Source organism: Strix aluco, chromosome 4 (assembly GCF_031877795.1).
Source record: "Strix aluco isolate bStrAlu1 chromosome 4, bStrAlu1.hap1, whole genome shotgun sequence".
In the NCBI taxonomy this organism is placed as follows: Eukaryota; Metazoa; Chordata; class Aves; order Strigiformes; family Strigidae; genus Strix; species Strix aluco.
This window is the reverse complement of record NC_133934.1, coordinates 78083630-78226758: the sequence shown is the minus strand read 5'-3', so window position 1 is coordinate 78226758 and position 143129 is coordinate 78083630. Positions and strand designations below refer to the sequence as shown.

Here is a 143129-nt window from a genome sequence, read left to right as displayed (position 1 = left end):
CCTGTGTATTGTTACAAGTTACTAAAGCTTTTCCACAAAGATGGGCTTTTTCCAGTGGAGTGGTAAGAAAATCTTCATTTGGTTCTTTCCATTTTCTAAAATATGGCTCTGCATCAGCTTGGAAGTTAAAGGAAACAACAGCCCATGTGGCTTTGTTCTGCTTGTTCCAGCTGCTTATTCTAGACAAGAGGGCAACCCAGAAGAGGAGGGCTTGACAAGTTTTTCTTGTAAAACTTTAGAGCAAATTGTTATCACATGTAGTCTCAGGTTAAGAGGTGGTTTTTATGCCTGTCCTGGTTCATTAATATTTTTTGCTTTTGCACAGAGTGTTTTAAAATTCAGGTATAGAAATTTAAAATCTGCCTGTATTAGTTAAATTCCTGTACCTTAAAGGCATGGCAAGCTGGGGACCTAAACTTTGCGGTGATGTTTCTAAAGTCTCTATTAATCATTCCCAGGATGTTTTCAGGCACTGCATTGTTCATCTAGCTTTCAACTGCTGCTCAGAAATAAGCAAATACAAACCAAAATTTGCTCTTGGAGTTAAACTGCGGAGGAGAAGTCCATGAAGCTGCTGGAAAAACAACCCAGCCACCCTGAATGAGCCAATAGCAGGGAAAGAAATATAACACTTGTAGTGTGAAAGGCATTCTCCTTCACTCTTTGCATGCGTCAGCCACAAAAATAGCAACATCGGGAACAAAGCTCTGTTGGTTAATGAAAGAAGAGGAAAAAGGTGAGGCTGCTCCAAGTTGTGCTAATCACGTTCTTTCCCGTGATAGCCAGATTACCTTGGTAGTTATTGCTGCAGAAGTGCAAAGTTTGAGTCTGCACCTCCTGACATTTCTACTTCTGTTTCTTCTCTTTGCTGCTTGCATTGGCTTTGTGGTCACTTTTAGCCCTGTCAGCATATTGAAAATTGCTGACAGTAAACACCGAAGGCATGCATGCATGCTACTGAAAAAAACCACAAGGAAAACAGCCTTGGGTAAATGGTGGATTTGCTCACTGTTACATGTTCACAGCTTCCAGGCACAGTCTGGAGCCTCTTACAAAATACAGGGTTTGGAATTTTGTTTTTAAAGGGAATTGATACAGGCTACGACATTGCTCACTTTTCCATGTGTGTTTTGGTATGTGCAGTAGGAGAGAGGTTCGTTGTGTGTCATACTGCACAGAACAGGAGAAATACTAAGGGTTGCAACAGCTGAAATGCTGGGCAGGAGAGGGCAGAAAAGGTACAGTGTTGGGCTCATCTGGGCCAGCATAGACTGGGGAACAAGGCTTCTCTTGTAGGTACCCAAGTGTATTGGCACTTGCGAGTGTCACCAGGGTATCCCCACGTTCCTGCTGCTTTCCTGTGGGTTCAGCATGGCCTGATTAGCCAGCAGGCATGGAGCTGAGGAGCTGGATTCTGATCCTACCAAAATTGCCTAGGTGCTGCACCAGTCAATGAAACTGGATACAACCCCCAGAGCCCAGCCTTGAGACGCATGTTGCCAGCGGCTGGGCTCAGTTTTACAGAGTGCACGGAGGGGGTAGGCTGGACTCCATCAAAAATGGGTTTTGCTGGGAGCCTGTTGCTATTTTTATAGGAGTTTACCCAGCTGGTCTGGAGCCATTGCAGCTGTCTGAAGCAGCTGTAGGGCACACCTTGTTGGAAACACTCATCCTGCCTGGTGTCGTGCTACCTCAGAGCCAAGTCCACCTCTCCAGAGGTTCTCGCCAGGAACCCAGCCACTTGCCCAAGAGAAGCTCCTGCCACATGGGCACTGCCATGGAGGGTGACCCAGGAGCTTCCTTCCTCTTCCCTTTCCACTGCAAAAGTGGTGTGGGATGCAGAAGAGGCCTGCAACCTGAACCAGAAACACGGAGATAAAACGCAGGCCAGAATCTCATTTCTCTGGAGCCACAGGACAATTTCTCTGTGGAAATTATTAATTATTCTGCCTTCAACTGGTGCTGTTAGGATCAGGATTTGAACCTGATCTATTTTGAGAATGTCTATGTAAGAACATGATTTCCAAACTCAGTTTAAACTTGGTGTGGTCTCATTCACACCGGCCAGCCAAGCTGCATTTTAGTATGAGCTAGCCCAGGCTGACTTAATCTCTGCATTAGACTGAATTAAACAAAGAGAACCAACAAAGCTGATGGAGTCTTTCCTGCCTTGCCAGCTCAAGGTAAAATGCCATGCGAAACAGCTGCTGAAAGCTAGAAGAGATGATGTTAGGGGAAAAGTCAAGGGATTTGTCTACCCTTTGTGTTCTGTATGTGCTGCTGCTCTCTGCTCAAGCAGCCAGGCCTGGCAGAGGCTGCATCCTCCTGCCTGTGTGTAGTGCCTGCCCTACTCCAAGCGCTGTGTAGGCAATAAGTAAACAAACCAAAATTATTTGACACTGGAGATTACACTGAATCCCGGCTGTAAAGCTCCCTGCATTAAAACCCAAAATATTTTTTAAAGAATTCCTAGGAGGGTGCTGGCATATAATGACTAATTTTGTAAATCTTGCATTAAAAAGGGGGTTGTACATTGGAGAGACTTCTGCTATATTTAGAATAAAACTTTATGCTCCCGCTGTCAGGATGTGAGCTTAATTACAGCATGCTGCAAACTTTGCTTTTGTGAAGGATATTTTTCTGCACTGCTTGCTTCAAAAAGCACAGTTTTGCTGCTATTTTTATGATGCTTTTGAAACAGCAGCGGGAGTTGAAACGGGTTCGGTGAAACTTGAGAAGGATTCTCTGACAAAACCAGTGATAGTAGTTGTGCAGTTCCCAGCTCGTAACTTCTCACCAGCTGAAATGAATCAATGTCAGGAGGAAGGCGTAGCTAGTTGCTGTTCCTTTTTTTTTTCCCCTCCTGTAACTTGCAATTCACTTTTCTATTATACCCCAAATTATCTGTTAAGATTTTAATATGGATATGCTTTTGCTGCTGTGTTTATGATTGGGTAACTGCTAGAGGATTGCAATAGAAAAATAAAACTGGTAAATTAGCAAGTTTTACATCCAAAAACAATGAAAAAGTACACGATTCAGCCTCCCTGCCTTGAGATAACTGCTAGCTCCTTACAATAATTGCCAACCTGTAAGGAGACTTTTGTCCTTATGATGGAATCAGGACGTGGTTTGCAGAGGCTGGCATGCTCTGCTCCAGAGAATAGCAGGGCTGTTGCACCTGAGGTGTGGTGGTAGAGGGCTTTGTGATGTGTGTGTATTGTACCTGAACAAGCAAAGGATCTGAAGGCTGCAGAGGAAAATATTTAGAAATCAGGAAACGTGGAAGATTGGGGGGGGGGGGGGGGGGGGCTGGGTGGTGTGTTTGTTTTTCCTTAAGGCTTCTTTCCCTCGTATAGCAGGGTTATTGTCTGCCTCCTTGCACTGTGTGTGCATACAAGGTAACTCATGATGGGAATCACATGTAGGGAAAGAATTTTAGTTTAAGCAGCATAAAAAACTGGACCTCTCCCCAGATTGTGCTATGTGGACGGATACATATTTTTTATCTAGGTGGCACAACTTGCATATCGTGAACGTTGACGAGGGTGAGGATTACAGTCTAACTTACATCCATAGGTGCGAAGGACAGCTGACACCTTTCAGAAAGTTCTCAAATGCAATGCGGGACTGAGTTCCCATTAAAGTCACTCTGAGCAAACTGCATCGCTGTAAACATTCTGCTGCAGGAGAGTGTTTCAGTGTCTTGCACCAGCCAGATGTTGGGTGCTTCTCTTGGTCACTAGGTCCAGAAGACCTGAGCTCTTGGTACCTCTGCGTAGTTAGCTGTCTGTGGAGTCCTCAAACCTAGAGCACCTACACAAGATGGAAACATTACCTCCTGAAAGCATCTCACTTGATTTCAAGAGTCATTTCATACTGAAGCAGCAAAACGTGTGGAAGCCAAGCACATGAACCTCGTAGAAGCGCAGGTGTGGGGAGACACACGGCCATGTGTGGAAGGTCAGATTTCAGAGGAATTTCTTTGAAACTAAAGAAAAGAAGTGCACACATTTCTCCTGCTAGCACACTGGGGTGGCATTTGAGGCAGTAAGAGGGAAATTCCCACGCGGTACTGTGGAGCGTACTGCGACGGGGGGTGCTGAGCAGTCAGGCAGCGAGGAGCGTTTTGCTGCGCAAAGGTGCGGTTGTATGGGGAGCTGGGAGAGGATCTGTGCTGGGGGAAGTAAAGCAGAGCCAAGGCATGCTTTGCTGTCTGGGCAAACAAAGGAATTTGAAAGTTCAGATTCAGTCTGCACCTAGGAAAAGCTTCCTTAAAGAGACAAAGTAATTCAAAGTGAGCAGCATCTGCCCTCCTTTTTTTTCCTTTTTTAAAATATTGGTTGGAGCTGTCATAAAGTGGGAAAAAACACCACTTTTTAAATGGTAGTGGAGAAGTTTTCTGCAAAATATTTAATTTGTCAACATGTAACACTAAAAAGTAAATATGACATAACTTGCTGGAATAAACATTTTCACTTTTGCAAATAGTAATGTAAATGTTAAATTTGCTTTTATTTCCCCTCCTTGGTTTTTAAAAGGAAAATAAAATAATTGGCCAGATGTCTTTGAGATTTGATGATAGATTGCATAGTACAGAAGCTTGACACCTGGTAAAAATTCTCCTTTCTGAAAAGCTTTTATAATGTAACAATATAAATTCATGTATCTAAGGTAAACTGTTTTCCTACCCCCATGGGACTCTCACAAATTTCTCCTATTAGCATGGTGCAAGGATTCTATTGAGACTGCTCACCTGATGAGCAGAAATCTGCACAAATGGCATTTGCAAAATCCCAAAAGAGAGACACTCTAGTTGGAAATAATAATAATTGAAAACATTTTTAATTTAGACAGGACCATGCTCAAAGACATTCCAGCATCTTACTAGAAAATTACTGCTACAATAATAAACGACCCAAACGGCTGGGGGTGGGTAAAATAATTCAAGATCATGAGGTGGTATTTTGCCTATGTGCTGTATTTCTTGGCATTGTTTTAACAGTATTATGGCAGCCCTCCCCTGAGAAGGGTGCTCATTTCCTCCATAAAGGATGAAAAGCTCCCTCATTTTCTGAAACACTGCAGGTCCCTCTGTTTCCAGAAACTTGCTTGAGTAGCACTGCTATCTGAGTCGAACAAATAAACCTCACTTGTCCCTGCTTTCCCTGGGATTTTGGACTGTTGACTCAAACAATACTTCTCACAGTGAAGGAAAGAATTTGTTGAGTTGAATTTATTAATTATGGGTCAAATATTGATGTTCAGATTCTGCCCTTACCTAGTCTAAGACAATGTAAAAACAGAGCCAAGAACTTTATAATTCTGGTTTTGCTTTATTGACAGTGTGTCAGAACAAAAGTGGCATCCTCTGGGAAAGTATAATGAATATTTTGCCTAGAACAACTTTGGTGTGTTTATGTTTCTTTAAACATAATCTAAGACATTAAAAAAACCCTTTCTGTCAGTGAGATCTAAGCATTAGTCTCTAGACAATTCTTGCTGCAATTAAGAATTACATAACAATCTGATTGTTATGAGTCAAAATAATAAACTAGTAAGGATTAATAGAATAGTTGGCTAGGAAAAAAGGAGACTGAGTGTCTTGTCTTTCTGTGGGCTGTGTAGACAAAAGCTCTTCCACAGAGGACCAAAGCTTTTGGAAGAGAAGGGGCTGAAATGGATGATTCAATATACCTTCATAGAACAAATGTTTTGACTAATATCTTGCCCAGGACATTAAATAAATGGCAAAGCAGAGAATTTCTTTGCTAAACGCTGTTCTATTTGCATGAAGGTACTTCCTCTGTGAGTTGGGCTTGTTGATGCTGAGAAATATTGACTTACTGGGCAGAGAATAGCATTAATAGTATTAATGCTATTCGTTGTCTGTTTAATGTATTGCGACTTCATTGCTGCTGACACCTCAGAGCCTGGTCTGGCAGAAGTGGCCAAGTGGAAAATAGGCACCTTGCGACCTTTTGTCCTCTGGCTCCCTGGAGAAGTGTAGGTGGGTGGAAGGGAGGAGCAGGGAAGCACTAGAGTGAACAATGTTCCCTCTGCCTCCTTCCTCCTGTAAGTGTCAGTGCTGGAAACTTCAGTCTGTTTAGGGTGTTAAGTCCTTCCATCGGAGACCAAAATCATGACAGGTCCGAGTTGAAAGTCACTTTTGTAAATCTTCTCTCCCCAGACCCTAATGCAGTAACAGCCAGGCTCCGCTTTCACGACACACCCAGGATGGACCTCAGGAAGCAGAGAAGTGCGAAAGGTCAAGAGCTGCCCGTTACTATAATACATTTATCAGACCCAAAGTTTGATTCGGCAACTTAGACAGGTAAATATTTAGCAGGCACAGGCTGCCCAGCCTGTAAACGTCAAGGAGTGTATGATATATGACAGGGCAAACCACCAATAGCTGGCCAGAGGCCCAGCAAATGCAAGCACAACAGTGCAGGGCATTGACTCCCCCGAGTCGGGGCACTGCCTCCTTGGCAGAGCCCCAGCTGCAGAAGAGCCAAGCGTGCAAGGGGGCAGCCAGGCTGGCCTTGTGAGCTAAATGGGGGAGAGAAGAAACGGACATTCTCCTTTCTCTTCCTTCTTAAAATCAACGCTGGGTGATGTTTCTGTTATTTCTGACACGTATCAGAAATAAACATCAATAGGAGCTAGAGAAGCAGAGCTAGCACCAGCACAGTCTTTGTGTACTTTTGCTCCTCGGGGTTTCCTCTTCCTCCTGTCACTTATTCTTCTGAGGAGACTTTTCTGAGTAAAACAATAGCAGGCTACTTTGCTACTGGCTCTCTTTGTGTCAGCCCACCAGCAGGGGATGCTTTGTAAGCCAGAATGAAGATAAAGTCCCGGAAGATCAAGTAATCAAAATGAGGCGGGGGGGCTACCCACAAAGTACAACTCAAGTTTTCTCTAATTTTGTGGCATTCACAGCTGGGTTGTGGTCACGGCTGACACAAGACAACTGGTTCCTGGTGTATCTCAGTCTTCACCACTGCATGTTACTTGCAAAATCTGCCAAGTTTCTGAGGTCGTTCTGGCCAACAAGGAGTGGGTAGGCAGGAGCTGCCATAGGAATTGGTTGCCAGAATCAGGCAGCCCAAACGGCTGCCTGCTTGGCCTACCCATGATGTCTGTATTGGTTTTGATTTGCAGCTGTTACCCAGGTAGGGGATTTATGTGAAGTGTAGATCAGAATCTAGAATTATATTCAGCACAGGAATATTTCAATTCTGGGAGTTCTGGTTCAGAGCGATCACTTGTTCAAATTGCAAAAAAATAATCCCTCAACTTTTATTGGAAGGGCTTCAAGGGAAGGCCTTGAACAGATTTATACTGTTTCTTTCAATCTGTACAACACTGCTGCTGCTAGAGTCTGTGTGCTTGCTTCCAAAGCAGAATGGCAGACAACACAACACGTACATACAATGCAAAACTTGTCACTTCCATAGGCAGAACTATCAACCTGGCTACTAATATAGAATTGCCAAGAGGAGCATTATATTTGTCTGGATTTTCTTTTTCTTTCTTAACGCTTTCTGCAATACCTTCTTGAGCAGAACAGATGCAAGGTAAAAGTACAGCTGAACAGATGCAAATTGGATAACTAGCAGAGATCTGAAATGTGTAGTGAACTTTCTCACACATCCATATGTTTTACTGTGCACTGAGAGAGAGGGAGGAGGCTGTTAGGAGCAAAGAGGAATGTGATGGTGTTTCCTATATAAAAAGAGCACCCCGGCAGCGTGTCTGAGGAAGCATCAGCTGGAGTTCTCTGGGCCACCACAGGGCCTGAGTGACTTGACAGGGGTTGGGATCCTGTATCAAAGCTGGGTGAGGTTTCCTGTGAGCATCAGTGTTAGCTGTCTGTGAATAGCACAGCCTCTGAAAAATGGCTTTGAGATCCGAATTTTGATCCCTGAAGTTATTGTTGCCAGTTACTGGAACTACATTACTCCGAGCAGTTCAGCACTATTGATACACTGTTCAACATTAATAACCATTTCTCTGATCGCCTAAACGTGCAATAGAGAAAAGAGAAAGTATGTGCTACTAGATGACCTTAAATCTACATTGTAGGATTGATAAATCCTGGTGTCTCAGGCCAAAGAGGACAGTTCTTCCATGTAGTTGGTAGAAAAATGCCTAGTGCCCTGATCAACCACAATCCTTTTCATAACTGCCGATCCTTTCAATCAAATCTCAGTGCTCAAGACACCAGGAGTATGCTGAAAATTGTAATTTGTTTGCCCTGCTAACAAGACAAACCACCTTGCAGGCCAGATCCAGTCCTTGTGCCACAGACTGGCCATCCCCAGTCCTTGGCATCACTGCCAGTGAAACACTTTGGCTCTGTCACCCACACTTTATTTGGGGAAGTACCAGAATCCATTTTGGAAATGAAGCTGAGGGCTGTGCTAGGGCCTCGTGGTTTGAAATGGCTGACAGAGCTGACCCAAAGGCACCTGATAGCCTTGTCAGTCAGGCCCTGAACTAACTTCAGAAAGATTTCAGTGGAACATTTAAGGTAAACCTAGCACAGTTTTCAGTTTGTTTTAAACGCTGTCGTGGGGATCTTAGGATATGGTTGAGGTGCAGCACCAAAGATTCCAGTGTGGGACATGGTAAATGACCAAAAGTGGGGATGTTTTCAGCTGTTTAAAACTGAACTAGCCTCCCTTGTGTGTCAGTGTCCTGAAGTCCCTCAATTCCATGTGTGCTTTCCAAATTCTGCCCACTGGGCTGCTATTGGGGTGTTCTGCAAAGTACCTTCTGATATGAACAGCATCCATCTTGCCTCTATTCTTCAGGCTTCTTAAAGAGTCCAACCAAAACCAAATGTAGTCAGCAGCTTCTGATGTAAGTTTATTAATGTTTGGACATATAAAAACATTCCCATTAGATGCCTTCTTTGAAAGAAAGAGCAACTGATGACTGTTCCACCATTTTTGTGCACCGTTATGTGGTATATTTGTGTGGTTAGTGATGGTAAATGCCAGTCTAACATTGATGATTTCAAGGCAGTGACTGTTGATGTGAACTGGCAGGAACAAAACCATTTCCAAAAATGTCTTTCAGTTTTGGGGTACCTGCATGTGCCAAAGGTCTGATGTTTAGAGATCTGATACTTGGCATTTCTCACAACCTGATTCCTATATATGTGTATGAGGCACCATTAGTATTCGGACTGTTCTGGAAATTAAGAGATAGATGATTGTTTTTTGTTTTGGTGGGTTTTCTTCCTCTCCTGTTTCTGTAACTGACACCTGAAATTCTCCCCCACCCCCCCAGGCCAGTAACCTTGTCTTCTGTAGTGGAGCCTGTACTTGACCTACTCAGGGTCTAGAAACCAAGATTGGAGGTGACAACCACCACTCCTTACTCTTCACATCACCAGTTTCTCTTGCTCCTCTTCCACTTTTTGCAGCTCCTTCCCGGAGGCAGAGCTAACCCACTGCCGCTTGTAGCAGGGTACTTCCCTTGGAGGCCTGGAACTGCAAACAAAACATTTAGTCTACATGTGATTGTTTGGATTTCTAATCTGATGAAACCTTGCTCCAGATTCTCCCTGGAGGAAATGAAGCAGGAAATGGCATTTTCTCCATTTCCTTTACCTCAGCGTCACCCTGTGCATCATCTGATGAGATAATACTATGCTTTGAGAAACACTTAGGGGATTTTTTTTTTTCCCCTAGGCTTTTCTCCTGACAAATGTAGACTCTGTCAATCCTTCCATTTATTTCCCTTGAAAGTGTGAATTATAAGAACGTTCACGTTTTTTATCTAAGCAGATTACAGACATTGGATGTACAGACATCAATTTATTACACTTTTCTTCCACAATATTGATTAATAGGAAACTATCTCCATTGTGTAGGCCTAGGTTCTGGAAAAGGCTATTTTATTCTCAAAAACGATCCACTCAAACTGTAAATGTATAGCTATGCTATCATGGTGCATTTTATTCAAAGGGGATGGGAAAGAGGAAATTCCTGCTGCTTTAAACCTTACTGTGTTTTTTTGCGTATCTCCTCGAGTCAGATCTCGAAGACGTAAACCAATCAGCCCCTTCAGAAGTATCATTTTAAATCAGATGGTGAAATATATTTTAAACAAGTAACAAATGTGCAATGTATGCCTTCAAGTAACTGAATCTTAAAAATCAGTAATAATTTCATCCTGAAATGAAAATCTCTGTGGGAGTTCATCTTCAGTGGCCCAGTCTACACATCTGTTTCGCCACTTGTAACATGGGTCAGAGAGCATACGTGGCGGGGTTCAGGGCTGGCTTGATGCCCGAGGAGCTTCTGGTCTGAAGGGAACAAGCGAAAACTCGAAGTCCCTGAAGTGGGAGGAGAGCTGGGGGGAGGCAGACCTTGAAGAAGCTGAAGGGACCATTGGATCCCTTCCTTGAGTCCCAAAATATCTCCTTAGTGGTTCACCACCAACAGATGGGAAGACAGATCCTCTAGTCACTGTGACAGAGTTAAGAGAGCGAAAATAACATCTAGCACACCTTGCATTATTTAAAAAGCCTAGTCTGTCTTTCACAGTATTGTTCCCCGCACATCTCAAAGCCGAGGGTATGGCTTGTGTCAGGACTTGAAATTTATCGGCTCACCAGCTCGGTGGGGTCAGGAGGCAGGAAAGCTTGTTGTGGTGTTCAGGGATAGCAGTATATCAGGATGTAAAAGAAGAAAGAAAAGAGCCTCATCCCATGTATAGGTGATCGTAAGAGTGCCAAGCCCTTCTCCGACTGGAGTGAATACTCCTTGTGGGATGCTGTGGCTGGACCTTCCCACAGGACTCTTGTCTGCAACTTCCTCTGACTACTGAATGCAAGCAAGGGGGAAATCTACCTTTCCTGTCAATCAGAGCTTCCCCAAGTATCAGCAGAAGGACAAAATTGGCAGGATTCTTGTCAGTTTTGCTGCTGCCCATAGGGTACTGATTATCATTAATGAGTCTTATTGATTTCACTGTGCGGCTTCTTGGGAACAACAGGAGAAGCCTGTCTGCAGACTCAGAAACACAGCGCGGCAGTGGGTCATATTTGGAAAGTTATCTGTGCAGTCACAAGGGCTGGATTTTTTGTTGTTGTTGTTTTGTTCAAATTAGAGGCTAGATTCTGCAGAAGCTGATGATTTTTGAGAGCCACATCCTTCCCCAGTCTCATCAGGAAATCATTCCACTTACCACTGGTGAATAGGTGAGTGGGTTTCTCAAGCCCTCACAGAAGCTGTATTCTCAGCTTCAGAAGAGGGAAGGAGTTGTAATGTGACAAGAGTCTCTCGGGGATCTCTGAGTCTGATGCATTCAAGACAGCCTGGATTTTGTTTGTTTTGGTATGGGTTAGCTCTGGCTGCTGCATTGCTCCACCCACAAGGACAGTGCTCTTTGCCCTGTCTTCTTAGTAGCAATCCTTGTTGTAAGGTGTGGAAATTAAATCTCCAGATTCAAAGCCTTAACTGAAGGGCAGTATGTGTAAGGATTCCCCCTTTACCTAGACATTATGTCTCCAGCTCATCCTCCCCCCACCCCTCAGCCCTGGCAAGGAATGCCAGCAAAAACAAGTGCTGTTTGTTTGTTTGTATTTTGTTATAAAACTGAAAATAGGAAAGTTACTGTGTGGCTTTTTTTTTTTTTTTAAATAAAACAGATGTTTCCCAACAGTTTTTCCCTCTTGGTTGAAAGCCCCTAATTTCTGTCAAAACACCCATCAGGCAGTCACTCTTTAACTAGCTGTACTCAGGCCGCCAGTGGCATCCTGTTGCCTGCACCGAGTTTTGAGTCCACAGGGGGTTTGCAGCTCCCAGAGTCGCTCGGGAGCACTTGGGATTAACTCCATCCTCTCCCCACAAGTTGTTCTCTTAACTTGTAAAAAACTAATAAGGAAACAATCTCCCCCCACAGATAGCCCTTTTTAAAACTAGACACTATTTCCTCTCCTGCCCTCCTCGTTTCAGGGTTGTGAACGGCAGTGTCTCCCCACGGGAGTGACGGCAGCCCAGTGACATTTATCCTTCCGTAATCAGTTAATTGGCCCAGCCCTCTGCCTTTCAGCCGGCACTTCTTAGGATCACAACGGATTTCTGACCTGTGAGAACTTTGCTTTGAAGGGACAGCTTGATCCTTAAGCCCATTAGCCAGATGCCAGCCCTGGCTGGGGCGATGATGGGTAGCTCTAGGCACGGCCAGCTGCCCGTTGTCCACTGCTGGCTGCGTCCTTCCACAGGACAAACCTGGGCCACAGGACTGGGGACTGGGATCTGAGGAGAGCAGGTTTCCCCTCAAAGATATCTCCCCTGCACTGCGGAGGAGGGTTTTAGCCCCCTCAGCAACCCGAGGTGTGGGACACAGCTAGGGGCACGATGCCAAGCCTGCTGGCTCACTGGTCGGATCTGGTGTGGCGAATCCCCTTTTCCTAGGTTCCTGAGGGTAGCTGTGGCCATGGCAAGTGCTTGGAAAACTTTCCACATCATTTGCAAAGCTGCCCTCGGAGTGAGGTCATCTTATAGAGTCTGTTTAAAATTTTAAAAAAACAAAACCAAAATGTATAACATGGAAACATTCCCTCACTCCCCCATCTCCTTATCTCTCACTTGAAAGTAAAGGAAGTAGAACATTTTAAAGGAGCTTTGTTTCTATGGATTAAATGAATTGAAATACAGCTTCTTCCTCCCTTGATTTTCTGCCCTCGGCCAGGTAGAGAGCTGGTCCATTGAAATATTGACTATCATTAGTCTGAATTTGGATTTTTTTCATCTCTCGATGAAGCACAGATCTTTTTTTGGTTAGCATCAACCCTCTGTCATAGCTGTTCCTGTGTAACACTTCCCCTTTGATATGACAATGACTTTGTACAGGGGAAGGACCTTTACGAGAAGAAGAATTGTTTCAAGAATTGATGAAGGGTGAAAAGAAATTGGCAGCATATCATTAAAAAAAAAAAAAGAAAAAGAAAAAGGAAAGGCAGCACACCTTGGCAAATAGACGAAGGTGGAGGGAGGTGGCTCTGTGAAGGTGGTGGAGAGCATTGCTAACAGGCCAGTTTAAAGCCCTCTTAACAATGTGCAGTTGCTCTCCCCAGCTCATCCATTGATTTCCTCCTGCCCTCCATAGGCCTGGCTGCAGTTAAACCTTGTGTCCTCTACGTGATGCTGAACCGAATCAGATTTTGCTTTTAGTTGTTCGATCAAATTTTCCTTCCTTGAGCTTAGAAGGCACACTTGGGACTTTATAGTAATTGCCTCCCCACGCTGAACTGCTGATACCTTTATTGGATTGGCGTAGGGTTTCAGAGCACTGTGTTTAACATGCAGTGAGCCGCAGCAATGCAAACAGCTCCAGTGTTTAAACAAGCATCCATTAGGCCAGGAAACAAGACAGTGCCAGCCCATTTGGTGCTCTTTAGAGCTGGCAGCTTAAGGGGAACGGTGCAGCAGGGCTTGCTTGGGGGGGGCAGGATGGGGGAAGACACAAATGCAGTGTCAGGAAAACAAGCAAAGCATCTCTGTAGGTTTGTGAGAAATGAGCTGGGGCGGGGGGGTGGGGGTGGGGGGGTGGAACTTGCGACTGGGGACATGTGCAAAGCTCATTAATATCTCATTATGTTCGAATTGCAGTCTCCCAGCAGATTGGCATTAACGTGTGATGTGCTGGAGGAAGGGGCTACAGGAGAGCGGCAGGGATATTTTAAGCAAGTTTTTTTTTTTCTTTTTTCCTTTACATTGAAGAAGCGGAAAAAATAGTGTGCGCAGGGCAAGGCGCCAGCAAACCACGATGTTTTGTGCATCAGCCCAATACAGTACACTTCATCAAACAAGAACAGTGCTCAGTTTGCCTTATCATAGTACCCACTAGCATCTTTCAGTATTTCTAATAAACCTCCTTTATTTTCAGGAGGGCTTAACTGAGCTGTAAAATTTGGCTCAGTGTGAAACTTCCAACATTGAGGATCTCAGCCCAGGATTAATTCCCCCTACTCCCAACTGGACAGAGTGGGGAGTGCGGGGGGTACTTCAACATTTTGATCCTTTCTGTAAGTTTGTAGATAGAATGATGTCTGAAATACTTTTTCTCATGCTCCTATACTGAAATAGCTTTTGTTTTATCCTTAACTGGAGCATTACAGTCATTAGCTTATCAGCTGATAAGCTGCAGTCATTAGTTTATCAGCTGACATCAGTGCCTGTACTGGATTCTGCGAGACCACATACATTTTTCTGATAAAATCTTGGCTGCCATGTTACTGGGAAAATACCCATTAGTTTTAGGGCCAGTTATTCCTTGACTTTCTATATCTGAACATATAAATCCTCTCAGAAAATAAAAGGCAACTCCCAGCAATGGCTTATCCAAAAAAGAACAAAACAGTGAAGGACTTTACGTAGCAGGCTCTCCTCCCTGTGCTCCTAGTTACCGAGTTGCATGATTTATCTCAGTAAACTTCCATTGAGAAGACTGGAGTCACAAGAGGGACAGAGAATGTACTTCTTTTGTACTCTGCAGCACTGGGCTTTCAGGCAGAAGTGTTTTACTGACACGTACCAATGAAACCTATGGGTTTTGCTTTTCTGCATACAAAAATCATTTTAATAGGTGTTGTATTTGAGGAGACGTTTATAGCCAAACTGTAAGAAAATTATTCTTCTTCAACTCCTTTTGTGCTACATGAGCAAAACAACAGTTAAATTAGCTCTGACTCTTATGAAAGGCCCTTAGATCTTGGTTCATACTGCATATTATGTTTGAACTTTATTGCCCAGGCTATTTGTTATGTGTTTATCCTTCCTAGTAAACTTTCTTTTGCTTTTATGGAACAATATTGGAGCCCTCCAGTGGCCAAACTAATCATTCTGAGGAATGGAGTTCAAGTTCTGCCAAGGAGGTTGACTTTTTTCGTTACCTATTAAAAAATTAATTTAGTCATCTTTTTTATATTTGGAATTTATGGGGAGTTGATTTGAATCACAGCATCATATGTGAAAACTAAGGAAAGGTATGAAAAAGAATAAATAGTCTCTTTGCATATCTAGGATCTCCGTATGTTTATTCTTCTGTATTTTCAAAAATTGAATGAGTCGATTGTTTAAATAAATTCAAGTAGATTACATTTTCTGAGAGGATCCCATTATGCATATGAAGCAGAGGAAATACATTTTGAGTACCATGACAATTCCCATATTCTTAAGTGACTCTATCAGTGCTGTGACTTTTTATCTATGATGTGGCTGGTCTGTTATCTAGCAAACCCTGTACATGACATTGTCATTCGTATCAGGGGCCTGGGCAGGTTGAAGATTTTGGCCTCAAGGCTCCCTCGTCTGCTGCTCCCACTGGTGTCTTTCACTTTCCATGGCCTTTCGCTGTGATACCCACTCAGTGTATGAAATAATCTCTTTTATTTATATTGTATGCCCTGGATATTAGTAAGAAGAGTTCTCCTTATAAAGAATGTTAAGAGCCTCTAGAAAAACTAACAGCTAAAATCAGTTGCTTATGCCTTCTCATGTTTGGTGTGACAGTTCTTCCTTTAAGTTACCAAACTGCAATAATACTCTTTAGAAGCCCAAAATCAGATAGGTAGGTCATGATTATGTTGGAGCTGGGAGTTTTGGAAGGACGTGAGAGATGACCAGGGGAAGAGGAGAAAGTATGGTCGTTTGTTTATCTTTTAATAGGATGACCGCAGTCTGGCATTCAGTCCATGTTCAAAAAGCAGTTAAGCAAGTGCTTAAGGTTGTTATTCCTGCACTGACCCCTCTTTATTTAGGGGTCACTGGAAATGAGTTTGTACCACTTCGCGTTGTATAGCTGCAGCTTTATAAAATCATGTATTATCATCAAAATACTTCAGAACGAGAACATTCAAAAACTCATAGAGGGAGGGTTCTGTTTGGGGCTTTTTTTTAGTAAAAACCTTCTAAGTAGCTTTTCTTCTGCAGGCACTGTTGGTATAAGAACAATTGTACTGGGTCATCTCAAAGGGGCATTTAGCCCAGTGTCCTCTCCGCAACAGAAGTCAGTAAGCAGAGTGTAAGGAACAGAGAGTCAGCCTTCCCTGGCATATCCTCCCATCTTCCAGCCATCACAGGTGTAAGAACCACTCACTGAACCCATCTGTGAGCAGTTTGCTTTTGCAGCCCCCTGAATACGTGAAGGTTTCTTCTTGTTGTTGAAGGGTGGGGTGAAAATGACAAAAGCCAAGAAACAGTTGCAGCAGAAACTTCTTGCTTGCACTGCAGATGGGGGCAGGTTATGCAAATTCCTCTCTTCGACAGTAGCTGGAATTCCTGGAGCAACCCTAGGCATTGTTTCCTTTCATGTTTTTTATGTGAATTTGAGAATTGCTGGAGGAGATGGATGCCCAGCTCCAACTGACTCTTTGAGGAAACAGCTAATGAGGTCAGTTTTTCTCATGGCTTTTTCCAAGGCCTGTAGACACCAGCAGAGCTGGGAAGAAAGCAGTCAGGTAGATGGGGAGAGCCTGATCGCTGAATATGAATATGCACTGAGGGTAGGAGCAAGAAGGGGCCTTGTAACTGTCAGAAGGAAGGCTAATGCTCTGGAGCCACTTTGCCTTCTGCAGCCACATAACCTAAGTGTGAGGCTGTGAGACATGAACTGTGAAAATACAGGAAATGATGACAGGAGAGGAAAAAAGATGGGACTATGCAAGGGGGGAGCAAATGTTCCCCACCTGCCTGATGCATGTTTCATACCCAGCTGCCTGAAGCCTCCCATCACCGCACAGAGCTGCTGCCACTGTTGCTAGCTTGCCACTTGGTTGTCGTAGCCTCCTCTGATGGCTGCTGCCACCCAGATGAGAACTTCAGGGGTCCGGCAGAGCTGTGGGAAAGCAGAGGAGACAGAGACCAGTTGTAGCTCTTAGCCCCTCATGGGGCAGCAGCATGAGAGCGGCTTTATCCCCAGGAGCTCCTGCCTGCATGCCTTTACTAAGAGAGGTTGGAGTGTAAGCCGGAATGCCAGAGCGCACAGGCTGGCTGTAGCCCTGCTGTGCTGAGATGGAGAGGCGAATCTGTATGGTTCTGTGGTTTAGTCTGAATCCTTGTGGTCTGAACCTCTGCTAGACAGTGGCTGCGTGGAGAGACGACGTTCCCAAGTAGGGCGCTGTGCCCTGCTGTGTTCCCCCCGCAGCTCCATAGGGAGCCTTTCACCCAGTACCCATTTAGTAGCTCGCTGTCTGGTAACATTTCCAGGCCCTGTACGGACAGAACATCCTTGGGTAGTTTATGCTGCTGTACAGAGACACAGGGAACACTTGAGGGGAAAAATATCTGCTCCAGTTTCAGGCATTGCAGTCCTTTCTCATTAGCAGGGAGAGGAGAAGGCTGGCACTACTTTACTGATGAGTCAGGAAAATCCTCTATGTTTGCAGTGTCAAATGCTTCTAAGACGATTATTGCGGGTCTGAATTTGGAGTTTGGCAATACAGCTTTGGTTTTGGCAAAAAATAAAAAAAAATAGTGGTGACTTACATCCCCAGACATACTGAGACCACGGTCTCCTGCAAATCCTACAGCCACCAGGACCCACAATATTCAAGGTTGGTTCTTGGCCTGGTGTCTTCCACCTGGCGTTGAAGAAAGTCAGTCTCGGGCAGCTGTGCATTTTAAAGCTGGGCCCTTAATGTAATTCTGAAATATGCTAATTGCCAGGCTTTTGTTTTCATCTGACAGTTTTGAAAAGCTTAGAAGAAAGGAGGAAAAATAAAAGAGTATTGTAAATAGCCCTAGGAAAAACCTCAACCTGCTGCCCATGTAATTTCCTTTAAAAACAAACTTTCATACTGTGGGAAGCTTTATCACACAGCAGATTTGCACACAATGCTATATGCCCTATATCTACATGATTTTCCATAATTTCTTAGGCATGCTTCCTCTTTATTAAAGTTGTTACTAAGGTTACTACAACTGTTATTTGAGAAGGAAGAAGTGCTTGCTTACCCCAAAGCTCGTCTATATTTCCCTGCTATCTGTACATCTAATTAAAAATACTTTTTTTTTCTCTCTACAGACTTTGCTTAGACCATCATGGTTATAACACTACTATTTATCTGGAATTTAAACTCACAGCCTCTCCTGCTACCTCTCCCCTTATCCTTGCCTCTTTTAAATAATCCAGAAGTGATTAAGCATGTAACTAAGCAAGAACTTGGAGCTGCACAACCTTCTTTCCCTTGGCGCTACAAGAAAGTAAGACTCTTTCCAAGAGCAAATGTAATATTATAATTATAGGCCAAACTATGAAGATTTCAAGCTTTTTTCTTAGAGTTTAGTGAGACAAAACTGAAGCCTGACCCACGCAGACAGAAATCTTTTATTAAACGCAGATGTCAACAGCAGTAGCATGTAATTAGTGTCCTAATTGTGACTGGGCAAATAATGTTGGTGGCTTGGGGAGAGTCCAGACGCAGGCATCTGACTGTGGATGCCTCTCTTTGAGCTAGTTACTGAGGCTCCCTTTAAGGTCAGTGAAAAGAAAAAGACACTTGTAGAGCATGATTTATCTCATTCCTATCTCAGCCTGGTATAGGGGATATGAATTGCATCCTTAAGACTGGAATGAATCGACTTGTTCTTGCCTGCAACTTTCTTAGGGTGCCTACAGGAGTTCCCAGGCTCTTTCTGTCCTGTTCATAGCTTTCCCCCCTACCCGCCCCCTCCGCTTTCTTTTTCCTGAATAAGAAAAGAAAGAGAAGCAAAAGCACCTATGGGTCTGAGAAGATACAAGGTATTTTATATTCCTGTTGTCTGGGCACAGGATTTGGGAGATTTGAGTCCAATTCTAACCCTGCCGCTGACTTCATATACAGCTTTAGGCAAGCTTCCTGCTGTTTTCTTAAGTGAAATGCAGTGGCTCAATATATGTTTGCATCTGAATGACAGACACCATTTAAGTGCTAAGTGATAGTTTGCAAATTTTTTTTTTTGACACACAAATAGGTTTTTTGGTTTGGTTTTTTTGGTTGGTGGTTTGTTGTTTTGGTTTTGGTTTTTTTTTTTTAGATTCAGCCCACCTCTGTTTTTCTCTGAGACCAAAATTCACATAATTCTGGTAGCAGCCCAAGAGTACTTTATCTCCAGACTTCAATTTCCAGAACTGAAAGTGCCTTAGTACTAGGTGGCTCATCAGCCCTAGAACAGGAGAAAAAGGTGGGAATGAGAAGTCTTTTAAGAAGGAAAATAAGGTTAGTGGAAGCCCATTATATGAATGCACAGCTGGCTTATGGTGTATTTCTATGGCTTATCTAACAGGAAACTATAATGTCTTGTGCTTCATACCTCCAAGGGATTTAGGAAAGAACTGTAGTGTTCTCAGTGACTCAGTCTTACCTACAGCATCTAACAATAGCAAATGCTTTTTTGTCGCCTTGTGTTTCTTTGACACTGTTGAAGGCACAAACTCAGTGGTGAATGGGACTTGAAGTCTAAATTTAATTTGGATTAGCTGCTAATATATGCTTAGTGTGCATAGGTTGCTGAGATGAAAACCCATGTAAGTATCATGGACAGAAACTACATGTGCATGTGTGCACATGTGTAGAAAATGCAGGGATTTTTTTTGCCAGCAAAAGAAAAAAAAACCTGTGTTGTGCACACTGGGCATGTACGGACATATGTAGCATTATGAGTTGCAGTTCCTTCCCTTGGAGGGTTGTTTTCAAAATACACAAATAGATAAAAGTGCCTGATAGTGTACTGGTGTGCAGCCACAACTAGCTGGGAATTTGACTTGTCTAGCAGAGCACTGACCACCTTTCTCCTGGTCATCTTTTCCATTTATATAGAGACATCTCAAAGCCTTACACACCTTTGGGATTTTGTCAAACTTTTCCTGCTGTTGCTACAATGAGTTCAACCCCCCAACAGCTAGCATCTTGGGGAATTTGCCTGCAGACAGGCTGTTGCTGCTGTATTCTGAAGCACTGTGTTACTTTAGACAAGCTCTGAGTAGAACTGAGCACCTTTACAAATAGATGGCTTAAGAAGGTAGAGCTGTGGTTTCCCCCTAACAGTAGCTAACACTTTTCCAAAAGCATTCAGTGATAAGATACTCTGGTAAGTATCTGCAACCTTCAGGTAACAGCTTTTGGAGGGCAGAGCAGACAAGCATGGGTTGTCTATTCACAAGACTCTGGTTCCTGATGAGGTGGGCCCTTCCCCACCTGTCAGTGTAGTTCATTTAGATTGAGCATGGCACCTTTTTTCTTGATGTCACTCAGACATCAACAGAAGGAAGGCCAGATGATTTTACAGTTACTGCTGGCATTTGCTCCTGGCAAGCATCTTTTCTAGGTGACTCGCAGCTCATTGCCCACCACTGGACACATACCACACTCGTGCCCACCTTGGGTGTCATTATCACGTGACAAGCAAACGTTCATTCGCACTGTTGAGGAAGGTACTAGGGACACTGGGAGAAACGGTCCATGCTGCCCACTGGAAGGGCAGGAAAGCCAGGAACAAACAGTATGAATTGCTTGGGCAGGTTTCCCATGGCTGCTGTCTTTTCTAGGTGCTCCAGGTATGTGTAGGGAGTGAAGAGATTCACCAGATTGCAACAAAGTGCATCCTTTTTAGGATCTGTCCTTTGGCGAAGCATGAAGCCAGTGCACATATGCAAATCAGCTACACTATGTATGTATATTCAGACTAGTGATGGGAGAGAAGAGGAGGTTTATCCTGGGTTGGAGACAACTGCTGTAGATTAAATAAGGAAAGTAAGACCTGAGCGAAGGTCTTGGTCTGATGTTGCTGTTCTTTGCATAAACCATTCTTTGTATTTTAGGTTGCTTAGGGTACTCAAGGTGAAGTATGTGCTGAAATATTGTGCTGAATAAGGGATTTCATTTGCTTAAAATCTCTTTTCTTCTTCTTTACACTTCATCAGTAGACTTAAACAGTACATTTGCAGTTCACCCCACACAGCAGGTCTTGCCTTGGGACTCTCTGACTCTGATAATTGCTGGGATCTGGGAGACCAGACATGTACTTTTCCATTAGTTGTTGTTACGTGCCTTTGTGGGACTGAAGGTCAGCTTGAGGTGAAGGTACTGAGGCAACAAAGAAGTAAAGTTTGTATGGTTTGCTTGGCCATATTTAGGGCAAAACTGCTATTCAGTGCTGTCTGGCATTTGACGTGTGGCAAATAGCTCTCAAATTGTGCTCAGAATAATTCAGATCATGTCTGGGGCATCCTGTACAATTCTTTGACTCCTTGAGTCTTCACAGATCTTCAGTGATCCTGCCTTTTTTTTTTTTTTTTTACAGTGCTGGCTATAACTTTTATTGAAAGCAAAAAAGGAATGTAAAGAAGAGTTGTTCCATCAGATTTGGTATCCATCTCTGAAGAAATTTTGGTGCAGAAGAAGTGATCTTATCAGTGGACCCCTAACTCCCAGTGAACTTAACGGGAGCTGAGGGCTTCAGCACCTCATGACTGGGCTATGGGTTTTGTACAGGAGTCTTACAAAACTGCTGCTGCATGCATTCTTTTAAATAGATATGCAAAGGCAAGGCAAACAAGCAGTTTCTAGCATTGCTCTTCTTTCCTAGAGATGGAACAAGCTGATTGTGCTGATCAGGGAACTGTTTGGATGAAGGAAAAAGCCAGATCCATTTTGGATGTTTCTGACATCTTTTCTATTTAAGAATTCTCAGTTAGTTGTTTGTTTTTTTATGGTCTATAGCCTAGCACAATTCTACTTCCAAATTCATCTGTCCCATGTTTATTTTTTTTCCTTTCCCCAAAAGACATGGCTCAGGATCATAATGAGAATTAGGACTTCAAAAAAATATGAGTATCAGTTCATGAACATGCAAAAGATTAATTTCACTCCCCCTTCCCCCCATGCTTGGGTCTCCTTTGCAATGCCTACTGTGCTGTTAATTGTTTAACCTGTACTTAGATAACCTACACTCCTTTAAAAGTATTTGTCCTTGCAAAAAAATCTTCAGGTCACCTATGTCCTCAGACAAGCTGCACAGCCAGGCACGAGGGACAGCTGGGGAAGAGGAAGCAGGCTTATGGACACAAGCTCTGGGATAAATTCACCATTTTGTCTGCAGCACAGTATAACTTGTCCTGTTGTTGATTCACAAGATTTTTCTTTTCTATGTGTTAGTTGTGGAAATCTGTTAATTCTGATCTTTAAATTATTTTCAAACGGAAGTTTCATTTACAATGATGTCACCCCAAGAGGGTGACTAAACTGTGTGGGCTTGAGCAGGTACAGTGTGTAGACTATCTGGCTCTCATTTCCTTCCTTTTGTGATGGTATCAAACACTTTGCTTCAAAAAGCATGAACTTGAACTTAGTCATGTGGAAGAATCCCTGAAATTACTTACCCCACATTGATTTGAGGAACTGGAAGATGCTCCTTCATGCAGCTGTGGGATAAGTAGCCATGTTGACGTGAGGTGGTGTTTGTTGGGAGTTAACACCAGTGAAATGAATGGGAGATAATCATACCGTTTCTGAGTTCAGCCTTCTGACAGCTTGCTATCGGTCTTTTAGAGATCATATGCTAGACAGGCTTTGGTAATCAAAAGAGGTTGAATAGAAGCTCATAGTCCATGGAAACCAACAGTGTCATGGGGGGAGTAGTGTCACGCCTCCACCATTCCTTGTCTCTTCTGGCTCCTTCTTCGGAGTTTCTCCAGAAATATTCTGGAGTATTGTATTATGCATGTAGATTGGGCCATGGCAGTACTTTGCATGCAACTGGAAGGTAATTTGCTTGCTCTAAGCACAGGAAGGGCTTCTCTCTTACAGCAGTTAAGATTTTAGTCTGTGGTTCTGAAGTCATAAACAGAGCTTATATCCTACCAGTGCCTTAGTAATGAAGGAAAGCAGAGGCTGTGTCAGAGAGCTGCTGCTCCTTTGCAGAGCACAAGAACACTTTCCTATCCCAAATGCCCCTTCACTAGGCAGGCAGGGTGCTACCAGCGCGCTTGGCTAGCTTGCCACAACTTGTGCCCATCCAAGGATGAATTGGGGCAAGATTTTCCCTAGGAGATTGTTTCTAGTGTCACATGCAGTTTAAAGAGCTGGTGAGTAGTGAATGAGTAGCTATGGTGCATGTGCAACAACACTGGATATGTTGCTTTGCTGCTTCTTAATTTAAAACACAAGAGGTTCCTGCATTTCTTTTCTACCCTGATTTGCAGGAGTTCTTCAGGAGGCACAGCTTTAATAATCTACAGTGTCTGCTTTTTATCATTAGCTTCTCTCCTGTCCAGATACAAAGCAGACTGGGAATGTTTTCAAAGGGTGAAGATTTATCAGCACAACTCCCAGACAAGTCAATTAGAGGCTGCCTGACTAAATCCTCATAACACGCTTTGAAAATGTAGCTCCTGCCGTCTGCGAGGACAGTTGCAGGGAGAGTGTAGCTCGGCTGTTTGGTGTGAGAGACAGGAGTAGGCACTGCCAGCTAAGTAGTTTAGCTCTCAGGCTCTTAGCACCTTCATTAAGACTTTTGCACAAAGGAGGAATGCTGGCACTCCCTAAGCAAGGAGGTTACTGCTTTGCCAGTGTTTATCCTATTGGGCTAATCTGGGATTAAATTGGATGGACCTGAAGGGAAGGAAACCATGTAGATCATGCAGGGCAAGAAAGCTGTCTGGTGATGATGACAGCGTTGCATCCATGAAATAATTTGTGCTCTAAAGTCCAGTTAAACTGGCTAGTAATTTTGTATTGAGAAAATGAATTACATCCATTGCCTGTGTTTTACTCAGAGCTTCCCCAGCAACTCTGCATGCCATCTCCTCAGAAGTGTGTCATTCAGTGTCTTTGCATTCAAATTTAAGTTGGAGTTGTGTAGAGGGAGAGACAGAAATTATGAAATAAAAATATTTTAAAGGCAAACTGGAATTGGTATATGATATAAGCACTTATGCTTCAGAAGGATCATGCATTTTTCCCCAGCCTGTTCTAGACACATACAATTTCAGCAGCATAGTTGGTACTTTTTTTATATATTTCTCCACTAATTTTTGTACAGATTTCTTCATTCCTGCATCCTCACTAACTAGGCATTCTCCACAGTGTTCATTTCTACAGCAGAAAATGTCTTTCTGGCAGCAATGCAATGGGGTGGTTTAAAAGACTGCAACAAACATCAGTAAAGATATACGTGTTTATCTTTTTTATTTTGATGAAATCAATACACACAGAGCTAGAAGTCCTCTTCTCACACGACCCGAGCAATGGAAATACAAAACTTCTTCAGTCTGCAATGAAAATACATGTGATCAGGCAGAGTGAAGCCACGGAAGAAGCTACCTGTCTTTCTTTCTCCATCTCTACAGAAATGTGTCTCCTTCCTTCTCTTGCTCATCCCTCTCTCATAGCTCTGATGAAAGCTCATGCCAGTTCTTGCTTTTCTCGAGCTGTTTTGGCACACATCAGCATCCTCACCTTGCTAATTGAGGGCAAGTAGAGTCACGGTGTTTGCCTGGCTTGACATCGCCAGTGCTGTTGCTGCTTTGCTCTCATCCAGGGCCTTTTTTGTAACCCCTCTTCCCTGTCCTCTGCTTGACCTCCCAGCGTGATCCAGTTCCCGCTGGTGGCTGGGAGCCTGACAGCTGGCTGGGGCAGGTAGCCCTGGCGAGGGCCCTGCGCACCCCTGCGCTGCCTGCTTTGCATCCTGACAGCCCGTACTCTCTACTCTTGTGGTGCTTGAGGGAGCAACCCTTCCTGCCTGACCAGCCCAGCTAAAATGCGAGGAAGCGGATCATTTTCCTCACTGTTAGCTCTTTTGGGTTTAACTGGTGCCCTGAGTGTCTTTTACTTCTGATCATTAACAGCAGTGGGTTTGTTCCCCTGATGACTGTTTACACAAACAAGGGTGATGACAGAGTCCCCAGCAGCCCTCAGCAGCTTGGGTATCAGGCAAAGGTTTGACCTCCTTCAGGAGGCAGAGGTTACTCTGTGAGCCTGCAGAGTTGAACAGGTTACTGGCTGGGTTGGTAGATCGAGATTTTACCAACTTCAAACAGATTTCACAATGTGAATTTCCTGCGTATTTGAAACATTGCCCTGGCCAGCAAGAACTGGGCAGGCAGGCCCAGCATGGAAGAGCACAGCATGAGCTTTAAGTGAGCAATTGCGATCCAAAATCAATTTGCTACGTCAGGCTTCATCCTGTGAGTTAGCAGGTGTCGGTGCGGTGCTTTCAGCAGCGTGAGGAAATTTGAGTAGTAGGGAAGTGGTTTGATGCATGAAATACTTTCATTTGTTGGAAGCAGTGGTATGTGACCCACCTCCACTTTGCTTGGCCACTTGTCTGAGGTCAGGTCCAACTTGGCTTTTGACAGGCTGTCCTGTGTCCCTCACCATCTCTGGGTGTGCAGCAAGTGTCATTAAGAGGCCACTGTGGAGCTGATGGACTTCAGACACTGGTCACCAGATGCAGTTGTACCTCAGGCAGTGGTGCCCTTTGGCACTGTTGACTTTTTAATGGCACTCTCAGAATTGGTACAGCAAGGAAGGATGTGCAAGAAACAACGAATCCTTTCAAATGTTGAAGCTGAATTGCTGGCATGCAAATGGCAATACTGATTATTCCTTATTGATCTCATGAGGTGGTTATGGACATTACATCTTTGCCTAGAAGAGTTGTCACCTCAAATCCAGTTGCTTAGTGTCACTTCACAGCAACCCCTGGGGCACTTGCTAAGTTGTTAGGATTTGAGTGCCTCACAAGAAGTTAAGGAGCAAAACTTGACTCAGTCTTCAGGGTGCAGGCTGGAGATGGCTGAATTGGAGTGGTGAGCACTCTCTGTCAGAGGTGGGGTTGGTCAAGATCTATCTGGAGAAGTTCAAGGAGAGGAAAGAAGAAGAAAGGTGGGGCAAGCTCAGGAGCAGCTGGAAGAAGAAGTGCTAAGCCAGACAGACTGATGAGAGGGAGAGTAGAAGTCCTGCAGGAAGGGCCAGGACTGAATCGTTGCCATGGAAGGGAACTGAGGCCCATTTGAACATGGACAGCTGGTGGGCCAGACCGTGATTCGATGTGAGGAATGGAAAAGATCAATTTTTATTTTTAACAGCAAGAGTTACAGAAGAGCATTGTGGAGAATATGATAACCCTTGTTTTATGTAAAGGTACATCTTCTCTGAGGAAGATGGACTTTGGACTTTGGCTGGCTTCTCTGCTTTCCCACGGAGAGCAGATAGCTATGGAGCAAGGTGCATCCCAGCACAGCTGCGGAACGAGTGCACCAGACCTCTCACAGTTGACGCCCTTGCCTTGTACTGAAGTGGCTGGAGCTGTCTTAATAAGAGAAAAGCCAGCAGCAACATGTCCGCCATGTAGTTGGTGCATGAAGGCACCTGTGAAAGTGACCCCAGCCTCCTTATCTATGAGCTCAGATATCTGGCAACCGAATGGAAGTGGACCTGTGTTAGAATTGTGCTCAGCCTCTACAGGCAAAAAGAGAATTTAGCCTCTAGGCTCCACCCCCCACCCCCCATCCCACCCTCCCCTTCCTATATTTTTTTAAAAGAGCAATGAAAGGACTAAGCCGCCACCACAGCCCTGGTCACTCCCTGTGGATGACTGGAGCAGCCGCCCACCAAAGGCAGCGAGATGGTGGAGGATGGGCCAGCGAGTGGCTCGGCTGTTGCTATAACAACAGCACCTCGGTCTCATTTCTTTTGAAAAATGAATTGCTGCTGGTGGGATGAAGCGGAGCAGCTTCTGCCTGCAGATGAAAGCCCTGCCGACAGCCTCAACACTCTCTTGTTTATGTGTTGGGTCTGTCGTGGCATGTCCGAGCCGAAAATTTCAGGGCAGGTTAGATTAGACCATTCGGTTCCGAGTGTGTCTGTGTGTTTGTGTGCATAGCCTCTGTCCCCCCACACCTCTCCCCCAGTCAAGATTCATTTAAAAAGTCAACCCACCAAAGTTTGACCTTTTCTTGCTCTGCAACTAGAGTTTCTCCAAAGGCACATAAAGAATAGCGAGTTGTGCTTCTTTCTCTCCTGTTTTGGGGTAGAAACCTGCTGTGAAATGCAGGTCTATCAGCCAAATATTTTGTGTGAATAAAGCTAAAGGTCTATGAAACTGGCAAGTGTTTTATTTTATTATTTTTGGTTTATTATTTTCCTTTCATTTTTATTTTATGCATCAAGAGTCTTCTGCTCCTAGACATAAATCTCTAAGCTACTGCTAATATCTTCATGATGCATACTGTAAATCACATGCACAAGCTATATACTACTTCTTAGAAGGAGAGGGAAGACATTTTACAGGAGAATATTTTACTTCAGATATTGTTTTTACAGAGGGAAGGGGAAGTGCTGGGATTTTAGTCCAAGACACTGTGGAGTCCCGGCGGTGGTAACCTGCCAGTATATGGTCAGTGTATGATATTCAAGCCATCCGACAGTTGACGTAATGTTTGGGAATGAAATCAAGATATAAAAATGAATGTTAGCACTGAAGTAATTTGATAAGGATACTTCTGTGTTGTACCCCAGAAAGAAGTGATGCATCTATTGCGATGGCTCCCAGCCCTTCCAAAGTGCCGGAGCCAAGGTGCTTCCCCATCTGCAAAGGTTGTATCCAGCATGTTGCCTTTAAATAAACCTTTCATGTTATGTTTCTGTCTCCCTACAGTTGTTCAATAAGCAAACAAAGAAAATAAAAAGATTAGGTTTTTTTCTAGTGCCTGTAAACTTGCCAAATCCTGAAAGCTCTGAAGGAGAATAATGTGGAGCTACAAACTTAGAATAGGCTTCATTTTGTTTTCATTTGCAACAAGGCACGATTTCTGTATGTTTGATATTTGATGGAAAATAGTTTCCATGTTAAAGCTGGGGGGTTTTGTAACGCATGATAAACACAATTATTAATATTTACATAGTGAGCCTGCTTTTACTTTCACTAAAGTCACTGTATATTTGTACAGGGGGACATCCAAGTTTCAGCACATGATGATGAAATCTTCAGGAGCTGATATTTTTAGGGATGGTTATTTGCCACTAGATAGTTTTGATTCTTTTGGTCAACACTCATGTACAAATAAGGTGATGGATTCAGGAAAAATTAGTAAACGATGTGAAAGCGTGTCACTCCTACTGATATTCTGTAAGGAATACCTTCAAATTGTTGTGGAATGTATGGAGTCAGTTCTCTTGTATTTCACAGGAGATAATTGCTCTCACTAATCCCTGACTTGTCATTAGGACAAATTAAGTTTTTTCCCATCTCTTCCTTATATGAACTTCTCTTCACAACCAGAAGTCTGTTGCCAGGTCCCTTGGTATGACTGTTCTTACTTTAGCCTAGAATTTGGCCAATATGAACTCGGGGCAAAGGGCCATCACAAGTTTTGGACACTTCTTCGAACCCTGTTTTTGCATGTGTGTGCTATTGAACTTGGTCTTGAGTCACTTGCTGTTCAGTGACTGTTTTTCTGATGTGGAAGGCAAAGAGGAATAGTGACTTTGTAGTGTGATGGCTTAGTTGCTGAAATGGGTATTTCAGCTGTAAATTGTGTAAGTGGCCGATTAGGGACAACTTTTTAATATGCTATTTTAAGCCATTATATCAACTGTGTTACTGACCACCTGTACTTGAGGCCAGGTTGTGCGCTTTCTTTTCTTGCCCTGAAGAAAGGAAACTTGGAAGCAACCGTGCTGCCGTACTTGTGAAGTGATGCCATTACCACATCCGTATCGTCCTTTCTTCGTCTCCGGGGTCTGAACCGGGGTTATATAAAGATCAGTGAAACAAGCTCAGTGGCTCGGCTGTAGTCTTCTGCCACATGCCAGTTACACCGGTCAAAAAGCAGCAGGGAGCTGTAATGCCATACGGTGGTATTCAGCTTAACATAGGTTTTTAGGGGAGTGAAGCAGCGGAGGTGAGAGCCATATCGTAAGCCTCCTTGTGGGATCTGATTTTTATCCTTCACACAAGTCCTGGGTGTTGACTTACCTTCCACATCGCTGTTAACTGGCACAGATGAGGCAATTACCACCCCTGGGCAAGCGCCTCTTGCTAGAGCTTGCTGCTGCCGTGGCACGGAGAGATGAAAAGGTGATGCCTCTGCTGTGGGGCTCTGTGCTCTGCAGCCTCGTGTGCTCCTGCAGACCATGGCTGAGTAACCCGACTGTGCTGGGCTTTAATTGAGAGAGCGCCAGCACCGTGTGTGCTCCCGCCTGCATCTGTCACCATGTGCAGGACCCTGTCCCCAGGCATCTGCGGAGCTCGTGGGGGCAAGAGCTGCTGTGGTCAGATGAGGGGGGAGGAGTGGGAGCCCGGTGATGGGAACTCCACACACACCGTGGGGAGGCCCAAAAACCACTCACAGCCGTCCTGACCCCCGCCTTACTGCAGGTGGGTTCCCCACTGCAGCCTGCAGTGCAGGGAGAGGAACTTCTCAGTGCAAACCACTGCCCCTGCTATTCCCTGACCCCCAAAAACCAGGGGTGGGGAAAGACTTAGGATAAGGACAGCTCCTGTGGAGCTGCACAGGCATCTTGTACCAGAGGAAGAGCCTGGCCGAGCAGCGCTCTGTGTGGCAGAGGCTGTGGTCACAGAGCACCCGGTCTCTGTGTGGCACCACAGAAACCGAGAAGGAATTTCGGCTTGGCATGTGCTGGCTTTGTCTCGGGCACATACGCCAACAGGGACCCACTGGTGACTCTTAGCCACATGTTAAGCATTTTCCCACATAAAAACTCCTTCTGCTCCAGTACAAATCAAAGAGTTGATGGTCTGCTTAAGGACTCATAGACTTGCCTTTCTGCCTTGTAATAAAGGTCACATCTCTGCAGAGGACCAGCGCGTAGCTTAGTGTCCCGCACATGTTCAGCTGGGACTGCAGCAACGCATGCATCGGCCATGTATTTCTGCGTTGCGTTCTGAAGAGGCCACGCAGGCCTGCAGGGAGAGAGAAGGGCGCAGCCTTCTCAGAACCACTCCCTCTAAAATGGGGATGAGATATGGACTTGCTTGCCTGTCTTACACATGGGATGAAAGGGGAACTAACCCTCTGGGATGGGAGAAATAAATGGGATCTGGATTGTGGGAAGAAAGAAGGTTGAGGACCTCTAGGTTAGGGAAGGGGCGGGAGCTGCATGTCTGAGACTTTCATACCAGTAAAAATACTTTAAAAATTGATAAAATCTTTCAGTATTTTGTCTTCTATTGTTCTAGTATCAAGGATGCAAGTATGTCCTGAAGGCGTTTGCTAGAGCTGTGACCTCTTTGCTTCCTCCCCTCCCCACTATTGTTTTTTGCCTTAGCCAAAGAGGGATGCTTTTTTTAGCCTGGTACATAAGCGGAGGACTTAATGTTTGGTGTGACAGGAGGAGACTGTAGGTTGTTACAGTGCTTTGCTATGCTGCTTTTAACCTGAATTAAAGCTTGTATTAATACACTATTTTTTTAATAACATTCTTATATTCTAATTTAATTGCTTTCCCGGAGACTTGTCTTGCTATCATTTCTGTCAGTTATTTATCTTTTAAGTTAGCTCCTAGCATACAGATTATTTCCTTTTTTTCGTTATTTGATTAACATCATGCAGTGTCTTCTATTTTTTAGGGTGAATATATTTTTTTTTCCTCACTAAAACTGATTCTCAATATGCTTTGTAGCCAAGAACAGAGGGCTAATCAAATGAAACTATGTTAATGAATTTTCTCAAAAAAATTTAGTGTCAACAACACATGTTTAATTTCAAGTAGTCAATCAATTGTATTGCAGGTATTTTTCAAGAGGCTTCTAGAAACTTCCAACAAAAAGATTTTCAGAGTAAATAGTAAATTTTAGTGATTCCATTTTTTTTTGTCCAATTTAAGACTCTTTGCTCTGTTAGATACTGTTTAAATCTCATCATTGTGTTAGACACCAAAAAGTTTAATTAGTCAACTTGCTCCATAAAATTCTGGTAGCTGGGAGAGCACAGACACACTTTACAGTTTTGCTTTCCTGTTCAGGGGTGGGTTTGGTTTGGGTTTGGGTTTGATTTTGGTTTTGGTTTTTACACCATCTTCTTAAATTGATCAAGGCATAAGAATGAAATCAAAGAAACTTCCTAATCAGAGTTTTTAAAACTGATTGTCACTACTAGGCTTCATAAGGAGTATCTGTCACAAGGCTCATCAGCAACTTGTATCTGCAACTGGTTAATTTTTTTTTTCTCTTGTTTTTCTTCAAGCTTCAAGAGACAGTCAAAAGGAAATTGGAAGGAGCACGTTCACCTCTCAATGGAGAACAGCAGAATGGAGTTTGTGATGGGAGCTTTTCTCCAACCAGCAAGCGGATACGGAAGGATGTACCAGGCATCGAGGCAATCAACACCTTGCCCAATAATTTGCCTTTGCCCTCTGTTTCTCCTCTTCACCAGCTTGACATGAAAGCTCCCCTGCCCCTGCAGAACAGTGGAACTCATGGTAGTGGTCTAGAAGACTTAGGTAAAAACGGTGGGCTTTCTGAGATAAAGCTCCCTGTTAACGGTTGCAATGAGCTAGATGATAGTTTTAACATCCTGCAGAACAAGGAGCTAAAGCAAGAGCCTTTGGATGACGCCGGCTGCATAGACACTTCTGAAACATCTCTTTCAAATCAGAACAAGCTCTTCTCAGACATTAACCTGAATGATCAAGAGTGGCAGGAGCTAATAGATGAACTAGCAAACACTGTTCCAGAAGATGATATACAAGATTTGTTCAACGAAGACTTTGAAGAGAAGAAGGAGCCAGAATTTCCCAGGCCTGCCACGGAGACTCAAGAGAGTGCAAGCGTGAAAAGCGATCCATCTCATTCTCCATTTGCTCACGTCCCATTAGGGTCTCCCCAGGTGAGGCCTTCTTCTTCTGGTCCTCCATTTTCAAATGTCTCCACAGCCTCTAGCATAGCTTCTGTGTCCAGTGCCGCGCCAGCCCCAATCCCTGCCGGCTCACCAGCAAACTGTGTTGTTCAGTCACCTCAAACTCCCAGCCAGGCCCACACTCCAGGCCAGACGCAGACGCGGTCTGGAAACGGCTATCTTATGAATCCAGCAGCAGCAGCAACTGTGGCAGGATCAGGGCCTGGGCCTGTAAATATGCCAAGCGCTGACTTGTCTCCAGCTGAACAGCTCAAGCAAATGGCAGCCCAGCAGCAGCAAAGAGCTAAGCTCATGCAGCAGAAGCAGCAGCAGCAGCATCCAAATCAACCCTCGAGCTGGTCACCTGTGGGCCCTCCATCTAGTCCATATGGAGGACCCTTCAGTGCAGACAAACCAAATAGTCCAATGATGTATCCCCAAGCCTTTAACAACCAAAACCCAATAGTGCCTCCTATGGCAAACAATCCGCAGAAGACCACAATTAATAACTACCTCCCTCAAAATCACATGAATATGATCAGTCAGCAGCCAAATAACCTGGGCACAAACTCCTTAAGCAAACAGCCCAATATGCTTTCTTACGGGAACACCAAACCTCTGACCCACTTCAATGCTGAGCTGAGTCAGAGGATGACCCCACCAATGGCAAATCCCAGCAAGAACCCCATGATGCCGTACATCCAGCAGCAGCAGTCCCAGCAGCCGCAGATGCAAGCTCAGATGGCGCACCTGAGCGAGGAACAGAAGCGCATGCTCATCATGAAGCAGAAAGGAATGATGAATCAGCCCATGGCATATGCAACACTTCCTTCCCTTGGACAGGTAAGTGTGAGTTCATGATACGTGGGCAACCAAAAAGAGGCTGATACAAAGGCTTAGTATCTCTTTGTACAGTTCCCTCCTCCCTCCTCCTCTTTCTCCTGGAAAGTATGGAACATCACTGCAGGCGCTTCTTGAACTTTTCACGTGGTATTGAAGCTTGATCATTTTAAGAAATGACTGAAACGATGTTGCGTTATGCTTTAGAAATGTTGTTAAATGACTGCTTTTCTGAACTAGCGCTCTTCCCCGTGCTTCTACTGATGAGTGCCTAGGGCCACTCTGGGATGTTTTGGGTCAGAAGTCACTCCTCCTTGGAGGGTTTGTTTCCTTTCTTTCATAATGTAAGCCTTGATGGTTTTGGATCCCAAACCACTGCATGACTTTGTTTCCACAGTGTAGTTAGCATTGGAACAAAAAGACAGAGTGGTTGGCCCCTTCTTCTTGGGACAGAGATTGAGCCAGCTTTAAACAGCATATTTGGCATTTTGGCTCAGGGAACAAAGCATTTTGGGTGCTGAGTGCCTTTGGTTTCCACTGGAAGAAGTAAGCACAACTGAATGCTTTTAGTGGTGCTTGAACCATGCGTGAAATGAGATGGTTTATTCTGGGCCTTTCAAACAGTCTTTAGCAACCTCAAGTATTTTATTGTTGTGAATCTGTAGAGTCTTTCAGCAAGAGGCTAAAGTCATGTTGGCTTGAATGACTTGGCATCACTGTCTCACATGTATTCCATGCTAATCTCTTGAGCAGCAGCTGCCAGGCTTGGGAAATGCTTTGAAATGAATTAGTAACCAATTTGAATAATGGTTACAGTAATGTCCTGTTGCCTCCTAGGTCAGTTGTCTATTCTTAGTTGCACAGCCCCTGTAAAGATCTGCACACTGGTGTCATGGAAAGACTCAAGAATAAATTTTCTGGATGTTGTTTTAAGGGTTTTAAAAAGAATTAAAGTTAATCATCAGTTCACAACGTAGGTGATGCCTTCACATAAGTTACGTGCCACCAAAACATGTCAGGAATTCTAATATAATAGTACACTAATAGAATTGTTGGTTGATAGTTTTAGCGTAACAGCTTTTTACCAAATTAGCTGTTTCCACACCACCTACAAGGCGTACTTCCTTCTGAGCATGGTTTAACTGTGACTCACACTGTAATGCATGTAGAAATACAGTGAAATTTGTAATTTCTTCAGCTAGTGGAGTTTGGGGATCTACCAATAGGAGGAGTAGGAGCTTTACCAGGTCAGAGCCCATCACATATTTAAAATTAATTGCAAAACAAAAAGAAATGTTTATCTACCTCCTAGTTTTGGTTCAGGATGTATGGTGACAGCTCAGAGGTTCGTATCTTTATTTTAATTCTGTTTCCCTATTGCATTAGAAATAGCTGGCCTCAAACCTCATCTTGTTGGGAAGACTTATCTAGAGAAATACTGCAATAATGACATAAAACTGTAATGAAATAAGACTGTAATCTGAGCTACAGATTTGTCAGGTTGTAACTGAGAGGCAGAGGATGTGTGGTCATGCTGTCTAATGTTTGTTTGTTTTTGTTAAATTTGTTGAACTCAAAGACCCATCAAACAGTTGAGAGGACAGACTGCCTATATGAAAGAGTTAATGTCATCTCCCCCATTTCCTAAGTTGAGAAATTCATGTTAATATCTCACTGCAGTTCTCCAGTGTGAACGGGAAGCCAAAGTTTCATATATCTAATCTTACTCAGTTCCTTTTTTTTCATATAGGAAAAACTAGATATTTGGATACAACTAGACATTCTTCCAAAACAAAGTCCAGATATTAAGTCATTTCTATGTCATATAAAGAAGAAACTTAAGGCAAAGCCATACTTTGTTATATTATATGTGCAACTCACATTTATTGACCCAGTCAGAATGAGGGACTTCTTGCTTGTGTGTAGACGTAGAAAGGTCCCTTTACTACTTGTGAAACCGACTTGCCTACACTGAAGGGATTTTGTTTGGTGAGGAAGGTTGAAATAATAGATTTCTAACTGTAATGTATTCCTTCCCTTCCTGCTTCCCTGAAAAGCATTTTTCTGTGGGAAATTGGAAAGGTTATTATTGTGAGATGTGCTTGGTGGAAACGGATTGTTTTTGCAAAGGTGGTAAAAACGATATATTGTTATGAGTTAAATCCAGACTGATGCAGATTATCTGATTCTACTACTTGCTGCAGGATGCAGACGGTCAGACTTGCCAGATCATATATGGAGAATAAGGAGGTTGCACTCTTCAGTTTGAAATATATTTCTGAATGTAAAGTGGATGTATCTGTCAGTTTGTAATTTCTACTTTCATTGTAGTTTTGGTTTTTGATAGAGAATTGTAAAAGTGTGTGTGTGTGTGTGTGTGTGTGTGTGTGTGTTAAATAATCATGTGGTTTTAACAAATGGCATTTAAGGGGAAAAAAAGTTTAGCTATTGCATCTCATGGTTAGCACTGACCATATATTTCTGTCAGGTGACTGTTACAAGGGCATATTTAAAGACCAAAAGATGATTTAGAGAATATCAGACAGTACAAAAATGCCTTGTGTTTATTTTCTGTGTACTGCTGTAAAATTCAAGTGTGGCCAGTTGTGTTCATGTATGCATACGTGCACTATGTACAGTAATTAAACCCATGTAGGTACTTCAAAGGTACTTCTGTTGTTAATAGGCAGAATTTTCACATGCACTCATTCCTTCAGTCATTGAGCGTACTTTAGAGACACACACCATTTTTTCAGTCCATCTGGGACCTTGCAAAAGGTTCTGTGGAGGTCAGTTGCCTGTGACTGTCCTATTAACACCTCTGAGCTGGTGTTCTGGGCTCGTGTCCTGGGCTTGCTGAGCATCACCGCATACTCTTGTAAAGAGAGGTGAGCAGTGAGAGAGGAAGCCGTGCAGCTCAATAACCATGTGAGTGGTTGGACAGGGAGAGTGCTAAATTAGCAGCAGTTCTAGTGTTCCCTCGTGCCTGACTGTTCTCCACTTGGTCAGGCTTGTACTTAGGAATCCCTGCTCTTTGCCTTGTCCCACGTACCCTGATCTGCCCTAAAACCAATTGTTAGTTTGTAAGTATGTGGCAGGTATTGCCCTTTAGCCTCTTGCTTTTGTTGGGTGGTTGTTTCATTCTTGCTTATCTGTGGCTATAGGCTAAAACAGCAAATACAGATTTTTCACTGGGGCTGGTAATGTGTTAGGTGTTTGAGCGGTAGAGGTCCTCTGCTATTCTGGTTCCCACATGATAATAAAAGAAATTGGTTTCACACCAAGATGCAACAGGGGCTTTGTTTAGGCTCTTTATGTGATTTAAGAAATAAAAGCAAGCAAGCCTAAACCAACCTCCTGTCTCAAAAATTAAAGCTTTGTTTAACCTAAAATGTTCCATTTAGTTTTTGAGGTGTATATAAGGTTTTATGGGAGGCACTTTTTTCTTTTTCTTTTTTTTTTTTTTCCCTTTAAACCAAAGAGTAATTTCAAATTGGGGAAAAGTGAAAACATTTTCTTTGGAAAAATTCAGAATCATTAATTGTGCCTTTTCTTGGTTCCAGCTGTTCAATATGTATGCGTAATGGTAAGAGAAAAATGCAGCCCAACGGAATAGATGTTGAATGGCTGAGACAGAATTTGATGTTTGGAGCCAAGTGAGTGAGGGAGAGTAATGAGAGGTTGAAACAAAACAGAATTCTCCGTGGGTGTAAGAAAAATAAAACTAGACTGCAGCTCTTTGCCTGCATGGGTCTGTGAGGATGCTGCAATTACAGTTCCTATTGAAACCACTAGTTATGTTGTTTGAAATTGGAGGGAGAAATGAAGAGGAGAAATGACACCATACTGGAAGAATATCTTCAAATTCTCTTTTTGTTTTAATCTTATAAATTCAGGATGCGTCATCTGCTCAGTCTGGTTTTGCATGTGAAGGATAAAGGGAGATCTGTGTCCAGAGAGCATTCCAAAACATAATTGTCTTTGTCCTTTCTAAGTGAAAAGGTGTGTTTCTCCCTGGAATTGTAAGAGATTATATACTTCTTTGAAGGTTATCTTTGGGATAGTGAGAAAAAGAGATTGTTGATGTTCTGGGATTTGGCCTTTTTTAAAAGCCTACCTGAAAGTAAAGAAGAAAGTCTACAGATTTGTATTCACTGCATGAAAGTGTGGCAGAAACACAACTAACTGTCTTCCCAGATTTTAGGGGAGACAAGCTGGACTGAGACTGTGAAGATCACTTGCTGAACAGCCTATAGAGATGTAGCGAATGTCCATCTATGCTGTTTCACTTGTAACCACTGTTTTCCACAAAAGGTTTGCCCTGGAGTTCAGATGCCGTGCCTGCCTTTTCCAACTGCCAAAATTTGCTCCCCAGAAATCAGTCTCCCATAGACTCTTAAGGACAGACCTCTTAAGGGTAACTGAAATGTTCTCAGATGGATTTTGACCATCTCACCAGGCAATTTGTAAACAGTAGCCTGGCCTTCTTACTGTTCCTGCTATCATCTGCCCATTGTGTTGGGAAGGAGGTCATGTTAACATAAATCACTAGAAACTAATGTTGGACAGCACTTGGCTGAGATCAGATCTCCATGGCATAATCCTAAAAAACACATTTTGGCTTGTTGGTATTTCCTCATTTTGTGACCTGTGGGTGTGTACTTTTTAACCTAATACATACTTTGTTCATTCCATATGGTAAATGTTTTTTTCTAGAATACTGAGTTTTTTCTGTAGTCTAAGCCTTGCAGAATCAAAGTATAAGAGCACTGCTCCCATGCCCCACCTGAACCAACTACCTTATCTTAAGAAAACCAGAGATATCTTTGGTGAAACCTACTTTCCTGAAACCATGCTGACCGGTATTCCTGTTTTATCCTCTGAGTCATTGCTGGTAGAGAACTGAGACCAATTGTTCCATTGTTTTGCTGGAGAGTGTGTCAGAATAACAAGTCTTTTTCTCTTTTTAAATATCTCAGTTGTAGTGGTAAATCTTTGGTTCTTAGAAACTTCTCCACTTGTCCAAGATTTGTTAAAATACATTGTTGTGTGATTTGCTTGTTGTCTAGTTTCTTGAAGAATCATGGTGTGAGTTATTCTCATCTGTAAAGAAATTGTCCTACATTACTTTTAGAAGCATAAAATTTGTATTACTGACTGCACAAAGTATATATTAAATGTCCCCTATTTTGAGATCACCATGATAGCATACTTTTTCTTCCTACATGACCTAGATTGCTACATAAAGAGCAGTTTGTCCTGTTACTTAGCGAGGCCTATTAGTCGGATGATATAACGTGTGCCAACCAACTCTCCTTTAGTTTATTAGTTACGACTGCAATTGCGAAGCACTGTGATTTTGAAATGTCTATAGCCAGTAGCAGCATATTTTTACATAAAGTGCTACCCTTTCCTGTTTTTTTTTTTCCATTTTCTCCTTAAAGTGCAAGTTATCATCATTGATTTTAGTTTTCTAGTCTCATGACCCATTCCTCCTGCTTTCAGCAATACTAGCCATAATCCATTTCTTATTGTTGATGAGCCTCTCTAGCTCTTCTTGTTTATTGTATATGCTCTTAATGTTACTATACAGATGGTGTAAAACTGTGTTCTTTCAGCCCACTTTTATGGTTGGATCTGTCATAAGCTGGTGACATAGCACCTCTGAACAAGCTGGGATGTTCATACCATGCTCTCCCCAGTACTGTGGTCTTCTGCGGGCTAGTTTGCTGCCTTCTGAGCATCGGCATAACTAATTTAGCACAAAAAGGCTGATGCTTTCAGTGCTAGATGGTGGCTGAAAGTTCCACATAGCCTTTTCTTCGTATAACAGTGTTCTACTGTTCTCTGGAAAATCAAAAGCCCTCCTTCCTCTCCTGCTTTCTCCACCTGGGCAGTCACCTCTGAGAATCAGTGTATTTGCTGCAGGAGAACCACAGGGGTAAACCCAGTCATCCACTGATACTTTTAGTCTTTGTGGATCCAGAAAAGTGTTCATTGCAAAATGGTACCTGTCATGTTTTGATGTAGACAGTGGGTTCAGCTCATGAGTTGGATTCTCCATTTTTATTTTGAGAGAAGACTTAATCCAAAGACTAAGAGTAAGGTTCCCATCCTTGGCAGTGTGCTTTGTCTATTTACCATTTAGTGCCTCACAGCTGGCTGCCAGAGCTCACACAATGCTTGTCTGAAGAGTCTTGGCATGTCTTGGTCTGATCCCTTTCTCTCCAGTCTGTGATGTTGCATGGCCCTACCAGAATGCAGATTTGATCACAGTTTGCACTTAGATATTATTTTGGAGTTTTAAATTTGACCTTGTGTAATTTCTCTGAGACCATGACTGTCCCTAACTTTACCTTTCTCTGGAGTTTAGACATTTAGAGTACCTCTTGCCCCTCTATTTTCATTTTCCTTCCATAATTCCCAAATTTGCCAGTTTGCTTCTCAACATCTCAGAAGTAATAATTAGACCTTAATTTTAGAGGAATCTGTATTCTTATGTTTAAATTCATTACTATATAAGACTGAATGTCTCAAAAAAGTCAACTTGTGCCCCATAACACTGCTGGTCGTAAATATTCAGAATATTCTGAAATATTCGTAAATATTCTAAAATTGCTTTAAAATCATGAGCTCATAAAAATAATATATATTTGGGATGGTGATGGTAGTTGTCTTCCTGTTTTCTGAACTGCTAGGATTCTTGTTTTCCAGCCCTTCTTTATCCCTTTGGGACAGAAGTTTACTTTTTAAAGTAAAGCTTTGATTCTCCCTTACCCCTTTGACTCTAGAATATGAAAGGAACAAGTTATAAATCTTAAAATAGCATTGCAAGATAATGTAATACTGGGGATTTTTTTTACCTCCATTTCAGTGTCATCTGTTCTTGTGCTACCCGGATGGATGATTAATGTTATGGTGCAACTCCAACCCTCTTTCTTGGAAGAACTCTCTTTGGTTGTGTTTGTATTTCTAACGTGTCACATACTCCTTTTACAAAAGACACCTCACAAAAGCAAATGGCATTGTTTCCAAGTTACTGTCTGTACTGAGGACACAGGTGAAGTAATTGCTCAGTGTGTACCAAAATTGCTTCATTTGCCACCAATAAGGAGGCTGCGCGTGGATGTTCTGTGTGGAGTGGATTTACTAGACCTTGTAGCTAAGAGCAGTAGTAAAACCAGCAGCAGCACTTGACCAGATTTAACAGTACAAATCCAGGGCTAGGGAGGCCTCTATTTCATCTCTGTTTCAGAGGCACAAGGAAGATCTCTTCTTCTCTGCCCAGCCTTCCAGGTCTCATGCTAGCCCACACCGAGGTTGGTGGTCAGTCTTCCCATGCTGGTAAAGGGAGTCAAGCAAGCCTTGCAACTAATTTTGGAAGAGAAGAGGCTTTGCTGGAAAGACCAGGGCAGGCTTTGCTGCTGTCCACCCATTTCCTGTGCCGCGGGCAGTTCTGCAGGGGACACCTTCCAAGTCAGCCAACCGTAAGAAACACCAGACATGCGTTGTACAGTGCCTCTGCTGTGAGCAATGGTGGGCATTTCATAGTGGCCTTCTGCTAGCGCTTGCTGTTGTGGTTTGGATCTGAGGATACTCAGACCTACCATGTTTCCACAGAAAAAACCTTTAAAGTGTCTTTTTTTTCCTATCATTTTTAAAGATACGTTTATATATAAATGATTAGTCTTCATCAGGCATATAACAATGCACTTTAGATTAATGAGAGCTGGACCCTTACTGCTTGCTGTACTGATTGTAAGAGATGAACTGGACTGCCTCCTTTCAGGCTGCATTTCTACCCTTAGCAGCCAGCGCTTCTGAGTGTCATTTCATGTATCTGCCGATGTTAGATTTAAAATTACCTTTTGACTACTCTGTTCTGCAGGGAACAAAATGTTAGCGAATCCCTTTGCTAGGAAAGCCTCTTCCAGTTAGTCTGGGAGTTTGTTCTCCAATGTAAGTGTAGTCTCATTGTCTTTCTCAACCTTTGTAAAGAAAACTGGAGACTGGATTAAAAATTAACTCTCTTTCCATCTCTTTTTCCATCTTCCTCCCATAGTAGGGGCTTATACAGACTGAGATTTAATTCCAAGCAAACTTGTAAATTTTTTTTTTACTATTTGAGGAAAAGATTCATTTTTACGTATGTTCTTGCAACAAGAATTGTTCTGGAATAAGCACTACCCTCCCCCTGTGCTCCCTTTACTGTGGGAGGGGTGGAATGACTCTGCTGCTTAATGTGGTTAAGTACATTTCATGCAGTTTCTGCTCTATGGTGATCACCCTGCCAGCTCTGCCAAGGACCTCCTTTCCTTTCCCTGCATTCTCCCTCTGCTTCAATTTCTGTTTAAGGAGCTTGCAGCAAGCAAAACTGCTTATCAGATAATTGATAAGGGTAAAGGTTGTAGGGTATCCTGTAATTAAAAAGCCTATTTTGAACTATTAATAGACTGTGGTTATTTTAACTGCGAGCTCCATCCTGTTCTTCCCTTTTTTTCCCTCAATATTCTTTTTCTTTCCTGTGACATATAGGTGACTCCTTCCCTGCCCATAGCTCTGCACTCAGGTAAACAGAAGAAGAGACACCATCAAGGGGGTAAATTATGTAAAGTCAGCATGGGGTCTGCCTTCCCCCCAGGGGCTGTTTGCTGGGGGGTGGGAGTGTGGGCAGCACCCCATGCTGCATACATCTTCATTTGCTGTCTCCCGCATCAGCTCCTCTTTCCTGTTTGCAGGCTGACTGGGAAAGGCACCGGCTTTTGGGAGGGCCAGGCCAGAAACGCTGCTCCGTTTCCGAGGGTGAGCTTTGGTGCACGTGGAGAGACAGCCTGGGGAGCTGGGCAAACCGTCGGGTTCCTCTCCCGCCGTACCCATCGCCAGAGTTACCAGTGTAATGGGGAAATTCCCCCACTTTGCAAGTGGGAGAGGAAGTGGGGGAATAAGTGGCCGTCCTTTCCAATTGCTCCTGAAGGCAGTCATGTCCATCTGATCAAGCTGATAAAAAAAAATGTTGTGAGGGAAGAAAATCTTAGTATTTCTGCCGTAATGGTGCTCAGTCTGGGCTTTTGTGTGAGGTGTGGGAGCCACATGTCAGAAGAGGTAGTGCCCACCTCAGAGATCTTGCAGCTAATTAAAGATTACATATGGTGACAGCTTCATTTTGGGTAGCACTGTGAAGGGTTCAAAAAATCAGAAATGCCACAACTGAAGTTGTCCACAACTATCTGTGCTACTCTGCAAGGTGCAAGAAATGGCAGAAGAGGAAGGACACAGGGAGAGAAGCTAAAGCATACAAATATCTTATGGGAGGCTAAGCACTGCCAGAAAGCAAAAATTCCCTGCTCTGTTGTAATCTTCATGTTTCTTAAACATCTTGCCCCACTCAGTAGCATTTCAGTGACACTGAAAGAGGCTGCTTGTTTATCCCAAGAGCATGAATACAGCTCTGCTCTTGTGCTTGAGGAGAACATCAGTAAGTACAGATTAATGTTCCAACTAGGAATTTAGGATTAAGTAAGACTCCTGTTTTCAGAGGAAGAGTAATAGTCCCATCTTTAGTGGCTTATTTTCACTCACCTATGTTTACTGCAGTTCATGGCTTATCGCTCAGGAGTGTCTGAACTTGTGAGCAAACACCATTACTGTGTTTTATGGAGTTACATGTGGAGCCCGACAGCTCTTTCTAGATTTGCATGTACATACTTCTTTGTGGCTGACGTACATTTTTGGATATATATTACCAGAAGCTTTTCCATCCCTTCTCTAAAGCAGTGTGACTTACAGCCTGCTTCTGAGCCATCAACAGAGGGCTTGGCCACCCCTCCTGGAGCAGCACTGTAATACTGGGACCAATGTTGACGTGCCTTCAAAGCCTCGAGCTCAACCTCTACTCTCCGTGTCTCTGCCTAATCTGTCTGTGTGAAGGAGTGCTCTTTGATGAGCAGTCTATACTACCCAGCTGGCTGTGATATTCCAGCTCAACAGTGAGGTGTACCTTGCACTTCTGAATTCCTATTTTGTCTTTTATCTATGTGGATCCTTATTCTGGTGCTTTCCACAGCATTTCTGGGTATTCAAGCCCAGTGCTACCTAAAAGTGTTTTGCTATTGGCATGTGTGTTCCCTCCAGAAAGATCTCCTAATGTCTGTAATGTGTATGTGTCCATACTAGGAATGCTTAATACTCTTGAAAGACTGTCCCAGTAAGTGGTTAAGTACAGATTTGGAGTCCTGCATTCAGGAGGTTCTGCCAAATCCCAGCTGATGCATCTAATTTGCTAAAGAATGTGGCTTCTGCGCTCTCAGCAAAGATTTCATTCCTCATGGGCAGTGGGAAACTTGCCCTTTCCATGTTTTTGTTCACCAGCTTAGTATTAAGTCTGAGACAGCCAACTTTGTTACTAAGCAGAGAAACCAGTCTGTTGGTCCCTATGTTCTTCACTCTCATATAGTGTGCATATTCTTGAGTCCTCCCGCTCTTATTTAGCCCCTTTTCCTGTGTGTGAGGAATGTTTTGCATGCTTTAGCCTGCAAGTGTATCTTACACATTGGGAGGAAACCACCCATTCTGTGTCAACACATCTTCCAAACAGGTGGCTTCCTCATTTACACCCAGTGGGAGCTTGTTAGCAGTTCTTGCTCTACAGTAAGAGTGGGAGCTGTCTAGACAGGGTCAAGTATCTCTTAAGAAAGCAAGCCCAAGTCCAGCAATGCAGTCACAAAATCATGTTTTAATGTTTTCTCTGTCTCTTTTTCACTTCTGTTTCACACTTGTGCAATATTAAAGTCTATTCCTCACTCCAGAAGCTCAGTCTTTGGCTTCTCATGCTAGCATCCTTCTGTAAAATCTGTTCTGCCAGGTTCTTTGCTGCTAGCTAAAATCTCCATTTTTGAAAAACAGAGGTATACCTGTAAGCTGTCTTTTGTTTCCTTATGCTATTTGGCGAAACCGAGGGAAAGACAATGTCTTTAAAAAACAGAAAGAAAAATAGTTTGAAAGGGTCAGCCTAGAAAGAGTTTAAAGTCTGCCCTGAGAACATGACTCCTTCATTTCTGACATGATGTTCCTTACAGGCTTGAGAGTTAATATCCTCAAAAGAATCTGCATTTTAAATTATTTTTTCTACATAGTCTTACCTAGAGAAAGCTAAATTTCTGAGCTTGCCCAACATGCACTTTCCAGGGAATTATTTTTCCAGTGTGTACTTCTTTCCCTCTGAGTCCAGGAGGTTAGGGTTTTTTTATTTTTAAAAAAATCTGTCCTATATTATTTGTCTCTTCCTTTTCTCTCTCCCGCTACTCCATGAGCCATTTTTCTTTCTCTCCCTCTAAGCTCCCTGCTCAAGTTCACCCTCTGTTTCCCCTCATCCAGCTTTTATTTCTCTGCCTCTCTTTCTTATCCATTTAATAGCACAGGACTGGGTTTTTGGTATTGTCAGAGTGTGCAGGAAATCACTGTAGACACCACAGCTTTCTGTGCTCTGTGTATCTCTGGCAGATGGAATAGTATGAAGTATTAGTTGTCATATTAAATGTTTTTTTCAACCAGTCATAGGACAGATGAAGGACTGGGGCATCTTAGCTATAATCTCACTAATGTGGTGGCACCATCCATGTGATAAATTTGGCTGCTCCACCTTCAGTGTGCCCACTAATCCATCTCAACCAGGACTTTAATGTTCCGAACTATGGAGCAGCTTCATTGGATCAAGTTTGTTTGTAGTGTGCCCTTAATCACAGATGGCTAAAACAAAACCAAAAGAGTAGGAGATTTCTATTGTTAAATTACCAGTGACATGTAGTTTCCCACACCTTGAGGATTTCTGTCTGGCAGTAGAAGGCAGTCAATTAGTCTTACAAGCCCTTGCATTCTTACAGAAGGAAAAGCAATTTTAAGTTATTTTTTGGGGTGACTTTTAAGCTGTATTAATGATACCTTCTCTTGCCCTTCATGTCATGTGAAACTGGTCTCATCATTTGAAGACAACTTCTCTTTTAAGACATTTCTGGAATAGTTACTATGTACATCACAAACTATACAATGCACATGGATGTATAGTAAAATTTAATGGATGTGGTCACTCTGAGGCAGTATTTGCCTCATTCATTTTACCACAGGGGAGTTGCTAGTCCAGGATCAAGAAGAAACTTTTCTGTGTTTCTGGGAGGTACCAGCAGCTTCACCAAGCATCTGCTCACATCCACCAGCCTTACAGTATGCAGTAAAGGAGAGCACGGTGGCGAAAATATGTGACAGTACCAAAAAGCTTGTGTGTCTGAAGCAGATGAATCTCCGAGTTTCAGTTGGAGATGTCAGAGATTTCGCACCATGACACAAGAAAAGTCACCGGCTGTGCTGCTGCAGGAGTTTCCGCTTGCACTTGCCCGGTTCCTGCACCTGGTTTGCAGACAGCACGGGGATTACATCCTCAGTCCTTCCCAGGCCGCAGATAAGAGCGAAAACCGCTACCAAAAAAAATAATCCTTGACTCTTGTTACATAAAGGGTGGGCTGTTTTCCAAGGGCCCTGCTGAAAGGGACACAGGTGTCACCTGCAGATGCACTCACAGCTTGAGGGAGGCTGTTTTGGCTGGGGATGGTCGGCATGCCAGGTGCCCTGCCAGCGTATGATTTTAATGCTAATGAAGCAGCGGAAAAGTCTCTAGTTAGTCGCAGTACAGTGGTGGCAATAACTGGGGGTCAGGGAGGGGCAAAAACAAGGGTACCAGTGCAGCCCTCCTTCAGGAGAAAGCAGCTTGTGGAAAGAGGGGGGGCCCTAAGCTCTACTGCCTTAGAGTAAAATCTGTGCTGCTCCACCTCCTGACTCTCTTCTGTGCCGTGGCCACGCACACGCGTGTATGCGTCGCCGTGAGTGGGATGTTTCCCACTGCAGCTGGGCAGGGGAAGCCAAATGAAGACTGGCAGGACCCAAACCTCTTACAGCTTATCCACCCACCTGCCCCGAGCATCCTGCTTACCCGCTCTGCCCCCCAGCCACCCCACAAAGCCTCGTGTCAGAGAGGGTTCATGTGCTTTGGCTCTGGGCAGCGTAGGTCGACGCAGAGCTGCAGTGTCGGGGCTGTAGCCTCAGCAGAGCTCCCAGCATTGCCACTGCTATAGCGAACAGCAGCTGTGGGGTGGCCAGTGCAGACTGGGGTGCTCCTCTGGATGCACTCCGGCATTGCTGTGTTCACCAAAGGCAGCTTAGGTGTCTGTATTCCTCTACTTTTGCTCAGGTCCCCTGCTCTAGGTACTGTGCCAAAAACCCCAAAACATAAATGTAGGTAAATGAGCTGGTTTATTCATGCTCCTGAAAAGCACGTTCCTCTGGAAAAAGCATGGACTTTTGGAAAATCCTCATAGGTAAGTCTGAAATCTGCGTACTGCAGAGGACACTGAACAACAGGGCACTGTTTTATTTTTGAGGTGGTCTTTTATCACCTCTCAGAATTTTCAAAGAAAAAAGATGTGGGTTATTGTGATTGATTTTCAATTAATGGAGAATCACGTGGTCTCTCTCCTCCATTTTCCTTACCTATTCCACCACTTTTATTTTCCTATTAATAGACTGTGCTTTGCCTTTTCAACTTAGCGAGTGCTTTCTCACCTACACAGCCCTAGTCAATGGGAGCACTTATGTAAGGATTGCAGTCTGCCCCCTGTGCGTCTTAATGAAATTGGAGAAATGCTTTTTTTCTTTTCCCCTAGTTCTTTAGGATTAGATTCTTCTTTCTCAAAGGCTTTTTTTGGCCTCGCAAAATTAGATCACCACTATGTAAAAAACAACCCACTGCGATCACAGCTTAATTGCACAATGCCTGCGCTTTCTTGAATGTTGTTCCCATCTCTTTAAGATTAAGTAAGATCCAGTGGGTTGGACCTTTGATCTGCATAATAAAGGACAAGGAGGCAGTTTGTAAATCCTTCCTTTCCATCTTTATTCTTTGCAGTTTGGAACCTGAAGGCTTGAAATAATTTTTGCTTGCTAAGAGGAAACTTTATGTAATATATGTGGAGATGCTATTATGCTAATTAGTGTTGTTAGGAAAAATCAATGTATGTATGTCATCCAACAGCAAGCAATGATCTTCTCACAATCAGCAATTTATCATGCATTGCCAATGCGGTAGGGCTAGGACTATTTTATTCAGATAAATTTCTCATTCATTTAGTCAGTAAATCATGGTGCACTTCATGATAGTCATTTTTAATGTGATTGCATTTTGTTAAGTTTTAATCACGCATAATGGATTTTATCTGACAATAAGGTCAACCTGTAGTCTCTTCCTCTGTCATTTGTATCTTACCATCCCAGCATGGACAAGATCACAGCCGTGCCTGGATGCCCCAGGCTGGGAGGGAATAGGAAGTACAGGAGACACAGGAAGACGAGCTGTTAAGATTGGTTATAAGCATCTGATGCTTAGGTGAAGATTTACCCTAGGTGAAGATTTACCCTAGCTGGAACAACAACAGATTATACTTGCTGTATCTTTGCCTCTGAGTGTAACTGAATTGGCTTGAAAACTGTGTTGCACAAGCTCTCCAATGATACTTTTGAGCTGACCAGTTTGAGTCGGGGCTGCGGGAGCACCTTTATTCCACTGGATACCCTGGTAGGGAGGCAGCCGGTGCTGCTCTTCTGTCCGCAGTCCATGCTGAACCTTTTCACTGGAAAAGCAGTGAAAGTTGAGGTGTGGAAGCGAGTCAGGGAACCATGGTGGTTTGCAATGAGAGACGGGCTCTTTTCTTTGGTGTCTTCATCTTGAGCCCAAACTCTATTGTGACTTGCTTGTTCTTAAGCTGGTAGAAAAAGTCCTGTTGTCGTCATCTACAATGGGAATGTGCCCTGGATCTCCCTTGCAACCTCAATATAATTCTGCTGTTCTTGCTTGTTTCTGAATGGCTGTGGAGTGTTTCCTTTTGCTTCTTACATACGTGGTTTGACTTGATGTTCTTCCCCACTGAAGCAAGCCATAACTGTCTTTTCTCTTTCCTTTTCTGGTGGCTTCCCTATGTTTTGGTCATTTCCTACCTCCCTGCACCCCCTCACAATCTTTGTCCATTCTCCTTTAACTCTTGCCTTCACACGCTTTTCCTTTCTTCCTTTTTGTCAACCAAAAAGACTGTCTCTTTGTTCACCTCTCCCTACAAAGCATAGTAAGCTCTCTCAGCATTATGTCCACTGAAAGGGGAAATGGGAATACTGGGAGGAGTGTTACAGAGCACCGGAGATGCTGTTCTGCTTCAGGTTCTAGCACTGTGCTGGCAACACGGTGGTTGAGCAGCCGCTGATGAGCTGCTTGGGTTGGATTGCTTGTCCGGGCATGGGGAGGAACACTGTCAGTCTTCACTGACTGCTTCAGCAGTCCCCCTATGACAGGGAAGACATCACATCTCTCTTCTCCTGGGATTCCCAAGTCTGTGGTTACTGTTGGGCCCAGGCTTGTTAAACCCCAGGGACAGAGACCTGAATCTCCTGTAGTGTTCTTCTGCACTCCTTGCCAGCACTATGGCTGCCCCTTGCTGTCACACTGTCACCTGTATGGACGTGGTTTCCTCTGCTTCCTTTCAATGGATGTAGTCTTCATGTGAGATCAGTATATCATTTAGAAAGGAGTTTGAGTTCCTTTGGGATGAAAGGTACTATATGAGTATAAAATCCTCTTAATGTCCCAGAAGGCTGACCATCGATCTTGAAACAGCCATTTCAATTCTCCCTCCAGATTCCCTGGTTTCTATCTTTTGTTGTTCTACTGAGAGAGTGACAATCTGGAGACTGATGACCCTTTCTCTTACCACAGTACCGCAGTGGGGAAAGGGAGAATTAATTGTCCATGAATTTTGCGGGAGGTTTTTCCTGCTGTATCAAACGATCAGGATACCTTTTGTGTACTGATGCTGTGACTCTCCATCCTGCTGTGACTTCCATGCAGAGCCTGACCTGCTCTTTCTAGGTTGGACTCTCTCTAGTTACGCTGGTGTAAGTCAGGAATATTTATTGAAGTTAACTAAGTTATGCAGAAGCCATTTTAGAAAAGAACTAGGTCTTTTGTTTGGTAAATGGAAATTGAGTAAACCTTCTCTGTTTTTTTGTTAATATTTAAGAGAAGAGCACCCTGAAGACATTTTGTATCTTAACAGGTTTTTAGTCTCTCTCCCTGTCTTTCTCTGCCTCCCTAATGCAACTTTGCCTACAGCCCCATGCATTAGCAATGCAAAGCAGATTTTGAAAGCCAAGGGAATCCAGGCTCTTCCAGATGAACACTGTGATTTAAAAAAAAAATAAATCTAGAAAGAATAAAGGTTGTCCAAGTGGCATATGGCATGACAGTGACCCTGCTGTAAGGACAGACGTACAGAGCTAATGGTAATCCTATACTGGAGCCAGATAACATCCTGAGGTTAGGAAATCAAAGCCCCATGCTTTGGCTTAGCAGAGAATTAGCATGTGGAGCTTGCGCTAGCTCTGGAAACAGGGCAGTTCAGTTCTTAGTCATGTTGCATTTGGGGCTTGCAGCCTTGGTAGCAGCAAGATCCTACCTCATCCTGCACGCAGGAAAATCAGACCCACGTAGTTTGACCAGGGAACAGAGTATGTTTAGTAAACCTTCAGAGTTTAGATGGATTCGTGGAGAAGGTGTGTACTGTTTCTGATAATTAGTTCAGAGAAGTTAATGTCTGTTACTGCAGAAACAGGTCATAAGCTGCTTGGTCATACGCTGCTTAAAAGCCATGAGAAGTTGGGGAGTAAGTGCCGATACTCAGAGCAGAGTGCAATAAATGACTGGGGCAGAGGTTGCAGCGGTTGGTACCCAAGGGACATTTTCAGGGCTTTTTCACATAGGGACCCCAGAAAGTAGCACACCACAAACTAAGCCTCAGGCCTGTACAAGAGCCACCTCTGCACACAGGAGGTTAACATCCTTTAATGACGCACACGAGTCTCAACGCTTGTCCGCAGAGCCATCGTTCTTGCGAGTCCCCTGCGCAGGCGATCCTCCGGCCCGCGGAGCTGGTGCCCTGAGCTGCGGTCCTGGCACCCGTGCTAGTGCGACTTCGTTGAGGAGTTTTTGTGGGGCGATTTCAGGTGGTCAGGCACTGTGCAAAGGCACATTTTTCTTCCAGAGAGAAAGGAGAGTACACGTGATGTAATTATTTCACTTCCCAGTAGTACACAGGCACGGCTTGGCATCGAATGAGTGAATCCCTTGTTACATAAATGCTATGCCCTTGTTAAAATAAAAGTTTTGGTCAGACAGTAATGAAAAGCAAGAATTTTTGCATTCCCTAACAAACTGCCTCTGCCTCACCCCAGCCCACCTCCCTCTGCCCTACTGCTTGTGATTTCCCCCTCTTTCTTCTGATTTTTAAATATATTTAGCAACGAGATCTTCCTTATGGATATTTTCTGAAAGAAACTAGGTCACGTCTTCCAATATATGATATCAATAACAATTCTTGGAAAACAGAAATTAATAGGGTAGGACCATCATTTTTTGGTGCAGTTTTGGATGTCTTAGCAGCATTCAGTTAGGCTTGATTTTTAAAATGGCAACATGATCCCTGTTATAACCAGCATCAACAAAAAAGATGATCAGCACTGAGATGTTTTGACCATACTTACTACATTTCTTTTTATATTTACTTTTATTTTCCCACAAAGAAAGAATTTGGGTACAGGAGAAAAGCACAAATCTTGGTCTAAAAGCAGCATATGATTTTTTTAAAAAATTGTTTTCAGGCTTATTTTGGAAAGAAATCTCTTGACTCATTTGCAGTAGGTAGACAAGGATTTAAAGAATTTGTCGTTTTTCTTAAAAGCGTGTGCACGTTTTGTATTGGATCATTACTGGTCAGGAATGGGGATCTGTCCTATTGTTTTCCTATTTCATATCAAATGGTTTCTGGTGAGCTTCTCATCATAGTATCTGGGTCCAAGCACAAAATTAAAGTTATGACAAAGTTGAAGTATCTCAGTCACTCCAAAGTTGAACTGCTTTATCTATTTGAAAGGCACACATCAGACTTTTTTAATACAGGCTTTTTGAAGGAATTTTGGGCTTATTCCTTCCTTTAGAAACAAGCTTGGGTATTTATTGTTGTTTCTCTTTGCATCTTGCATTCAAATGGTGGTGTTATTAAAAAAATACATTTTTTTAATTGGCCTCTGTGCATATCTGTCTCTGCTTTCCTGTCTCATCATCTGTTGCTTTTTTTCCCCCGCAAGTAGACTTACATTCTCTTGCTTAGAATAATGCATGATGGGGGAAAAGAGGAAACTCATTAAAATACTTAACCAGGAAATAGTCCACTTATACAATCCCCTCTTGTTTCTGATGGTGTCCCTGGAAGCCGGAGCGCAGAGTTAGTCATTTCTGCACGCACAGGCAAACAGCCACAGTGAATATTTAAAATCCAGTCTGTTAACAGAGTAGCTACGTTGGTTCTTGTTGCAAGTGATGGATCGCTAATAGTTTAAAACTCGGAGATTGGGAACTTCTTTTGTAAATTGAAGAGGATTATTTCATGCTGTTGAGCGTCCCTGTCAGAATACAAAAGTCTATTAGCAGAGATGGGATTGCACACCCAGGGGTTGCTTGCAATATGTAATTTACTAAATGCGCACGTGTAGCAAAAATCAGACCCAACAGCCAAGATTTTAGCTCTGTGCTGCTACTTTTGGATCAAGCACATGAACTAAAAACACTACATAATACTCGCCTTGCAACCATGGTCTCTGATCATGTTTTTGCCTTGTGAAATATGGTTTGGCTCAGCACCTGATAAAATTGTTTGTAACAGGAATGGCTTGTTCAGTAATGGCACTGTGAAAACTTTTAATTATTATCTGTAATTGTTCACCCATGTTCATGTCAAAGAAGGTCTTTCCTGAACTTTATGGTATTTCTGTTTGGAGTGCTAAAAATGAAAATATAAGAATTGAGACAGTATATCTGTTCTTGTTCCATACTCTTGTCTGCAGGTGCAGTATCTCAGTTCACATGATTGTGTTCTTTACATGCAAAGGGAAGCTTTCAAAAGGGCAGTGATGCCCCCAAATCCCACGGAAAATGAGTGCAGGTTAGATCTCTAATTCTCATTTCTTCTTTTCAGATTTCTCTCTGCATATTTATTATTTTGCTCTGACTAGACAAGAATGCCCATGCATCTTCCCAGAGTTGGTCAATTTAATCAGAAACACTGACAGAGAAATATAATCCCTGCTACCCTTCCAATATTCCTGATTTCATAGACATGGGCTGTTATCCCCTAAGATTATCAGACCTAGATTCAGAACATGAAGAGAAAACGTAATAAATCTTTCATTTCACCTGTTTGTCACCTTCTTTCTATCAGAGTTGTGCTAAAGGGGCTTTTGCTCCCCACACCACCTCTCTGTAGTCTGCGTCAGTACTTGGTGTAGCACTGGCATATTGGGAAATCCCTGTAGTTCTGGGGACTTAAAGACTGGGCATAGGAATCGTAGCATTTTTGCTTAAATCAGTGATCTTAGCAGAGAAATCTAGATACTCTTGGAAATGAGGATGTCATTTTTTAGAGAAAGATGGGCAGCCAGCTGCAGAACACAGTTTTTCCCCCTAGAACAGAAGAGCACTTATTGGTCATCAGAATAGATAAAGAAGGCTCCTGAATGGCATTGTTGTCTTGGCAAATGCATTGTCCATCACGGAGCAGAACTGCTCAGGATCCCTCCGAAATAGGTCAACTCAGTCTTTGACATACTCAAATCTTATCCTACATTTGTGTATCTGCACTATTCTTTCTTTAAACATCTCAGTGTTTCTTTGAAACCTTGAAAGGGTGAAGGAATCTACAGCTTAATGTTACTTTCAGCTGAATGATGCCCTTGAGCATCTCATGAGAGAGAGAGACAACATTTCTCAGGCATATTGCCCTTTCGGTTTGGAAGGCCCTTTTGTTCCCTGCTAGGTTAGTCAGGGTGTCATGAATGTCCTTGGGCCTCTTGCCTCTCAGCCCAGGATAAGCCTTTGCTCTGTTCCCCTGTCTGACAAAAGCACGGTGAAGGAAGGGGAGACTGAGATGTTCATGGCTGACATAGAAACTTTACAAAATATTGAAGTTTCCTTGCATACGGAGTTACTGGGTTCTCCACAGTTCTCTCACTGATATAGAGTGAGAATCAGTTCCCCCTTTGTTGAGCAGATAGATGACTACTGAGAAGTGTACCTTGCTACAGTTCCTCTTGGGTTCCTCAGCCCTCACTCCCAATACAGCTGCTAAGGACCATTCTTAAACCATAGATTTCTTGCCCTCCACACACTAGGTAATTTTAGCAAGGAATTAAACAAAGATGAGATAGATAAATGAGCTGAGGACCAGACATCATCTTCCAAGGTGGCAAATATTGCAGGACTCATTGAACCCCAGCTGAGAAAGAAAGATGCCTTTTCCTCCATCACCTGTGGATGTCCAAGGCCTGAAGCCTCCAATCTCCTTGACCTTACCTATGATGACTGAACATATTTTTCATTTCCAGAATCTTTTTGCTTTAGGAAAGAGGAGATTTGGTCCTGACTATCTGGGAGACTGGCAAATAGCAGAGAGTATATAAGGGGTACAGACACAGGGAACTTCTAAGCGTTCTTACTTGTGAGCTAGGATAATGTGTAGCATTATTGACAACTTCATATCAAAATGTATTAAAATACAGTGCTTCCTATTGGACTTGCATTGATCCACACACCCCCGGAAACCAGCCACCCACAAACAAAGCACCAACTGCTTCAGCAGAACACTTTTAAATTTAGCAAAACGTTTTTGAGAAGACTTCCAGGAGAGTATACATTTTCCTGGACACGTGGGTTCCATTTTTCTGTGTAAGGAGGAGAGGCTGCTCTGTGCAGCCCAAACAGGAGAGTGGAGCAGCAACAGGAATTAGAGTGATTTTTCCCCCATCAGTGGAGAGATCGCTTTAGAGTTCCACCTTGTTAAATGACTGGCTGAAATCGTGCATGATTAATGGACAAAATGAAAATTAGATTATGTGTTTTTACTCTTCCTGTGACCTCTACTTTCTCCTGTATCAATTGCAAGCAGTCTGGGGGGAAAAAAAAAAGTAAAAAAAAATTAAAATCCTGTATAAATACTCAGAAGAGAAGGGGGAGAGGAGAGGAAAGGTGCAGAGCCCTGCTGTAAATTGTACACTGTCCCCAGAACTCACAGCTTCCAAGGACAGAATCCTACAATACTGAAGTTTAAGGAATTAAAATGTGGAACAAATACCAAAGTTTCAAGCTGCCTGTCGGTAGTCACCACGTATGTCAATCACCCATGTGGAACTGCATCCTATGGGGAATTTGATTTCCCTGCTGCAGCTGCACACAGGAGATGACCTGTGGTTAAGACACAGTCAGGCTATTGGAACAAATGTTTTCCTCCTCCCAGAGGGAGGTGTTAGTGTGTTGCCCATCTTTGGACTCCTGTATGGGCAATAAATGTGAAGATAGGAGTCTTAAGGCAGAGAGAAATCACTGCTTGCCTGCAGGCATGGCACTCTTCAGCAGTTTGGCCTCCTTCAGTGCTACCTTGTGATCAGAGTGTGGATCTCTGCACCCACTCAGGGGCACCTGCATGTGTGGAGGCACCAAAAGTCTGTCCTCCTTTCAGACCCCAACATGCTTCAGCCTGTGATATCAGAAAGCAAAGGTTTTCTGTTCCTGTTACAGACCACTTGGGATGAACAAAATGTGTCTTGCTGTGCCCTCTACATCTTCATTCTTGGAGGAAAAAATGCACATATAAATCCTATATTCACTTAAGATAACTAAAAATCAACATGTAACAGGAATTGTTACACCAGAAACTTTAACAGGAAAGGCTAGGAGGGGTGGATATCTTCTTGCTACCAACACAGTAAAATTAAGAGCAGGAATGTAATACCAGACTGTATGAAATAGCTGATGCCCCTCTGTTTTTTCCATGTGTGGTCATTGGCCTTGGGAACTCAGGCAACTTGGTTTCATTTGAAGAGACCTGTGTGCAAAGCCCCTGTATGGCATCTGCCTATTCCTTAGGCTCAGAAGTGTTGATGAGCGAGCACCGTGCTTTGAGCTACAGGGGACAATCCATGTTTTCCAGCTCACATTTTAGCATGGAGTTGAACTCTGCTGTCTTCTTTGGAAGGCCTCAGATCCTGGACCCCCAGCTTATTCAAGAGTCTTAGTTTTTGTGTTTTGAAAAAAAAGCATCATCTAGGAAAGGAAAGCTTGAATCTGGTACCTGCAACAGTGGGCAAATGGAGAAGACCACAAAACTTAGTGATACTAAGAAGAAATATGAAGGCCAATGCCATGATTTTAGGGATTTGTTTCCTGATTTTTAAACATTCAGGGTTGGCTGCTCTATGATTGTCTTTTAGTCTTCCTAGCACAAGAGTAAGAAAAATGCTATAAGAGACCTCAGGGTTTCCCATGGGAAACGATAACTAGGTCATGGATATGCTTGCTGTGGAGTACATATAGTTTCCTTTAAATTGATCTGAAAATCAGAGGCATAAAGGAAGAGGAGAGTGTTCAGAGCAGAAGCTCTTTTTCAGGATTGGTATGTTTTTCCTTCCTTTAATCAAGTTGTTTATCCAGTCTTAAGAGACATGAACTGTTTGTGCTGATTCTGTTCCTTTTTTGTTGTCACTTGGCACTAACCCAAAGTTGGGCAGTATGAGATCAAGGTGGGTAATTATACCCTTAATGAAGACCTTACGTGACGTCCTTATGCCTGACATTACATGATTCTCAACAGGTTTGTTTGGCCACCTCCTGCCTAGTTAATAAACACAAGACCTGCTGCAGCAGTGTTCAGCCCTCTCTCCAAAGGCTTCTGCTCCGCTCACGTAAGCCACGGCGGGAGGTTCCCTTTCCACAGCACTGTGCTGCAGGGGCACGCTGAGGGACCGAGGCCACGATGCACCCTTGTTCTTTGTCTCGTTCATACAATTTTTTTTTCTCAACTTCCATGTCAGAGTTTTCTGTGCATATCTTGTCATCTTCTAATGGTTCCTTTTGTAAAGGGAGGGAGCCCTCTGAGAGTATGTTGTCTCTGCTGGGGATGCCTATTTCTACAGGGAGGGATGTAACTGAAGTGACCCACCCCTGCAAAATCATATTGGAAGACCAAGCACTGTAGCTTTTATCTTGACATTGCTCGTCAAGGTCAACCTGGTCCCTGAGAAAACTACCTGTCTCCTGTTTCTGCTACAGTTTTACAGTGAGCTTGCGATCTGTAGTTCAGTTTGCTCTCTTTAAAAAAACATCCTCTTGTTTAGAGGGGGAAGGTAGAGCCTTAGAGAATTGCAGAAGACAGTGGCCCACATCTTAAATGAGATTTTTGAAGCTCCTTTGTAAAGACTGTCATTTTCCTGTGAAACCCGTGGACTCGAATGCTTTAAAGAGCAAGTTAAGGACCATGTTCTTTGTAGAGGTGTAGGTGGTCTTGATATGTGAATGAGAGTTGAATACGTGTATAATTGGGCATACATTTCTACACCTACACAGGTATTTTGACCATACAGTCAGCTAATAGCTCCAAATAAGATACTCTGCCCTCTTATATCAGTTCATCTGCCACTCAGACATGCTTAGCAAGATATATGCTGCTTTTTATGCATATAACTCTTGTTAATGCTAAGGATCGTTATGAGTGTGTGTGGAGAGGTGTCCTTGCTACATCCTTTCAGGATATTGTCTCTGAGGAGAAGGAGTTACTGTTCGTACGACATGGCTGTCCAGAAATGCTTGCAAATCAAATGCTTTCATTTGCTTTTTATGCAGGGGAGGGAGGAGGATGGGGGCTGCACACCTTAAAAAAAATCGTCTCACCCAGCATCTTGCTTTAAAGAACAAAGTCCTTTTAGATTTGCAGGAGCTCAAAAAGGCATTCAATCACATCCACTTTGAATAATTCGGTATGAACCTGTCTTGTGAGTTAGATATCTGTCTGCAAAGTCTATTTTTAAAAAATTACTTTTGGTTTGACACTATCTCCTGTCTAAAAAGGGAGGGGGTGTCAGGAAACCCTAAGTTTGTTTCCAGCCTCTAACACAGCTGGCCGCATGACATACAGTGAGTCACTTAACTTCTCCCTTTCTTCTTCTCTCACTGGTAGAACAGTTTCCCAGTGTATCTTGTCTTTTATGTTGCCCATCTGTTCAGTTCTGTGCTTTATTGGACAAGGATTTCCATTATTCCTCCAGCAAGGCATGTAGTTGGGGCATAAGGCATAGCAAGTGGTGATTGCCTGTTCAACGTATAGCAAATGCGAGCGAAGAAAAGCAGAGCTTTATTTACACAACAGTTTCAGTCTGTGCCATGGCACTACATTAAATGCGCAGGAGGCTAGCAGCGACGCGGCTACACATGTTCTGTAATATGCGTACTCCATGTGTTGTTTTTCAGCCTCCTGGGAGAGCTTGCCTGCTAAAGTTCTGCAATCTGGATCTGCTGTGTATTCAGTGTTATTTTGGTACCAGCTGATAGCATAAAGGCTGAATAAATTTGCTTCATGTTAGACGTGGCCCTCTGCAAATAAACGTGCATGTTAAGAAACCCCTCCATGACATAATTAGTTGTCTGTAAGCCATGGTGTCATTGTGCGGAGTAATTAGTTCTGTTTATTTAAAGGAGCCCCAGAAAGCTATTAGCAGTTGCCAGTGGACCAACAACGAGAAAAAGAAAAGATAAAAACCCATGTGTGGTGGTTATTAGTCTCTTCATCATACTAATGGACAGCTTGTAAGAAATTGGACTTGCTATCAGTGGCACCAAGTAACAGCAATCGTGCAGGGGCATTGTTTCTTCTCGCTGGTGATAAGGGCGACTTGTGGCGAGCTTTGATAGGATGCTCATTTTTATCTGCTAAGTGCATGATGCTTGTAAAAACAGCAGTGGCCTTGTTACCACTTGACATGACACTAGTTTTAGCTGTTTATGTTGACACACCACTACAGTCTTTTAAAGCTTCAGCCTGAGGTCAGATTCATTAGAGTACTTCAGAAATGATACCGATACAGCATCTGGCCTGATTTCTTTATGCTTCCTGCTGCAAGCAAGAGGGACAGAGTCTGTAACCCTGTGAACAGTCTTCACTTGCTTGTCAGATTTACTTTCTGTGGTGAAGTAGTCCAAGGCTTTTGAAAAAGCAAATGAGGTGTGCTTACATAGGAAGAGGTAAGGGAACCCCGTCAGGGGTTACCTGAGGGAGGAGAAGGAAACAGGCTCCAGCACAGGTTGTGTGCAGCTTGGCCAGTGGCCCCAGCTCTCAGAAGAGATGTTTCCAAGAGAAGAGCTGCAGCAGTGGCTGCACTCAAATAGATCTTGCATAGATCTTGAATAGATCTAGGCCTGCTGAGCTCAATAAGGTTAAAAAGAGTGGCAACTACAGCATTTACTTCTGAAACCTTCTAAAACCATTTAATAGATTGGAGTTCTTTTCTACAAGATTTCTAAACCACCTTATATAGGCTATTAGTGAATTATTTCCCTATTCTGTAGTTCTCTAACTTGGCTTATAAATTTTACAGAGAGGTTATTAGCTGTAAAGGATTGTGACAAATGACCTGGGAGAAGGAGGGAAACTTAGCTAAACTTTTCTTCCCTGCCTCCACCCCTAGATTTAGCAGCTGTGCTAAGTCTAGGCGTGCTCTTGGTCTTTATAAAGATGGGTAGCTGTGAGGAGATCCGTGAGTGATCCCAGGCTCCAGGGAAAGGGTCTCTCCTGCGAGGGGGAGAAGAATCTTCTGGAGTGCGGTAACTCTTATGTGATGAGCTGCCTCAGTCAGCTGAAATAGAGACTACAGGCGATAGTGGGAGCCCTGACCTGAGCCTCTGTGCTGAGAATGTGTCCATTTGCTACCATAATTCCACACGCAAGTTGGAATGGTTTTGACAGAAGCAGAGCTGCATCTCCCAAACCCCATCAGCTTTCGCAAGAGGACATTGCTGCCTGCAAAAAGGGACAGTCTTCAGACAGTGTTAGGAAACCTCTGGCAATGGTGCATGACTACAATCCATCTAATATCTGTCAGGGCTCCTTTGTCTGAGCTTCTGCAGAAGCTTGTTTTCAGATATCTGCTCTTCAAGGTGTCCTGGATAATTTCTATGTATAAACCAAACCATTAAATAAATAAATAAATCCCATCTTCTCAGTACCCTCAGATTTGGGTAATAGGTCACGTTATGTATTAGGGGCTGTCCCTTAGATTTTCTTTTACTTCTGGATGCTGTCACTTCTACATATCATGTGATACAAATAATACTGCTAGGAATCTGAAAGCTGCAGCTTTTTATGGCCAAATTGCTATATTATTCTCTGAATTCATGCTGCTGATTTTGCTGCTTGTGGCTCACATCCTGCCCACCTTTACATGTGGCCATCCTGTCTGTTCCACAATCAGCCCTGTTCTAGGATTGCTTCATGTGTAATGCATCTGTAATCATTCAACCTGAAGGTGTGGGGGAAGGTAGCCAGCAAAACATATGAGTAAGATTTTTGCAAGCGTATTTGAGTCATTTGTCGTGAGTTGCTTGTTTCCATGGGAATTAGTGAGTGAGAGAAGACATAAGTGAATCTTATTCCTCGCTTTAGCCTCCTCTTGCCTCAAGTCTGGCTGCATCAACCTGCAGGACCTATAATTTAGACCCAGGGGCGACTGAGAGAGCTCGTTTTCCTTTTTAATTATTATTGCAGTGAATAGATGGTGACCTATCGAGGGAGGAGAGGAATTGCATGCCTACTTGTTAGAACAGCCCAACACTGCAGCCCAAACTTCCTCGCGTGGCTGTAAATATGCCAGGCCTGCCTTTGTGGTGAACCACAAATGCTCTCAGACTTTTGAGGAGCCTGGGGAGATGATTCTAGATCCTAAGGAAGAACAATTCATCTCTTTCCCCATCCCCCTATACACACATACACCATCCCCTTGTCTCTTTTTAGGTCATTTATAATCAGCAGTCATGGAGCACTGGCCTCATTAGTGATATAGCCATTCCTTCAGTGCTTCAGAAATAATCATTTAGAAAAAATGCGCGGTTTTCTTCCCTTGAGAGCCTGTGAGTGATGAATTTATTTCAGTCTGGCTGTCTTGCTCAGCCTTATTTCCATATTTATTTCAACAAATAATGTACTATGGGAACAACAAAACACACTCTGCGAGGCAGACAGGATAGCCTGGGCAGGGAGGGGTTAACCAGAGAGGTGGCATTCGAAAGCTGGGGCTCAGGGGGAGACATTTTTATTCTGAATCATTTCTTAATGTATATACTTTCTGAGTGTTTGTGTTTGTAGAGGTTTAGAAGCCCTGGGATTTGGACATTGATTTATTCATAGGGCACCATTTAGAGAACAGACATTGTCCCCTGAGTGGTCCCAGCCACCGACCTTTCTCCTGAAGGGACCATCCCTTTTGTAATGGTGGACAGGTGATTAACTTTCTATGCCAGCTAATGACTCAGGTCTCTTGCAAGCAAGTGCTGCTAATTGTGACCGGCCGGGAGGGCCGGTGTACTGGGACCGATGTACTCGCCGAACGAGGCGGTGAGCAGCCCCACCACGCTCAGAGTCCAGCTGCGTATTTGCTCCATCGCCAGGAAGCGGCACTTGCAGCTGCTCTAAACCAGCCGCACGGAAGGACTTAAACTCATGATTTTTATTCTGCCAGCGACCGTTTCAGTAATTGAGTGTTACGCTCTGGAAGCCTAAGCACCAAGGTCAGTGGCCAAGGACTTGGGAGGCAGAGCTCCCATCTCTTCCTCCCAGGGCTTCTTCAGACATCCTGGGCAGCCCAGCTGTGCCACCACTTCCCAGTGTGCACATGAGAAATAAAAACAGCCCTTTCCTCCAAGCTACCATGGTCACACTAGCTTTATTTGAATAACACTAAACACTCTGAATTCCTTGAAAGATGCTTTCTAAGGGTTGACCTTCCCAATGGGTCAACTCTTCATTAGACCACTCATCACCCCTGCTCTGCCCTGCCACTGGCCAAATAAATCTAAGTACATGGCATTGTGGTTGCAGGCGCAAGTCAGATACATGTGCCATGTGTTATATTTGCAGTTTGGTGTTATGGGTACTTATGAAGGAATGCTGAGCCTGTCCTCTGTCAACCTGTAGCCCCTCTACTTCCCTCCTCCCCTCTCCCCCCGCTTAGGACATGTGGGCTTACATGTGAAGTGGTGTTTCTGTTACGGCTTGTGTCTGCGTTTCATTCATTTCCTGGGATGGCTTTTCTGAGACATCTGGAACTTGCCATTTTTGCATGCACCTGTAAAGTATGTGTAATCTGCCTTGCTCTCCGTTTTCAAAAGCAGTTCCTATTCAGATTTACTTACAGGTAGCATTTGTGCACAGAAGACCTAGCATTTGATTGCGGAGATCCAGGCAGTTATGTATGTAGCTGCCCTGTATGTTTTGTGTATGTGCACACATATTCTTAATGCCTCTTCCAGGTTTTGCTTTCCTTAGTTGGCATGGCATTCATTTACCTGAAACTCTTCCCCCGTTGGCTTGTTAATTAATAGATATTCTCAAAGTTTTCTTTTCTTCTCTTTCCCTTTTAATACTGAACTTTCAAAGGCCCAAGCTAACCAGTTTTCTACCAGCATAACTCTGGTAGGTGAGGGACTAATATTTTAAAGCCAGTTCAAATGCTGCTTGTGTCAACCTTCAAATTTAGAGACAAATATCTCCCTCCAGTCTTTTCTGTTAAGGCAAAAAGATTGTTTCCTTCTGTTCATCTGGTTTCTTAATGCATTGCTGTCTAATCACCTTAGTAGCAAGTCTGTAACCAGGTAATGGGGGAATAAGTAGCAATTGGCTTGCTGTCTTCTCCCCTAAGAAAAATCAGTGCATGCATCTGCCCTACTTTAGGGATAAGCATCATCAGCTCAGGAAGTCTGGGAGGGGGTATAACCAGGAAGGCTCATAACGGTGGCATCTCTCTGTGAACAGGGAGGGTTCTCTGGGGAGAAATTTAGCACTTTACTCTTTCCAGCTGCTGGCTGCGAATGCTTTCAGCTTTTGCAAAGTCATACCTCCCTTGTCTTTGAAGAATTTACCTAAGAGGAAGCACAGAGACATATCTTTGAAACCCCGTGCTGGTCACCTTTATTTTACAGTTGGGGAAAATGGCTTAAAAAGGCTTTCACATCAGGCAACAGTAGGGGGAGAAGGGATGGATTCTGAAAGAGAGCAGGTGGATTTCACTTTGCCATACAGGCCTCAAGGATATCTCTGCTTTCTGACAGAGAAACTCCTGAAAGTCTCAAAGACATTTTTTTTCATCTTTATTGAAGAGCTGGAAGCTTTGCATTTACAGAACAGATGTCCTTTGTTACAAATTTTTCATTCCTTATTGAAATAGATATGAGCAAGAATTCACACCACACAAACTCAGGGGGAAGCAGCATTTTAAATGGAATGATTAAAAACTCTGCCTTCTCCCATTGCTTCATTTTTCACTTTTGACTCCTGTGATGTCACCCATTTGCTCTTCTCCAGTTGTCATAGCTTTTGCTGGAGAAGAGAGGAGAAACTCACCTTAGGTGTCCATATACAATGTGAAAGGCAAGTGAAAAATAAAATAGAGGAGGGGGAATATATCTTTTAATCTTTTCAGATCAGAATGAACTCGGGATCAACCCTAGGCCTGCACCTGATATGCTTTCTTGATTCTCATTAAGTTGAACTTGTGATAACCTACTGTAAAACATTTAGGCTTCAGACACAAGAGCAGGCTAAGACGCTGTGCAGACCATCACGCCCAGATGAATGATCAGAAGTGATGGGTCAATACTTACAACAAAAACATGGCTGAAGCTAAGTTCATCATTAAGGCAGTGTGGGGAGGAGGTCCCTCTGCACAGGCAGGGAATGAAGAGCATAATTGAGGTTGCTGGATCTTACACCTAACGTGTTAGCCAACTAAATCACAGTTTACACCAAAAGGTTGTGAGCTTTTGTGAACTATATGGTTGCTGGTGATATTAATTTACTACAAATCCTTCCTGTAAGCTCTTTGTAGAGTTACACACTGTGAGCTTCTTTTTCTGTTAATCTTTTCTTTTGTGAGGCTGAGTTTAGTGCTGGTGAGGAAAGGCAGCCTGATGTCCATGGAAAATGAAATCCTGTATTTATCCATAGTCTAAGCACCAGCTGTTCCAGCAGAGGAACCCACTGCAAGATTGAATTCAGCTCACTCAGCCCTCTCCTTCCCCTTGGTTTGCCTTCTCCGATTGCCTGTTGTGCAGTGAAATTGGTAAAATGGATGTATCATCCATTCTGAGTTAGACTGACACCGTTCAGTTGCCCAGATGCCTTTCAATAGCTTTTCAGGTTTTGTCAAGTACCGTGATACTGAGCCCCTTACTTTAAATCTGTCAATCAAAGCAGCTGTGTTTTACCTCTGAGTTTCGCAAACGGAGGTAGATGCCAACCACTAGCAGAGCTCAAAGGTGTAGGGGTATCTGCATCTACCCATGGAGAAACCCTTCAAAACCCTAGCGAGTCACCCTGTCCGTTAGGAAGACACCTCTCTACTCCACACAGAGCTCAGGTGTTGTTGCCTTCACGCCGGAGAGGAAGGTTGGCCTGGAGACACCGCTTTTCCAGCATCCTTGTGTCCCAGCAGAAGGCCGGAGCTGCCCCAGGCAGAGCACAGGGCTCTCTGCAGGGCTGCGCTGGAGGATCCCTGCTTGACCACAACTAGGTGTTACAAGCCTCGTGTGTAGGTTACTGCCAGAGAGTCTGTGACCTGCGTTTCACAAGCGAGGCGACTGTAATATTCATTCTGGCCTTAAGAACTGCTGAAGCCTTTGTCAGGAAAGGAGGATTAAAACAGAAACCACAGAATGCAGACCAAAAGTTGGAGGAAGTGGTGAACGTTTTATTGAAAAATCCATTAAATTTTCCAGTGACTTTTACTCCCAACCTGGCAGGAACACTAGATCCCGATCCTTTTTTCCCTGTTATATTGGTTTGCCAACAGCTACAGAGGCCAGTTTTAAAGTTGGAGCAAAAACATCACACTCGCACTACTTTTCCTGGTGCTTCAGCCTCAGGTGGTTTTGCTTTAAGCTGTGAACACAAACCAGCTGCCTACAGTGCTTCCCTTTTTCTGCACCTGTGTATCATGTCGGTGAACGTAGATTAATTGTATTTTTCTTCCCCTCTTGATCTGTCCATCCTGAATGGCCATAACACCTGCAGGATATTGTACAGTCAGGGATTCAGGGATTAATATGTCCCTTTAGCCCATAGCCAAATGGAGGAAGAAATCCTATCCTAAAACATCCTAGCTTTCTTTAGTTTGGCTGTTGCAATACTGTTTGTAGACCTTATCAGATTTCTACAGCTTCGGCTTGTAGATGATATGAGCAATCCTCCTTACCCTCCTTCCTTGTACACTTAGTTTGGCTTATATTTTGGGAGTGAGCAGTTCATCACACTGAGCAAATTCTGCCCAAATCCATGAGCTGTGATTGCATTAATGGAAAAGTGATGCTTTTGACCAGAAAGTCTGGAACAAAAGCAGTGCCCCCAGTTATAGAGCTGGTCAGTTGGCATTGAGCAGCCAGTCTTTCTGGTCTGTGCTTCTTCTCTTAGCCACATAGCCATGGTTTTTAATTGCCACCTTAACAGTTTGACTGGCCACTTACACCACCCCAGCACTCTGTTCACCAGAGCCACCAAAATGTGAAATTTTGCAGAAGTCTGTGCATCAGGGATCATGGCTGGACATGGGATCAGAAGTCACCAGCCGATAGCTGCTGGTAGAGCTGCTCCCGTGAGAACTCTGTGCTACCATCAAGCAAAGCCACTATTCCCCTAACAAAAGTTACTTTCAAACCTTTGCAGCCTTTGGCTCATTTGATGTTTAACCCAGCTTTACTGAAAGGTTTGCAGATTTTCTGACAGACCTACTAGGATCAGGATTTAACCCCTGTTAGCTGGTATGGTGCTGAATGCCAGACCTTGGCTTATATACTCTAGGTCTGGAAATATGATTTGCCTTGTGTTATCTGACTCAGTGGCTTGCAATCATGTTTGAATGCAAGGCCCATTTTGTTATGTAGAAGATTTGAGGCGAGATTCATCTTCTTGCAGCTTTCTTCAGATTTCTAAAATTCTGTGGGAGGTGGTGGGAGATGAGCAGTTCTTGGTTTTAATTCATCTAAGTCTAAAATTAAATTGGTGTATAGGAGAATAGCCTCTAACAAAGCTGTAAGACCAGCAGGTAAGGAAGATACAAACAGCAATGGCAGGAACGCTGTAGAGATCTGCAAGTAAAGCACAGGGATGCAGGTCTGGTGTAATTCCCGCAGCTGGCACCGTCTCGCTCCCCCTGCACAGGCAAAGATGGGGAGTGAGGAGGGAGTGAGGAGCTTGGGGTTAGAGCAGGCATTGCAGCCCTGCATCAAAATGGCAGGGCTTTGTTAGGGCCTTTCTTCCCGAGCCGCTTGCTTTCTCTTGCTCTTTCCCGACTCTGACACCGAAGTGGTAGGAGAGATGCAGTAGGTTTTCCTGGTGCTTCGCCTGTGCCATTCTCCTCTCTCCATCCTCCCCCCTCCCCTACTCCCCTGCACTCCTCTTACTCCCCACTGCCCACATCGAACATGTACAGATTTTACGGTTCACTGGAGAATAAGTGGCTGTCATTTCACAGACGGGCCAGGATGTAATTAGCCACAATGCATCGAAGTAATGGAACAGATGTCTCTTTGTAAACTGAGTTTGCTGTTGCACACTCTGTGTGTGTGACCTGCCGACTGCTCCGGGCGATTCCTCCCAGCCCCCTCGGCCCCCTCCCCTCTCTCTGTTGCCGAGCCAAGGGCTTAGCTCACATCAAGTGTTTGTGTGTTTGCGGGTTTGTTTTTCTCTCTTTCTCATGCACTCGTCTCTCCTGCTGTAAGGCCACTGATTATGTGACGGAGTGTTAGCAAGCAGAACCTGCATTTATCGATGGAGTCATTCAAAATAGAAAAGGTGATACCCCTCTTATGAGATAATTGGCAGTTTCAAGTTGCTCTTATTACCCGATGATAATACACCAGTAAAATCATAAATTACTGTTATGATGCCAGGCCTCCTCCTCTCTCTTTTTTTTTTTTTTTTAACTGGAAATAAAATAGCTGCGTTCTCCCTGAGCCCTCAAATTAGTATTTACATTTTAGATAAGAGATGGGCTATTGGACTGATTACAATGTGATAATGCACACAAGCTAACAGCAGACGTGGCACTCTAAGAAAGATGTCTGTCTGACTCGGCTAGGAACTGCAGTCCAACCACCAGCCCGAACTTAAAAGGGACAGAAACGGAACCTGACTTCCAAATTCACATTTTGTAGAGCAAGCTTGTGTCTCTTGGGTACAGAAAGTGAAGAACTCTCTAATTCATGGCATTTTTCCCCCTTAATATTCTTGAGACACGTTTTCAGGATATATCTATGCAGGTTTTCCATTCCTTTAGTTCATTGCGTCCGCACAGCTCCTGAACCCTGTACATCTTATCACTTGCAGCTCTCCAGCTGTGCTGTTTAGCTGCTCCTGCTGAGGGTTCCTGCCAGTGCCCCGCACCATGGGTGCCCCCACCATGGGAGCAGAGGGAGCCGCAGGGCCGGCTGGCTCTTGGCCTCCAAGCCTGAATTTGGCTCTGCTCACAGCTCAGCCAGGCCACCGAGGAGCTGAACACCACAACCAGGCAGCAGCTACTAGTGGCAGAAACCTAATGGTGGTGCAAACAGGGAGGATATTTAAAGAAAAGACACACTTGTGTTCTTGGTGCCTCTGGGTGTTTTCATAGCACAAATAAGTTTGTGTGTCAAGGTACTTGTAGTCAAATTGTGTATGCAGTCCTTCTGTATGTCTGTGTGTGTTTGTATGCTTGTATGCATTTATGGTTTATTTTCACACAAATTTCCTGAAGAGCTGCATTGTTTCCCCAGGGCAGTTTTGATGACAAGGTTCCCATTAGTTCCCCTGGTTTTGAACCAGCAAGCTTAACTTCAGATTGCACATCTTCCGAGTGTTAACAGTGGTAAGATACACTCAATAATGATGGTAAAAATTAGGTCTTTTGTGTAGAGAGGAGTAAGTTTTTACCTCGAGCTAAAACAATAAAGAGGCTAAGCAGCACAATAATGGAGAGTGGAGTGTAAATACGCTGGATATGTTATATCTCAGAGAACAGTATCGCAACTCAGAATAATCCTCTGCGATGTTTAACACTGTGGACAAGGCATTGTGCCTGGTGCCATCTTCAGCTCTTCTCTTCAGCTCATGGAGTGGCTGATTAAAGATTTCAAAGGACATTTGGGGTTGGTCTGCAGCTTTATGTATACTTAGAAAGAAGAGGCATAGTGAAATATGAGAGAGAAATAGCAATCCAGTCGGTGCCAGCCCTCAGAAGCAAATCCCTCATGTAATGGGTTTCTCTACCCTACCATATGCTTATAAAGCTCTTTTCACTTGCATGGACACATGCACTGAGCAACTCCCACGCTGGCTTGAAAGTCTGGAAGCACAGAACCTACCAGCCCTGCAAGCACCCACCTTGGAGGGCACCAGAGTTTTTTTAGTAGTCTTTACATTCAGGTCAGCTGGGTATGTGCACAGGATTGACAGTGTTGGAGAAGTCTTCTGACACATATCAGACTGGCAGCAAATTTTACAAACACGGTACTGCGTGGATTCCTCTGTGTCAAAGACCATGTGTTACGAAGCATGAGAAATAGCCTGTAGTGCAAGAATATCTGTGCATTTCCAAGGAAAAAAAAAATAAAGCAAATTTTGTTATGGCGTTGAGAGTGTGGCTTTTCATTTCCTCTGACAGTTTAAGCATTAGGTATTTTGTGAGACAAGGAATATGAGATTTTGACACTGTTTGTAGCCTTCATCTCTTGATTGAAATGGTGGTTGAAAGCAGCATCAGGAGAAATGGTAGTTGAGAAGACTCATCACTAAACATGGGTCCTCCACAGAAGAGGGCCAGTGATTCCCAGGACTTCCCAGCACATACAGTGCAGTGTATTTTATCATCTGTAGTGATACTGTAAAGTTCCACAAAACCATTTAATATGTTTCCATTCTTGTATACAGTGCTTAGGAAAGTGGGGGGCAAGAAGGGCTTTGGGCAGCGAAACTGCAAGACACTGGTTGGTCTCTTTCTCTCCGGCTCTTGGATCCCACCAAATCTGGGGGGCCCAGCAGGAAACACCTACGTCTGCTTTTGGCCAGGGGCCCTCAGAAGGATGCCAGTCCCAGCCAGGACTAATTCTGGGGTCTTTTGGACAAAACAAGACCAGAATAAGGCATTGGCTTAAATTTCACGTGTGGCACAACCCACGTTCGAACTAGTCTCCCGAGGAGAAAGATTTGTGCAGTTACCACGGGTGACTTGCTGTCTGACGACGCCACCTTGGTTTTGTTGTGCTGCTATTTTTGGTCACTGCTTATTTCTGCGTAGCAAATAGACAGTCAAGAGAGGAAGGCATGAGAGTGCAGCCCAGGCCTGTGACCTCGCTAAACTGACTGACCCGAAGATCTACAAACAGGATTGAGCGTGCGGGTGTCACTCCGGCGAAGCTGTTAATGTCTGCAGGCAGATTTCCATTAAGTGGCGTCGAGGCTGGTTCCCTGCAAACCTCATGTCTGCTTGGGGGGACTTCTCTCAGCCATCTGCTTCCAGCTTTTGGAAGCTGGGTTTTGTTTTCTTTTCCTTTTGACACTCAAATCCACGTGTTGATCTCACCTGCATTGATGGAAATAACTATTAACCTCTAGTTAAGAGAGAAAAATCTGTCATTTGTTATGATTTTTCAAACTTGTTTAAAAAAAGGATCCTGTGGGTTCCTTGGGTTTCAGTCAACATCATAGTCTGCATGGCTGGCCTGTGATGAGGTTGATATGTGTATGGTATTTTTGGCTGGTTTCATCTGGTCCCTGCCTTTCAAGAGACAAAACTTAGGGTTTGTTAAGTTTTTCCAATCCAGTAGGATCTCAAAGCAGGTACAATAGATCAATTGATCTTTTCTTCTGCCTTGTCTCAGAAGAACCAAGTGTAGTACTGCAAATGTAGGATGGTCTAGTGTTAGGGAGCAAGAGGGAGTTTCTGTCTGGGTCCAAAGGAAGGCAGTCTCTGGCAGCCTAAACTCAAAGTGGCTTGCCAGTCACAGAATCATCTAGGTTGGAAAAGACCTTGAAGATCATCTAGTCCAACCATTAACCTAACACTGACTGTTCTCAACTACACCATATCCATAAGCACTCCCTCAGCAGCAGGCAATTGCACACCACTTGGGAAGATACTGTACAGCAGCAAGTGCTTATGACAAAGAGGTATTCCTACTAAACTCTTTTTAAAAGAATATCCAGTTTATTTGAGAAGAATAATTTTTTACTAAATAAGCAATAGCTTTCTTGCTCCCAAAGTCCTTTCTCGGGCAAAGTTCCTGCTGACCCAGCAGAATGAAGACTTGAGTTGAAACTGTGACAACAGCTATGACTCACAGCACATAGTATTTAAGTGTATGTTACTTGATTTAAAACGAACAGCAGGTTATCACCAATATGCACGGATGTCTTTGCAAACCCCTTATGACTGAGTTCACACACCGTCCCAAGATGGTAGTTTTTCTGCATATGCTGCTGATGTACCATTTATGTGCAGGGTAAACTGAGGCAGGAGGCAAATAAGTACCTAATTTTGTCCCCAGCATGTACCAGTGAGGGTCATAAAGTGTGATTCTGTGGTTGTGAATGATAGGATGTGCATTAAAAGTGGAGGATCGTGACTTGTAATAGATATTTAATATTTGGGTTGTGTTAGTGGGAGGAGCTTGCCTGCACATCCCCGTGCTGCCGGGTTGGCAGTGTGTGTGTTTATATACAGGGACCCTCTAGCTTGTTAGTTAGTGGTGGGGTCCCTGGCACTGCGATGTTGGGGACTGCTGCTGTGAACCAGCACAGGTACTGTGAGCAAAACCATATACGCTTGACAAGAGGAGTGAAACCTTACTTTGGTGTGAGGGTCACCCCAGAGAGGACATGCTCAAGTGCTCTTAGTTATGTTGGTGCTCAAGTATTACTGAGGGCTGGCACAACCTGGGCTCCTATGTAGCTTTAACACGTTTAAAACTGTGCCCCTAGGTCCGAGGGACAGCTTTATGTCCCTTTGAAAAACGTGGCCTGACCCTTTAGGGCAGTGGAGTGGCCTGGCTAAGATGGTGTTAATGTGAATCTGAACTCTGGAGGCTTTATGCCAAAGGAAAGGTCCTGCTGCTGCGCTGTGCTGGCAGCAGGGAGAAGGGTGCGGGTGCTGGTGCCAGGAGGAGGCAGCCCAGGAGCCAGCCGAGCGCCCAAGCACAGGGGAGGCCTGTGTCGGCCGGGCAGATGAATGCTGGGCGCAGGATAATGGTCCATCAGAACAATCATTCGGGAACATGCATTTCTCTCTCTCTTTCTTCACATCTGACTGGTTATCTATTGCCCTTTACTGCAGTCTGCTTGTAGGGCTTCATAGCTTTTGAAGGTATAAGAATAGGGCTCTTTTTTCCCTCCTCTTTTTTTTTTTTTTTTTTTTCACTTGCCTTGAAGTAATCATCTATATTTAGGTCAGTGACATGATGAAAGATGTTTATGTGTTTTTACCTAAAGCTGGAAATTGCCTTTCCGGATATCACTGAATGGAAAACAGCTAATGGAGCCTTGTTGTGCTTTCATTGCTTTTGCAGTGGTGTTCTTGTTTTAGGACTATGGCACGCGAAGCATCCTTCCCCACCGCACGGCTCTCAGCTTTCAGCTCCCTCTGCATCTTTCGCTGCCTCCCCTGTGCGGAGTGGACTCGGAGAAGGGCAAGGGGAAGGTCACAAGAAGTTGTTTTATTCTCTGGCTACCTGGAGCAGGCATCACCAGCTCTGCCCTATCAAGTAGAAAATGTGGCACTGATAAATCCTGTCCGCTAAGGAGCCGAGCCTTTTTAATATGCAAGTGCTCAGTCAAAGAAAGTAAACAGACATCTCCTTCTGCAGGGAATTACTAGACAAACGTCTCCCTCCCCTTACCCTCCTTCTTTCCTCCTCCCTTCCATTTAAGTGTAGGAAATTCTGCTTGCTTTATTTGATAAAGAGGAGGAGGGGAAAGGACATGTACTGAATCATGGTTAAGCTGCTGTCTTCTACCCCAAGACCTTTCAGTCTAGATGTGCTTCATTAGTTTGATAAGCAGACACCAAAAAGGGGGAGGGGTGTGGGGTTTGCATGAGGGGATCTGCCTAGGGGCTGCCCGGAGGTTTAAGAAGATGAACTGCTAATGATGTTGAAGCTGTACCTTTTTGGGACCTTGGCTCCTGGAGGAAAAATGGGCCCTTTTCACTAATTGTGTTGTGCTCAGTAGTGTGATGGAAAGGGACTCACAGGGGAGTGAAACAGAATGAATATCGGCTGGGCTCTTCCCCTGAGCAGCCCCCTCTCCGCTCCTCCCCCAACCCATCTCTCGCCTCTTTAGCCGGGTATCTGGCATGAAGTCATCCTAAATATCGGGAGATAACATTAGGAAAAGAGATTAATTTGGTGGGTCATTTATTTGGACAGTCTGACGTGAGCCTTGCAAACTAAACATAGATTTTAACGAATGTTGTCCAAATTGGCAATGCAAATGTTTTGATGAATAGCTACCAGAAAGACTGTGAACCTTGGATCTGGCCCCGTGCATGTGCAAACACAGGATCTAAGGACTTTCAGACATTACTTGCTCTAATCCTGTGCCAGCCCTTTTCCTCTCTGGCAGGTTCATGTCTCAGAAGCGTGTAAGTGTATCCCCGCCATGCAGCGGGGTATGCAGTTTTTCACCCGAGGTGCTATTGCGTGTTTCCAGGTGTACTAATTTTCCTTTCAGCAGCTCCCTTTCACTCAGACATTGCCCCAGTTGAGAAGGTAAAGTGCAAGTGCCCAGGCTTGCAGTAGGTTGGCATTTCCTTTCTCCTGTACCAGCATCTAGCCCAGCTCAGCTAAGTCTGGTGTTACAGTGTCAGCATTTCAGCTCGTAAAGCCTGGCGCGTGCTCAGCCAGTGTTTTGGGGCGGGGTGGACAAGAGGTGCCACACTAGGCCTGGGAGCCCCCTCCTGCCAAATGCCACGCCAATCCACCCCACAGTGGCTGGGCACCTCCTCCCCTGGGTGAAGGAACCAAAGGCAGCTGGGGGTGCTGCTTGGCACTTTGCTTTCTCAAACACCAGTGGGCACAGCAAACCCAAACCATGCAAGTTAATGGGCCTCTAGGCTCAAAATGGACCTTTTTGACCTAAGCATGGCATTGTCTTAAAATTGTCTATTCCTGTCACAATTGATGGCTAGCTAGTCAGCTACAGACAGGTGGGAATCACTTGAAAAGACATTCAGCAAAGGAGTCACGGGTGGAACTTCAGGAGGCAGCTGGGTAGCCAGGGAACTGCCCCAAATGTGAGGTCTCCCCACTGTCAAGGAGAAAGAGTGCAAGATTTGTAGTGTTTCTGGAACACTCCAGCAACACAGGAGTGGGCAGCAAGTTTAAAGCAAAAGGATGTTTTTGTGTTGTTTTGTTTTGTTTTCTGCACAACATCTACTTAATGTGCAGAATTCCCTGCTGCATGCTGTTGCAAAGACTGCATGTAAAAGGAATTGGATAAATACACAAAGAAGAGGTTTGCAGTTGAGAATGAGAGTGTGCTAGATCTACAGAGTCTCCAGCACAGGATGCTCTTAATCCTCTGATTGCTGGAAGCTGGGAGGGATCCCAGGGGAAGGCTCTCTGTATATTCACCCTTGTTCCTTTTACACTTTCCCTAAGTATTTTGGCTGGCTACTGTCAGAGACAGGATACTGGGCTAAGAAAACCTTTACATGTAAGACCATTACGTTACGCTGACGGGACGAGTGGAGTGAACACCTCTGTCAGGACATGGTGGGATAACCAGGGCAGCCCAGGCTGCGGGGCAGAGCTTTATGGGACTGCTGCTGGTTGTAAGCAGTCCCATACGTGACTTCCTCAGCATCCCTTTGATGGGGATGGTCAAAGAAGGAGTGCTGGCAGACAGTGCAATAAATGCTGATGTTATATGTGTTGTAAACCACTTCACAGAGAGAGGTGAACGTTTCCCAGGGTGTGGTGTGGCAAGGCTGAGAGACAGACTGTTTGAAGTTGTGACCAACTGCTTCTCTTCCTTTCTTTTTGGAGACGACTTTACGTAGTGGGTGACACAGACAACCACAACAGTAATTTCTTAGTCAAAAGGTCATTCAAGAGTTTTTGCCTGCCTTCCACACCGCTGTCTCCTGCCTCAGCCCCATGCCTGTCCTCTGCCACTCAGAGCCGCAGAGAGGGACGGATCAGGGCAGCTGGTGGCTGTTCCCACCCGACCACAGTGCCCTCCCACAGAAACATCTCATCCCGTAGTGCTGCCGGTCCTCCCCCTCACTCAGCACGTGTTGGGTTTGCACCTCTGCCTTGACCAAAATCCCCGCTCTGTCAGCTCCCAGCAGCAGCAATGGTGCGGGGAGGGGGTAGGATCACCCCCACTCATGGGGGGTGCAGAGCAGTCTATTCCTGTAGAGAAAATGTGCATTGCACGGCATGGTGGAGAGGGGACTGTGCCTTGGTCCCTGTAATTATACCCATCTGTTACTTCCCTGTCTCCTCCACCGCTGAAGAAACACACAAAGCATCACAAGTGTGATTTAAGCCCCTGGAGAATACAATGGCTTCGTTTGAACAAGCCGAGCTGGCCTCTAATGCCCCACTTTTACTGCCCCACTGCTGCATGCTGGGCTGTTGAGGGCCGCTCCTTTACAGAGCCATCGGCTCTCGCTGCTTGGTCATTATTAACTCCGTGCCTTTTTGTTGTTTCTGCTGCTGTTGTCAGACTTGCAGGGAAGGGACGATGTCAGAGCTGTTCCTCCTTTCCCTATCAAAGTGACTGGTTTGGGAGTTTAGTGCCATCCACATTAATGGGACTGGTAAACTGGTTTTGCATTGCAGTCGCTCTTGTTTTCTGTGCCCTCTTGTCATTGCTGTTGACTCATCAGGCTGAAGTGTCTGAGCTTAATTGAAGCAGCAACAATGCAATCAACATTTCTCTCTATTTTTATCTGCATCTCCCCCTCCCCTCTGGTTTTTCTGCTGCCTGACATGCTATTTCTGGGGCTGAGAGCTTGGCAGCCTTGCAAAGGGTGCACTGGGAGGGGACTGAGCCACAAATGGAGCAAAACCCACTGAAGATAACGGGGGTTCAGTCTTTCTCTTGGTGATGCTGGACTCCCCGCATTATACTCGTCATCCTCGCTGTGCTCCCCTTGTCACCTCCCCCTGTCATCCTTTCTGCGGTGTGGAGAAGGCCTGGGCAGAGGGAAGTAATTCTACAGCAGGGCTGTATGGATGCACCTAATTAGCATAAAATTAACATAACCCTCTTTGTTTAGCAAGGAGTATCCAGCTCTCCTCCTTTATCCAAGTGATGTGACCAGAGGCAGGGAGGAGGGACTGGTTTTGGTGCAATCTTTAAGAGGTTGGTGATGAAGATGCTAGCTTGGTCTTTGAATGCTAAAGCGTTCAGCCCTGACTTCCAGAGAACAGAGTGCCCCTGCCAGCTGCACGCTTAGGTGGCAACCGTTCTGCAGCAGGCGAGTGATACTCACATTTTCAGACACAGGTCTCCAATGTTAAATAGCTGTCTATATATAAGTAGCCTGATTTGTCAGGGATGCAAGTCTTGGGAGCAGCAATATCTTTATCAGTCAGAGATGCTAAGAGCTCAGAAAAATCCACCACTTTTCCTTGGGTGCTTAATTATAGGCTCTGAGAAGTGACTGCTCTTGTGTTAGCTTTGAGAGCAGGGCTAGGATTTGGGTGCCAACTGCTGAGTGTTCTGCTTTGACCAGGAAAACAGTGCTCCCAGCATCTCACACGACCAACCAAGGGGCCTCGGGTGAGCGGTAAGGGGCAGATCCACAGCAGTCAACTTCCACTGGCTTCTTTGATTTTATTTTCCTCTTACCTCTACAAGTGCAAAGAACGTCCTGCCTGTGTCAGCCTTTATTTTCCCCCAGCAACAGCCAAAGAAGATGCATCTGCACGTCATCCAGCATACCATACAGCTGTGGCTGCACTGTTCGTTACCGTACCATTGGGAAGCTAGAGAAGCCAGCGCAGCTGGGTCAGGGGCTTGACAAAGGCATGTTGCCACTTTGCAGAGAGGCTGTATTCTCTCTTGCTTTCTCAGTCCTCTTTCCATATCACTTCTCCAGTGCCAGGTTTGCCCAGGGACAGGCAGAAAGCCTGTATCGGGGAGAGTGAAGCCAGGGCACAGGAGCTGGAAGCTGTTAAACTTCTGTAAACATGCCCACTTAGGGGAAAAGTAGTAATGGGAAGCAGGAAAGAGTAAGAAAATCCAGCCATTTTGTAATACATGAAGTAGCAACACAACGTGCAGCTTTTTTGGATTCAACATTAAGTGCTGTGATTCATCCTGGGCCCGCTGTGGAGAATTTCTGATCCATGGCCACTTTCTTTGCACGTAAGAGCATTCATGGGGTATTTAACGTGCTTTGCTGTATGAGCATTGAAATACAAAATTAGTTTTGCCCGCATGTTCTTGAGCGTCCCTAAATAGGCAGGCACCCAGGTGAGTAGACCCAGCAAGACAGTTTGCATTGCGGTGTGGCTATAGCAGTCTGGTGATGTCTGGCAGAAGCTGAGGAACAAAAAAGGTCTCTGAAAGGAAGGATGGTCTTGGACCAGTCTGGCCCTATCTTAACTGGGCCATGCTTCTGACGCCTGTGCCCAGAGGGTGCGCAGCATTTTGGGTGGGCAGAGTAGCAAGAAACAAATGGATCTTAAAGGTTTTGCATCTCAAAGGGATGCCAACTGGCTTGAAAATGTCTTTTCTTCTGAAATCGACTAGGGTTACTATTGTTGATGGTGTCGAGAGGAGAAAGTATGAGGGAAAACAGTGTTTTTTCTTTTTCTCCTGTATAATGTCTTGGTGCACTTAGCACATGCATGTAGTTGGTGTCCGTGTTTTTTCTATGTAAGTGGTTTGTTCCCCCAGATGCATGTTTAGCTCTTCTGTGAAGTGATGGCAGGCAGAGAATCATCTGAAAGTATGAAAATGTCAGTAGAAGAAAAAACAGAAGCTAGAGCAGGCATCTGGGTAGGTGAATTTGTTGCAAACACTTTAAACTTGTGTCTGGGAAATGCCTGGATTTCAGGTTGACAGAGTCCTTTGCAGTGAGACACGCCTCTCCTTTGTGTGAACTATACCGCCCTGCATCCTCTTTCTGTCACCTTTTTAGTGTTGTTATTGGACTGCTCATCTCTATTTTGTAATCTTTTTCACTTTTTTAAATACAAAATTAACATACTCTTCTCCTCCCCCCTCTCACCCTGTGGTACAGAGAAAGACTGCTGCTTTGTATCAAACCCAGAATTGTTTTTAAGGGGTACCTGCAGATCTAGACCTCTCTGCATTGATGCTGTAATCTCCACTAGCATCTTCAATAACTTCATGTCCTCGTGTTAGACTTTGCCTCACAAATATATATACAAAGCCCAAATTGTGTTATGCTTTGAAATATGTTCGAAGGGTGTGCAAGAGCCAGCCACTAAGCAAAGGATGGCAAGAGGCAGCTGACTTTGTTAAATACTCGCTAATACCTCTTGCTGTTGGCAGAACCTGAAGTTTTAATCAGCTCTGTCTGTGTGTCTGTCTCTGCCTTCTGTGTTTGCATTTGCCTTTGCGGGCACGTTTTTGTGCCGCACGATTTTGTCTGTAGCTGCATGCCTGTTGGCGTACCTCTCGCGTGCGCGCCTCGCTTCGGCTTGTGTTTGCCTGCGTGCTCCATACGGGCTCTGCTCCGGTGTGTCCCAGCATGTCTGCCTGTGCCTCGCTGGCTGCGTGGGTCTCTCCGAGTCAGCCGACTTGCCAGCATCTGCCTCCCTGCACAGTCCTTGACTTCCAATATGTGCATCTCCCGGCATGTCTGCCTGTCTGCCTGCACGCATCTCTCCCTCCCCTGCATCCGTGTGCCTCGGTGTGTTAGCGTGCCTGGCCGCGGGACGGGCCGCCAGAGGCTTTGTGCGTGGTGGGGCTGGCAGCGTTTTAAACTGAATTCGGTGCCTGTGCTCTTGTTGAGATGGAGACTCCATCGTTTCCTTCTGCCAGCCTAACAGACACTTGTACCGGGGAGGAAAAGCTGTTGCCTTGGTGGCTTCAGTGAAGTGAAATAAAATGCTGTTTCAAGTCGGTGGGAGTGGGGATCGCTCTCAGATGTCAGCTCCTTAAAAACGGTCTCACTTAAAATGTATATGGAGAGCAGAAAATGGATTTTTCTCTTACAGGAGGGGCTTGTACCCTCTGCGTGGTGTTGGATTTCCACCCCCCCCAGATCCAGGCAGAATGCCGCGCTCCGAAGGGAAGGTCTTTAAAAACAAAACAAAAGGCAGCTGTCAATTTAATCCAAGCTCCCTGATAAAATTCCAACAGAGTCCCTTTTTTCAGAGATGAAATAAGAACCCTGGCAGGCCCTCTTGACTGGCCACATAAATCATTCGTGGTAATTGCTCTGAGAAAGACGAGTGCCTCTTAGGTGCAGGGAGGGGGGAAGGCACCCGCTGCAACTGCGCAGCACCCCAGGTACCCCAGCTGGAGGGGACCATCGGCCCCCGGGCCTGGGGGGCAGCTACCTGCAGCAGGGGTGGGTGCTGGAAGCCCAAGGGGAGAATGAGCACATGAGCAGAGGATAAATAATAGGGTTTCCTGTCGCCTTCCCTTTGTTGTTGGTCCTGCTCTAATAGCCCTGGAGGGATTAGGAGTCAGATGGGGGATTTTGGGAAAGGGGGGGCTGAGAAGGAGGAGAGGGGGAGGGAAGGATGAAGGTGCGGGGAAGGTGGAGAGAATGAGATGGAGGTGAGTGGAAGAAGCAAGAGATTGATTTAAGTGACTAGCATTTAGTGCACTGGCGGCACAATTTCAATTAGCTAATATCTCCTTGGGTCGGTGCATGACTCTGCATGCTCCTTGTCGTTCCGATTAGAAGTGGAATGGCCATAAAAAGTATAGTGCCGGGGTCTGGTGTCAGCTTGCCGGCTGCAGCGGTGCAGGAGGACAGCTGCTCCAGGAAGCCGCAGAGCTGCGATTGCTCTTTCCCTGGGCAGTCGTAAAGATGGTGATAATAAAATAACAGGGCTCCAAAGCAGCACTACAGGAGCAGCCACCAGCCGCAAACCAAACGAAGAGGGCGCTTCTTAATTCACCCCTTCACTTTCACAGTAGAAGCAGTGGGGTGTAGTTGTTATTGTATTTAATGTATATCTGTGACTGCTGCTATCAAAATGATCTTTTCTTAACCATTTGTTGAACCTCAGTGGTCTGAGTAGTTTTGGGGGCATAGCCGCAACTACGAATAAATATGTAGATTATATGTAATGTAAAATTGGTACATATGAACAAAGGGGCTAAAGGTGAGGGGCATGGAGGACCAGAGTGGGAGCCTGGAGGTCTGGGTTCTGTTTCTGCTCTGCCACTGGGCCACGGTAGGCCAGGCTTCTCTCTCCTGAGCCCACCATCCCTCGGAGCCTGGCCAACCCACCTCTGCAACCTGGGTTCTCTGTTGGGGGGGGATACGTGAGCTGGGCAGCAGAGCTGCTTGGTGGCATGAGAGCTACTGCTGTGGGACCTGGCCACGTGCTGGCTCACAGCGCCTTGCAGGGGTGCTGCTGGATCTCTGTATGAGCCTGTGCCTGCTGCCTTGCTGGCGAGTCATGTATTGCTGTTAAGGGCCATTCAGTAGTGATAGCTGTTAGTTTCGAAACACAACCTGCACCATGTGATTCTGTGGCACCCACTTATTTTGCTGGTCTCCACAGGGGAAGGCCACTTCCATTTCCAGTGCAGTGCCAGAGCTGACATTGCCTCGTTTCCTTGCTGCAAGCAGGCTGCTCTGCCAGTATTTCAGACATCTCCTTGCCTTCTTTCTTTGTGGGCACAGAGCCCAGCTGCTGAGCACACGCTTCAGCCTCCCTCTGTGCAGGGCCCTAAGAGAAAGACTGAGAAACAAAGGAGTGCAGCCAGCGTGGCTGACTGGCAGCTGGAGTCTGCTGGCCAAGTTGCTTGCACTGTTTCCAGCAGACTCTCTGGGCTGAGGGGTTAAACGTGTGCCCACCACAGACTCTTCTGCTGCTGGCTCTCAGGTGCCAAAGTGCTGGGCCCAGGACATGGCACTCAGAGCCAGCAGCATCCTTCCCTCTTCAGATGGCCCTTTCCATGCTCTACAGGCACTCTTCTCTCTCTCTAAGAAGCTGTGGTAAACACACAAGCATTTGCAACAGTGAGGAAAAAATCAGTTTATGGGCTACAAGCCCTGTATGTGGGTGGGAATGGGCTAAGGTGTATGGCAGCAAAACCGCAAAGAGATGGCACACAGCCATACGCATGTATGTGCCACACACATGTATGTACCCGATGGGGTCTGTATTAAAAGACCGTGACCCGTGGAGTCCCTCGGTAACCCTCCTCCTCCCTTCCCAGGGCCTTGGCCCACCGATGTTTGTGAGCTAAGGTGTGGCAGTGGAGGAGGTCGCTGTGCCCAGCTGTCATCTGCCCCTGGTCCCGAAGTAGCTCCTCTTGCAGTGAGAGTGGCTTAATCATTTTTGAATCAGCTTCTGAGCTGCTGTAGCTCACAGCCCAGCGCATTAAGGTGAACTGGCACAGATTGCAGTTTGCCTTAATGGACTGCAGCCGTGCAAGAGAGGCTTTTCCAGCAGCGAAGCTTCCCCTGCCACACAGGTAGCCCGCTGTGGAAGTGCAGTGGGATGGACACAGCCCCAGCTTCATCTGTCAGCGCTTGAGAGCTAACTGTCAAACTGAAGATGAGTGAGTTTGCGTGCCACAGGGAAGAGCAAGGATTTCAGCATGCTTCCTACACGGTAGGGCCAAGCTGGGGGAGCCCTCCTGGCCCAGATCCCCCACTGCAGTCAGCGGTAGGTGTGCCGACAGTGCCAGTTAGTGACGGGGGGTTGTCCTCCTAATTATTAGGAAGAAAGCAGTTGTAATTACCCTTTTATGAAAACTGAGACACAAAGAGTTTAGTAAAGGGCCAAGGGTGAGGAATAAGGGACGTGAAGTTCTAGGCACAAAGACCTTTGTGTCAGCAAAGGCATCCTGCTCTCTCTCTAGTACCACACTTCTTGTTTTCTTAAACCCTTTGGTTCATGCTAATCAGCTCTGCATGAAAAGTACATACTGTTTTGCAGATACAACATTCAGTTTCATGTTCCATTTATTCTCCCAATTGCCTATATTTTCCCTTTCTGTTCTTACCACTTCTGAAAAACATATTAAACTACATTTCCTGCTGTTTAAAAATGAACCAGAGTTAAAAAGCACCTTGCCTTTGAGGTGAAGATATTAAGAATCATAAAACGGAATTAAAATATCTGCATCCGCACCCTATTTGATGGCGGGTCTCAGTTCTAAGGAAGCTGCTGACTTGGTGGAAAAAATGGCAGTTCCCATGTGGAGTGATAGGGGAGGGATGATTTCCTGCACTGAAGCACTTGCCAGAGGAGGTGATGAAGCCCTTGCGTCGTTCAGTGAGGACTGTCATCTTGAGAGCTGCACTCCCACACTGCAAAGTGGTTCATTGATCTTGTGGGCTGGCACGGGCGAGCAGCCCCCATGCAGGAAGGGGAAGGTGAGCTGTCCTCGCTCCCTGCTGCGGCCCCTCAGATAGCCTCACTCGGTGCCATATTGCACCATTTAGTCACTGGCGTCCCTCACCAGCTCTGACTGACAGCACAGGAGTGCTTCTGATTTCACTGGAGGGAAAGCTGGAGGGTGAGGGACCATGGGAGTCCCCAGTTCCCCAGGAAAGGAAGATGGCCTGGAGAAAGGGCCCAGCTCTTCCTCCTGGCAGTTCCAAACAGCAACCCCAGGGCCAGCTGCCAGGTGTTTCTTCTTTCATTTGTTATATCTGCTGAATGCAGGGATGCTGCTTCATAGGATGGCTGTCCAGAAAATTGGACCAGGTTCCCACCTGAGACCCTGGTTGCAGAAATCAGTGTTCCTGGTACCTCCCAGAGAGCTAAACCAGTAGTCCTTTGTGAATGAAGCCCTGGGAAACCTTGGTTGAAAGTATAGAAGAATTTGCATCTTCTTTTGCAGTCAGATGTGTGGTCATCTTTCTGTTAACTGATTGACTGTGGCCCCTTGAAGCGCTTCTGAATTATGGTAAAGTTGTTTCATTAATTGCTTGATTTTAAAATTATCTTCTTTGTATCTTCCTGTAGAATTTAGTGGGGCTCTGGTTTGCACATTAACACTTCTGTGAGGGATGCACTAGGAAATGTACAGGTACAGAGATTTCAACAAAATAATGATAGATAACAGCAGCATTGTATGTGTGATAGATGGGTGGCACTGAAGGGGTTAATGCAATGCTGTACACATGTCACTTATAATGCATAGTCTTGTGTGAGCAGCAACATTTCTGAGGCACCAGGAATAATTCCCCTTCTGCTTTTGTTTCTTTTTGGAAGGAAAAGCAGGCATTGATCACTTCCAAGGAGCACATGTAGTCAAGGGCTAGCCTCGCAGGTTGTCCAGTACTGCTCGTGCCTGAGGAATAACTCAGGAAAGGTGGTGGTGGTAGTTTCTCTTCTCTGTCAAAGATGCTCCAGACTATAAGAAATATACAAATTTTTCTCATTTCCACTTCTCTTATTCTACCCAAGATCTAAAATTAAGCTAAGCTCTCTTACACATCGTAACTAGACATCAAAGTTCAGATGGCTCGGTCTAGTTGAATCCTGCTGCTTTGGGGAAGGGTGCAGGTAGGAGCTTGGTCTGCCAACAACTATGCTGCTGGAAGAGCTCATCACTCCTCGCCTCAAGTGTGTCGGCATCACTGCTTTTGTGAACATTCCCTGACCTGCTTCAGCTAAAAGGAGCGGGTTGGGAAAGACTTGCTGTTTGTACTATTTAACCCTTTTCATTTGGACTGCAGTGGAGTAGAAAGCACTTACACAAGTTTCTGCACTGGATGATTTGAGTGAGTTGTCACTTCTCGTTAGTAGGCAATAGAAAACAGCATAAGGACCCTGTGGGTGAGAGGGAGCTTTTCAGTCAGAGCAGCTGGATTTGGAGGAAGGTGCCTGCTTGCCAGCAGAGAGGGCAGGATGCGTGCCCTGCGCTCAGAAGTGAGCAAAATCTGCACCAGTGCCAGTTGCGTTTCACTAGCTCCTTGCCCATTTCCAGGGACAGCTCAGACACATCTCTTTAAGTCCGCCTGGGAAGTTGGGTCTTCAGTACGTTCCTTATCCATTACCCACTAAGAGGTCTGTTACCAGTCAGCTGTTGATGTTGCAGGCCTTTTGGGATGGCCCAACTGGAGCTTATTTGAGAAACACATTTGTTTCTACTTAGCTAGCTGAAATGTCTAACTCACTGCCATCTTTTCAGGTGAAACATATAGTGATGCTTTCTAAACCTGAGCCCTAGAGGTAAAGATTCGCAAAGGCTGATAGGATTCCATAGGATGCTTAGGTACCTGTGTAGACATTAACAGAGTTGTCAACACGAAAGCTAATGTAACAATATAAAGGTGAGCAAGTGTATGCTCCCAGGCTGAAGCTGGAAGCTGCCCACAGAGAATAGGATAGGATTTTTGATAATCAAAGCTGACTCCTTTTGGATCTACAAGCTGTGAAGGTGAGTCCCAGTTGCTGTGGAAGCCCTCCCTTATTTTTCCTGGACAGCACAGAAAGTGGAACTGAGAGGAAACATTACTAAAGGCAATATTATGTGTGCTTGGGGTCAGACAGAAACATTGTACTGGCATTAACCCAAACCCCAGTCTCGTTTTTAACCTCTGCTGTGTGAAATGCATAATCCAGGGTTATCTTTTACTTAAATATACGCAATTGCTAAGCTAAGTTTCCAGCTGTGAACACAGCTTACCCTGTGACTGCAGCACTTGGATGCTGACAGATGTGTGTGTTACCAGCTGACACTTGGAGAGCCGGATTGATTGGCTCAAATAAGAATTCAAGAGATTTATTCGAAGGGTCGTGTAGGTTCTTTGGAGCATCTCCTCCGTTTTCAGGCTGTCAGTTCTGCCTTATGAGCATGTCTGAAAGGTGGCTGTACAGGTACTGTTTGGATGCAACATGGCACAATTACCGTTTGTCTCTAATTTTTTTACAGATATATTAAAATAAAGTTTAAGGTTTGTTTCAGTTAATGGTATAAGGTCATGTGTAAGCTACAGATCTGAGAGCAGCTTGGTTAGTTCAGTGTGATATACTGGCACTTCTAGCCCCTCCTCTGAGGCTGTGCGAGGTATTAAAGCAGAAATCCTCAGAATCTAAATGGTATTTTAGCACAATATATTTCATTCTGTTTTCACTGGAATGTCTTTTTAATGACAGTACAGAAATGTCTGTAAGGTGTACTTCCACCTGTATCTCCATATTCAGGTGTCATACATTTGTACTCATGAGGTACATCCACTTTGTTCTTCCGAGCTTAGATCAAGCAGATTTTATTTGAGCACATCTCTGGCTGTGTTATGCCTTATACCTGAATAATCATGAATTGAATTCCCAATTAGCTTGCCTTTTGCAACTAAAATCCTGTTGATTTCAACAGTATAGTCTGGTTTAAAATACACAGTGAAACTGCTCTCCCAGTACATCCCAGGGGGACCTTGTAATCTTATTAGATGCACCTGCTGCCATTTTATTTTAACCTCTCAGTTTTTCCCTGCAGTATAATGAATTCTGTATTCCTCTGCAACAGAAAGCCTTCCCGAATGTGTCTTACCATCACTGTTAGGAGGAACAGCCCTGCCTCTGAGGAGCCACCGGCAGCCTGGCCCAGAGCAGCCGGGGATCGCCGCCACCTTCTGCAGTTGCCAGCATACCCTTGCCGAACCCCGTGGGCTCTCGCACGAGCATCCCGGGTGTCTGCCCCAGCCCGGGACACTGGTGACAAAGCTCCCCTTGGCCAGGGCTGGGCAGCTGGCACTGCAGGTGGTTACACAGAGCAGCGTGGCCCTCGCAGACTGGAGAAACTTGGCTCTAAATCTTTTCCTGTGGTTGTTAAATCAGTAATGAAGCAGGATATAAAGTGCTTTTGCAGCTTCTGGGATATCAGGCCTCTTCACTGCCGGCTTCACAGCTGTTACTTCTAATCAGCTGGGCAGGCACCATAGAAATGTCAATTTTAATAAACAGTCTTTCGTTTCAAATTCGGTTTAGGTTTTACCAGTGGAGAGGGGGACCGCTGACCTTGTGATCTCCTGTGTCAGGGCTGCTCACTGAACACATGTAACTTCCTCCCTTGCCGCCCTCCTGCACACGCTGCTGGAAAAGGAGGGGGGGAGGACGGGACGGACACATACACGACACAATAAGGACCCAGTGCTGATCAGCCTGAGTCCATGGACCTGGCATCCCATCCTGGGCGGTGGGCATGAGCCGATGCCTTGGGGGGAGCATGGGGACAGGAGAGGGCTGTGGAGCTTTCCCCCAAGGGGACTCTCTGAGCTTTCAGCAGTCTGTGGCTCAGGGACTTCCAGAACCACCGATCATGTCTCTGTGTTTAATTAGAGGTGTTTAATTAGCAGTGGCTCTGTTTGGATCACACTCTGCTCTGAGCCCGGACTGTGCCAAACTTGATAGGGCTCAGTACTGTAGTGCAGCCACTTTAAAGTCTGGGAATAAATAAATGGCAGAGTCAGCATCTTGGCTTCAATCCCTGCTGGGAGGCTGACATGGTGAGACTAAGGTGGGGTGAGACCTGGGGTCTTGCCTTTGGGGCTCAGGTACCTCTCTGCAGCTCCAGGTCTGTGAGCTCTCAGAGGAGGAGGCCTGCCCCCAGTATGACTCTCCTGCCACGAGGCCTCGCTACCTACCTCCCACCCTTCTCCCTGCCATCTCTGGCACCGATGTCCCCTACCCTCACCATCTCCAGCCAGGTCCTGCCCACCGGTTCTGTTAGCAAGAAAACCAGAGGCATCCCTGTAACATTTTTATTGCTCTTTGTTGGTCTTGCTAGGTACAGGTGTTACCTGAGGCTTGGGGAGAGTAGCTTCTTGCAGGTGTCATCTTTTGTCAAAGCTCTGTGGGCTAAGGGAAGAGAAAGAAGAGAAAGAATAGCGATTTTTACATTCTTCAGTCACTGCTGTGGCGTTACAGGCATGGGCATGAATCCATTCCCAGGAAGCCACCAGCAGAATTTGTTAAAGGGCACAAGATGAAGTATTCGCAGCAGGTAGAAGTAAATCATGTTGGGAAGGAGACAGAGAGAGAGGGAAGGCCCCCCTGAGCCTCATTGCAGATGCTGCCTGCTCAGCCCGGGAGCGGCCGGCAGCATCCTGGGGCGGACACTGCTGTGGTTCGCCTCATGGCTCGCCAGGGCAGCTCGCGAGGCTGCGGGGGATCCGGGCGCCAGGCCTCCTAACGCCATTTTAGACACAGGCAAAGCGTGCCCCTCTCAGTGCGCTGGCAGAAGCGGTTGTGCAAGAGACAGCGTGTGTCTGTGTGCATGTTCATGCGTGCACACCTCCGCACGGAGGGAGAGCGGGGAGCGTTTCATGCTGATCCTGGGGAATTTGGCTTCCTTTTAACTGAGGATCTCTGCTCGAATGCATTTTTTCCCCTAGCAATCCCTCATTGTCAGGACTTCAATATTTTCTGGAAACATGTAATATGTCTGGCCATTTCTGTCTGTTGAGGAGAATCGACGTGTGGGTTGTAATATATATTAATTCCCCGGAGGGACATTGAACTGTTTCCTCTGCCCAGGTGGAAAGGGATAAACACAGCCACTGACATGCTGTTTAGTCTGAAAATAGCCCACTGAATGCATAATGAAGAGCCTCCTGAGGAGTTACTCTGCATGTTAAAATGGTGTTCAGCAGCCTGTGCTGTCACACAACATAATTTGAAGATGAATGTGCATCCAATCAGCCTACCAATAGCTGACTGTCACCGTCTGGCCATTAGTATTACCTGTCTGTTCAATGGCAGCCGCGTCTCCAGGAAGCAAGAAGTTCGTCGGTCCCAAAATATGTCTTATGTGTGAACGAGACAAATGAGGAACTCTATGTCTTGGCTTTGTGCTCAGCGCCCATTTCACGCTGAACAGCCACTTGGCTTTAGCTGGTGAGGACAAAGGAAAATGAACATTTTTCTTCAGTGGGAGGATTTCTGAATGATCAGGGGAAAGAGCACCCTGCGTCCTTTGTAAGCCTAATGGAGGCAGAGCGGCTGAGGGTCCTTCAGTGAAAGATGCTGCATCTTCTGGTGCACGTGGCCCCTGCCTGCACTGAAATAAAAATTGTCAACCTTGATCCTTTAAAATGCGAGCCAGCGTTTGAGCAAAACGGCTCACGTTGGAGTCAATTGACAAGTGGCTTCTGCTGTTTAATTCACACCCTGGTAACAACACTTGCATGAATGATATGTAGACACCACTTTTGTCTCTGAACGTTTGACAGCAATTAGGGCTTCACTCCAGGGGCAGAACATCATACTAACACTGGAGTGCTGTAGGAGGAGGTTAGGGTAAAGAAATTAGCCATCTGTCTGGTGGAGACTGTATCCTCCAGGAGGCAGTTAGATGTCAACAACAGGCAAAATGTTTCCATTCTCATTGTCCTGCACTTCAGTTGTACACAATGGCATGAAAGGCTCACAGAAGCCCCATTCACTTCCAGTTATATAGAGGTCTGCCACCAGCCACCCTGACAAACACTCCCTGGCTATTGTAGCTAGTGGCAGCTGAGAGCTGCTCCCCTCTGCGCCGCTTGCAGAGATGCCTGTCAGTTTTGGACGTCCCATCGTGGAAAGCCGGGAGGCAGGGACATAGGTGTTTAGCAGTGGACAGCAGAGCCTGACTACAGATGAGGAGGCAAAGTGATTTTTACAGCCCTTTGCTTCAGGCAGGAGGAAGCCGGCACTGGTACAGGCTTAGGCTCTGCAGCATGTTCCTGGGCTATGAACCTTGAATGCGACACTGCGTCCTGAGAGGGAGAGGAGCAGGTAGATCTAATCAGCGCCGCGTGGCTGTTTATCAGCTCACCCAGTGTGGCCGTGCTCCACACCGCTTAGAGCAGTGCATCCATCAAGTAGCTGCTTGGAACTTTGATTTAAGAAACTCCCCGTCACCAGGGACAGTTACTGCTAGATTAGTCTGGGGCGAGGGTTTAGGGAGCGTGTGTTGACATTTGGTCGTGTTAGTCACACTGAGCTACACAGCCAGAGAGAACTGCCAGGCCTCTCACTGTCTTCTCTGAAGGACTGTCGTTATAATTTCTACTGCGCAGGCATGTTACTTTTTTCTTTTTTATTTAAAATAAAACCCAAACAGCTACAGCATTTTCCTGTCGGGAATCTAGATCTGATAAACAGAGTGCCCTTGGACGAGTGCCCTTGGACAAGTCCCCTAGCTCAGTGGTTAAAAAATTCAAGTTTACAAGCATTTTTGTTGCTTTATTTTTACACACGTGTGTTTCTATAGAGAAAATTGCTTATGGGAAAGCAAGGGGCAGCATAACATATGTTTTCATTTACTTCATTGGTAAATTATCAATACCATAACTTGATTCCAGGCTACTGTCATTGTAAAAAATACAGCTCACACATAATGCTGTTTTGCATCTAGAAAAGGAACCACCTCTATGAGTCTTCTTAATGTGCAAAGAAAGCCACATGCAATGGCAGAGGTAGGACTCTGGTCACCTGATGTGCCTCAGAAGGCAGCTGGTGTCTCACATCATCCAGGTCCTTCAGACTAATTCTGTGCGTTTATCAAGTGGAAGACTGTCATGAAATTCAACTCTTTGAAGCTTCCAGATCTCAAGTGAGACCTGTCACGGTGACAGAGCTAGTCTGTCTTGCAAGGCTTGAGCATCAAGCTTTTATCTTTCCCAGGACTCATGTCTGACACCCTCCTACTCTTGCACTGGGCTGTGGGCTATATACTATCTTGCGGTCAACTGAACTGGACTGAGTTTGGACAAATCTGGTTCTTCCTCATAGGAGCACATGGCCAGTGGCAAACATAGTTTTCTTTATTTTAACAGTAGGGAGAGACCCTATGGATAAAACATATTTTAAATCAGTGGTGCACATGCATATCTACCTGCCCACCTTAGGTAGACTTTTCAGCACATCCCATCCTTCCCAGATTTCTTCCCCCAGCAAGTCCTTTCCTCTTTCATAGAGTCCCTTTCTGAACTTCCTTAGTTTTTGTTCTTGTTCTCACCTGATTTGTGTGGAGTCCCTTCCAAACCATTTGTTAGCTGGCTAGAGGTAGACAGTAGGATCTTCAGTGCTAATAGTGCAAGTTTTGTCTCTCAGCAGACCCATGATTACTAATGGATGGCTTGTCAGGACTGCTTGTTTCCTTCCTGGTTGGGTTTTTCTTGTAGCCTTTAATGAAATGAAATGAGTACATTTATATAGTAAGCATTACAATAACCAGGTGAACTTACAGTATTCATAAATTGTTACAGAACAGATGCACTTCTGTTGCAAAATGAATCAACTTTTGCAAAGAAGCTGTACCTTCTAGAAGTGGTCAGCACGTGCTGTTTAGTTTGCACAGGGGTATTTTGTTTGGTTGATTTGTATACAGTGATATACCAAGTTAAATGCTGAGCCATCATCAAAGCCATTCATCTGACTGTGGTCAGAAGGTTGCCTTTAAGGGAGTGTCACTGGACAAAAATTGGCATCAAGTACTGCTGGATAGAGTGTAGGTTTTTTTTCTTCTGTAGAAACTAGTGACTTTTCTTGAAAAATGTCAAAGTGTTTTGCTGAAAATTGGAAGATTTGCCTGAAGTGTTCTATTTTCTAAGCACTTTTTTCCCCCAGTATTTGGCAAAACTTATTAATTTTTCCCCTGAAAACAGAAACCTGTTGTGATGAGCATTATGCAGTTGAAATGGTAATTTTCCAGGGAAAAGAAGTCTCAAAAGAAACTTTTTACCCAGTCCCAGTATTTAAGTAAGACTCTGTGTTCAAGTTCTGCCCATCTGTGAAAGCACTTTGTGAGGCCACAGTTTAGAAATAATGTCACTGTTTTCCCAGCCAACAAGATTGCACATTGCCTTTTTAGTGCCACAAGCGGTGTCCATTTAGTGGTCAGAGGTGGTCGGAGTGAATCACCCATTTTCCTCCAAGATGTGAGCTTTGTAGCGCTGCTTGCCGTGGCTGTTTTAGGGAACAAAGATCCAGTAATCAGCCTGGCGTACAGATCACACAGGACTGTTCCTGCATCTTGTATGAAAGTCACAGATTTAGTATTTCAGTCACTAAAAGCCCCCGCTGAGCCATTCTCTTGAAACTCACTTTTTAAGTCAAATTTGGAGAGGGGGCAAGCAGATAGATTACTGTTTTTCAGGGCTGGAGCAGCCTCTGATCACAGACAGATACATCTTCCTTACGCTCTATTTTGCTCTTTCACCAGTGTTTTCAAACCTATTAAGTATTTTGTCTTGCCGCCACAGGTTGTAATTCTCTCTTGGAGCTCTAACATGCATGTACACGGGGTTTTTTATTAGCTTGGTAGGAGCCATTCGGTCCTATCACGGTGTGAGAGATAAGTCAGCCAGAAGAAACCACAATGCAACCTTGGTGGTTTCCTGTGTGACTAGCCAAGGAAAAGCGACTTGTCAGCAGACCAGGCACTTTGGACCAGTGCTCATGGGAGGAGGAATCCGATGGCGTCGTGTGTGTTCATCCTTCAGGCACTGTTTTACTTGTGCTTTCCAGTTCAGCAGTGCCCGAGGTGATAGAGGGAAGAATAATAAACTAAATTGCTGTCCAGTGGGGTAGGTATGCTGAGTAACATTTATCTGAATAGACGTTTATCATCCCTATCCAGGATAGGCCCGAAAGGCATAAGATCTATGAAAAATAAGAGCAAGGGTGGGTAGGGGCACCTCTCCTTATCCAGTTGTAAGGATTTAATTACATATTCCAGTTACAGTCAGTACCTAAAATAAGCAGAGGGCTGATGTTGTGAAATCCTCCGACCTCTTGGAGACCTCCACGCTCCTTGGTAGAAAGAAGCAGGGGAAGCAAAAGATAAAGTGGACAATAACGACAGCAGAATCTATGGTAAAAAATGGGAAAAGAAATTAAAGGAGAAGGAGAGAAATAGATATGACTTGTTTCCTTTTGTAGTATGGATTGGGCTTGGATGTCTCTCTGCAGCTGCTGCTATTGCTGCTGCTGCCACCATTATTTATTATTCATTATTTTAGCACAGTGAAGGAGCAGTAGTTGAAATAAACTCAAGTGCATGACATTTGGTAACAAATGATTTTGAAGACTGTCCCCCAAAATAAAGTTACAGATTCATATTTCAAAGACTGTACAGATGGAAGATCCCACTGTGGACGAAAAAAAATCAAACCGGTGGGTATGTGGATCTGTAAATAAATGCTGGTGCTTGTTTTTCATAACCGCTCTGGCTGCTGAACCTTTCAGTAACCTTGGCCTGACCACAGTGCTGCACAGGTCTGTCTTCTGACATGTGTACTTATTTAAAGGCCTTAATACTGTACCCAGCGATTAAGGATGTCTGCAAATATGAATAATGAGTGAGACTTTTATTTCAAAACAGGCAGGTCAGAGATGACTCCAGTCTGCAACAGGACTTTGAGCTGTCCTGCTCCTCCTGGCACCCCAAATTCTGAAATGGGCTCTTCTGGGAAAACACATCTTCAACAGAAAAAGGTGTTAGTCATTGGTACAGAAGATTTAAAAATGCTGAGCCTCACAAACCTGCTTAGGCAATTTTCACAGTGTATCAAAATGACTTGGGTAGAGATTTTCTGAGAGGTGTTTTTGGTGAAAGTCAGGACTTCTTGATGACAGCAATAGTTGTGTGTTACTGGGTCATTTGCCATCTTCATTCTGGTCGAGATCTCTGGTGTCTAAAATTGACTTTTGTCCGGACTGGTTTGTACAGTACAAATTTCATTCGGGTCAGTGGACAAGAAGCCAGTGCAGAGCTGGTGTGAAGGAGAGGGCCATGTGTGTGCCTGCATGTTAAGTCCCTGAAAACAGATGTTTCTGTTGGAAAAAAAGGAATGTGTTGCAGCTGAGAATCCTGAAGCGCTTTATGTGTTGCTGCAGGCTAATATCAGAAAGTAGGAGAGGGCAAGGATGGGCCATGCGTTAAGACAGGGAGCTGTTGAGAGTGAGTGGAAAGCAGTCAGCATAAAGCAGCATCTTGTAGAAGATTTGAACAGAAGGTTACTGTGGCTTTGCTGCCCCAGAAGGTATAAATGTGTTCTTCCCCCTTCCCTCAGCCAGCTGCCCCTTCCCCTTCTTTGCATCAGAAGTGGACACAGCAGTAAAATTTCTCACAAGCACCATTTCTTTGTGGAGGGTTACTGCTTACTGCCGTGTCCCCTGGGGTCCCACACCAGCCTGAGAAGTCTGAGATTTGCTTCATGAAATGAGGTAGCCAAGTGAACCTCACAAGCAGAGATGCATGTAGACAACAATTAAAGCCAAAGCTATGCTATGTGTACCGTGGCCTAGAGAAGAGGCAGATCCTTTAACAATGAGAAACACAAGAAAAAGAAATAAAACCTTCCTCCCAGAGCTTGGGGCAGTCCCTCCCTGCTTTCCCAAATGAATCCTCTTAAGTTTCCACAGAGGGTGTGTGTGGTTGAGGGAAACACTTGTCATTTGTTGTTTTGCAGAAGGGTGGTTCCCTGTGCCCTTGGAAAGAGGCCTTTGCTGAAAACCAAACAACAACAAAAACTTTCCCTTCAGGAAGCCAAAGCCTGTTTTTTGAAAGTGTACGTGCACGTCCATTGCTTTTGGCATGGTCTTTGTGCAAGCGTCCAAGAACAAATTTTGCTCTGAAACTGATGAATTATATGTGGAAGAAGTAATAGTATGTGCCTCAACACAGTGGAAATGTTATCCCCATTGTATAGATATGTTCAGGATCCGATAGTGGATTCTGGGCAAGTGAAGGGCTGAATCTTGGATTTCTTGACTTCTAGTGCTCCAGATAACTACTTAAACACTGGGGGGGGGAAAAGTCTTACGAAATGGTATTAAACAAACAGAAAAACCTATCTTCCCTTTCTAGACATAACTAAATGTCATCATAACATTTAGTTATGTTGGCAATGCTAGAAACAAATTTAATAGCTTTCTACATCATTTTGCTTTAAGTTTCTGCCTTCCCAGGCTTCTTCATGGAAAATGGTGTCTCTTTTGTTTATCCCTTGCTGAACCTGGCTGTGTATAAGCAGAGCGGTAATATTGTCACACCTTGGGATTTTATCCTTTGATTTTTGTCCCAAGACTTTGATTCCTGGAGACAGGTGATTGAATGTCTCACCTCAGCTCTTGTAGTTTTTAAGCAAGTTTCTGTACTCCACAGATGTAAAGTTTTAAGTCTGGAGCAGAACTAACTGTGGGTGTATTATTTTATCTCCCTAACTGTCTGGTGGAGGAAGGAGAGGCCAGCTCCCAATTTTGAAACACGAGAGAGCTGCATCACTGAGATTTGCAGCACTCCAGAAACCAGGAGCATCCTGCCCTTTCAAGGGTTTCTTGCAGAAGCAGTGATCGCCATGGTGCCATATCTTCCACGGTGCCTATAGCTTGGTGTTGGTTGGTACATGACAAGTTATTAGAAGCCTGATTACTTTCTTAGCTTCTTCAGTAGTGTGAGAAGGCTGCAGAAGCTTTCAGACCACTTTGTTACCTATCTTCCACCTTCCCACTGAGAGGTGTGTGCCATGCCTCAACAGCACTTCAGAGCTGAATGAAACTCGGAGGCATCTTGGTTAAAGGTTAGCTCCCAGTTCCTCTCTCTTAGTGCTAAGTGGCAGCTTCAGGGAGCACATCAAGGGAGGGTGGTAAAGCAGCACTTTGCTGCACATGCAGGGATGTGATTTCAAGGGTGGCAACACTGCCACTTCAGTCAGTATCCACGGGCACGTGTTGTCCTTGGGCATGGAGCCGGCAGGCTTACAGGTGGCGTGGTGGAAACTCACTTGGGAAACTTCTGATGGAGCTCATCAGGAGGAGGCCTGTGGGGAAGACACTGTTCCCCCTTTGTCAAATGGCAAGACAGTTTTACCCCAGAGAGCCTCTGAGTAGACTCCTCTCACAGCAGCCATGACAATGAAAGACCACAGGTAAAGGCTACTGTGAAAAACACCCACCACATTTTTCCTTTGTAACTACTTTGACTTACTTCTTTCAGATGTGAAAGAGCAAGCTGACAGAGAATGCTTTCCCTTCTCATAAATGAGATTTCAATACCTGAAGAAGTTGACAGTGTCCCTCTCTGTCTTATATTCTGACATTGTGGAAGGCTTCAACTTAACCCTGGTAGTTAAGCTGTAATTGTCTGAACTGAGCCAGGGGGAAGCTGGTGAAAAGTGACACACGTATCTTTTTTTTTTTTAAATGTCACTCATCCAATTGGCTTTTAACAAGAACACTCTCCAGGCCGTCTCTAGAAGGACCTGTCTGCTAACGGGCATATATCACAAAGTTCTTGATCACCTCTTCTTCCCAGGCTTTTCATTGTTTGTTAAGGAGCATTGATGTGCTGTGAGATTCTCTTGTTACAGTAATTCCTGTGTGTTGGACTAAAAAGTCCTCATGGGAGCAACCCCGTACAGGCTGAAAGATGGGCTAGGTGATCTTCTCCATCTCTGCCTTCTGTGATTCTGTCGTTTGTACATGACACTTCTCTAAACAGTGCCCTTAGAGAGCACTCCTGGCTGTAAAGCTCTAAACGCCGGGATTATCCAAGGAGAGCCTTTTTAGCTTAAAGTACATCACATAATAGAAAGTGTAGACAGTTTAACCAAAGCAGCAGTTTTGCAGTCTAAGCATCTGGTGCATACTCGGGGGACTGTGGCTTGACTCCCATCATCTGCCAATCAGGTCATGACTTGGCACAGCAAGTTTTTGGGATCGCGGTGCGTTGCTCTGCAGAGCTGTCACCATCCTGAAGAGCCGCCCCGGGGGAGCGGGCTGCCAAGCAGCCTTTTACACGGGTGTGCGCTCAGGCGGCTGGACCAGTGCCTTGGCGCAGAAGGGCTCCACACCTTCTCGAGCTCTTCCACTCGTGGGATATCTGCGGGGTTTCTCCCTGCTGAGGGGTCTCCTGTTTACCGCTGAACTTCGCTTCTTGTCATGGATTCAGCAGTAAGCTAGTGCTGGTGGTGTAACACACCGGCGCAGCCCAAGAGGCACCACACCTCCTCCGGCAAGCAGCGGGAGCAGCCGAAAGCAGCCGGCCACTGCCAGCCTCGGCCCCGGTCTCAGCATCGTCCCTTCAATCTTCCGATGGCAACCAAGCCTTGCTCTGGCACTGCGGAGGTGCCTGTAACGAGGGGCCGAATGTGTGCCCGGTGGTGTGTAGCACTCAAATTACACCTGACAAAGAGGATGCAGCTTGCTGAAGGGGGAGCGCACAGCTGTCAGCTCCCGACAGCCGTGACAGATTCACAGGGCTCTGCCGCTCTGTCTCGCCCAGCTCCGGAAATAAGGAGAGGCTTGTCTCAGGATCCAGAAGAGCTGGCACTGACTGGGCCACAGCAAATCCCTCGGTTTTAGCCAAGGAGCCAGCTCTCCTTTTGCCTGCTCCTTAACCTATGTTTTTAGTAATATTGCTCAAAGGAAGTGGGAGTCAAATAGGATAGGGAAATTTCTTTTCTTCCTTGTTCTGTTTGAGTAAGATTTTTGCCTGTTGGTTTGTTCAGGTGTATGCACACAAGGAATACAATTTTGGGCTTTTCTGGAGAAAATGTATTCTCTGAGAATGTCACTAGAGCATGATGGCACTGTAGCTCCCTGGATCCCTGCTGCCTTGCTGGGGTCAGAGCAGTCCGGTGAAATGAGAGGGACTGTTGTCATTCTGGCTGTATGGGTGGAGATGCTGAGGCATGAAGCAAGTGAGTGATTTGTCCAAAATCTGGATTGTGAATGCATCAGGCTGCCAAACCCCAGCCTTACAGCTAGTCTTCTCCTGCGTAGGGTTAATAAAAACAAATTCTGCACACTTCCTAAGACTATATCCACTTACCTACCCCCTCTCCACCAGTTAATGACCTGTCTGGAGGCAAAGAAATTAGTCTGTTCTTGTGAGACCAGTCAGCTGTAGGCAGGGTGGCACCAGTGGCTTTCTGCTTGAAAGAAAACAGGTTAATCTTATTTAGATTAACAAAGTTACTTTTTTTGGTATCAACAACATGCAAGACTCTTAAGGCCATGGTACTTCCTTACACAGCTATTGACAGAACACTTTGTATCCCAAGGAGCTCTTCAAAGAGAGATGACTTGTTTACATTTACTCCTTTTTGATTTTCCATCATAAACATATAGCCACGCTGTTACTGAGCCAAGAGAGGTGTGCTCTGGTTTACTCAGATTACTTGGACTGTACGAAGTGTTCCCAAAACTGAGATGAAATGCAAACAGTCAGCTAGCCATCATTTGAGAGAAAATGATAAGATAGAGTAAGAAAACACTTATTAACAGAAAACAAGAGCTGTTTTTACATCCTGCCTTTCCATTCTCTCAGTAGAGAATGGTCCTGGGTCATGTTCATGCCTTAACTGTGGTGAAGTAGAAGGTTCTGATCCCACAGTGTACCACGGAGCTCCACTGAGGTAATACAGTCCAGTGCTTTATAAAACACTGTATGAAGCTTCTACGATCAGGCCATACAAACCAGACACTGCAGCACAGCTCCCCACGAGTCACCATTTGCTCCGAGGCCTTGTCTTCCCTGGGCTTCTGTGGTGGTGGTTGCTTTTTTCCACCTGCTGGGTGATCGAACCAAGCAAGGCAGCATGGCTTCTTCGGGCTCAGGGCTGACATCATCTCACCGTGCCACGGGCCGCTGTGCAACATCCACCAGGATATCACCACTGGCTTCATGAGAGAGACCTTAGAGGTGTGAGTTTCCATACCCAGGTTAATTTTTAACCATTTCAGCTTTTAGCACAAAAGTCACCTCAGTAAATTCTTCCCCTGAGTAACCTATTTCTCTGAGACTGAGGCGTTAGTTGAGGCTGCAGCTCGCCCAGCACTGGAGAGGTGTGCACGGGAGCCATGACAGCATCAGGCACAATGGCACGTAAAAACATCAGGAACAGGCAAGACTGAAAGAAAAGGATTCTGTCTGTTCGCTTGCCCTGGAATTCGTGCCACAACCCGTATCTATATTTTTTTAATGGAAAAGAAAACCTGTGTTGGATGCGTGTTCTCTTTTATGATTTATCTCTTTCGAAATGGATCTGACAACTGTTAAAATTTCTGAAAGCTTCAGAAGAGGAGATCTCTGTGCTCCTTCAGCAACCCTTCACGTGCATGCGGTCCCCAGCTCCCACCTCCCAGATTTCTCCCCCTCCCACCCACTCATGAACACGAGCTTGGGAATGGGAATGGGATGTATCAATTCAGTATTATCCCAGCAAGAGAAGAGCCTCCTCTATTGCTATTTTTAGCTCGGCGGGTGCACCCTGCCTGCCATGAACTCAGTACAGTAAAGTGTTTAATTCAGCCTCCTCGCTCATTTAAAAGAAGGCTGTTGAGCGCTCTGACCACCACAGCTCCACTTTTACAGCTGGCCGTAAATTTCCGAGTGTGCAGTGATATCTTTAGCTTTGACTCCAGAGATTTCCTGTTGAGCTGCAAGATGCAATCCTGCAAGTGCGCTAAAGCTAAATATACCCTCTCCGGCTGACACGCAGCCAAACAAACAAGGGCAGTGTCAACATGAGTGTTTTCCAGTGCTGAACGGGTCGAGTTATTCTGGGGGAGCTGAGGCCTAGTTCAATTAATTAGGCAATTAAGTTTGTTTTGGCATTTAAAAAATCTTTGGACCTCTTTCTGCGCTAATCTTGTTTGTAGTACTGTAGAAAAGACCGTATGACCTACGTAGCAGCACTGCACTCTGCACTCAGCTTTGACTACTGAGTCCATTGTGGATGAAGGTTTTCATCCTGTAGGCAGTTACTTTGGCTTCAGAAAAACATTGTAGCTTTTCACTAGTCAGCATGGCCACAGCTTTTAAGAAAGAAGAGAAAATTAATTTTGAAGCAGTCTGAGATTAGTGAGAGAAAATAGCAGTAAAAACATATAAATGAGACACACAACACTGGCTTGTTTCTCTTCCTAGCACCAATGCCAAACTAGTGCCACACACTCAGAGCGATTCTTCTGAGTACGAGCTCGGGAATGGGAATATCTTTGCTTCCTGAAGACGTGATTTTACTATGATGAGGCTGTTAACAGTCAACATGCTCCTCTTCATTTCACATAAGATATAGGATGTATTTTTAGGCCATAAGAAAATGTTTTGAGGGGAGGGAAAAACTAATTAGTCTTTCAGGTTGTATACCTTGATTTTGCCATTGTAAATCTTCAGTCACTTCCTCTTGTAAGCAGATGCGTCCGTGCCCAGCACCTGCTGAAGATACAGCAGGCCTTCCTCATCTGCAGCTGCATTTGGTTGTTGGTCTGTGGGAGCACGGTGCTGTGAGGAGGAGTAACAGGAAGGCAGGGGCACTCCAGGAGCTCCCTATACCACTTTCCCCAGCAGCTTTTGGAGGCCTGGGGCTCTGCCTTGGCTCGTATCTTTGCTGGGTTTAGTGGCTAGCCAAAGAAGCTGGAGTTTGCTGCAGGATTATTTCTGAAAAGTCAGGGAGAGGAGGAATGGGTTTTATTTATGGTTGTCTTTTTCCTGGGCATTGTCACTATACCATTCTTCAGGTGGTGGTGTGTTTATGTTTTTTAAGAGAGAAATGTCTCATCCTAAGCAGTGAGAACACATACTACTACCTCAGCTCAGAGTAACAGATGATTTTGGAAGGAAGCCAGCAAAGAAAACATGCCACTTACAGTTAAATAAAGATAATAATGCTAATTGATGAGCATAGGGCAACAATACACATTGCTAATGTGTTGTACTTGTTAAGGAGCTGATTTTTTTTGCAGTGACAAACTGAATGCTGAAATCTGCCAATTCTGTTACAATTTGGAGTTGTCTGACAAAGCTACGCACATATCACCGTGCTGGCTAAGAATCACAAACCTTCTTATAAAGTGGAACTGTCTTACTAGGGTGCACAGCTGTTCAGATAACGGTACATGGAAGCGTGAGTACTGCGGTTCAGTTGCTGGAGATGTCCGTGAGGCGCAAGCAGCACAGCACTCGGGCGTCCTGACGCTTCTGCCAGTGGTGTGGCCCTTCCTGCCTTGCCGCTGGGTTTCTCGCAGAGGAAATTCCCCAGATCACACCCTGACTGTTGGCCATCTCTAGCAGTCCCTAAGCTGTCTTGAAGAAGAGGTCTGACAACTTTGGAAAGAACTGGAGTCAGCCCACTGAAAGCACAGTAACTCAGTGAATATTGGCTTGGCATTTTTCTACAGGCAAAACCCCCACTGCATTTCATTCACAGACAAATGGCTGTCAGAACATGAGTAAAGTCTTTGTGCCTGTCTGTGGTAACATTTCCTTATCGGCGTCTTCTGCTGTTTCCCAGAACTTGTTGGTACCTGGTCCCTTTTGGTGAAGCCCAGGAAGATGCCAGCACTGGGAGGGACAGTGAATCTGGTGGACAACGCAGTTGCCAGCCTGTGTTGCAGATGATATCTCAGTGTTACATGTGTGTTTTTATGGATAGTACCTAGAAAATCAGGTTTGGGGTCATTAGGTTGAAGTGCAGAGAAAATTCAGTAAAAAGTTTCCACACAAAGGATACAGCTCAGCATTTTCAGTGGGCTGCCCTGGAGGTGCCCGAATGCTTTGAGTTTTGGTCACTGAGAAGCAGACGCGGGTCTGCAGAGACTCACAAAACTTGTGACACTCCTTGTAGTCATGAATGTATCTTTTATTTGAAATGTTATGAACCTAGCTTACCAGCTGGAGTATGGCTCAGGAATCTCACCTCACCTGGTTTTTAGGGGAATATTTGATTACTGAGTTTGCTAACTAAGCAACAGTGCTGCTGTGACCCAGACCTGTTAAACCTGTCTTAAGTAAGAATCGTGATTCATTTAGGTGCTTCCTACTATGTTCCCAGGTTATTGCAGTGTTGTAGGTAGTTTTGGAGGAAAAGATTTTTAAGATGCTAATGACAGAGTTACATCTACAACCTAAGGGGAGGGGGAGCTAAACAAAAGAAGGATTCATTAGAGAACAAAAGAAGCACTGGAGGCTTTGAACCTCGGAGTCTCCCACACATTAACTAGGTGTACTGCCAATGTGCTACAGATGTGCGTTACATGAACACATAAGGTAATGATATGTCTACAAAGGGCTGAATGCATCTGTTTGATGTTTTGTAGTGAATTATATTTAAGCAGGTGGGAAGCTGCAAACTCCCCAGTCCCTCCATATGTCAGAAATAAGATATTAAGAGGTCCAAAGATATCTTCTGCAGTTTTTGTAGAATCACAGCTGACAGCCACACCATGTGTTGGTAAATTGGAGCCGTGCTCTACCACTGGGAAGTACAACCTGTGGTTTCACAGAGGCACCGTTTGCTTTTCTTTGTGAAGGGTTTGAGGCATCAGCTCTCTGGACAAAGTCTTTTGAATACAGTCAAAGGATAAAGTAGCTGGGAGGAAGGAGGCAACACATATCACTGCAGATTTCAGGGTCTCTCTGTTTCCATGCCTCACCAGGTGAGGGATGCTCAGAGCAGGACTGGGAGAGGAGAGCCCCCCTGGGCTGAAGCTCTCACTGGAGCAACCCTGCAGAGGCAGTGCTGGGTGCCCTGCATTTGGGACGGGGCACACACTGAGCTCCCAGCCAGCCTCTGCTTCCCTAAATACCACTGAATCAGCCTGGGGAGCAGGGGGTGTACATAGCACCAATTTCCAGGAAGGCTGTGCAGTGGTGCTCAGGATAACTGGGCCTGCAAATCAGGATGTAGTCACTGAAATGTGAGTGCTGTGCCTGTGACCCAGGGTGTGGAGGAAGGAAGCCCAAGCTGCGTTATTTACACCACAAAGTTGTATTACAGGAGTTTGCCCAACAGTCTGGTTTGTGCTTCAGTACAGAAAATGAAATGACATCCATATCCATGATTCAGACCCACTTGTGGTCAAGATTGGGAGTCACACTATCTTAACTGTAGTTTCTCTTGTTCTTTCCGAGTGACTTCTACAAGAGTAAGGTTGGATCCTTGGTAGGATGGGGCCAAGATCATCTCCAGGGAAGCAAGAAAGGGGGTGGGATTCTTGCAGCTGCAGAAAGATCAGGGTCAGAATGAAGGTACATTGCAGATACCTGTTTGTCTGTAGAGATGCAACGAAATACTCCATTAAAAATCAAGTTCTTCAGATTTAGATTGATTTAGATCTAGGTGCATCTGTGTAGTTTTTCTCATGGTGTTCCATCTTTTGCTATTGCGCATTGGTTTCTCATTGAGCATTTGAATATAAAAGGTATCGAGGCTGGCTAGGAAGATCTTTAATTGTAGGTTGTTCCCTTTTTCACTGTACATTATGAAAAATTGTAGTAAGGAAATGTGAATGCTGGGCTAGAGGAGGTCACCAATAATCTATGCACCTGCCAATCCCATTAGCTCCTTTGGATTTTGCACTGTAGGGGCCTAAAGGAAATATGGCCTAAAAATAGCCGTCCAACTTATGAAAAGGAGTCAGCCAAATCTTCCTTCAGCTGAGCCGCAGCTGCCTGAGCATTTTGAACAGCAGTAATAGAAAGCTGCAGTATGGAAACTCTTTCCTTTTCTCAGGAGACTCGATTTTACAAAGGATAAAGAATGATGGATGAGAGATCTGCCCTGGTTTCAGTTAAATAACTTCTAATACCACCTAAGAGGAAGCAGAGAGATTCTGTCATCCCATCAGCATTTTAGATATGTGCAGAGCACAGCCTGGGTTTGGTGGCTGGGATTTTCAGAGTCACCAGTCCTCTGCCACTTACTGTTATTTTTTCAGATCAGCATGTAGCTTTGCATTGGCGCTCTGGGACACAGTCAAATTCACCGTGATGGTAGGGCTAACGGTTATATTAATGAAGGGTGTCATTCTTTGAAAACAGTTTGTTGGGTTTTTTTCTTAATAACTTCAACAGGACTTTTCTGAGATATGCACTTTTCTATTCCAGGTCCTTTTAAAGTTATTGAGATAATGAAATTATAAAGATGAAAGTGGGGGCAGGGGAACCCAACTCAATGCCTGCAAAATAATTGCTGCATTTTTTCAAAAAAAAGTCTGTAGTCTTCATTCACGTTAGTGATAGCTCAAACAAGGCACCGCAGTTGAGTGGCAACTGCACCAATTAGCAGTGCTGCTGTTGGTTTGTGAATTGCATGTGAAATGTAGAATTTGTCCAGAAGTGCTAATGCAAATTGCTCAACAAAAATGTGCCCTCTGTGTCAAGTCTTTTCACTTGTTCTGACACACTGATGTCTTCCCAGATTTCTCTGATCGGCAGATCCCTCTCTCAGTTGACAGCTACCAGAGCTCATAAAGTAATGGAAGTATTTCTTGTTGCCATTAGCTGTGTTTCTGCAAAGAGGGCTACAAGCTACTGCTGGGACCGGTTACTTGCCATACAACATAATTTTGACTTTTATTTATAGGGTGTTGGACTTCACATTTCTAGAATTAAATGCTAAAAGCCCAGTCAATGTCTAAGATTTTACCTGCACAGAAGTTCAAAGACCTGGTTATCCGCCACGACAGTAATTTGGTCACTTTGCATGTGTTCAGCATCCTCTGTTACTGTGTATGGTGATAACCTTTGTGCCTTACCGTATGAGGCTGAGTTACAATTGCCGTGGGAACTGTAACTTAGCATTTCCTGACTTTTTCGGCATACAATATCTCATCCTAATATTGCATCCTTTAGAAGAAGAAGTGGAGCAAGGGCACATTGAAATGTTGGTATTCTCGCATTTACAGAATATAAAATAGCGTTTTTAGCTGTATGCAGATTTAAGTTGTATTTGTAACTGCTTCCACTATGGTGAGTAGCACCTCTGAGTCGTAGTCACAGTTTAGGAGTCCCATTGTGCTAGGCTCCCTGCAGATGCAGGATGTAAAATATATTTCCTTCCCCCAAATAATTCCAACCTAAGGGTAAGATAAGAGATAACACAGGGAGACAAACACACCAGGGAATACAAGGAAACAGAAGAGACTGCTGGACATCATGGAGACAGGAATTTCTACAAATTTCTACAAATGTAACTAGACTGGGGCCAGAGTTCAGGGTCAGATTTGTATGATTTTGAGAATCTCCTCCCAAAAATGAAGTCCAGCAGGGAGGAAAGCCTGAAGGCACTTCTAGCTAAAATGTAACATGTGGAAAAGAGTGGACCATGATGGGGTGATGGAAAGTCTCAGCAGTGAATGAGAGGCTATGCATGAGGTGGTATATGCTGCGGGTGGGTTTGAAAGCAAAGGAGGGGGCTGAAATCTGAAAGAAGGGGAAGCAGAGAGGGTCACAAAATGAGAGGTGGCACAGTCAAGATGACAGGCAAAGAAAGTGACCTGGGCAGCAGCACTGTGGCTGTCTGCAAGCAGGGTAAGATTGCAACCAGCAGGGTAAGATTGCAACCGTCAGGGTGCGAGGCGATGAGAGCCTGGCTGTGGGACTCTGCAGGGAGGTTTGAGGCAAAGATGACAACCAGGTTATGGGCTGAGTGACAAGCAAGTGATGGTGTTGTCCACGGGGACTGAAGAAACAGGAAGGAAAGAGGACCTAGGGAGTAGGATGAGAGCCTACTTCGAGCTTGAGCTGACAGATATCCACAAGATGATCCCAGAGGCAGGGCATGAATTTAGTCCGAACAGATGGGAACTGGCCAGGGACAGATAGTTCGGTCTGAGAGTTGCTGGTGTAGAGAAGGTCCTTGAATGTGTACAGAGAGTGAGCTTGCTCAGAGATACGAGTGAGAGGGAAAGGAGACGAGGGACGAGGACGCAGACCCACAGAAAGACAGCAGGTGGGAGGGTGAGTAGTGACGAACTAGTCCGAGTAACACTGAGCAAGCAACTGAAGGTGTCAGAGTCAGTAGGAGCACTGGGAAAGGATGACCAGATTTCCAGTGGAGTGTGGCCAGCGGCGCCGGAAGGAGCCAACAGGCTATGGCAGCGAGCCTGGCGTAATAGTGCAGCACTGCAGCCAGACAAAGGGTATTAGAGACTGTGATACTGGATTCTGTGACAAGCAAGAAGTGAAAGCCTGTTTGGAAAAGAATCTGTGTTGGAGATGGAGACTAAATTCAGTCTAAATCATATAAATCATAGGCAGCGCACTCGATAAGCTTAGAGATGACAGTGAGAAGAGAGAGAAGGTGAGAGCTGGAGAGTCACTTGGAGTCAAGGGTTATTTGTTGGTTTTTTTTTTTTTAAAGCATGAAGATAAAGCATGCTTGTGCTGCAAGGGGAAGGAGCAAGAGGAGAGAGAGATATAAAGGAGGAGGCAGATGGGGGCAAGAAAGATGAGAAGACAGGATGCAGCGAGGTCGCCAGGACAAGCAGAAGGGCTGGGAACCACTAATGAGGCCACCGCCTCTGTGGCCAGGAGGGGAGAGCCGGGCAGGATGCGAAGGAAAGCAAGTGGGAGGAGAGGGAGATCATGTCTTGCTTTGCTAAGTCTCTCATGGGAGAGATCAACACAATCCCGTGCAAAGACCTGTCTCCAGTGAAGGCAGGAGAAGGCAGGGCTTGAGGAGTGAGTCAAAGGCTGCAGCTGGGATTACAGCTGTGAGGGCTAGTTAAGCTGGCAAACATGAGTGTGCATGAGGAAGATGGCAGGACAGAAGGAGGCAAAAAAAGCATTCATGGTGTGGAGGAAGTAAAAAAAAAAAAAAAGTAAGTTTCAAGCTTCAGAAATAAGTAATTGTCTCAGAAGAGGTATCAAGGATATCCAGAAAGCCTCAGATGGGGTGAATAAGGGCTTGATCAGCAAAGGAAGCTATGCCCTGGAGACCTGGAAGTCTAGAGATAAAGTCAGTACTGCCAAAAGCCAAGCTGAGTTAGGCCTTGCAAAAGAAATTATTTCAATAGTGGAGTTTTCCTTAGCCATACAAATAAAGGAGACCTCAGAGAGAAGGGAGGAACCATGCAGTGAAAAGCCATGGCCCAAATCAGAATACCTTGTCTCAGTTTTCACTAGGGCTAGTAAGATTGAATGTCAAAACAAAGGCCAGGTGTCTAATGGAAACACAAAGACCATATCCAAGGTGGAAGAAAAATCAAAAGAGTTTTAACTACTGAAACTAGGTGATTTGGGTAGCCTGGAATCAAGGATGTTAAAAGAACTAGCTTGTGAAATCACAGACCCGGTGTGCCATCCCAGCCACCTCAGCTTATCAGCAGCTAGTTATCTGAGCCCACAGCAAAGGTAATGTGGCTTTGCTGGGCAGCTGCAGTGGAAGGCCACTTCCCTTGGTCTTGCCGGCTACCTTTTGGAACCGTTTCGCTCTTGATTTTAGACTGAAAGACCACCTGCAGAGAGGCTGCACGGACAAGCGCCTGCAACTGAAGACAGGGGAGTTACGCCAGCTCTTTGGAGTCGTTGTCAGACAGGGGAAGATCATGGAATTTATGCATGAATTTGTTCAGATGACCATTCCTCATAAGCACCAATGCATCTGCTTTGGTGCTTTTGTCAGTCACACTCACCATCTGCTGGAGTCACCAGAGGACGGAGGTACTGCATGGAGGTGGCACGCTCACCCTCTTGTGTTTCTTACGGGCATGGAGCAGAAAGTCCTCACTTCACCCGCGTCCTTCTGGTGTGTGATCTTCTTCCCATGAGGGCACGATGTGAATGAGCTAGAAAAGAGTAGTAGTAAAGGAACAGTTGTGCTCTGCAGATCGTTCTCTTGCAAAGCAAGTTGTGCCAGGAAATACCGATAAAGATAATGCAGCTTTACTGTGAGCACCGGGGGACGTGGCATATGCACTCCCTGACCCCTCACCACATTTGTGCCAGGCCAGAAGCCAGGAGCAGTGCAAGGGAGGTCCTCAGGGGCATGCAGAAAGGCAGCTACTTTGTGAGAGCCCCAAACCTTGCTCTAAATTTTTCTGTGGATTTTTTTTTGCCTTGGCAGAAGCAACGACATGGGGCGATTGCAGCCGCTTCCCAATTTTTGAGGTAAGGTGCCTTCTGCATATGGGAAGGAGAGCATATGGCCCACTGTGTTTATTTCTCAGCCAGGATTCTTTCAGCCTTGGCAAATTACATGCTGCTTGCTGAGGAGCAGCACAAGTGCCAAGTTTGAATTTCTAAAAATGAAAGGGATTTCATTTATCACAGCACAGAGAAAAGGATCTGAAAAACGCCCTTAAGTGTGAAAAATACCTTTTGTTTATGCTCAAACAAAACAACCAAGAGGAAATTTAACAAAATTTCACCTAGAGTAAAAAAAAAATCCCTGCAATCATCCGCAGGAGACTTCAGGCAGCTTCTGCCAGGCGTGAGCTAGAGCCAGGCTCCGTGAAATACCTCAACAACCAGCGAACTCCGTGGGGTACAAGGTGATAATGTGGTACAGGCTTGGGCCATTAGAAGGAAAGGGGCTGCCTGGTAATGGGTTAGTGTTTGCTGCTAGAGAGCTCCATTAGAGCATCTTTTCCTGGTACTTTTCCTTTTTCCAGGCCCCACATTTTTCCCTGTGTGTGTTAGAAGCTTTTCTTTCTCTTACAGCATTTATTTTTATTGTGTCATTTTCCCTCTGTTCCCCCTTTTCATTGGCCCTGTGTGACTGTTTGTTTAAACCATTTGCCTGCTTTCATCTTCCATTTTTCTTCTCTCCCCCTTCCCGGGGGCTCTCTAGCCGCGATTATCCTTACGCTTCACATTAGCTTTCCTCCCTCCTGCTCCAGGATGGACTCGAACGGTGCACTGATTAAAGCTAAAACCTTTAGCAGGAGAATTTCTAACAGGCACCGGCTTCAGGTTCCAGCCGCCTCCATGAGCTCAGTTCTCGCTCCGCTTTGCTCCCAGACCAGCCTCCGAAGCCCCAGGAAATTTGACAAGGCAGGGCCAAGCTGGCACCAAGGGGGCAGTCGCAGCTCCTCTGGAGTGGCCTGATTTGTACCTTTGGAAGTCCTCAGCCATGCCTGTGGTAGAAAGCAGCAGGGACAGGGTGTGGAAAAGCTATTGTGTGGGCTGGCTTTTCAACCCTCTCCTCCCGCCTTTTGCTCCTGGAAGGCTGCTGCTTGCTTTCAGAGTGGTAGGGCGCACTGTGAAATGCCATGATGGCACAGCCTCACGCAGCAGTCTTTGAGGGGAGTAATTACAGCCTTCGTAATATGCATAAAATATAAGGTTGGGCACTTCGGCGTTTCTTCAAATCCTCGCCCTCCTTCCCTCCCTGCTGCCAGCCCCACTCAGGGGCCGGTGCTCAGAAATCGGTGCTGTGGCTGTGGGCTGGCGTTGGAGAGCATGGCTGCAGAGACCGTGCCAAGGGGCCAGTTAGGGGCTGGCCTTGCGGCACATCGGCAGCCCCCACAGACCTCTCGCCCTGAGACACTAACGCCAGGTGGCTGCTCTTCCGGGGGGAAAGAAGGGCTGCTCCATACTCCTGCTGGGTGGGAGCTGTACGTGGGAGTAACCTCTGAGTACCCGATGCGCTGTAAAACCACACCCGGTCTTGCCACACAGAAACTTGTCTGTGCAGCCATTCCCTCTGCGGGTCAAATTAATGCCTTGATTAACCCCATTAGTTCACTCCTGCAAGAAAATGATGTAAAATACCGTTTCACTGGACCATGAACACTGGTGTAAATGGCTCCAGAGGGGGTGAGATTGCAGAGCAGGAGGATTCGTTCCCGTTGACAGGGGCTGGGTGGGAGCATCAGGAGCTGCCCCGGCTGCCTCACAGACCTGCCAGAGCCACAGGGGCTCTGCACCTGCTTGGGTCCCAGCTCCTCCGGGCCAGCTGGTAGCACAGTCACTAGCCCCTGCCATACACAGCATGTGTGGGGCATATCCGTGGGGATTTGCCCAGGACAGTGAGGGTCACATTCCATAGGTGACCGAGCAGGTACTAGGTGATGACCATAGCCTTGCAAGAGACTCTGCTTGAGCCAGGACTTGTAACTCATTAAAGCAAATAAGAAGAGCTCGTCTCAATTTTACACTTCGCAAATATTTTTATATTTGTATATTTATTTTTCCCTTTATTTGAGATATATGTAAAGAGGCTATTTTGGGTTTACTTCAGGCTGATCCTTTTTTTTTCTCCTAAAAATAGTAAGACCAATAAAAAATTGCAATTACAAGGAAACTGGTTATTTGAGATAAATGAACACTTCTCCCTCAGCGCACAAACCCAACCATTATATCGTTATGCTCCGTACCTTGGAACTAGCTGGTGAAACTGAGGATAAACAAAACTGAAAAGCAGGAGTGATTTCCCCTGCAAAGGTTTCTTTCTTGGGGGAGGGGAGAAAACGCTGTTATTTGTAAAAGAGGAAATGAGCCTGTTTTAATTATGCTGGTTGAAGTTCAATAGCATTCTGTTGAAACGCTGCATTTCTGAATCCCACCAGCGGTGCTCAGGATTTGTGAAGTCAAACCCCTGTGCTGAAAGGAGAAGTGGGTGCATGGGGAGGCAGGGCTTCTGGTGCCACCCGGTAAAATGATGAGCCCTTCTGCCTTTCAGTCTTTGAGATGAACTTCTGACAGTCTTTAGCTCTTAAATGGTATTAGAAAAACAGTTGCTTGTTTTAAAACCCTTTGTTACCTGCTTTGTCACCAGAAATGAAGAAATTAGCCCCTCTGATGAACAAACAAAAGTAATAGCCTGACAGATCCTGTTTGTTCTGCGGAAAGAATAAACTGTATCGAAAACACCGGGAGGAGAGATGCAGGCGAAGGGAGGTGAAAGGAAAACAAATTGGCTGCATGCAGAGGTCTGGTGTCAAACGTCAGAGGGATCTTGTTCACTCAGATACTATATGAAAGACCATGGCAACCAGGGGCCCGGGGAGAGAGGAGAGGTTTGTAGCCCCTCCCTGAGACTGGATGACAGAGGAAATAGGTGAAGCAATCTGCTCTGCAGAGCCTGCTGCCGGAGTCAGAGTTGTAAACTGGCATATTCTGTCCCTTCATCCTGTACGCTGGCTCTTTCAAGGCAAAAAAAAAAAAAAAAAAGTCTGAAATGAATGGATTTGTAATTCCCTTAGTCTGTCAGATGGTACCATTCTGCGAAAGGTGGCTTTGCTCTGGGCAGCCTGATTTAGAGAGAGGGATTAAGATCCCTGCCAGACACAATAAGTAACAACATTACAAGGAATTTAATAGAAATATTTCTGGGGGAATATAGGAACGTGCTTTCAGGCTGCTCTGAAAGCAGTGGGTAGGGATTGTTTTACTGTGACATAGTATATGGAAATGGAGTAATATTTTTGATCCCAGTAATAGGTTGGAGACCCTCTTTCTTAATATATATACATATATACAGACACACATGTTCACACACAGTAGCTAAGAGCCCCACGATAAAGGAGCAGTGCCTGTCAGCCTAGCACCAGCATGGTGCAGGAGGGCCAGCTGCCCCTCCGGGTGCCAGGGAGCAGCAGCTCAGATCTGTGCAGAGGTAAGGGCAGACAATGCTGTTCTATCTTGTACATCACAGGCCATTCAATCACACCACTCAGTTGTGTTTATCCAGAAAGGCTGTCATCCTTGAAGACATCAAAATGTGGAGATCTGCCATTTCTGATGGGTAATGAAATCATAGTGTAAAAATTTGATTCTTCTTTCTGATATGAATCTGTCTTCAGCTTCCAGCCCTTGTATCTGGTTTTGCCTTCTTCACTGGATAAAAGAACTCTTTAAAGGATTTCTTCTCTCGTGAAGGTATTTTTATACGCCATGGTCAAAGCATCTCTCAGTTTTCTTTGTGGTAAACTAAATGGATTGAGCTCTTTAAGTCACTCACTGGCAGACACTTTCTGCCTGAAATCATTTTTGTGTCTTCTTTTTCTGTTCTGACTCTAAAATGTAGACAGCTGATTGTATACATTTTTCTAGTATCATTCTTCTAATGCAGTATGCAGGATAAGCCACCTCCTGGCTTCTATTTGCTCTTCTGCTCTTTGTATACTCAAGGATTGCATTAGTTCCCATACCACAGAATGGCACAGCGAGCTCATGTCTGATTGTCCATTTGCACATTAAGACCCTGCTTTCAAGTCTCAGCTCCCCTCAGCTTTTTGAGAAATGCTTTGTCCCCAGATGTGGGATACCCATCCTCTGTCGATTTCTGCCAGCAGATGACAGGCACAGCCCCCTTTTCCCTGGGGGTCCCGCCCTGCGCCCCGGCCTTCAGAAGGAGCAGAGCCGGCTCACCATATCCAAGGGCTCTAATCATCAGGCTGTGCATGAGGGCTGAGAAGTAGGCTTGGCCGGTCCCTCCCTGCGCTTACCTGCATCCAGCTGCCTGGCGCCTGGGACATCAGCTGGTGGTCATTCTGCTTGTTCTGAAGGAAAATTGTATGATTGCTTTTAGCTGTAGTTGGGAGATTGAATGACATAAGGAAGGAATAAATCACTGCATGATAAGGAAGAGGCATATAAGGTTTGAGACAAAGAGGAAAATACCTTTTCCACTCCCCTTTGTTCTCTTTTTAAAGTCACTATGTTTAATGTGCATAACTGTATATATATGCATACACATCACCCTGCGGAGGATCCCCTCTCTCCAGTAGATCCCTGGAAATACACTAGGAGGACACAGGATTTATGCTCCTATCACTTAACTAAGGATCAAGATCATCAACAGGCAGCAACTCCCACGTAGGCGTTAACTAAACAGCCAGATCCCTACAAAAGTTCATCTTACTGGGTGCTCTGAAACTATACAAACCTGTCCAGACATGTTACGCTGACCATTTGGAAACTGCGGCTCTTTTTTGGCTCCGCAAATGGCAGCTTGGCTCTTTCAATATCTGGTTTTGCTCCCAGGGGCTGAGCACTTGATTCTGTCCTTGAGCTGCTTTAAAAGCAGGATGCTGAGGATGTAGAGACAGGAGGGGTCCCGGCAGGGTCCCTGGGAGGCTTAGCTAGGGCCAGCACCTGCATTTGAACTCACTCTGTGGCACGACCGAATCAGGGGAAGAGGCCTTGGCACTGTCCTCCCCCGTGTAACCAGCCTGTTGGCTTCGCCTGTCCCTCGGTGAGGACCTCACAGCAGAGCTGCACCTTCGCTGTTCCCGACTGGAGCGCGTGTAGTTCCACATGAGCCACCATTATCAGGAGAGACCTGTTTGCAGCCTGTGAGTAGCACACAGTGGCTTTGGGTGGTGTTGAAAATAGCCAGCGTGAAGAATCAGAAGTCACACTGTACCATCTTTCCAGATGTAACAGGCTGATGAGAGGCAGGCTGAGAATACAGCACGTGTTTCCCATCCCAGGACATCTTGTCACTCTTTTCAAGGACTAACATGCCTACAGCCCTGCGGGGCACCCCTGTATGCATGTGCCCACACGCACACGAGCACAGGGCCCTGGCAGAAGGAGCTGGGTTGTCCCCTTGCTGATGCAGATCCCCGGGGGATCCCTCCAGTGCGGTGGCAGCCTGAGTCACAGGGTGAGTCAGGCTGTGGGCATGGGCCGCTGGGTACCAGCCCTGTCAGCTGCGGGGGTGATGTGCAGCCAGAGCTGGTTAGCTGGGGCGCTGGGGAGGGTGTCTGGAGAGCAAAGAGGCAGCAGTGATGGTTGGTGGAGAAAGGAAAACTCAGAGGCAGGGCAGAGGGCGTAAGGAAGAAGAAAGGGACAGCAGGGAATGAGGAGGAGGAGGAAGCAGGAGGTCTAGGGGCAGGAAGGCTCAGGGTGCAGTAGGAGGGAGCTGGCAGGCAGCACAGGAGCAAAGAGAATTGTCAGTGAAGCTTGAATTAGTTTGGTTTTGAAGCTCTGTAACTGTGTAAGTGCTGCACTTAGCTCGAGTTGCTTGACTCGGTGCTCAGCTCCTGTGGTGAGAGTGCACCTGGGCCTGGCGCATGGTTTGTAAGAGGCAGCTGTGCAGAGCCCAGCATTGCTGCTTTCATCACCAGTGCCAGCCACACGCATGTACCCCCCAGCCCACTTCCAGATTTCATCTCCATGCCGGACCTCCACAGGGAACAGTGGAAGGAGGGTGGGGGTGCACACTCGTGGCCAGAAGCCCAGGTGGCCCCTCACCACTGCCAGGGCTGGGCAGGGCCGTACAACTCCCCCTCGGAGGTTAACAGCAGCAGTGCCGGGCTGCTGAAGTGCTCTTGGTAAAGAGCTCTGCTCCCAGGCGCAAGGGAGCATTTTCCAGCCTGCGGAGAGTTTTTGCCTGGGCTGAGCTCCTGTTTTCAGGACACATAACCCAGGGCTGCTCCCAGTGATGTCAGCAGGGCCTTTCATCATTGGTTGGGAAGAGCTTTTGCCAAAAAAAATGGAAAGGAGGAGAGATATTCCAGGCGGGAGGGTGGTGTTCTGCCTTGATGAAGAAGGCCTGGCTTTAAACCTGTTATTAAAAGTGGAAGCAGGAAGTTTTCACTATGTGTAGGTAAACTCTTGTACCTCAAAATGGCTAAACACACAACAGAAGTAACACTTTTGTGCTAATCTTCGTACTTCCTCCAGCTGCTGCACAGTGCACAGGGCTCCTGTCAGCTGGTGGGGCTCCTTTCAAAGCCTTCTTCCTTTTTAAACTCTGGAATTAACTTATAACGTAATATGATGCAGAACAGAGTGCCTTCTGCAGCATCACCGTGGGGTGAACGTGTCCCTCAGCCGTACCCACACGTGCGTAAGAGCCAGGAAAGTAGTTCTGTAATAAGATTGTTTTGAAGGCGATTCGGTGAGGACTTGGGCTGCAGCTGAGGCTCGGCAGAGGAAGCTCCGTGTGATGTCACTTCACAGCATGCCCTTTGGCTCCTGGGTTTTTCCCCCCCTTTTCTTTTTTCTTGTAGTGGCTGCAGCAAAGGCTCCATTATTTGGCAGCGTGGCATTGCTTTTGTCTATAAATGGAAGCAGTTGGCCCGTCTCCCAGTATAACACAAGATAGTCCTGTGCATCAGTTATGCAATCTGTAGCTTGATGACTTCATCAGAAGTCGGGGGAGGGCCAGGGGGTGGTAGGAAAAAGCCTTCACCGTCAGCTCTGTTGGAGACAGCTGATGGCTGTGTGTCCCCCAAAGCAAAGAAAGCGGGAGCTCAGTGGCAGGGGGGGATGCGGTGCAAGAGCAGCTGAGGGATGGTTAGTGGGTGCTGTCCCCGACCCCGGCTGGGGGAAGCCCCAGCAACTGCTGCAGCCCTCTTCTGCCCTGGCCGTGCTGCAGGGAACCATGCTGGGACGGGTTGGAAAGTGCAGCAGGAGATGGGACCGGGGGAGAAGTGGGAAGAGGAGCGGGGAGGGCACTTTCAAACCAGGGCAGATGTTAAAAAGAGAAAGAACCTAAATATTGGAGAGCTGCCTTTCAGCAGAGGGCCCTTCAGGGAATATCTGTGCAAAGTAGAGATGCGGACAAATTGTATTTTCTTGTTATTTCCTCAGAAGGGTCCTTGAAAACCTGACCTTCATGCAGAAAGGCTGATCCTAATTTCCCAAGCTACACTCAAGCATTGATTTTAACCCTTTCGTTGACGGGGTTGGGATGGGTGTCATAAGATTACTTTTGTATATATTCCCAATCACACAGTAATTGACATAACTCAAACCGTCAATGAAGCAGATTAAATTGAACCTCACCCTGGCATGCTTTGCACGAAGGATCCTAAAGCGATATAGGTCCTTTCCATCGAGTCAGTGTTTTTGAATGAGTACCCATCGCTAAAAGACAATTAAAGAGGTTTTAACAATCAAGTTAAGGCTGGTCCCACACTGGGCAGGGCTTGCTCTGGCTTACTTAGGCCGACAGAGGTGAAGAGTGCTGCTATCACCCCAAGCCGGTACATGCTAGTGGCTTTCCTAGTAGTTGCTAAAAGGTGGTCCTGCCCCGCGGAGAAACGTGGTTTTTGGCCTTACTGGAGGCCAGGCGGAGCTTACCCCAGCGTTACCCACCTCCCCCTCACCAGGCCGCAGTGGGGGACGGTGAGGGCCGGCTGCCCGGTGGCGGGGCTCCGTGGCAGTGCCCAGGCGGGGCTGAGCAGGGTGCTGGCTGTGGGGCTCCCACGCTGGCCGGGCGTGGGCTGCGAGCGTGACCCGAGGCCAGGCCCCGCCGCGGCTGCTCGGCTGGGACACAGAGCAGCGCTGCTGCGTGGCAGGGACTGTCACGGGAACGTGGGTGGGAGGGAAGAGAAAATCCTCAAGCTGTTTTACACCAGGGAGTACCCGGAATAAGGATTTGGGGCGACAGTGCTACACCTCCTGCTTTGTAATCAAACCCCAAAATCGCGTTTGGTTTTTTTTTTTCTTTAAATACGGCCCTAGCTGGCCATCTGTTTTCAAGCAAAGCCCCTGTAGTGCTGTAGGGAGGCACTAGGTTGTTGAAAGCTTCGTTTTCCCCTGGCAGCGGGAGAGCCTCGTCTTACAGCGCTGCCCCACGGGCCGGGGGCGGGTCGGAGGAACCCACCGCTCCGCCACAGCCCCGAGGGGGCTGATTTGAACACGCACGAAGCTCTGGGCGCCGCTGAAGAGTCCCCGCCGTCCCACGCCGTTGCTGCCCGCGGTGGTGGTGGTGGGGGTTGTCCCGCCGCTCCCCGGCCACCCCTCGCCCGCACCGGGGAGAGGCCGGTCCCGCTCCTGGGGCCGGTGCTCCCCTCGCCACGGGCCGGGCCGGGCCGCGGGCGGGCAGCGACACCTGCCGGCGGGCGGCGGCGCCGGTGGCTGCGGCCTCCACCTCCCTCAGCTTCCCTCAGCTTCCCTCAGCCTCCCTCAGCTTCCTTCAGCTTCCCTCAGCTTCCCTCACCTTCCCTCAGCTTCCCTCAGCTTCCCTCAGCCTCCCTCAGCTTCCTTCAGCTTCCCTCAGCCTCCCTCAGCCTCCGTCAGCTTCCCTCAGCTTCCCTCAGCTTCCCTCAGCCTCCCTCAGCTTCCCTCAGCCTCCCTCACCTTCCCTCAGCCTCCCTCAGCCTCCATCAGCTTCCCTCACCTTCCCTCACCTTCCCTCAGCCTCCCTCAGCCTCCCTCACCTTCCCTCAGCCTCCCTCAGCTTCCCTCAGCTTCCCTCAGCTTCCCTCAGCTTCCCTCAGCTTCCCTCAGCCTCCCTCAGCTTCCCTCAGCTTCCCTCAGCTTCCCTCAGCCTCCCTCACCTTCCCTCAGCCTCCCTCAGCCTCCCTCAGCTTCCCTCACCTTCCCTCAGCTTCCCTCACCTTCCCTCACCTTCCCTCAGCCTCCCTCAGCCTCCCTCAGCTTCCCTCAGCCTCCCTCACCTTCCCTCAGCCTCCCTCAGCTTCCCTCAGCTTCCCTCAGCTTCCCTCAGCCTCCCTCACCTTCCCTCAGCCTCCCTCAGCCTCCCTCAGCTTCCCTCAGCTTCCCTCAGCTTCCCTCAGCTTCCCTCAGCCTCCCTCAGCTTCCCTCAGCTTCCCTCAGCCTCCCTCACCTTCCCTCAGCCTCCCTCAGCCTCCCTCAGCTTCCCTCAGCTTCCCTCAGCTTCCCTCACCTTCCCTCACCTTCCCTCAGCCTCCCTCAGCCTCCCTCACCTTCCCTCAGCCTCCCTCAGCCTCCATCAGCTTCCCTCAGCCTCCCTCAGCTTCCCTCAGCTTCCCTCAGCCTCCCTCACCTTCCCTCAGCCTCCCTCAGCCTCCCTCAGCTTCCCTCAGCTTCCCTCAGCTTCCCTCACCTTCCCTCACCTTCCCTCACCTTCCCTCAGCCTCCCTCAGCCTCCCTCACCTTCCCTCAGCCTCCCTCAGCTTCCCTCAGCTTCCCTCAGCTTCCCTCACCTTCCCTCACCTTCCCTCAGCCTCCCTCAGCCTCCCTCACCTTCCCTCAGCCTCCCTCAGCTTCCCTCAGCTTCCCTCAGCTTCCCTCAGCTTCCCTCAGCTTCCCTCAGCCTCCCTCAGCCTCCCTCAGCTTCCCTCAGCTTCCCTCAGCTTCCCTCACCTTCCCTCACGTTCCCTCACCTTCCCTCACCTTCCCTCACCTTCCTTCAGCCTCCCTCAGCCTCCCCGGCCCCACCAGCGGCAGGGCGGCAGTCCTGGGGAGCTGGCCTGACACGGGAGAGCAGTGTGGTGCTGCTGGCCGCGGGGGTCCCCGGACCCCTTGCAGCCGCCGGCTGGCGCCAAGGACAGGGCTGGCGCAGAGAGGAGGTTTTCAGATTTACCCCTGGCCTCCCTTCTTCGTTTTCCCAGCACTAAAAAGTGGAAAATTGGATTAGAAACATAAAGCAGGGTGGGGTTAGGAGAAGGTGTCTGTGGCGTCAGGTGCCCCGCTTCCTTTCAGAAACGTGCTTTTGGTCCATTGCTGCGGAATGGAAATCTTAAATAAACACATTATGTGGTTAAGTCCTGAAATTCTGGTGCACTATAGGGGGAATTAATGCTGCCAGCTCCCGCTGTTGGTTGTGTGCACCTAAAATCTCGGCTCCTCAATCCAGGTGACTCTGTGAAACTGCTGTTATGGAGAAAGGGAAATGGAGAGAAAATACATTTCTTGTCTCCATGATGATGGAGAAAAAGTTTGAAAAATACATTACTCTGAAGTTACATATCCTGAATGAAAAAAAAATACACAACTTCTTTGTTAATGAATTGTAAAGTATTCTTGCTTTATCTGGGGGGGCTTTGAACTCCAGGAGAGAAGAGGAACCTGCCACCTACTCCCTGTGGGGAACAGCCCGTGGCTTGGTCACAAGCCAGGAGCATCTTTCTGAGGACTCTTACTTTCTACAAGCTCCAGTCTTCACCCACAGGCTCCATGCTTCTTGCTAATGAGCTGTAGTTCCTCTTGCCCAGGGAGCACCCTGAGTAACAAGGCTTTCCGTCTCTCTTTGCGCAGGAGCAGCATCAAGTGGGATTGTCTCGGACCACGGGGCCTATGCAGCCTTCCGTCCCGCCGGGCTCCAGCAGTGTGGTCACAGGGACGAGCTCTGGGGGTCCCTTCCTGGGAAACCAGCCTCAAGCGGCCATCATGAAGCAGATGCTGATTGAGCAGAGAGCCCAGCTCCACGTGATAGAGCAGCAGAAGCAACAGTTTCTAAGGGAGCAAAGGCAGCAGCAGCAGCAGCAGCAGCAGCAGCAGATCCTGGCAGAGCAGGTACAGTATCTGTTTGCCTCGGGCACCGCAGTGCACGCCGGTATGAGAGCATAAGCGCTGGAGACAGTGCAACACCCACCCTTCCTTCTGTATCTGGTAATTCTCTCTCTGTAGCTCCTGTCGTATTTCAGCAATGGTTATCAAAACAAAAGGCATTTGCCTCGGTCTTAACGTTAGCTTGGCAAATATCACCTATGTTCCCACCAGTGGGCTTGACAGTCACATGGGATTTTAGACACTGAAAAGTTAGCTCTTAACCTGGTGTCTCAGGCTGCATTTACTCTGGCAGAAGCAGACTCTGGTACAGTTACAGTTCCTGGTCCTCTCCCCTGCCTCAGACTGTGATCTTGCACTGGCAAAAGCTATGGACAGCCATGCAGTGATCTGGGACAAAGTATTGACGTGGGTTAAAAGTAACCTAGTAAAGAAAAAGAGTTAGTATTTACCCAGATCAATTCCTTAATCTGGTTTATCCCATACCAGTATGAGCAATTATGTTAGCACAAGGGAGATGCAGCAACAAGGGGGAAACCAGGGGCTGAAGTGGGAGAACAGTAAAACCACCACTCGCAGTGGCAGTGAGGAACTGCTGCGTTGGAGCCTGTCACCCGGCTTCTGGAGCTCTCAGGCTTTGCAATACGGATGTTAAATTACCCAGTCTGAGAGGTGATGTCTAATTCGGCTGTAGTTTAAAAGCAACCCAGGAGAAAGTCAGTAGAAAGTCACACTGTTCAGTTCCTGTAAGCTCATGCCCAAATTTAAACTCGCAGTCCCCTAACGTTACCTAGCTGGTGTTCTGACAGGTCAGTAATTGCTTTAAGCTTGGCTCACCTCTCTTGCTGGGGAAATACAGTTTAAGACCTAGGGTCTGCTTAATTTGCGTTAGAACTTGTGCATGTTGTATAACCACAGAAATACTGATAGCCTTCCCCTCTCTTTTCCTGAGAAACAGAAAAATTCACCCCTAATGAACAGGAAGGATGCTCCTAGATATATTCAGGGTAAAGATGCCTGAATTGGTTCAGGGGTGAACAAGCGTGGAAGAGTGAGGATGCAGTAATGTTGCCCCATCATGGATTAGGCCAATTCAAGTGCATAAACCCAAGAGCCAGTCACTGACTGGGCTGCTGAAGGCAAGACCTAAAAGTGTTGAAAAACCACGAGGCTGAGGCTGCCAGGTGTGCTGGCATAGATGAAAAGTGATGAAGTCACGGTCCTCGGGCTCCTAGCTGTTGGGTGTTCTGTGCCTAACAAGGTTCCCTTTATCTTTTTGATAGTTCGCAACACGTGTTTATGAACACAGGGTTTAGTACTTGCTTCTTTCCCATCTTTGCCGTTCTCTTTGTTATACATCCTTGGTTTTGGACATAGTATTTGTACAGCTGCAGATGAAGCACCAAGACATGTCCTTTTAGTAAGTGCGTAGTCGAGTATACCCTAGGCTTTGAAAGCTCTGGTAAACACACTCTCTGTTTGTATAATCAGCCCTTGATTCTGTTTTAGATGCATGAGTATTCATAGAAAATAACCCCGGAGGAGCAGTGTGGGCTAGATCAAGGGAGGGAGGCATTTTGCAATCACCTGCTCCCCGGATATCATTCACTGAAGCGCAAGGGGAAATGTGCCTTAGTGGCCATTCCTGGTTTGGCTCAGGAGCGGTCCTAGGCCACGGTGCTCAGGTCAGGATGCAGAACTCCTTGCAGCTGAGTGGTTTGGGTGCAGAGGTGGAGGCAGGTCTTGTCCCAGGAACACAGGCCTCTAGACCTTGGCAGGGCTGGAGGAAGGAAAGGATGCGTTGCCCTTAGACCAAGGTGAGCAAAGTTATTTCACACCCCTCCCTCTCCTTTCAGCCTGAAGACAGTTAAGTTTGCACTGTAGAGGTCGAGATGAAGTGGTTGTAAGTAAGGAGAGATGATGTTAGCCTCAGTGCTTGTTCCTTTTTGAACCAAAAGGAGTCTGTGTGCTGAGTAGCCCAAGTGCTCTCAGGAGGACTCTTCAAATGACTCCGCTTGTCTCTCCAGAACAGCTTGCTAGATAAGAAACGCTGCAGTTCTGTTGCAGTACTTATGCCACCAGCCCCTTTCTCAGCTCACTAATTAATTAATCATCTTTTTCTCTTCTGCTTTCTTTCCCTCATTCATTTTCAGCAGTTGCAGCAGCAGTCACATTTGCCTCGGCAGCATCTGCAGCAACAACGGAGCCCATATCCAGTGCAACAGGTCAATCAGTTCCAAGGTAAAAGTCAAATTCTTTTTCCTACGTTGGAGTCAATGTGTGCCCCTGTAACGGGCATGTGAAAGTTCATGTGTTCTGTGAAGACCAGGGTTTAAGCAGTGTGCCAGAAGAGAAAGACAGGCTGTTGCACACTTGCCCATACCGCATATTTTACCAAAGGGAAATGCCCAGGTTTGTGTATTTAGTTAAGTTTCTAATTTCCTTTCTGCTCCCCACAGCAAAAGCTGCATTTTTTATGTGACATTTGTTTTGCCTCTTTGACATCTGGATTCTCTGGATTTATCTTGTTTGCCTCCACTCTCATTATGCTTTTTTTTTTTTACCGTCTAGCATCTCTCGCTGTATCTTGGTTTTACCACTCTTCGTTCCCCACTTTATCTAATTTGATGAGCAGAGAATTTCAGAGAGGTCATCCTTATCTGGAGAGGTGACTGATAAATGTCAGGTGGGGGAAACACAGTGAAATATCTGAGATGTAAATGGAGATTTTTTAATGATCTCAAAAAAAGCAAGCAGTATCTCGATGTACTCGCAGATAACTGAAGAATGTAAGCACAATCATTTTGCTGTAGGAAAAGAAGTTCATTCTGAGCTTTTTAGGTGCAAAGCATCAGCTGAATGGCTTCACTAAGCCTGGATTCTAAATAGACATGAAGCAAATGTGCACTTGCGCTGTATATTCATGACAGTGTCATGGAGCTGCAACAGAAAGCGAGGGAGGCAGGTGTATTGCAGTCCTCGTACCCAGGAAGTGAAGAGGCAGCCAGATCTTCTGCTGGTATATAGCAGGGTGGCTCCTTCTAATCGCCTTCTCATTTTTCTCTTTGGCAGCATGAGTTCTGTATGAAATTATTTTTTTCCCCCAACAAATCATTTGCAAAATCAAAATGTATGTATGTGCACTGCCATACATTGAGATGCACATGTAAAATCTTTCTGCATTAATGCTTCTTTGAAACCTTGCCTTCATATGTATTATTTAAAAGAAATGGAGAAGAGAGTTTAGGCTAATCTGACAGAGCAAGGAATTAATTTTCATAAATGAGCTAATTTAAATATAAATATTTCACCATTTTTTCTATTTAGTCAGAAGAATGTAATCCAGTGCAGTAGGTTATGTGTAAATGAGACCAGAAGGTGGCCCAAAATCTTAAAATCTGTTGCATCTCTCTTTTAACTACTCCTTGTCTGACCCCCTGTCTCTTATGCCAAGCACGGTAGTTAACAAAAGTAGCATGTGAACCACTTGCTGGTAGTGACTCCTTTGGAGGTTTTCAACTGCCATTTTTAATTAAAAAATAGCTAAAGATGCATTAAGTACGTTTTAAACATTATCTGTATCTTAAGAACTACAGTGCTGGAGACATTGTAAAAAGAAACTGCTTCTCATCATGGAAGGAGGAGGTGGTCTAAATGAAGAAAAATCAAGGGTACCCCAGTGCCAATCATTAAGAAAATGGTTTGATAGCATGGATAAAGTAAAAGCTGCCATTTGCCCTGTTGGAGTGAGATCCAGATGGTCTCTCTTCATGCTACAAAACGTTTCGTTTATCTATATGTTGGAGCTAAAAGCGTCCTCCAGAAGCTTATCCCGCTGCAGGAGAAAGGGGATGCAGCCATCCTCTGCATGACGTGCAGAACTAAGAAGTGACACTTCCTTTGTTCACATCCGTTCCTCAGGGAAGCCCGGCCTGTGCAAGGAACAGGGCCCGCTAGTCTGTGTTCTCCACGGATGTTCAGGTGCGTTGTCTGCCACCGAGGGACAACAGATAGGGGCTGACTTAAGAACATTCAGATTTTGTTGTGCAGTTCATGACGCTTCAAGCAACCATTTTAGATTCACATCTTGCATTTAATAATGTTTGAGCCGGGAGTAATTGTGAGCCTTGTACTTTCAGAGCTTCACCTGTGGAGTATTGTATTTAGTTCGGTATGGTAGCGACTCAAAGCTGCAGTGAACCCGTGGCATAATCAGAGCTCTGGTAATAGTTTTTAAATAAAGATAGTAAATACAGAAGCATATTGGCTTCCCAGAAATCGATAGCTCCCCCCAGCCCTGAAAGAAAGACGCAGGCATGGTTCAGTTATCTGCTGCGGTGTGGAATTTAACAAGGTTAGGATTTTCTGGTTTCCCATCACTGGCCTAAGGTGGAGTAAAATGTGCTTATAATATTGATTCACTAATACACTCTCCCTGCTTTAAACGTCCACAAAAAACTATTTTTCTTCTTTCCATAGACTTAATCAGTAACAATGATATAGAAAATCCATTCATTTATGCCTCCTGAGCTATTAAAAAATTGATTGGCCTTCTGAGCCTGACATTTCCATTTTCAAGGCTTACTTTTGAAAGACAATGGAGATATTTAAGAGAGAGCTTCAAATGGCAAACTGCAGTTCAGCTGCCTTGCTGCCATTGAAGAAGACCAGTGGAAGCTTCCTCATTTGTTTGCTAGAAGCTGAATGAGGCTTATCTGAAGAAGAAGAGTGCTACTCAATCACAGCGCGTATGCAGCTTTGAAGTCTTAGGGACTCATTTTTTTCATGGAGGAGGGTGCACGTTGTCACTGGTCCTGGGGCAAAAAAAAATGCGCAAAAAGAAAGACTCAGATTTACTTTTGAAAGGGAACTTTGACTCCCAGGTCACTGCTTAAAAATTTGATCTCTGATCCTAGTGGAGTAGGAGAAACGCAGGACTATTTTAGCCCTGCAGCTCCTCTGGCTCTAGCTTTGGTACCCGAGTAGGTTATTATCAGGGAGGCAACTGTGGCTGTAATCGTGCATCACGCATGCAGTCGCGTTGCCTCAATTCCTCAAGAATATGAAGCCATGAATCCCTTTGGGTACACATCCCAAAATTGCCATAATTGAGAATTACTTAGCGAGTAAATCGTTGGCCTTTTAACCTTGCCAGCCTCATTTCAGGCCTTAAGGGAAATTAGACTGCTCGTCTGCATCGATGGTATTCTCTGCTAAACAGCGTCCCACTTCACAATTGACTGTGTAACACGATCAGCGATTCCTCTTTAGGGTGGCACTTGAGCTGTGTTGACTCTCACCTTCGAGGAGAGGGGACTTGGCAGGTCGGGACAGAGGCCGCAGCCAGAGTGAGCTGGGGAGCACATAAACTCTGCAGTGCCGCTGACACTGGGCAGCAGGCCCGTGTCCCAGGGATGGGTAACCTAGCTCTCTGCTAGCCTTCACGTGAAACAGTGATCTATTCACTCAGAATGCGGAGCAGCCTGAAATCCTACGGTGACGGTGACGCAGAAGGCTCCTGCAGATTCTTTCTTATGCAAAGACGTGTTAATTGCCATTTACAGGGTTGTGGGTTTTTTAATTACCTTCTTCCCCTTTTGGTGTAGGTTCTCCCCAGGATATGGCAGCTGTGAGAAACCAAGCGGCGCTCCAGAGCATGCGGACATCCCGAATGATGGCCCAGAATGCCAGCATGATGGCGCTGGGGCCCTCCCAGAGCCCAAGCACGCTGCCCACGACCGCGGGCCAGTCAGACATGGGCATGGCTCCCTACAGCAACGCCTCCACCAGCCAGCCGGGAATGTACAGCATGAGCACAGGGATGAGCCAAATGTTGCAGCACCCAAACCAAAGCGGCATGAACATGGCACACAACGCGGGCCAGGGAACGAGGCAGCAGCCTGCCGCGGGACAAGCGGTGGGAATGGTCGGCAGTTTTGGTCAGAGCATGCTGGTAAACTCTGCTCTTCCCCAGCATCAGCAGCAGATGAAAGGACCCGTGGGTCAGGTCTTACCCCGGCCACAAGCCCCACGACTTCAAAACCTGATGGGGACCGTCCCCCAAGGAACACAGAACTGGCAGCAGCGAGGCTTGCAAGCCATACCTGGAAGGACTAGCAGTGAAATGGGGCCCTTCAACAATGGCACAACGTACCCACTGCAGTCTGGGCAGCCACGGCTGTCCAAGCAACATTTCCCACAGGGGCTTAATCAGACAGTTGTGGACACGAGTGCAACAGTAAGAGCCCTGAACCCAGCGATGGGAAGACAGTTGCTGCAACCACTGCCTGGGCAACAAGGAGCCAGCCAGGCCAGGCCAATGGTGATGCCTGCAATAAGCCAAGGGGTGCCCACGATGCCTGGCTTCAGTCAGCCCCCGACACAGCAAATGCCAGGTGGTGGCTTTGCTCAGAGCAGCCAAGGCCAGGCCTACGAGAGGAATCCCACTCAGGACATATCTTACAACTACAGCAATGAAGGAGCAGGGGGGTCTTTCTCCAGTTTAGCGGAGGGCGCAGACCTTGTGGACTCCATCATTAAGAGCGGACCAGGGGATGAGTGGATACAAGAACTTGATGAGTTGTTTGGAAACCCCCAGTGAATGGGCTTGTATAATATGGAGCTTTGGTTGTTACGTTTGAAAAAAGAAACTAGAGAGCTGGATGTTCTCCCCATCCTTGGATTGGGTTTTTTTGTTTGAATTGGTTTGGTTTGGGGTTATTTTGTTTCCTTTTGTTTTTAATCGTGCAAACTGAGCTGATCTGTAGCCAACTGTGGAAGATTCAGGGGACGATGAAAACATCGGCATCCCAAGACTTCCACTGAGCCACCTCCGTCGCGTGGCAGCACCCGCTGCGGGCAGGGTGGGCAGGGCGGGAAACTGGAAAAGCCAGTGGATGCCTCTGGTTGGGGAAATGTGTTCTTTCCCCACTGAAACGAGGCTTTGTTGCGCAGTGGTATGGGCAGGCCCGGTATCTCCCACCTCGTGTAACTGTAAACACCGCAACTTCCAGGGGAGCAGATGAAAACGGCTGGGAGCAAAGTCTAAAGACGGCCATGGGCAGTTGCACAGGCCCTGGTCAGACAGGGGCTTAACCCCGGGGGTGAGCAGGTCTTGGTGAGCCACGGCCAGGCCCGCCGGGCCAGCTCTGGGCTGTCACGAGGGAACGTGCAGAACACACGAGACAAACCTAAACAGTCCAAGGGAGGTCACCGTTTTCACTGCAGAGCGATAAAAATCCCATAAAAGCGTAGGAGAACATAAATTTGGCAGGGCGGTGAGGACGGTTTGATGACAGGCCTGCTGCTGGAGCCAGCCTGGGAGGGCGAGTTAACTCCATGAGCTGTTCAGCCCCCTTGGGACTTGCAGCAGCGCTGCCCTGTCAGAGCTCTTGGGCGTGGATGGGCTGCCCCGGGGTGCAGAACAGCAGCTGGGAACGGTGGTGAAGGGCTAAGAGGTACCCGGAGACATCGGCCTAGGTCCTCAGCAGGTCCCTCTCCCTCCTTCCTCCGCAGGATGTTTTCCCTTCACATCCATCCCCTCCCGTCTACCAGTGTCAAGCAGGGTGGGCTGGCTGCGCTTTTTGTCAGGTGAGCGACAACCGCTGCAAAGGGGCAAGGCAGGAGAGGAGAGGAGAGAACAGGCACAAGGAAGCGTACGGGGAGGGTTTGGCACACAGAATTAGTTTCTCCTCTTTCGAAAAGTGCAAGTTTGGCAAGTAGTGTTACCCTGGGGTGTTGGGGCTCTTGATGTGATGTCACATGCAACCTGATCTTCAGTTTTAAACAGCCGTTTGGTCTAATCTCTCTGGTTTGCTGGAATAAAATTCACTGCAGTATCTGAAGAGCAGGAACCAACGAAGGACTATCGTAAAGATCCTTCATGAATGGGTAAAATAATGGCTGTAATTACTAGAAAGGTGGGGTTTGCCCAAATAAGCTTTTAGGTAACAGTGGCAGATTGCTCTCTCCACTGTGTGGACCAGTGCTGAGCAGCACTGTGATGAAATTGGGGTATGTCCTGCACAATACCGAGGCGCCAGCCGTTCTGAATGTCTAAAGCAGTGCTTCTGAAGCTGCAGGCTGAGGCCACGGTGAGCTGTCCTCCGAAACCTGTCCCCTTTCTGGAGTTTTCAGATGAGAGCTGCTTGTCAGGTTATATAGCACTGCATAAAAAATGTTAATGTGATCCACAGGCCAGAACCTTTGGGAACTTCTGCCTAACGCAGGCCTCTGTGAGTCAGAAAACGTGCTCCGCGGCGAAAGCGTCTCTAGTGTTACAACCACCCGTACCAACTACCCGATTGCCTCCTTGTGTGCTGCTCTCCTCGGGCCCGGCGGTGCGAGGTGCTCAGCTGCTGGCATCCGCGGGAGCTGGGGGGCTTTTGGCACCTCCGTTCTCCAGCCCTGCCTTTCCCCGCGGAGCATGGATATGCATCGCCATAAGGAGTGGGAGCCGGACGGGCCTGGAACAATCTCAGCGGCCTGTTATGGTTCCCTTTGGTGCAGTAACCCCATACAGGGCTTAGCTAGGCGAGGGGAAGTAGCTGTTTTAAATGCTGTAGTGTAGACAGGACAAGTGGCATTTTTAACATGGACTAGCTGGTCAGGGTGAGCCATCAATCCAGCTTGCCCTGACTGCTAAATTTTTAAAAAATGCTTTAGTTCCATCTCTTTCAGCTAACGCCTTTTTAAAACACAGCGCAAGGGCTTATTCCAGCTCCCGCTGAATACGATAGGGCTTTGCCTGTCCGCTGCTTCAGCAGGAGCCGGGTTGGGCCCTAATTCCATGAGAGAGCACCGGCCAACGCTTGCAGGCGGTCGTACGGGTAGGTGGCTCTTGGCCGGGCTAGCCTGGGCGGAAGGGAGAGGCAGACAGTGAGAGAAGGTACCCCGCAGGGAGGAGGGGCTGCGGGAGCCACGAGCTGGTGTGGCACCTGGGTGACAGAGGCGTGCCAGGACGAGGGGCCAGCAAGCCCACGGCGCTGGGGATGGTGCTGGGGACAGCACTGCACCCCTTTCTCGAGTGGGAGGGACCAGGGGTCGCCTGCCAGTGCCGAGCTGGGGAATGGGAGGTTAGAAACACACAACCACCGCACGGCGGCCAAGTGCAAATCCATGTGCATCAGGGAGATCCGGGCTTTGGGGAATAAATGGTGATGAAGGTTGAGTCTCTGTTGCCGTTGTAAAGCTTCCTCCAAATACTCCATACTGGGACCAAGTACTAGAGAGGTAGATTTTACTAGATTTGGGGTTGGGTTTTTTTTTTTTTTCTTTCTTACTATGGTGCTGATGTATATGTAATGTTAAAAAAAAAAAGTTATTTGTAAATATGTTTTTACAATTCTACAGATATCACTGGGTCTACTATCTGTAAAATATATACATATAAAAATATATATATATACTGTTTGTTTAAAATAGAGTATTTTTATTTCATTCCTTAACTCATCCTTACTGCAGTGGTATTGCACTTCAGATGACGTCTAATTACTAATTTGTACTGTATCCCTGACAGCAACTTGCTCCATTTTATTCAGATTTTTCTAGTTTTCTGTTTTTACTTTGTACATTAAGCATTGCTTATTTCCTTTTAAGACCTGTACAGAGCTCTGAAAATGTAGAAAAAGACCCGATGTTAACATACCACTTTTAAAGAAAAAAACAAAACAAAAACAAAAACAGCAATGAAAAAAACAAATAAAAGATGGTTATCTGAGTCATATACCAGGCTGGTTTCCAGCATCATCTCTCGCCCCACTCCTGCGCCTCGGTGGGTGATCTTCCAGGGGGAGGAGGGAAGGCGCCTTCAGGAGGGCCTGGTTTTGGCCCCGGGGTTTCTGCCCTGCGGAGCCGCCCTCGCCCGCCAGGGTCGGGGCGTTACAGGCAGGGTATCGCCTGTACCAGGCCGCCCCTCTTGGCCCAGGCTTGTTGGCAGCCGGTAAAGCCCCTGCGTCCCGGTTAGCCCCGCCGGGCAGGCCCCAGCAGCAACCGTGGCGGCAGCTAGGCCACCATTTGCCGCGATGAGCTGCCGGACGGGGAGTGCTTGGTGGGGTGTCTGCCTCGCTTTGGGGTCCTGGAGCCCCTTCTTCGGGGCAAGGAGAGCTGCCAGGACAACCTGTGCTCTGAGCTGGGGTCCACTCTCAGGCAGTTGCTGAGGGGGAGCTGGTCCATAATTGGGACCGTTGGAGGTGGCAGCTCCAAATTTTTGCCTTTATTCCCTGTAAGGAGCAAAAGTAGGGAGTAGGGAAGTGCTTTCAAGGGGAGGACACAAGGTGGAGAGCCCAGGATATAGGAGTCCTGTGGCTGAGATCTGGGGAGGCGAGGTGGGGTGGAAGGAAGGGAATGTGGGGCTGGACATAGAAGTTGGAAGAAGAGATGGACAAACCAGGGAAGCATGAAGATGCGTGATTAGAGTAGTTCCCTGTCACCTACTACTACTACAGTGTGAGAATTGTGTCGTCAAAAGCCTTTGGAAAGTGCATGTAGACTTGTTGAATTTATATGACCTGTTCAAGATAAACATGCCATGTAGCTTTCAAAGCTGGACACTGATTTCTCCGTGTTTCCAACCTACCCAGGAGTCGTGGGGGATCAGACGTTGGACCTCTGTTTGCACAGTTTGCTCTTCAGGATGTCGCTGTGGCTTGTCTCCGTGTCCAACCTTTACGGTGAGGTTTCCCTCCTCTCCTTAATGTCAGTCCTTTACCATTCTGGGGCCCAAAGAAGGGGATTGGCCCAGATCAGAGCAGCTTGCCAGAGTTACACCCCAGCACGTGGTGGCAGAGGGCTTGCAGAGAAAAGATGCTTTCAGCAAGAGGCCCCCAGGTACCGACTGGCTTTGAAGCTGCAGCAGGGACCACTGTTTTTTCTGATCATGGCTGACAGCTGAAGGTTTGCATCAACTCACGGCATACGCTGAATGCACAGCCTGATGCTGACTCCTTGATCAGCCGGCAGGAAATGGTGTGGTTCCCACTAGAGTTTAAATACTGACACTGACAGCATCCATCTGTTAGAGGTGTATTTTGTTTTTAATCATATATGAGTCAGTCTCTAACACTTTTCAATCCTAAACATTCTGTCCTGGCTTACTGGGGAAAAATCAGTGACTCAGAAGACAGGTGGCATCCCCAACTCTAGGCCTACTTCTGCCCTCTTGTTAGCTGGTGCAGCTCCTAAAATGTTAGGTTCATGTTTATCCCCTGGCATTCTGGCTTTGTGCTGCTGGATGATGCTCTGCAGCCTCACACCTGCCTTTTCTGGCATATGAAATTGTCCCTGTGTGACAGCAGTTTATCCCTTTCTATGGAATGGAATGGAATGGAATGGAATGGAATGGAATGGTAGATGGGGTATGGAAAGCTGTCTATAAACACACCAGACAGCTACAACAGGTAAGCCTGGAATGGAGCAATTTCAGAGGCAAAGACCTATTTGAACACCGTTGGTGACCTTTGGGCCTCCTCTAGTGTGTATTTCAAGCCTGTTATGTAGTTTGGACCTTTGTCTTGGTTTTGATTCTGGCGGCAGCACTGCCTGCTGCCCGTGACTGTCTGAAGGCATCACTGACAGGTGGGTAGGTGGATTTTCTGTGTTTCAGCCCACAGAAGGAAAGTTAGTGGAAGAATTCCCTGTGATTTCTGCGGTGGTTAAATCTGGCCCTGTTGTACTTTCTCCCTGGAGGCAGGTGCCAGAGAGTTGCCCTTTCCCCAGCTGTGTCAGTTCCAGCCTGTTCACCATCACGATCTGTCCTTTTCCCCTTGGCAGCTGTTACTAGACCCAAGTCTTGCACCTTTGTACTTGTTTCATTTCATTTCATTGTTTCGAATGCCATTTCAGCCTTTGCCACCTGCAGACACTAAGTTGTGCCTTTTAATCACAAGCTAGCTTCCACTCACATGCCCAGCTTTTTCATATGAAAAGTTATTATAAACCTGAGCCAACACTCAATTATTTTGTGCTCAGCGTATCAACCTCAGTGCACTTTTAGAAAGGCCAGAAGCATGTTTGTTATATAGACCTGACTGAACACCACTATAAACATGCAGTATTTTGGCCAAATCATCTCCTCAGAGGGATGACAAGGAAAATTTCTGCCTGCTGGCATTGCCTAAATAATTTGAATTATCAGGAGCTACCAAAATAGGCATGGTCTTGCTTCTCTGTTCTTCTACATAGTTTAAATCGGCCGTCAGCACACTTTGAGTTCACAGTGGCAAGCCATGACTTTCCCCCGCTGCAGCAGAAAACTGTTTTCATAGTCAGTTTGCTTTTTATTGTCATTTGATGATTCCCAGAGCTGTTGCCATGCTGGGACATTTGTCTGGTCTTTCCCACACCCTAGCCATCTGTGCCTTGGTGGGAGATAATGCAGTAGACCCAATTGTTAGACGAGCATCTGTGCCTTCTTTTTGTCTGGGCTGGCTCTCCCTCTCACAAGTGCTGCGTTGTGGGCACAGCCTGTCTTCAGGAGGCTTTGTGTGAGCACTGGGATCTGCCTCCAGGAGGGCCCCACTTCTACGAGCAGAGTGTCTGAGCATGTGTTGAACTGTAAACCTGCGTATAAAATCAAAAGGCCTTCACAGAAATGTAGGGTCAAATGCAGCTTTAAATGTTTTCCTGAAGAAAGCGGTGTTTCCATATATGCTTAAAAGCCTCCTGCAGTGGGATTTGGATATACTTGGAAAATGGGGACCTCGCAGCAGCATGTTGCATCGAAGCATGTTTTCACATTTGTGCAGAGCGGATGGCACTGCTGGGGGAAATGAAGAGGAGTGAAGGAAGACTACAGAGGCATTGGCAAAGCTGAAGGACTTTGGGTAAGATGGGCTGATGCTTGCAGTGCCAGTTGCAACTAAATTACATAGTGAATTAATGGGTTTAGTTTTATGTAATTTGTTTAGGGTTTACAATACTGTACGGGAAAACAGAACATTTAATTGCAAATGCAGATGTGACGTGACATTCTGTCTTACTGGCTCTTTTTCAAGAGTGTCAGGAAAGGAGAAAGTGTAAAAAGCTCAGGAAAAACACGCATTTTACATTGCAACAGGCTGTTAGTAAAGAGCTCTGATGCTTTATTCACATGCAGCTTATCATCTTTTTGGTGTTCAGGGAAAGCATACACGTTATTTATTTATGTTAAAAAAAACCACCCAGTCTTCAGAACAATTTACGTAGTTTCTTCATAATGCTGAAATCCAGGTATTCATCCAGAAAGCTGTTAACAATCCCAGCTGCACCCAGGGTTATCAAGCAAATTAGAATTATCAAATTCAAATAAAATCCTGTTAACCTAGAAGTGGAAAGCAGAAAAATACTGTTACGAGCTGTACATGTTCACAGTGAAACTGCTTGTCCACACCAGTTAAGAAGAGGTGTGTAGAATCAGAAAGGATCACTGCTCCAATGCTACCTTGGGGTGTTTTGGTCATAAACCATTCCTGCACGTGACTTTTACTAGGGAGAAGAGAGATTCCTCATATTCTCTCTATGAGAAAACTTTCCCCCAGTGTTTCTAAATATTCCTGTGGAAGTTAGGGACTTGCTTCAGGATGAAGCTTCCTCATCCCATGACATGAAGACCGGTAGGTAAAGTCACAGACAAGCTTGAGCACCTCACTGCAGCTCTAGGTGTAGGAGTGTGGGAGAGAAGCCTTCGGGGCCGAGGGAGCGGTGTGGGTGTCCCTCGCATCCACACCCGTTGGGCAGGTACGCCCCACTGAGCTGGGAGGGCTGCTGCTGGTTATCACTTTGACTTGGAGATGGATTTTTGGACCAGAAAGAAAGAGCGTTGATCCTAAAAAATCAGCAATTAGGGCACTTGCTAGGGATGGGAAAGGGCCAGGTTATTTTATTTGTACAAAATGGAAAGGTTTCTTTGGAGAATCCCATCACATTAGCATCGGAGAGAGGTCGGAGGAGCTTGTCAGCCTTTGATTTATAGCTAGCTATCCCCGGACCCACAGAAGCTGAAGGGGTTAGGGGCTCAGGCACTGCTGGGGGTGTGGGGAGCCCGGGAATCTCACCAGAGCCTAAAGACTTGATATAAGTAGCCTTTCTCGGTATGCCACGTCCAGATGTGGATTTGAAAATGGTGAAGGATGAGATTTTCTCAGTTTCAGGAGAGCGTGAAAAAAGTCTTTAGCTTAGCCCTTTAAGTATCTGTCAGAGCCAGCTGGAGGGAAGGGTGAAGGATGTACCCTCACTTTGCTCACTTGCAAAGGCCTCTCCAGCACAGAAACCGGGTAGAAGGTGGACGTTCCTGGTGTGTTCTTAAAAAATCCAGCCTTGGCAAACCTGAACTGCGATTCATGTAGTCAAGTGCACAAGTATGTGTCGTAACCAGCTCTGTGAGCACACGGACCGGGTTTGTCTTTGTAACTGGCATGGCTGTAGTCAGTGAGTGTGGTTGAGACTCAGCTTGAAGACTAATCACCTTCTCGCTACCAAGGCTGCTGGAGGCTTGCTGTATGTTTAGGGCCGGGTTCTGCATGCCTGGCTGGTGGTGACCTGTTGCTAACTGAATTGCCCGCTGGAGGCTCCCACCAGGCAGCCCGGCAGCGGTGGGCCTTGTGAGCAAAGTCATTGTCTAGGGCTGCCAGACTGACTCTCAGCACCCTCTGTTCAATGCAAAGAAATTAGAGTGTAAAGCTCAGTCTAATAGTAAAGCCAGACACTGTTCTTAGGCTTCCTTGAGAGGCTGAATCTATTGGTCTAAGAGTACTGAAGCATGGGAAAGATTTCTTGAACAAGGAACTTTTTAGTTTGTTGAATAAAGAAAAGTCCGTTATGCTCTGCTCGTCCATTTATTTACACAGGTTTGCTCCCCAAACTTCCTTAATAGTTACTAGTCTTCTGACTGGTGTTCATTACATCATTTGAATTAGTGCTCTCTTACTGGGAGATATGAAATTATCTCCATATATTTGCTCTGGAAAACATAGCCTCTCCCTTCTGTTAAGCAACAGCTCTTCCAAACTGGATAAAGGATTGGTGGAGGTTGTAGTGAAGGAGAATGGTAACATCGGTACACAAGCTATGGAAAATAGCCCTGTAGTACAGTCCTTTGCTGCTGCAGGATTATTCACTACTAAATAGTCTGACTGGTTTGTATCTTCCTCTAGGAATATACATCTCAAGTCTTTTAATTTTATGACAAGCAGATATCACGCTACTTTCTTTTTATGACCGATACGTGTGCTGGGAGAGGAGCCTTAGGTCAGGACACCACAGATAGTGCAGTGCCTTCAGTGAAATGAAACAAACTGTGTTTGCATGTTTATAGCAGAGGGGTGTTTTGCCAGTGTGCATGTTACAAGATGCTGTGCACTTAGCATTCATTAACGTATGTTTATCTGAAGCTGTGTCCTCTTATCTGTTTGGTGAAAGTTCATCAGCCTACAAGGCCAGATTTGTTTGCTTCCTTTAGTGCATTTTGCATGGCTAGAGTAAAGGTCTTAACATGACAAACTTGAGAAAAAGTGAAAACAACAGACAGGCAGGCACGGTGCAAGCCTTGCCTGAGCAGTCTCCCATCCTACAGCAGTCCTGAGCTTGCAAAACTGTGATTCTGTTTCCAGACCTCCCCAGGTCTGGTTGCTAGTATGATCAGTACAAAGCAGGCACCCACAAGGTGAGCATCAAACCTTTTCTCTCTCGTGACCTGTAGCATGTGCACATCTTAACCTAGGCTTCTACTGTAACAGCCAGCCCTCTTCCCTGAGGGTTTCTGCTTCAGACCTCTTGCTGACATTTTACACATGTTGCATTCAATTATGGTCACTTTTCACTGCCAGTCCTTGGCTCTCAGCCCAGCTTCAGACCACAGCCCGGAGCTTTTAAACTGCGTTCAATTGGTAACTCCTTACCTTCCCTTCACAGACTGTACATAACCATGGAAGTACTTGTAGCGGGCAAACACGTACAACACACCCAGAAAGGAAGCTAATTCTAAGAAAGAAAAGATTAATAGGAGGGGAAAAAACAGTTAGAAAACTAAAAAATGAGGATCGTTGACAGTTAATCAGTTTAGTTATGTTTTCTAGCTATACAGCTCTAGGGATTTTCATAGCTACCCATCCCCTGGGAAGTTACCTTGGGAAAGAATCGTTCAAAAGATATATATATATTCTTAAACATTTACTACAGGAGGCTCTTGGTATGGGTTTACAGATAGAAGTGGACATAGGGCTGTCCAAGAAAACCTGAAAGCATTCCCTGAAAAGGAGATCTCAAGAACTGACAGGAATCTGTAACCCCCCCCTGTTTGGTGGCTATCCCAGAGACAGGGTAGCGGGTTGGAGCACTGTGGCTTGACCCGACGCTGTCATTTTGTATTGTTATGGCAGTTCATGCTAAAGGGGAGTGTTTGTTTTGGAAAGAGAATCTTATTTATGTTGTTAATAACCTGCTTTGCATTTATATAGCAGCTTTTATCCAAGGACATGAGAGAAAGCTGTAGTGAAGTTAGCTTTCTGACCTCCCTGTGGGAAGAGTATAAAGTCACCTCCATTTGATAGATGGAGCAGGGTGTGTAGGTCAGTTGTATTCTCCAGGACTAAGCAGCCCTAGTTAATTTTGTGTTCTTTCAAATCGTGTGAGTGAGTATTACAGAGGACAGCTTTTACTGTGTTCTGGATTAACTCGTGTAAACATACCTATGGGAGATACTCAGCTGAAAAAATGACTTAAAGGGGAGGCCAGCATAATCCTCCTTTTCCTGCACATGACAGCACATGTCTGTGTTGCTGGTTAGCAGCTGTGATCTTCCTTGATTCAAGTGTCAGTCTATGAGTATGTGTATTATTTCATATCCATTTTGTTGACTTAAGTGGTGCTACTTTGGATTTACATCAGATCTGCAGTGGAGATGGGACTCTGACTATAAGAGAGCCTTAAAACAAAATGACTGTTTTGGAGCAAACATAGAAAATGGAGAAGCAAGCTAGCTGTTCAGGAAGGAGAGGTGTAGTGGGCATGAGCTAGTTACCCTTTCTCCAGCCCACAGACTTCATGTTCCTAAAACATCAGCTGGAGAAGGGTTCATAAAGCAGAATGCAAAAGTTAGACTCTGTCACAAGTTCTAGCTCTACGAGAGTCCACCCCATCACTGGTAGGGGGGTATCACGGACCAACCTTGGAAAGCCCAGCAGAGTGAGAGCTATGAAAGCTCTGTGGTGTCTGAGTTCAGAACATTTGGCCAAAAGATGCCCGCCTGCTAGGTGCCTGAGAAAAAATAATAGGTTTTCACGAGTCCCTGCTGCACACCTGAAGTACAATATCTACAGCTGGAGATGCTGCTGTTACGACTGCGCTTCAGTGTGCAGTGCTATGTCCCAGAACAAACAAATGAGTCATAGCCCAGTGGTGGTGTCGCTCCTCTGGGATGTAAAAACCCAAAGGTTTGCTGGCTCGAGCCCCGTCTCCATCAGGCAGGGGCCCAGCCACAGGGATGAGTGCTCTGACCTGAGTCTTTTCAGGCTGCCTCCTCCCAAGGGACAATAGCTATGCTTGATGCCTTGTGAGAACTGTCCTGTAATGTGCAAATAATTGTTAGTGGGAAGCATCTGGGAGCTGCTTTTCTGAATGATTCACCCTGAAAATCCACTGAAAATATGATAAATGTGCCACGTGCTAGCTCTTTGGTTTGCAGAGAGAAGTGAAAGCTGGTGGGGCTATGTGAAATGCCATGACTAAGTGGGGATTTCAGTGTCACTGAGCATTCTTCCAGGAAGGCTATGCTAAGGTAATGCAATTAAAAGAAGGGAAAAGATGTCTACAGTCATTTACCTCTTGATAAAACTAAAGTGTTTTAAAAATTTATGTAAAACTTCTCAGTCCAAGATAAAAATGAAAAGTGTTTACCTTGATTAAAAAACCATCCTGCAGTCCAGAGGACAGTCAGGAATATTGGGTAAAACTCCACACAGTTTTGTCTGCAGAATAAATTTGAAAGAATGTTAGTCTGGAAAGGAAAAGAACTATGGGTGGGATTTGCAAGGAGAATCAGCTTTGGCCTCATTTTGTTGCCAGTAAAGTTAATGCTATTGAATCCAGTGGGAGCACAGTCAACCCAGCATTAGTCACTCTTAAAAATTCTCTTCATTGTAATCTCAGATACAAACTATTTAAACTATTTTCCTGGTATTTAAACTTAGACAAGGATCTGGATCCCAACTACATGGAAATAAATACGATAAATAATCCTAAATCAAGTGCCTGTCCATCAGAGGCAGGCAGGAATTCCAGCACACGGATGCGATGTTAATCACTCATCTCCATACTCGGTACGCAAGTTGTGTGGGTCAGCGTTCCTGGGGCTGCAGGAGGAAGCACAGAGTTGTGCACAGGAAGCTTGCGTTGCTCTGCTGAGGCCAACTGCCTTATGAAGTGCTGTCAGACACAGACAGCACACGATAGATCTTCTTATGGCAGGGACCATAACACCTTTATTTGTGGGCATCATCAGTTTTCCCACCAATATTTCACTGGGATATCTTTTCTTGGTTGTTCTGAATGAATTTCTTTTTAATTAATTAGACAGCCTTCTATATCTAACATATTCTGTTATCTAATATGTTGTCCAATGTATTCTATGTCTCGTTATTGTTATCCCCTACATCTACAGTAACAGCAGATGGGATTGTTTGAAATAAATATAAATACTTTTGCATAGGGCCATTAGCTAATCGCAAACTGAAGCCCGTCTTCTTAGACAGGCCATTCCACTGTTATCCACTGTGAAGACAGAGGTTTTCTGTGCTCTTGTCTTCCATGTGTTTGCTGTTAGCCACAGTCCAAGAACTGACGGCACAGCTTGCTAGATCCAGAATGTCTGACTTCTCTAAGTTAAAATCCATTAGCTCTCAGCCCCTTCTTAGGTTTCGGTAATCTGATTTCCTAGTTTGATCAGAATTTGAGCAGTGACTGTTTTAAATGAGCTGAACTTACCCCATTATTACTAAAATAATAGCTGAACCATTTGAAAAGTGATCTGTTCTTTTTTTTTTTTTTGAGCAAAGGATGCAAAGAAAAGGTAACATTTTAAGATAATGTTTTTAATGTTTTTACTTCTCTTCTGGACTGAATTGTTATTCATTGCCACCATCTTAATGATCTCCAGACTTACTGTGCACGAAATGTTCTGTCAAATTCTGGAGCCCCAGTGACAGCTGGGGGCATGACCTTGTGCTTCATTCTTGACTTCCCCACCAGCCAAGCAAAATGACCTGCAAGCAAAAATAAGGGCTCACGAATTACACAGTTCCTCGGTTCAGTTGCGTCCCTAACACGTCAGTATTTTTTAGAAATCATCGTTCTTCAGCTCTTTCCATTTCATTTGACAGAAAGAGACCAATATTAGTTCAGATCTTATCTTCAAGAGTAACACACATGAGGAAGGGGAAAAATTGCTATTTCAGAAATATATTCATTCTCTTTTTGCATTTGCTACTCTAGCTATGACTTAAATATCCTTACACCTCATCTGAATCCTAGAACTGCACCGCCTAGGAGCAATCTAGTCACTGCAGTGTCAGCGTGCTGCCTTAGCAGTGGCTCAGTAACCAAATTGCACTGATGGAGGTCACTTCCCTACTTGTTTGAATAACATGTGGTCATTTTGTTTTAGTGACGCTAAGAGCTATGATGCTTTGAAGTATAGGCCAGGGTTACAATCTTTGGAAACAAAAATCTGGTAGCCACCTTTTTAAAGTTATTTACCCATATCTTATAATGCATGCTTTTTCCTTCGGTTGTTACTGTCTTGGACTCTCAAAATTCAGTATATTGGAAAGAGCAGAGAGCTGCAACTGGGGAGGCTGTTCCCTGATCCCCACCTCATCTGCTGGAGAGGTCTGAGAGCTATCTGTTGGAGGACCTACGCTGTTTCCACCTCCACTGATTGGAGCTGATAGTACTTATCTGTCTTGTAAAAAGCATATTTTAGAACTGATGCAGTGCGATGAAAAAGAGAGATTACTTACTGTACAGTGACTAAATATCACTTACCAAACCCCCCCCAAGCCAATCAAACACTCTCTCTGCACTTCTGACCTGTATTTCTAGGATCACTTCTGATGTGTGTATATGTACCTCATTTTACTGATGTCCTCATCACAGAAGTGTCCCCCTGAAAGTTGAACAGTGGCTCACAAGAACAAAAGGTAATACTCAGACAGCATCTTTCTGTATGCAGCAGAGCTATTGGGCATCACCCTGTTTGACTTTAAAACTCCCCAGGTACCTGGAGTTATTTTTCTGGCTATGTTGTAGCCACCCTGTGTGAGAAACCAGACACCCACCTGAGTTTACTGAAAAGATTTGTCTAAGGGGGAAGCCTAGAGCATACCTTCTGTCCTCCCTTCTGGGAGCAGTGGCATTAAAATATGGCTAGAGATATTAGTGGTGCTGCCCTGTGCACCTCATGTCTTAGCCTTGCAGCCAAAGACTTTTCCCAAAAAAGCATTTTCCCATCTGTCTTCTGCCCATATAAGTAATTACGGGCTGTGTTCAAGTGACCTCTTAACCTTTGCTCTCCAGAGACTAGTCAGAGCATCTCAGCTATCTCTCTGTAAGGCAGGTTTACAGGACCTTTCGTTGTATTTGCATCCAGCAAGGCCTCCTCCACTCCCACCCACACATCTCTTGTTATGCCTGGTGATTCATCTGTTATTTGCCACCTTGCAGCCCTTTCAGAAGGGAAGAATGGTGACAGGGAGCATGCTTCAGGGAGTCTGAAACTCACGGAAGCACAAGAATTACCTCTGAGAAATATTTTCCTGGAAAACTTAACTGAAAAGTTGCTTTTTAACTTCTGTCACCCTCAAAATGATCTATTTTTTATGACAAATTCTATGTGCTGGCCAATCCCACCTGGCCTATCAAAGTGGTAGGTGAGCCATAGTGTTTTGTGCAATGATGGTTTTAGTCAGAAATGCGTTCCTCATTTGCCGGCCGCACTGACCTATTCAATGCTTATTGAACCCAATTCAACCAGTCTGGGACCAGGTTTTTTCTACTGAGGAACTGAGGCAAGCCAAGGCATCTCATTGTATCCAAATTGGTTGGGAAAAAAACCTTGAACAGATGCTGGACAAAATAAACTTACTGGGGGAAATAAGAAGATTAAGGCACTGTAGGGGCCAAATCATTCTTGGTTGTTCAGTACAGTTAACCAAAGGAAATCGTCAATGTCACGGCATAACCTTGGCCTCAGCGCTAATGCAATTTGCCCTTGGTGTTGCTTGGTCTGCAAGGCTCTGGCTTGAGGGACAGAGATTTGCACGTGGGAGACTCTGGGTAACCACAGGCAGAAACAGGTTGTGATTGTACCGTAGTACGGCCAGCCACCATAAAATCCCCTTCTTTAGTGGCTTGCACTGTGACTGATGGGAACTCTGCTTCACCAGGGACAAGTGGGCTTTTATATGCCAATGTAAACCAAGCTGTGGCACTGCATAACGGGAGAACTAGAGTCATGTCTGTCACCTTAAAAGAAAAGGTGAGCCCGGTGTGCAGAACAAGACAGGTACCAACCAGGGTCTCGAAAAGAGCTCAGGAGAGGAATAATTACTGTATTTTTTGTTAACTGCATAGGACGTGCCTTTTAGTTCCTTTCTGGTGAATGGAAAGCAGCGATGTAACTCCAAATTTAACTTTTGCGATTATGGTTTAACAAGGGCTAAAGTAAATAATAAAGCAATGGGAGAGCTCTTCTGCCCCACCCACTGGAGGTGCTATCGTGAGGACTCCAGAAAGCACTGCAGCAGGAGTAAGTAAAGATTTTCATAGCCTTTTCTTCCCTCTATATCAAGTTGTTCAATTCTAGCAGGCTAAATTACATGACTGAGGTAGTTACAAAGTATGCTTGACTTGCCTTTGTTTGCTTTTTTTTTGCTTTCATCTTCAGGTGGCATTTATGGGTACTGAGTTAATATTTTTATGCTGAAAATACGGGACAAAGCAAGCTTTCAAGGAACATTACTCTGAAACATTTTATATGTGTTAAAAAGCCTGTAGAGAAGTAGATACCTGTATCACAATGTATGATAGCGCATGTTAATTTGCATGGCCTGGCCTAACAACCTTTGAAAAAAAAAATTCTAATACTTTTAATAATGTCTTGCTGGGTCCTGGAATTACTAAGAGTGATTTTAAAAGGTGCTAGTTCAGAGAGAGGCTTCGAAATAAAGGAGTAGTGGGACTCCAATCCTCCCTGTTCTCTCCTATTTCAATGACTGGGATTTATTCTGTCCTTTCATTGGATTCCCTTGTTTTCCCATCAGTCTGCAAAACACTAATCTCTCAAGCAAATTGTAGCTGCTTAAAACTGGATTCATGACTGGAAACCACTTCCCGTATTGTTTCTGCTCTTTCTTTCTACCCTAGAGCATTTCTTGCACAGCTTAATCTTCGACTGACCTGATTCTTTGAATAACTCATGGTTCTGAGACACTAAATCTTGTACCTCTGATGATTGCTAAGTGAAACCTGACTTCCAGCACTGCTTCAGGGAGCTCATATTGCCCCTTAGCACCTTCCTAACTGAGGACCGGAGGCTCAGCAGAGTAAACAGAAGAGCAACCAGAGCACCATGAGCTGTGTATGTTGTGTGTATTTTATTCACAGCAAGCAGTCACGGGCTGGGCTGCTCCTCTTACATGAGCTGGTTATAACACATGCTTACGGCGCCCGTTTCACAACGTTCATTTGGACTCCCATAAATTAATCCGTGTTGGTTTACCCGTGCTAGAAAGCATGCCGAACGTAAGCCAAGCTGTGATGATTTAAATCAGATACTTACAGGGGTTTCTCCTCAGGCTTGATGTCAGACTGACAGTGCGAATTAAAACACAGGTTATCTTGTCTTTTCTGTGATTTTAACTAAGATTAACAAATATGGATTAACCATCACAAGGAAGAACATAGGTATTCTCCTCCTCCCTTTGCAGTTTCAGTATCTGTACAATTCCCTGAGTTTTCAAACTGCAGTACTTTTCTGGATAGTGTTTGTTTGGTTTTAATCCTTCACACTTTTATGTTAAAAATCAAGGCAAGCAAGTTGAACTTTCACAGAAGTTGATGGTAAATATTGCCACCACATAGAAATGTTCTGTGAAGATCACAAGGGTATGTTGTAGCTGATCCGATGACAGGAAAAAAAGAATGTAAATTTTACGTGCGTTTGATTTGCCTTCTGTTGTGTTGGGCTTTTTTTAACCTGGAAGGGTCACATTCTCAAGCTTTTTTTCTGCAGGGTACAAATGTTATTTCAGTAGTTGAGGCTTTGAGAACAAATAAACAAACAATCAAGCCACATAGATAGGTTGCTAGATAAGTTGGCAGTGCTATAGATACTTGAAAAAAAGGCAGAGTAATTATTTTTGACTTGCTCTTAATCTCATACTAGTATAGCACAAATGCCTCCAAAATGTATCTTGCTTCCTGGTGTAAACACAACTATGTGAATCAACATATTTCAAAGAGAATAATGACAAACATTAAAAATGCTACTGCACTTTTAGACTGATACACAGTGAAAAGAGCCTCTCGGACTTGCCCACTTTTTTCCCTAGTCTTTGATTCTCAGAGGCATGTCAGCAAGGGATAAAATAAACCCATTTAGACCTTAAAGAAATGTCATGATGAGGACATAATATGGAATATCTCATATTATTGCTGCCTGCTGTAAAGGTTTGCTTTCTTCTTTCATTTCAGATGCTTAGTATATCTCTCTCTTTCAGAAAACAGTTTTTACAGCACTTTCAATCCAGCATCAGTGTATTTGATTTCACAAATTTACTCTCACTTTTGAGGTTTTCAATTGTATAGGTGCCTAAATAAGAAGTGAAACCAAGACACGGTGTGGCTTTGGGGTAACTTTACAGCTAGTTGCAAGCTCTCAGAATAGTAGGATTCCAGAAAGTCGGCAAACAAAATAGGATTGAAAACAAATTAGTTTCTCCCACAGGGAAAAGTAATCTGTCCCACTGAGTCAACTCCTTCTCAGACTACAGAGAGGGTAAACAATGCTCCAGTGAGAAAAATCTGACGAGTTCTCAGAAATTAAAGTTACAGAACAGCCAGTTTATCATTAAATAACTTCCAGTACTTCAGAACCGGTGGAAACCTCCCCAAGCCCCAGCCACGCAACCCCACAGATCTTACATTGCTGGAAGGCGGAAAGAAGAGAGACAGCCGCAAGCAAAGTTAAATCACCAGCCATGTTCCCAGCAGCTTCCGTGTGCGAGCAGGATGTGTGTACGGGAGAGAGAGCTTGAGTGAGCAATAAGGAAAAACAACAGGTGGGAGAATTATAGTGCTTTTCAGCGGCGCAACAAATGTCTGCCTTAGAAATGAAACAGCCTAACTTTTTTAAGAGTGCAAAATTATGGCCATTTTTCATTCCTGAAAAAGTTCACATGCAGCCAGCCAGCCCTGCCTGCTTCTTGCCTGTGTGAAAGCGCAGAGAGAACAAAACCAGCCTTTCCTGCCTCGGTAGATTCAGCTGTTCTTTTATGCCTTAGATTTCAGTTGCAATCTCTTTGGGGGCAAAGACTTTTTGTTCTGCGTTTGTACGGGGTCTAGTGCAGCCAGGTCTGCATCCAGCACTAGTAGCACTGCTCAAAAGCAGCAGGTGCAGGAGACGTGAGGGGGGAGAGGGGCTTTGTCCTGCCCCATCACTTGATTTACGGGTTTTGCGGAACATGTACAACTTGGGCTCTGACGGGTGACATGACAGCCACTTTACAAGCAGTCAGCATGCAGAAACGAATTGTTCAGCATAGTTCAAAGGGTAAAACAACTGAGAAAGAAAAATATCTCCCCTCCTTTTACTGCCTGGAGTATGCTTCCTATAGCTTATGCCTAGTCCTAAAACTGGGAGAGATTCTCTCAAGGAACATTTTTACATCAGCTAGCCCTAACTAACAGGAAGCTTAATGCCGTTAGCCTGTATGATCCCGTAAGGCCACTGGAACAAACCAGTGTTGTGTTTGTTGTGACTCCAGGATTATGTATTCACTTTGCCTCCAGCTGATGTTAAAGTGGGATATTTCATTGACTTTGGTCAAATTTGATAATTTTAAAGGCTAACATAAGGACTTTAAATCAGTTGTTTTACCTTGCCAAATTTTAAAAGGTTGTTTCTTGGGTATTAATTCAGTATATTGTTCTTTCTAAAGATTGGAAGAGCAGATATACTGTAGTAACAGTAGTTGGATGTTTGTACTTAGTAACTCTTTAATTCCTGATTTATGCACTTTAATTGCAGTTCTTGTAGTATGGGTTGGTTTTCTGACCACACAGTTTCTCTAAGTTTTTACAGGCTGGCTCAGAAGTGTTCAAAACATTGTCACCCTGCTGATATAGGGAAGTGAAGGCAAACTCTGACAGAACCGGTCATTTGAAAAGTTAAAACCACAAGGGCTAAACGTTTTAAGGCCAGCTGACATTGAAGTCATGGGGTTTTTTTTTCTGACTTATTCAAAGGATGTGAACTTCAAAATGGCAATGGCCATGCAAAATCCAACAAAGATCAACTTAAAAGTAGGCAGGAATACAATCTAGGGCAGGGGGTTAAATCCACAGAAGTATTATAAGTTATGTGGCCATTATAGCTGAGCTAGAATCTGCTTAAAACTTTGTTCACTTTCCACCGGTAGCAGAGAGTTTGTAGTTACCTATAGATTTATGATGCTTTTAGACATACGTAGTCCACACCAAGTATTATGCTTCCTCCCTGTGTAATCCAGAATAGGAAGTTGGATCATATACAAAACAAGGTTGGGTTTCTTTATGGTTGTGGAAATACAGTTGTACCTCAGATGGCCAGAGCTTTTATGATGTGTATATACATAAATAGATGCCAGGATCAACCAAGCAATTTCTCCAGTTATGTCAGGACATTTTGACAGCTTGTCTGTGGCTGATTTCTCAGCTTGCTCCTGATGAATGTAATTTGATTTTGCATTTCCTTCACTTGCATGTATTTCATATGTGCTTTGCTTATCTCTGCTGTTGTAAATCCATGTGTTTTCTGCAGCTGTCCAAAGCTGTCTCCAAAGCAAGAACAGAGGCGCTGAGCAGTGAAATGTAATGTGAAGTCAGAAATACTGGTGGTATCTTACCAGGCTTAAGCCTTTCCCATTTGGAAACAGTGGTATTTTATTGCTGCACTGTACTTTGTACGTGTGCTCTACAGGGAAAACGAGTTTCCCCAACTGTAAGTTACAGCAGCAGAAACTGAGGCATTGGGTAGGGACGGGACTTGCTAGTTTTACGCAGCAGCTGTGTGTCAGAGCTGGGTGTCTGCATAGCCCCGGGATTTAAGGTAAATTAGTGTTCCTGCCTCGTGCTGACCTGTGCGTCCCTGGCAGAGTTTCCCAAAGAGGCCGGCTCTTCTCTCTGTAGAGAAGCTCCTCTTGACCAGCAGCGAAGGCAAATCTCAGTGGGGTGGCAGAACTGCTGTCACAAGAGAGCAGATGGCTGGGGTAGTGAGACCAAAAGCATTTTAAGCGTGAAACCAGACTGATCAAATAAGCTCTTTTAATGGAGTTACACTGTCAAAGCTGCTCAGGTTTTGTCTCTGGAAGAGCTGAAAAGAGCTTTGCAAAGGGCAGTGTTCAGTCTATGCTGGGGTATAACATTTTAAAGGTTAGTCACAAGTAGAAGTGCAGCATCTTTTATTTTTAAGCACCTTCTAGAAGACAGGCTCTGAAGAACAGAGAAGTTCCTCTGGCTGTAAGGGAAAACATACCTGAACTCTCATATATTTCCCTGGAATCGTTTATAGGGTAAATCAAGACTATTACAATGTATGAGGTTAGCTCATGTATCAGAAGCAGTTTAGCTACAGCAGTTACAGTAGTGAGCTCTGTGGTTTATTAATTTACTCTGCTTTTCAACAATATATTACGAAGAACATGTGCCTGTGTGGCATTGGGTCATACACAGGCATTAAATTTATCCCAACTATGAAACAGGTGAAAGAGGAAGAAAATACGTTTATTCCTTCAAACGTTCCTATTTCTACCTCCTAAATACCCATTGTAACCCGTGTCTGCTGTTGTTTCATATACACTTTGCATGGGGCCTCAAAGAAAGGATGAACAGTCCATTTTATTCAGTTAATTTTAAGGCCTGGTTGTTCAGAGTGCCCTGCTTTGTGGCAGTGTTACCAAATGATAAAACAGATCC

At 45.5% G+C, this 143129-nt stretch overlaps 2 protein-coding genes across 2 annotated transcripts; one reads left to right on the top strand and one right to left on the bottom strand.

Moving 5' to 3' along the window:
* The first annotated feature begins 30214 nt into the window (after positions 1 to 30214).
* On the top strand, positions 30215 to 125657 carry MAML3 (mastermind like transcriptional coactivator 3). Its single transcript, XM_074821283.1, has 6 exons — positions 30215 to 30220; positions 30759 to 30813; positions 31136 to 32706; positions 115677 to 115934; positions 118082 to 118169; positions 121535 to 125657. Exons 1-6 carry the CDS (start codon positions 30215 to 30217, stop codon positions 122527 to 122529), a joined length of 2973 nt encoding a protein of 990 aa, XP_074677384.1. The 3' UTR covers positions 122530 to 125657.
* A 3327-nt stretch (positions 125658 to 128984) lies between these two features.
* MGST2 (microsomal glutathione S-transferase 2) lies at positions 128985 to 140186 on the bottom strand. The gene is made up of 5 exons (XM_074821503.1): positions 140100 to 140186; positions 135061 to 135160; positions 133797 to 133867; positions 131801 to 131882; positions 128985 to 129225 (listed from the first exon to the last, which is right to left on the bottom strand). The coding sequence occupies exons 1-5, from the start codon at positions 140155 to 140157 to the stop codon at positions 129093 to 129095; spliced, it is 444 nt and encodes a 147-aa protein (XP_074677604.1). The 5' UTR covers positions 140158 to 140186; the 3' UTR covers positions 128985 to 129092.
* Between the last annotated feature and the right edge of the window lie 2943 nt (positions 140187 to 143129).

Coding starts and splice junctions, on each gene's coding strand:
- MAML3 (XM_074821283.1), top strand. Junction 30,814..31,135: donor AAAGATTTTCAGAGTAAATA/GTAAATTTTAGT, acceptor AGGCTTCATAAG/GAGTATCTGTCACAAGGCTC. Junction 115,935..118,081: donor AGCAGATCCTGGCAGAGCAG/GTACAGTATCTG, acceptor ATTCATTTTCAG/CAGTTGCAGCAGCAGTCACA.
- MGST2 (XM_074821503.1), bottom strand. CDS start 140,157: ATGGCTGGTGATTTAACTTTGCTTGCGGCTGTCTCTCTTCTTTCCGCC. Junction 135,161..140,099: donor TCTTTCCGCCTTCCAGCAAT/GTAAGATCTGTG, acceptor TTTTGCTTGCAG/GTCATTTTGCTTGGCTGGTG. Junction 133,868..135,060: donor GACAGAACATTTCGTGCACA/GTAAGTCTGGAG, acceptor TTTATTCTGCAG/ACAAAACTGTGTGGAGTTTT.